The sequence below is a fragment of the Lynx rufus genome, unplaced genomic scaffold (genome assembly GCF_022079265.1).
Source record: "Lynx rufus isolate CCGP_SWC_20201006 ecotype Redwood Valley unplaced genomic scaffold, mLynRuf1.p SCAF_9, whole genome shotgun sequence".
Taxonomy (NCBI): Eukaryota; Metazoa; Chordata; class Mammalia; order Carnivora; family Felidae; genus Lynx; species Lynx rufus.
The window spans coordinates 107,611,557-107,747,764 of NW_025814897.1; the positions used below are offsets into that span (position 1 = coordinate 107,611,557).

At 55.8% G+C, this 136,208-nt stretch overlaps 6 protein-coding genes across 14 annotated transcripts in view; 4 read left to right on the top strand and 2 right to left on the bottom strand.

The window, feature by feature from the left end:
• Positions 1–929: 929 nt before the first annotated feature.
• Positions 930–58,627, top strand: MARK2 (microtubule affinity regulating kinase 2). 8 transcript variants are annotated; one of them, XM_047071219.1, is made up of 19 exons: positions 930–1,014; positions 42,450–42,629; positions 42,856–42,909; positions 45,717–45,765; positions 46,088–46,153; positions 46,242–46,312; positions 46,523–46,579; positions 47,283–47,519; positions 48,525–48,644; positions 48,752–48,851; positions 48,929–49,041; positions 50,027–50,159; positions 50,449–50,627; positions 50,837–50,934; positions 51,942–52,103; positions 52,758–53,015; positions 54,046–54,072; positions 56,158–56,202; positions 56,856–58,627. In XM_047071219.1, the coding sequence occupies exons 1-19, from the start codon at positions 961–963 to the stop codon at positions 57,214–57,216; spliced, it is 2,364 nt and encodes a 787-aa protein (XP_046927175.1). In that variant the 5' UTR covers positions 930–960; the 3' UTR covers positions 57,217–58,627. The 8 variants fall into 8 exon arrangements, with proteins under 8 accessions (XP_046927175.1, XP_046927173.1, XP_046927176.1 ...); XM_047071217.1 differs by lacking the exon at positions 930–1,014 and adding an exon at positions 30,267–31,008; XM_047071224.1 differs by lacking the exon at positions 930–1,014 and adding an exon at positions 37,236–37,408.
• Positions 58,628–59,875: 1,248 nt separating this feature from the next.
• Positions 59,876–63,963, bottom strand: RCOR2 (REST corepressor 2). 2 transcript variants are annotated; one of them, XM_047071225.1, is made up of 12 exons: positions 63,837–63,963; positions 63,034–63,090; positions 62,659–62,739; positions 62,384–62,436; positions 62,133–62,294; positions 61,899–62,023; positions 61,738–61,807; positions 61,428–61,643; positions 60,996–61,073; positions 60,785–60,842; positions 60,398–60,627; positions 59,968–60,282 (listed from the first exon to the last, which is right to left on the bottom strand). In XM_047071225.1, exons 1-12 carry the CDS (start codon positions 63,961–63,963, stop codon positions 59,968–59,970), a joined length of 1,572 nt encoding a protein of 523 aa, XP_046927181.1. The 2 variants fall into 2 exon arrangements, with proteins under 2 accessions (XP_046927182.1, XP_046927181.1); XM_047071226.1 differs by lacking the exon at positions 60,398–60,627 and having other exon boundaries at positions 59,876–60,282.
• Positions 63,964–81,900: 17,937 nt separating this feature from the next.
• On the top strand, positions 81,901–96,681 carry NAA40 (N-alpha-acetyltransferase 40, NatD catalytic subunit). Its single transcript, XM_047071886.1, has 8 exons — positions 81,901–81,998; positions 89,119–89,214; positions 90,194–90,246; positions 93,432–93,527; positions 93,601–93,759; positions 93,932–94,015; positions 94,482–94,559; positions 94,840–96,681. The coding sequence occupies exons 1-8, from the start codon at positions 81,993–81,995 to the stop codon at positions 94,979–94,981; spliced, it is 714 nt and encodes a 237-aa protein (XP_046927842.1). The 5' UTR covers positions 81,901–81,992; the 3' UTR covers positions 94,982–96,681.
• Positions 96,682–106,344: 9,663 nt separating this feature from the next.
• On the top strand, positions 106,345–108,172 carry LOC124505060 (cytochrome c oxidase subunit 8A, mitochondrial). Its single transcript, XM_047070807.1, has 2 exons — positions 106,345–106,523; positions 107,842–108,172. The coding sequence occupies exons 1-2, from the start codon at positions 106,410–106,412 to the stop codon at positions 107,935–107,937; spliced, it is 210 nt and encodes a 69-aa protein (XP_046926763.1). The 5' UTR covers positions 106,345–106,409; the 3' UTR covers positions 107,938–108,172.
• Positions 108,173–113,759: 5,587 nt separating this feature from the next.
• OTUB1 (OTU deubiquitinase, ubiquitin aldehyde binding 1) lies at positions 113,760–121,852 on the top strand. The gene is made up of 7 exons (XM_047071229.1): positions 113,760–113,833; positions 115,544–115,605; positions 115,877–115,975; positions 119,855–119,973; positions 120,214–120,298; positions 120,418–120,612; positions 120,730–121,852. Exons 1-7 carry the CDS (start codon positions 113,776–113,778, stop codon positions 120,925–120,927), a joined length of 816 nt encoding a protein of 271 aa, XP_046927185.1. The 5' UTR covers positions 113,760–113,775; the 3' UTR covers positions 120,928–121,852.
• Positions 121,853–121,990: 138 nt separating this feature from the next.
• Positions 121,991–136,208, bottom strand: part of MACROD1 (mono-ADP ribosylhydrolase 1) — a 141,680-nt gene continuing 127,462 nt past the window's right edge. Inside the window, 8 exon segments of the mRNA XM_047071408.1 lie at positions 121,991–122,117; positions 122,280–122,315; positions 122,406–122,487; positions 122,805–122,878; positions 123,096–123,126; positions 123,260–123,381; positions 123,819–123,935; positions 135,127–135,156. Coding sequence (XP_046927364.1) covers positions 122,311–122,315; positions 122,406–122,487; positions 122,805–122,878; positions 123,096–123,126; positions 123,260–123,381; positions 123,819–123,935; positions 135,127–135,156 — 461 coding nt within the window. The 3' untranslated portion in view covers positions 121,991–122,117; positions 122,280–122,310.

Genomic DNA, 136,208 nt, shown 5'->3' on the forward strand with positions numbered 1-136,208 from the left:
CGGGGAAGTTGTTTTAGAACCAAAGGATGCCAATCGTTGGGACGGCTAACAGCCTTATTTTCTATTTGGTCAAACAATAAACATGCACAGGTGATCCACGCTCCCCGTTCAGGTTTGAAAATACCCGGAAACTGACGGAAAGAAACGAACAGTCCGACCGGGTACCACCCCAGGAACGACTCGGGGCTCGCCGGGTCTCGGGTGTTGCCGGAAATGGCCGACGACCGCGGTCGGCTGCGGGGCGGGACGGGGGCGTGGCCGGTTCACCGCACGCGGAGCGGCTTCGGGTGTTTCCGGAAACCGCAGCGAGCCTGCTTGAAGTGGGCGGGGAAAGGCCTATGGGCGTGGCTGGAGTTCCCCGAGTGGCTTCGTAGATTTCCGTAAACAGAGCCGAAGCTTCGTCTTCGGAATCGAGGCGGCGCGCGCGTCCCCAGGAGTAATCTTCTTCGGGTGTTTCCGGAATTCACCCGTAGTCCGAGGCCAGGAGGAGGAGGCGCGCCCCCCGCCCGTACCTCGCCGCTTCGGATGTTTCCGGCTGCTGCCGGCGGAAAGAGCCGAGGGCCGGCGGTGGTGGCGGCCATGTTGGGAGCAGCAGGTCCGGCGGCGGCTGCCTGTGTGCCGGGCGCGGAGCAGTGCCGCTGAGGGCAGGGGAGGAGCGAGGCAGGCGGCCGGCTGCGGCGGCAGAGAGTAGGCGGAGCGGCGCGGCCCGGCCGAAAGGCGGCACAGCCCAGCCGGGGGTCGGGGGGGTGCGGTCCGGAGCCGCTCGGAGCCGGCGCGGCCTAGCCCGAGCGGCGCATCCCCGGGCTGGCGTGAGCGGCTGCCCGGCCTCCCCGCACCCCCGGCCGGGGCCCATGCGGCGGGTGCCCCTGCTGTGAGAAGCCCCGCCCGGCCGGGCTCCGCGCCTTCCCTTCCCTCCCTTCCTCCAAGCTTCTCGGTTCCCTCCCCTGAGATACCGGCGCCATGTCCAGCGCCCGGACCCCCCTACCCACGCTGAACGAGAGGGACACGGAGCAGGTAAGGAGCCCCGAGGGCTCCCCGAATTCTCTGGCTGGGCCCCTGCACCTTGCAGAGCCTCCTCCCTCCTCTGCTCTCCTCGTGCCCCTGCTGCCACCCTGCAAGCCTCGGCTGCCCTGTCATCTGGCTCTCGGCCTCGCACATCCCCCTCTCAGTCCCGTCCTGGGACCCACCTCGTCCCGACTCCAAGCTGCACACTTGCTGACCCCCGTCTCCCCTCACCGCCCTCCTGCGCTCTTCCGTATTATCTCCCTAGCTTCCCCTCCTCTTCCCTTTTTCTCTCAGGGGCCTTTTCTGGTCTTCCTCCACCCACGCTTAAAGCCGCCACCCTCCTGCTCCTCGAACAGCACCCCGCGATTTGCCCCAGATCGTTGTCCCCCTCTGCCTCCCATCTCTCCAGCCTCGCTTCTGCTCCTCCCGCACCGGTTCTCCCAGTCCCTGGTTATCACCCTCAGGGTCCTTGCCCCGGAGTGTGTTCTCGATCCCTCTCCTCTTCCAGTTCCCCCGCTTCCCCCCCCCTTGCTTTTTTTCCCCCCTCTTCCTTCTCCAAATTGTGCTCTCCCTCATGCTTGCAACCCACCAGCTCCACCCTCATCACCTTTCCAAATGGTTCGCCTACTCTTTGCTCATCACTTTCCCTTCTTTTCTCCAGGAGCTCCCTGGTGCCTCGCGCTGGCATTTGTTGCTTCCGTGTTTCCCAGACTGCTGTCATGCGCATAGTTTTCCCACAGGTTGTCTTTGGGGTTCCAGTCTGAAGGGTTCCCTTCAGAGTCTGGATCCCTCGCGTTCTGCCCACCCCACCCCCCTCCCACCCCCCAGGGGTTTGGCTGAAGTCTCTCCGCCTCCTGTTTCTCCCTGAGTGCTTTACCAGCCTGCTCCCTGGACTTGTCCTTTGGAGGGAGAACATTCCTCCAGCCCCACTGTATGGGGACAACCTGTTGCTGAGTCCTCTCCCCGGCCACGCTGCATTACCATCCTTGCCCTTCTGTCTTTTCACACCGCAGCACGAGCCATGATGCCTTCCTGTGTCTTCACTTCTGGCTCTGTCACTTTTCATAGTTTCTTCCTCCTTGTTTGGTACCTTCCGGTTTCTCTGCCCTCACCCGGTCTTCCTCACTCTACCTGCCTCCGTGAGGCTTGCCTTCATCTCCGCATTAGTCTCTTGCCCTCTTCACATCGTATCTGTTTGCCCCACCGAGGCCCCTGTCCTTTCCCTCCCGATGGGCTAGTCCTTGTAACTCGCCGTCCGGGCATTCAGCATGCTAGTTTCTTGAGCTATACGCCACCTCCTCCCCCCTCCTCGTCCTGGCAATCACTGCTATCATCTGTCACCCAAGCTTTAGCGTTTTCTGTGTCACCCTACCTGTGAGCTGAGAGGCGTCCGCTTTCCACCCCTCCCCTTTCTGTCACCATGTCCGGCGTCCCTTGCTGACTGCTGGCTGCTGTGTGGAGAGTCCCCTGCCTGGCACACCCTCGTTGGCAGAGAAGTTTACTAGGCCAGAAAAACTCGAGTTGAAAAAGGAGCTCTTCTCCCCTGGGGCTGCAGCACTTTTTTTTTTTTTTTTTTGCATCCTTTCTCCTTATTACACCCTTTATGTTTTCCTGTCTCGCCCTTCTTTCTCCGCAGCCCGATAGAACCGTCGTTATGTTCTCTCGCGTGTTCACATCCTTCCCTGAAAAATCTTCTCTCGTTTCATTGTCCTACGTTTTTCTCTTGTGTCACCTCCCCCCACCCCCCACCTTGCTCTCTGTCACCTGGGCAGTCAGGAGCTCCACGAGCAACTGTGGCCCCGAGTTTTTCTCTGTGCTGGTTGACCCTTTCGTTACTGACGGATTGATTGCTTCTGGGGGTGAAATGAGTTGAGGGGGAGGGATGGTGAATTTCTGTTTCATCACTGGGTTTTGCAACTGGCTCTGCATGGGACTGAGGTCTTTGGAAACCAGAGCATGGTCTGTATCTCAGGGTCTTGCCCTCACTTGCCGGCTGTTTTCTCTCCTTGCCGGGAACCTCTTTTTCTAAGCTCTCTTGAGGTTCCCCATTCCATTCCTTTTCCTGTCGCACCCTCTGTGTTAGCAGGTAAACCCTGCTCACCAGAGAACTTTCCCAGACTGTTGATTATGAGCTGGTAGGAGGAGGCCAAGTGACTGACTGGCACCCTCAGGCATGTGGGGAGTGGTTGTGGAGTGCCTACTCTCTCCGCGAGGCTGTGGGGGGCATTGTGTTCAGCAAAGTAGAGTAACAGACTGCCTCAATGTGGTTTCTTTGTGCTGTTTACCAAATGTAAATGTATTCCCGCCGTGGTCTTTTTTTTTCTTGTGATGTGTGCATTGATTTCCTCTCTTCCCTACATGCCTCGAATACTGCTGAGCGCATAGTAGGAAGTCGGTGCACACCCGCTGATTCGGTGAGAGCTGATCGGGTGAGCCCGTCGGGAACGGAAGCTGCCCCTTCGCTAACTTCGTCTAGAGCCACGGCTGCATACTTTGTCGTCCTGTTCCAAATTATGAATTACTCATCCTGTTTGCACTCTTTGTGGACTTAGGCTCCCCTGAGCCACTTCATCGCTTCTGCTGCCCGTCCTCAAGGTAGCCAGTCATACTATTTACTCGATATTAAGTCTCGTCCCGGTGACAGCGCAGCCTTTGAAAAAGCTTGGATATACCAGCTACCGGCAGATGCCCGTATTTTTCAAACCAAGAGAAAAGACACGTAGCAGCCCCTCGTGTCACGAGGCCAGGGATGCCAGAAGCATTGGCCTCCTTTAGAATAGCTCGTTGCCACCAGGTAAGAGCAAGGACGCTCTCAGTCCTGTCGCTGTTCTAGTTGAAGTAGTCACAGAAGTTCAGTCGTTGCGGTAAATCCTAACGTTATGAAATAAAAAGCAAGGGGTTTGGTTGGGCTGATCCCCTCCCCGCAAAGATTCTCTATCACTGTATTTAGGTTTAAATTATTTAAGCTGGTTTCCCCAGGAAATGGGTAAACTCTACTGGTTGTCTTCAAGCTCCAATCTCTTTTTTAGCTCTTCCTCTCCCCCTTTCTTTAAAACATGTGGCTGATGAGAAGCTGTTTCCAGGAGCTCTTTGATCACATCTGAATTAAACACGCATAACACACACACACACACACACACAGAAAATGTTGAAGCATAAAAATAAACCTTGTACTGCAGGAAGATTGCCTGTTTGCTGTCGATTCTGCTCCTAGCACTGGAAGTGGGAGCCAAAAGAAAGTCAGGCCCCCCTCTTTAAGATGATTTTTGTGACACCTGGTTTCGAATGTGCTTTTTTCCCAGCTCTAGACTCTTCTTTCTTTTGCAGGAGGGTTGTGACCTGGGGCTGGTAGTTTTGGGGATTCTCAGTCTGTGAGCTGAGCTTTCTGTCCAGTTCTCTGAATGGCTCTGCTGGCCTGGAGGCTTGACTGTGGTGACAGCAATCAGCATGTAGGATGCCTGTCCTCCAGCCAGCGGCGGCGGCAACAATAGGCTAGGCAGGTGCGGAGAGGGATCCAACTTCCCAGAGTTCACCTGCTGCTGCTACTACATGGAACACCTGGGAGGGGGGCTGCGTGACTTCAGAGCCACCGCACCTCTGGGCCTCAGGAACCACAAGCGAGAGGGCTTCCGGGGCTTCCGAGGGAAAAGAGGAGGCTTTCGGAGGCTTTCACTACCGGCCTCGCTTCTGCTGCAGTGCGCAAGGGAGGGGGGTTGCTCTCGTTCTTCTCGGGTGCGAGTAGCATTGTTTATTCTCTTGGGTGGTTCTAGGAAGAGGAGTGTGGAAGTCTGGATGAAGTGAGCAAAGCTGACTTACGGAATCCTGTAAAGAACAACCGAGCCGCTCCAGACACATCTCCCTTGGATGCCAGGGTTGATTCTGGCTGAACGTTGCCAACGCTGAATAATTTGGTTTTAGTGTCTCCTCTGGTAGAGAGCTCGGGTGGCTCTCATTTCACTCCATGCCTGTGAGCCGGGCGGTGCTGTGCTCTGGGTACGGACTCTGACTTCTGCCCTTTGACTCTGGCCAAGGGCTCCTTAGTGGTGCTGCCTTCTGGTCAGGGATGTGGGTGGACGTCAGAGCATACATTCTCGCTTCCTGCGTGGCCCTAGAAATTAAGAGTGAGGCCTCGTTAGAGCGAGGGCTCTGGGAGTCTAGAGATCACAGAGTCACTCGCCATACCGTGATCTTTGAACCCAGCGAAGGTAACCACTTAGTAAATTGTGATAATTTCTCTCTAATGTGTGGGCTTTGGGAAGTAGCTAAACAGATGGATTCAAGACAGTCATTGAAACTTGGTCTGCTTTAGATTAAAATCAAGTTCACACAGGGATGACTGCATCTTTCAGATGGTGACCAAAGACTGGGCCTGAGATTTCTTTTCATGGTCAGTGTCTTAACTGATGCGTGTGAGGTAGGAAAAAATTGAGAATTTGTTTGCCTGAGAGGTTTGCATCGTTAGGTCTCATGGGAGTCAAAAACTTCTCAGACCAGACCGTCTCCCCTTTGGACAGAACAGCCCAGCTCTTGGTGGGCATTTGACCAGGACTAACCCGTGCCTTCATGAACTCTTTCCCATTGCGCACTTAGCCACCTGGCTGGCACTTCTCTCCTCCCAGGAGCTTCCATGACTTTCCTACATATGTATTATGTCGACGGGAATGAATATTTTATGCCTAGAGTGCAGCCAAGCCTCAGACTCTGTGGCCCATTATCGACGAGTGGGGTGGGGGCTGGGCGCCACCTTTGGCCCCATGATAGCTCTGCTAAATGGGCTCCCCCCCACCACAGCAGCACTTTGAAGCCCATTAATGGATTGGGATGAAGTAACCTCCGCAGATGGGAAGGACGAGGAGGGTGGTTGTCCTTCCTTCCCCAAGACTGCCTGGTGAGGCTTTCCTGCAGTCACCGGGGCCAGCCCCAGCTCCGTCTGCTTAGTTAAGCTGTGGACTGTGGCTGCTAGGCTTTTGCTATGAGAGGAGGTAGAGAAAGGGCTTGATTCTCTTGTAGCCTCCGGTGCTGCCGGGTTTGCACTTTCCTATCAAAGCAGAAACCGAGAAGGATGTGGAAAGGGTGGGTGGAGTTTAACCTAGGCCTTCCTCCTTCAGCGGAAGTTCAGCGGTGACAAACCACATAGGTGGCTGAGTTTCCTCCTGTTGATGGGAGACTCCAGCATTCGTACCTTTTTGCACTTACAGCTTGGATTCTCCAGGCTTCCTCGCAGCCTTCATCAAACGAGAGTGAGTCACTGCAGTGTTATCTCTGCCTTTTCCCCTTCTGTCTCAGCAAAGGGAAGAGGGAGCCTTTACAAACTTTGTGGGGGAGGAAAACACCCGTTTCCCACTTCTGGCATGGGAAGAGGCCATCTATCCCGACGTTAACTCTGAAATCTCTCACGCTCGGAGCGGAATGCCACCACCCCGCTACAGCCCTCTTGGTGTAGGCATTGAATGTCATTGCTGTCTTTTAGGCTGTGATGGCCTGATTCTGAAACACCACGAGAGGATCTGGTCTCTTGGTGTCCAGTCGTCTTTCAGAGAAGGAGGCAATCCAGTTCCTTCTCTTGCCCCCTTGACCTGCTCCTCCTTGAGGGTGTAGAAGTAGATCCCTTCATCTGTATGTCTGCCCTTTGCTAGAGGGTTTGAAGTTTCTCAGTCCCTGTGCCCTCTCCCTACTTGCATTTATCCCTACGTTTTTCATTAGAAAATGGCAAAAAGGGCAAAAACAAATGTGTGTCCTTTTGCTCATCACGTAGTGAACCTTCCACTTCTAAAGCCATGTAACCTCAGGTTTGGTAGGCGAGGGCGAGCCGGACACTGATATTGATGGCTAGGTGAATCCTGAGGGACAACAGATAGGAGGGTGGAAGAAGGGGGGCGGGGAGAGAGGAGAAAGGGAGGGGTGTGTTCAGTGACTGGCTCCCAGCCACCTTTTTCTTTTTAACATGAGGAAGGCGGGGCAGACCAGAGGCTTCTCTGTAGAACCAGTCAAGCTGGTTTTGAGCAGCCTCGGCCTATTTTCCCCTGTGTTCTTTGGGAAGTTGGCCATACAAAGGTCTGCCTCCTCTGGGGCTCTGCTCATTGAGGTGTGAGTCTGGATGAGGTCTGTAAACACCCCCATTCTCCCTCATTACTGAACGGGCCTCTGAGCACGGGTGGGCTTTCTTTACACCCGGTGCTGTTCAAGGCAACTTTGTCCTCCGCACCTGTCACTGGAAACTCTAAGATACAACTCCTTTCCTTGGACCCCCTTTGCAAGTCACAGCTTGGCCAAAGGCCCTCCAGCCTGGCCAGGGAAAAGCGATTGGGTTTGTGGTTTATGGATCGGGAACTGACTGCTGGCTCTTGTGATCTGGCTGCTAAATCCACTGAGGCCCCAGTCCTTTTGGCTTGATGCAGTGGGACTGTCTGTCCAGGCCTGCTGGGGAAGAAAAAAGGAGAGAGAATCGTTTTTGGTCTTTGGCAGCTCAGGAGGTTAACAGTTTAAGTGTGTTCCTGATCAGGTACCCGTAGGAAAGGTGGGAGTCATCAGTCACCACGTGCTGGCACTTCCTGAACAGCAGCAGGAAGCCTTTCTCAGGGGAAAGACATAGGATTCTGACGCTCCTCTGACCATCAGAGCTACTAATACAGCAGGATTGTTTTCCCAGTCCCCCAGTAAACGGAAAACTCCCATGTCCGAAAGTTTGGTGATTAATGAGTGAAACCACCTGCAAACATAGTTCCAGCCCTTGTCCTTGCCCTTGCCCTTGGGGGGCAGGTTGCTTCTGTCACTGCTACGATGATCTACTCATTGCTTCTCTTGAGCACCATTTCACTGAGGGTTTTGGTTACTGATACTCTGTGTAAAGGGGGGCTCCTTTTCCTGCACCTTCTTTAGACCCAAGGATCTGCTGGCCCTCCCTTACCCCCTATCACTCCCCCCCACCCCCGCCAGATGGCCATCATCCGAGTGTCTTTGCATGTGGTGTTGGATGTGCTTGTGACTTGTTGCTTCGTTTGGGCCCACAAGTGTTTGAATGACTGGTTCTGTAGTCACAGGAAGTGGGGCCCCATAGGTCTGCTTGGTCTAGCAATAGCATTCTAATTGAGTTGAGCTTATGGCGGAGTGGAAAGGAGATCCCAGCACTTGGGGACTTCTAATAAGTGGTATGTTCTGGTTAGAGCAGGCTCTGCAGCTTGATTCCCCTGTGCTGGAATCTTGGTCAGCCTCTACTGTGACCCTGGGCTCACCTAATTGTTCCAGGCCTGTTAGCTCACCTGTAAAAAAAGGAGCAATGATAGTCCCTGTCTTGTAGGTATAGTTGTTGTGAGCATCAGAGAAGTTAACGATTATAAGACACTTTAAAACAACACCTGGCAGGACGTAACAATCCTCATGATCACGGTTCTTAGTTGAGTGACTTGGTGGGTTTTCTCTGAACACCATACAACTCCAGGTCAGTATGCGTTGGAAATTCTCTGTAATTGATTGAAAGAATCTTGGTTTCTTTCAGTCGTTAGGGTCCCTCAGATGCTTTTTCCAGCATTAAAAAAAAAATTGCGGTTGTTTATTTTACTTTATTTGTTGAAGCTAGCCAGCTGTCTGAATAGAATGCTTTTGGAAAGGTTTATGTGCTATTGAGATCATTTTAAAAAATGGGGGTGCATTTATTTACAAGATATCAATATCAGGTGATTTTATTGATTAACAAAACGAAACAACCCAAAACACTACCTTCTACCTGCCCATACTTCTGTGTTGTGAATGGTAATGGTGGTGGTGGTGGTGTGTGTGCGGCCTCATCAAGGGAGGATTCAGATCCAAAGTCAGCAGACCATGGGTTTTTTTCTGAGTGCTGGGATCCAGCCGATCGCATGGGATTTTTTCCCATGTTCCTTTCTTCAGGTGCAGTATTTACCCTTTGGCAACAGGAGAAAGAAAGCTCCCTGTTTCTCTTAAAGACCACATGGGAACTTAGCAGCTAATGATTTTAGGTTCCTTTTTCACTAGCAAAGAGGCCTTCAGGGGCAAGCCCTTGTTATCTCCGTTGGCTTCTCTGCAGTGAGAAGAAAGCCTCCCCTTTGTGAGGCCTGGAAGGGTCACAGCCATTTCTCGGCTGCCCCTGTGAGTTTGTGGACTTTGAATCTTGGGCTGAGATTTTGGTCTCGGTTGGTTCCTTGTTTATCTTTGTCTCTCTTGCGGCTCCTAGAGCCTGAGCGCCTGGTCAGAACAGCAAGTAACTTGCTTAGTTTTTTCACACTGCAACTGCAGCCCAGGAGAAAGGTAACAGTGTCGCCTCAGCTCATCAGGGAATGTTTCTTTGACTGTGTTTTCCTCTTTCTTTTGACCTCTCTGCTGACTTATCTCACTTCCTTTTTTTTTTTTTTTTTCTTTTCTGTTTGGTTTCTTTGAACTCTGTTCCTTCATTACCGCTGTCCATCTCGGGTTTTCATCTCTGTCCCCCTCTGCCTTACCTGTTTCTATGCCTCTTTTGTGGCATGGCTCAGGAGAGGAATTCTGAGTCTGAGATCTCCTTCGTGTATAGAATCCCAGTACCACCCAGTCCTTTCTCCTGTTCCTCTGATTTCTGTAAAGTTAGGGATTTGCAGCTTTAGCACACATTTTCTTTTTATGTCTCTGGAGCCACCTTCCTTAGTAAAGCCAGGCCTGGCGATCTGACAGCTTATTAGGGTCGGCATCCTAGTTTCCCTGGTGATAGGGTCTGAGCCAGTTCTGGGCCGTTTCCTCTGGCCTATCCGGAATGCTGTAACGCTGGATCCTGTCTTGGGAGGGATCTGAGGTGGCACTCGTGAATTTTGGCAATGCGATATTGAATGTGGTCCCCAAAGTGTGGTTTGAGGACCCTGGGGCTCCCTGAGGTCCATTCAGTGGTACACGAAATCAAAGTGAGTTTCATCAGAACATGAACGCGGTATCTGCTTTTTACCATTCTGGCTCTGTCCGTATACAGTGGAGTTTTCCAGAGGCTGAATGATGTGTGCTGACATCATCACTCTTGGCTAATGAAATGTGTGCTTTTGTATTCTTGTGTTTTCTAGAATTTTTAAGGTAGTCCTTTAAGGTATAAATAGAGATGTTTTCGGTGATGCGCTCAGTTTGTTTTCAGTACTTCTCCGGGACTCTTACTATCTTTCTTCAGTTGTGCCTGCTCTAAGCCCTGTAAACCTCGTTATTGTCCTGGAAATCATTAGTTTGATATCCCACCATTTTCCTGGCATCTTTGAGGAAACACAATAAGAAGTAAGTGCAGCTTGTGAAACGTACTCATAAAAACTTTCGGGAAAGCTTCTAATTTTAAAAATTTTACTTACAACTTACTTTAGCACTTTTTTCTAACATAGAGGAAAATTTATCATATTTCTCTTATATTCAAGGATGGATTGTTGACTTTAAAAAGGGAGATTAGAAGACTTGCAACCTCTGTTTACTGAAATGGACATATCAACAAGTGAATGGGAGGAGTCTGAAGAGTCTAGGCAAAACCGTAAATAAGAAATTAGAAGAGATGACACTGTAACGAGAGCTATCTTCTCCTCAGCTTTATAGATGTTAATAACGCACTTTATTACATCTTACGCAACTGAACACAGTTCAGGTAGTGCTGTAGTGCCAGTTCAGGTGCATCATCATGTCAAGACCGATCATTCAAAGTTGAAAGAAAAAGGAATCGAGAATTTTCGTGTATACACCATGAGCTCTTTAAAAGCCAAAATTTGCTCCAGCTTTTCAACCTAGAAGTGAAAAAAAAGTCACTGACTCTTACAGGACAAGTTCGGACGTTCTTTGGCTGGAAAAGCCCACCCGGTAGCCGAGAGACTAAGAAGGTCGTGAACGGCAGACGTTGCTGAACGCCCGCTGGGTGGAGAGTCCGTGAAATGCAGGGCAGTGCCGCTTTGTGTGTACCACGACTCGTCGAATCAAAGGTTTAGGTACGAATGTGAAGACTGAGTTCACATCTTGTTTACAGAATTGTACTTTTGCCTTATAAACGAGATTTACAGATGTGGCTCAACTTGTGTCAGCACCAACTACGCTTCAGAGAATTTTCCTTTACGTGAACGCTCAGCAGTGAACGCGAGTAGCGATAAATATGCAACGGGTTGAATAACTCTCTTGACTTTCATGGTTCATCCTGGAAGAACTTCGTTTCCGTTTGCACTGTTGCACAGAAGTAATGGCAGAGAAAATCGCTGGCGGCGTAACGTAAATCAAGGCAGTGGCACCAAACTCTTCTAGCGATCGTAGTCGTGAACTTCTCTCCTGCTAGACACTTGTGGTTTAAGGAGGGGAGGGGCATTTTCACTTGAGTGTGTCCTAAAAATTATTAATTTTTATTAAGTCTCAACCCTCTAATAAAAGTCTCTTTAATATTTTGAGTGATGAAACGCCAAGTATCTATGGGGCACTGGTGCCGTATCCCATCGTACAGTGACGGTCTTGAGAAAACGTACTAGTGTGTTGGAGCTGAACCAGTTGCATGGATCATCATTTTAACTTGAAAGATCAACTACAGTTATTCACACTTGAGTATTTAGTGGACATTTTCTTGAAAGTGAGCGAAGTGAGTCTGTCACCGTTGCCAGGGATAAAAGTCAAGCTTTCAAGCAAAAATGAGAATTTTCAAAAACTTGGATTTGTCGAAGACGTTTTTGACGAGATCAGTGGTAAAATTAGTGGAATGTGATCTTTTGATATTGTACGAAATGTCAATATTTGGAAATTCTGTATAATTCAATGAAGGCATATTTCCCAGATTGCCAGTAGGTAAAAGAGCCATTCAAAGTGCAAGATGACCAGTGTATTTTAACATAAAAAGTACACAGCAGATTCATTGATAGGAGCGCCTAGGGGGCTCAGTTGGTTGGGTGTCTGACTCTTGATTTCGGCTCAGGTCATGATCTCACGGTTCGTGAGATTGAGCCCCATGTTGGGCTCTGCGCTGAGAGCGTGGAGCCTGCTTGGGATTCTCTCTCTCTCTCTCTCTCTCTCTCTCTCTCTCTCTCTCTGCTCCTCCCCCCGGCCCCAGAATAAATAAGTAAACTTAAAAAGAAAAGATTCATTGATAAAATTGCAGATTGCAACTAGCTTTTAAAAACTACTACTTTTGAGTTTGGGTCTGGTGTCAAAGAAGAAAATTCTGAAAAGCTATTACACTCCATTTTCCAGCCACAGGTCTATATGAAGTGAGGTTTTTCTTCATATCTTACAACTGGAGCAGCATATTGAAACACATCGGATGCGGAAGCAGGTATAAGAAGTTGGTGCTCTTTCATTAAGCTAGACATTAAAGAGATGTACAACAGTGTAAAACAGTGCAGCTTTTGCGGTGAATTTAATTTTGTTTTTGAAAGTACGGGTTTGTTTTTTTTTTTTTTTTTGTAAAAAAAATAGGTTGTTTGTATAAACATGTAATGGGTTTATTGTTTTGAATGAATTAATAAAAATATTTTTTAAATCACCATTTTAGTTTCTAATAAGGTAGCTGTCGATAACTATAACCCACATAAACCAAAGATTTGTGCAGTCCTCAGTAATTTTTTTAAGAGCGTAAAGAGTTCTTGAGACCAAAAAGTGAGAAAATTTTTGTTTGTAGACAAAACTTGAGTCGATTGTCCGTCTTGGGTTGGGTACTTGCAGTGACTTCATAGGGATCCTTGTTTACCATTCAGGCTGCCATACGTCCCTGTCTGGGCCTCAGAGACTTTGACCCAAGCTACCTTATTTCCTTCTAATGCGTATAGCATTGGCCCCATGGGGGTTTGTTGTTGTTTTATCAGTGGTTCCTTTTATTCCCTTTCTGCCTTTTTCCTTAATTTCTTTTCTTTCTCTTATTTTTCTTTCTCTTTATTCCTCTCTTTTAAGCCCCCCCCCCTTTTTGTCATTTTTTTTCTTCAGTTTTTTAGCATGGGGGTTTTTGGGGTTTTGCCTGGCATTGTGTTTTGATTGGATTATGAGATCAGTTCATGGGGCGGACTTCCTTTGATATGTGTGAAATTGTGGTTTGGCAAATACAGTTTTTTCGTTAAAAATAAGTAACTCATGTTTACATGTAATGGGTTTATTATGTTCTTTTATTTTTTATTTTTAAATTTTTTTTAAGGTTTATTTTCGGGAGACAGAGAAAGATAGAGCATGAGCAGGGGAGGGTCAGAGAGAGAGAGGGAGACACAGATTCTGAAGCAGGCCCCAGGCTCCCAGCTATCAGCACAGAGCCTAATGTGGGACTCCAACTCACAAGCAGTGAGTTCTGACCTGAGCTGAAGTCAGACACTTAAGCCACGGAGCCACACAGGTGCCCCTATTATGTTCTTTTAAATGAATGGCTACATCTTTAAATCTTTTCTCTTATTTTCTTTTCCCTATTATCTTTTCTCTATTTCTCTTATTAATACAGTAAATATTAATAGATATAATCTACATACACAAATGCTTTTTGGGGACTCAATTATTTTTAATAGTTGCAGGGAGTTTCTGAAACCAAAAAGCAGAAGAATCCTGGTTGTAGACAAAACTTGGATGAATTCTCCCTGGCTTTGGTTGGCCAGTTTATTGGTAATTTCACAAAAAACCATTTTGCAGTTCCCAGCCCCTGCCTAGTCCTGGCTGTGCCTCAAAAAGGCACTTGCTGCCTTGGGTTTCTGTTGTTCTAGCTGAGGAAGGGGATTTTCAGCTACCTGAGGAACTGTGACCAAAGTTGGCTCCTTTTCTCTTCAAAAACAGAGCATTGGCCTTGTAAGTTTTTTTAAACAGTTATCTTTTTTAAATTTTGAGATAATTTTAAATGAAAAGTTGCACAGCTAACCCAAAGAGTGCTTTGGACGTTCTTCACTCAGCTTCCCCTTGCGTTAACATCTTATATAACCACAGAACACGTATCAGAACTAAGAATTAACCTCAGTATAATACTATCAACCACAGTACAGAACTTGCTCAGATTTCATCAGTTTTTCCACTGATGTGCTTTTTCTTTTCCAGGACCCAGTACGGGCTTTGTCATGTCCCGTAGTCTCCTCAAATCTGTGACCATTTCGGGGCACCTGGGTGGCTCAGTCGGTTAAGCGTCCGACTTTGGCTCAGGTCGTGATCTCACGGCTCGTGAGTTCGAGCCCCACGTCAGGCTCTGTGCTAGGAGCCTGGAGCCTGCTTCATGTACTATGTCTCCCTCTCTCTCTCTGCCCCTCCCCCGCTCATGCTGTCTCTCTCTGTCTCTCAAAATAAACATTAAACAAAAAATTTTTTTTTTTTAAATCTGTGACCATTTCCTTAATCTTCCCAGGTCTTTTATGACGTTGACAGTTTTGAAGAGTACTGGTTAGTTTATAGAATGTTCCCTAATTATGGTAACCTAAAATTTTCTCATGGCCTGGTGCTCTAACTCCCATGTTTTCATTGTGGTAAAATACACGCATCAGATTTAGCGTTTTAATCTTTTCTTTTTAATTTTTCATTTAAGTTTATTTTTAATTTTTTTTTTTTAATTTTTTTTTTTCAACGTTTATTTATTTTTGGGACAGAGAGAGACAGAGCATGAACGGGGGAGGGGCAGAGAGAGAGGGAGACACAGAATCGGAAACAGGCTCCAGGCTCTGAGCCATCAGCCCAGAGCCTGACGCGGGGCTCGAACTCACGGACTGCGAGATCGTGACCTGGCTGAAGTCGGACGCTTAACCGACTGCGCCACCCAGGCGCCCCTTTAATTTTTTTTTTTAATGTTTATCTCTGAGACAGAGACACAGCATGAGTGGGAGAGGGGCAGAGAGAGAGGGAGACACAGAATCCGAAGCAGGCCCCAGGCTCCGAGCTGTCAGCACAGAGCCTGACGCGGGGCTCGAACTCACAAACCGTGAGATCATGACCTGAGCCGAAGTTGGTCGCTCAACCTCGCTCAACCGACTGAGCCACCCAGGAGCCCCAAGTTTATATTTATTTTTGAGACAGAGAGAGGGGGACAGAGGATCCGAAGCGGGCTCTGCTGACAGCAGATAACCCAGTGCGGGGCTCGAACTAAAAAAAATCGCAGGAACATGACCTGAGCCGAAGTCAGATGCTTAACAGACTGAGCCACCCAGGCGCCCACCCCCCATTTTTATCTTCTAAGTCGGGTGGCATTAAGTACATTCACAATGTCATGTAACCATCTACTATTTCTAGAAATTTTTCATCATCCCAAACAAATTCTGTATCAATTAAATAGTAACTCTCCATCTCCCGCTCCCCCAGTCTCTTGTAACCTTTATTTTACTTTCTGTCTGTATGGATTTGACTGCTCTAGGTACCTCATGTAAGTTGAATCATACAGTATTTGTTTTTTGTGTGTCTGGCTCATTATACTTAATGTTTTCAAGGCTCATCTGTGTTGTAGCTTTAATTCCATTTTAAAAGTTCACTTGGGTTTTCCTATGATGGTATGTACTGAGTTGATATGTTAGAAAATATAGTTATTAAGATTATGTTGTAATTGGCTTAGTGATATTATTTTAAATGAATTAATAGACAACGTAGCATTTTCTAAGTTTTAGTTAGAATACAGTGCGTATACCCACATAAAGAAAAGCGATTTGAGGTCCTTAGTAGTTCAGAGTATAAAGGGTTTCCAGACAGAAGTGTGAGAATATCTTTTGTAGACCGGCATTGGGCTTGATCATCCCTGTTCTTGATTGGTTGGCTACTTGCTATGACCTCATACTGAGCCTTTGTTTTGCAATTCCCAGGGTCCTGGCTGGGCTGCAGGAAGGTACTTGCTGCCTTGGTTTGCAGTCATTCTAGCTGAGGAAGCTGGTTCTCAGTGACCCGAGGGACTTTGACCAAAGTTGGCTTTTTTCCTCCTTCCAATATAGAACATTGGCCTTTGTTTCCCCATTAAAAAGATCATTTGGCTTACTTGGATTTCATTATGACGGATTTTTTTTTAAGCTTATGCATTGGCTATTGGTCAATTCCAAATTTGAAAACTGCAAAGCTTGCTTAGCCTCTATCCTTGAAGAACCTTGGTGCCTGGAATAGCTGAAGGCTGGGAGGCTCCAGTCACCCACTGTGGCCAGAACACCCAACAGTCTGTTCCCTGGGTGGCTGCAGAGCCTACACACTTTGTTCCTATTTCTTCTGTGCTTAACTCCTTGTTGGCCCTGTTTCTTAAACATGCTGCCAAATCTGACACTTAACAGAGATACGCTTAATTCCCCCCCCCCCACCCCCCCCCAGATTTGGTGTGTAACAGTGTGAACTTTGCTTGATGAGTCTTTAAGGGACAGGTCAAATAGCAGTGGATACATAGTTTCTAAGGTATCCTATGGGGGTGCCTGGATGGCTCAGATGCTTAATGGGCTGCCTCTTGATTTCAGCCCAGGGATTGTGGGATCAAGTCCCATGTCAGGCTCCACACTGTCAGTGCAGAGTCTGGGATTCTCTCTCCCTCCCTCTCTGCGCCTCCCCCCCACGCCCTTTCCGCACCCCCCCCCCAACTGGCACATGTGCACACACTATCTCAAAATAAATAAATATTTTTTGCAGGGTGCCTGGGTGGCTCAGTCGGTTAGCGTCAGATGTTGGCTTAGGTCATGATCTTGCAGTTCGTGGGTTCGAGCCCCACCTCGGGCTCTGTGCTGACAGCTCAGCCTGGAGCCTGCTTCAGATTCTGTATCTCCCTCTCTCTCTCTACCCCTCCCCCACCCCTATCCCCACATTGGGTCTCTCAAAAATAAACGTTAAAAAAAAATTTTTTTTTTTAATTTTAAAGTATCTTACGATTCTCAGCCTTGTTCTTTTGCTTGCACTCACCCTCCAATGTCCATGGAACCTCTGACTTTGGAAGGCTTCCCTTGGGACCGCTAGTGGTAGACCTTTGGGCCTCCTCTCATAGTTACTTGTACCAGCTTTAAGCAAATCTTTTTAAATTCATCTCATTTGTTCAGAATCACTTCTCATCGGGTCATTAAAAAACACTGTTTAATCAGGTGCTTAACTTATATCAATTTGAGTCTACAGATAGACTTGCGGGATTATAGCTCCATTCCCCATCACTCAGCAGTCCCATAATCCTCTGCTTTTTACACAAAGCTTATTTCTTTTCAGATTCACATGTGGCTTTCATTCCAATTCCAGAATTGAACTTGATGTGCTTTTCTCTCTCTCTTCGGTCGCTGGTCTGTATAGAAGATAGACTTTTGCTTTCAAAGGAGATTTGTTCACTCTATTAGCTAAGGCAGCGACTCAGTAACGGTGCCTCTTGGACGGCCCTCTAGTACATTAGTCTTCCAAGTGGTTGGGGAACTCTCAAAGGGAATGGACTGAGTACTTGAAGGGTCGACCACCCCTGCCCGTTGTCACTCACGGGGCACGGTCTGCTCTGAGGCTGGCGTCGTTAGCTGTGGACATAATAATAGCCTGTACGTATTGAACACTTACTTTGTCCCAGACGCTTGTTTAGCTGTTTTACATTGATTAACTCATTTAGTCTCTGTGAGATGGTGGGTCTTAGTGAGGAAATAGAGGAAATAGAGGTGAGGAAATAGAGGCCCAGAAATGTTGAATAGCTTGTTTGTTACAAACCCAAGTGGTCCAGAGGGCATCAGTGTCAGAGCAAGACTTTCTTAACTGTGGCAAATCCTTTGGTTCTGTTTTCAGCCGTGTCCGGGCAGTAGGAGACAGATAGATACCTTAGGATTCGCTCCTAGTCAGCATGGGGCCGGCTCAAGAGTTAGTTGTTTCTTCCTGCCCTTCGTGGCCCTAGGGGTACAGACGCAGCTGGCCAGGCTCACCTCCCCTGGCGTACAAGAGCTATGGGAAACTTTTTTAAAAACTTTATTATTTAACCCTCGCTTCTGATTGCCCTCTTTATCTCTTCTCATCTTCCGGAATTTCAAGAACCGTTTTTAGAAAAGCCAGAATTCTGAGACCTAAAATGAGTAACTAACAAGTAAGTACTGAGCTCGTAGCATGGGACGGCTTTGATTCCTAGATTTGACTGCCCTACTCTGTAGCACCCATGAAATGCTGGGATCCTAGAATGCTCTTTGTATGCGCTCCCACACCCCTGCTCCCCCCAGAAAGAAAAAAGCTGTTGTGCATGGGTATTAACTGTGTACGTTTTATCACGAAAATAATGTTCTCCCTTTACAACCGTCTACGTGCCACTTACACAGAGGCCCGGAGCCACTTGCTTTTAGCCTTGACTGCCAAGGGCACTGAGCACCGTAGCTGGTAGTACCAGGCCGCTGTGTGCATTTGGGACGTGCCAGTGCAGTCCTGGGAGCTGAGCTCTGACAGTCCTGCTGTGCCTCTTTATCCCACTGCTTGTTTTATATGCCACTACTTCCTGTTTGCTTTTGTTCAGTCTTCGTCTGGCTCCCTCCTCTCCCCTGAGGCTGGTGCCCCCAGCTCTGCTTCTGGATCTCCGGGACCTCTGTTGTTTCTTAGAGCGACTGCTCTGTGCCCCTCTGTGGAATTTAGTTCACTTGAGTTTACGCGTTTATGGTTTGATTCACTTGCTTGTCTCCCCCGGACAGCGGTGCCTTTTCTTTTAACGGTAGTGCCCGTCAGACGTTTTGAGGTTTCTTAGCAAAGTGCTGAAATTTTAAGGCTATTTTAAGATGCCAGCGTGGGGTGAGTAAAGTGGCCGCCGCTATCCTTACCCACTTGTGCCCCTCTTGCCGCCCTAGCAGAGAAAGAGAGGGAGTCCGACCAGGAGTGTATTTGTGTTCAGACCTCATTCGCTTCTCCAAGACCACGGTTGCGTGCCATTTCTAAATTACTTTCTTTCTGTTACGGGGTAAAACCAAGGTCCACGTAAATGACTTCAAGAAGCAAAGCCTGTCAGCTTTCTTATGAGTGGTCTCCCCCTCCCCACATCCCATCTCCAGCACATTTTTATCTCTCAGCAGAGGTAGCTGCTGTTCACACACAGGTAGGTATTCTTTAGAGAGTGCATGGCAGTGTTTTCTTGCTAATAGAAAGGCTGTCGTAATGGGTTAGGTCCATAGGGGCTCGGCCTTTCTATACTTGTATTCCCAGGAAGAAAAATCTCTACCTTAATTACCACATCACACTGGCAGAGAGGTGTGGCTGCTAATTGATTAGATGACAGTCCTTTGCGTTGATGCGGAACCGTTAGGGTGGTTGGGTTTCGTTTTGTTTTTAAATAAACAAATAGATTTGAGCTAGGTAAGTTTATTTCGGAGAGATGAAGTCTTGAGGAGGGATTTCCCTTTATGAATCTCGCGTGTTTAGTGCCGTTTCTGTCCCTATTTTCTAACCCGGTAGTAAGCGCTAAGTTGGCTTTTCTTGCCATTTTGGGGCACGTGGGGAGTATGTCTTTTCCTCCCCTGTGTCTCCGGCATGCTCCCTTTCTGCTGGGTACAACCAGATTCCTTTATTTGGTTTGCTTGTCCTTCCCTCCTGTCTTGGAATGGTTGAACTCTATTCTGAAATATATTTTTAAGATAGCGTCTAAAAGCAAACACCCTGCCTTCCTTGAAACCACAGAAACTGCTTGTGAAACAGCCGACAGGGCCAACTGCCAAGTCTGCACTGTTAACCCACCCTGATGACAAATGTCAGACACTGATGGCACACCGTAGTCATGACTGGTGTGAGGGTTTGCTCAGTAATAAATGTGTAGGTGCTGAGCTCCCGGTTTCACATCCAGAATGCCCACATAATAATATTCTTCATGGTGAACCATTCCGGGAGAGTCTTGTGTAGCTAATCTGCTGTCTACTATACAGGAAAGGTTTAAAAAAATTTTTTTTTTAATGTTTTTTATTTATTTTGGGGACAGAGAGCACGAGCAGGGGAGGGGCAGAGAGAGAGGGAGGCACAGAATCTGAAGCAGGCTCCGGGCTCCAAGCTGTCAGCCCAGAGCCCCAAGCAGGTCTCCAACTCATGGACTGAGATCATGACCTGAGCCGAAGTCAGACACTTAACCGACTGAGCCACCCAGGTGCCCTTTTTTTAAAAAAAAATTTTCTTTTAATGTTCATACAGGAAAGGTTTTAAACAAACCAATTCCCATTCCTCCTCACCTACTTTTTTTTTTTTTTTAATTTCAGGAAGTGATTTTCTTTTGAGGTGATTTGGACCAAGCTTCTTACCAGCTTTTCCCATTTTTAAGTTAGAACTGGCTTTAGAATTGTTTTTCCCCTCAGTGGAGGAGAACTTGGGCCTTAATCTTTATCCCCAGGCCCTGAAATGACTGACTTCTGTTTTTTGTTTATTTGTCGGTTTGTTTGTTTGATGGCATAGAATTTTCTCTGTCTAGGGAATTTTCTTTCTTTTCTTTTTTCCTTTTAATTTTTATTTAAATTTTAATTAGTTGACATACAATGCAGTATTGGCTTCAGGAGTAGAATTCAGTGATTCATCACTTAGGAAATTTTATTTCTTTACAAGTACTTTCAGGAATGAGTATTTGTTCCTCCCTATTATCTTCCTAAAGAGCTCTGAAACCTTTGGGAGCCTGATAGGCAAGAATACAATTTGAAAACTGGCATCCAGACACCTGGGTGGCTCAGTTGGTTAAGTATCTGACTTCTGATTTTGGTTCAGGTCATGATCTCATGGTTCATGGGATCAAGCCCCATGTCAGGCTCTATGCTGACAGTGCAGAGCCTGCTGGAGATCCTCCCTGTCTCCCTCTCTCCCTCCCCCCCCCCATCCTCTGCTCACTTGCTCTCTATCTCTCAAAATCAATACATAAACATTAAAAAGAAAATAGTATCAGCGTGCATTGAGCTATAGCACTGATTGAGTGGGAGGGGAGATCAGCTTGACAACCAACAATTGAGAAATAAAAGGAAAAATATTTAAAGTGCTCCCTGTTCACAGCACTGTCATGGGGGTTCTAGATGCAGAGTTTGAGGAATCCTTTCCAGGTCTTCCCCAAGAGCACTCTCTTTTGTCCTTTTGTTAGGGGTTTATTCTGACTTCATTTCCATGACCTGAGTCCTGAGCAGCTTTTTTGACTTTATGTTTAAGTTCTCTTCCCACATCACCTTTGCTTGTCTGTTAGGCCTGCCCCTAGTTTCCAGATGGGGAGGAGACCAGGGAGGCTAAATGGTTTGTTTTTCAGTGAGTCTCGCTGGGTTGGCTTCCTCTTAATGCCAGCATCGCATGACTCCCCACAGTTGGCTCAATGGGGGTGCATCCCCATTCGCTGAAGCCCCAGGGTTTAGATAGATCCTGGCAGAACTCGTGAGCCTCGCTAGAAGTGAGACCTGGGATCTTCAGATCTCTCCACCCGTGGTTCTTCTGAAGGAAAAAAACAAAAACAAAAGTCACAGACTTCTAGTAAATTGGAGGGATTAGGTGGACTGTTAACTTTAGTTCTTGGGTTTGGTCCCACCTTGGACTGTGATTTGTGTTTTTTATCTCTCCTACTAGATAATCAGCTCTTTTGAAGTCTGAGCTGTTTTTGTCCTTTTCTGTGTACCCTCTTCCCCCAGAGTCTTGGAGTGCTTCGTGCAAGGTCATCTCTTAATTGTGAAATAAAAAGTCAGAAAAATTATAAAATGGGCATTATTTACTTACAGCTACCCTTGGGAGCGTGTGTCCGTACTGATTTGTAAATCCGACCTCTCTCTGTCTGGTTTTTGGACACAGAAGTCACAAGTCTTCATTTGTGTCTTAGTAGGTGTAATAATGACTACAGAGAACAGCTTTTTCAGGACGAGGGGATGAGGAGAAAAGTTAACTCTGTTACTGGGTTGTGTTAAGAACCCAGAGAGGAAAGCGCATGGGGAGAACCTGCTGCCGAGGAAACCCTGTCTGGCTTCCTGAAGCAGGGACCAGAGCCAGGAAGCAGGCCCTCCTGGCTTTGGGGGAGCTCCGTTCTTGCCTCTGACACACAGCACCTCTGGCTACATAGGGGCTTCTGGTTCAGTTGGCCTCATCCTTCCCTCTTTTGGATGGTTGAACAGAGAGAGGTACACTGAGTGTTGGGGATTTTGTCCAGAGTTGGACAGGTCATGCGGTCTGTATCAGAAGGCTGGAGTTATTTATAGTGGGAGAAAAGCGCAGGAGCGTGGCACAGGAAGAACTCATTTCACACCACCTCAGCGCCTGGTGATGATGAGAACCCAGATTTGTCTTTGAGCGTCTCAGGGCAGATCAGTTGCTTTTCTGAATTGACCAAGAGCTATGACATCCGGGGCAGTGTTTTCCAGGACCGATGTGGGCAGGGCAAGGATGAGATGGTGGAAGACCATTTTCTCCTCTCTTCTTGATTCCCTGGTCTTTGTGACTCAGTGTGAGATCTCCACCTGACTTTTGAATCTTCTGTTTTGGAGCCCCTGCCCAAGGCCCTAGCCGAGCAGGGTGGTGGCATCTGGACCTGCTCGACCGGTCTGCTTGGCCCCCCTCCCCCTCCCCTTACTCTGGGCTGGGAGGCTGAAACCGCTGCCTGGGGGCTTTGCCAAGCCAGTTTCTCCTCATGGGTCGCCTGCCCTGGCAGTCAGGTGGGGAGCTCCCACCCAGGAGCTCCCAGAGGAATCAGGCTACTGGGGGATCGGGCTGCAGGGTGGGGGAGGGGGGTGCCACACACCTACCAGCATTGTGTCTCCTCGGCACTGCTCACACCCAGTGTGCAGGGCCCCGGGGCCTGCTGGAAATAGACTCTGTGTCATGGTGCCTTTCCCTGTGCCTTGTAGCCACGCTCCTGGTAGGCAAAGAGGCTGGGAGGGTTGAGGAGCTTGTAAATTGTGGGTAAATGAAGTCTAGGGGGAGGGAGAGGGTCCTTCCCTAGGGCATACTATGTTTCTAAGTCTGGGGGAGTCACCTGGGTTAATTTGAATTTGTTTTCAGCCCTAGGCAGGAGACATTCTCCAGTGTGTGAGCCTGGTGTCCAAGGCATATTAGATGAGGTTGACTTACGGAGCCAGACTGAGGTAGCTTGAGCCGATATAAGCCAAGGTCAGGATGTGGTCTTCGGGACGTGCGGACCATGCCCACTTCCTGCTGCAGTCTCAGGGATGGGGCTGGAAGGCCTACGAGCACAGAGGCACCGAAAGCCCTCAGGCCTCCGCAGGGCAGACCCTCCTTTTATAAGTGGGGGGAACACAAATCCCAAGAGGGTGAATGACTCACTCAGGGTAATATCATTTGTTTGCGGGGGGCTGCGTCTAGGGTCACCCTCCCGGGGACCTTGGCAGTATACCCGCGTCGCTTCTGCTTCAGAGGCATTCCTGTGGAAGGCCTGTGTAGGGGCTAACCTGCAGACCTCCTGGCGGAAGGGAGGCCGGGAAAGGACAAGTGGAAGGGCAGCAGGCCCCGGCTCCACACACCGGAGATGAGTTCTGAAATCCTGCCAGAGACTTTGGCCACAGAGGTGCCAGAAGGCCGCAGGGAACGGATTTAAAGCAACGGGCACCAGCATTATAGTCCTGACCCGGGTTGGAGCCCAGGTGTGCTAAGAGCTATCAGGTCGGGAGACTCCGGAAAAAGCAGGAGGACCCTGACCCTGACTTTTCCTCATGAATCAGGAAGGCATTTACGGAGAGCCTGTTAGGTGCCCGGTATGCCTAGGCACCGAGGACACAGAAATGACCCCAGTCCTGGAATTTCCCCCTCAGGCCGCTCTCTCAGCCTTGCCTAACTGAACAAGGCAGCCACCAAGAGTTGTGAAGTAGGCCCTTCCCCAAGCAGTGAAGTCCTTGCACCAAGAGGCTTGAAGTTCTGTGACAAGGACCTTGTGAAGTCAGAGGGATGGAGCAGGGAAAGCTCTGGAAGTGATGTGTGAGCCGAGGCTGACCAGGAAGAAGAATGGGAGTGGATGATGGATGGAAAGTGTCCCAGGCGGTGGGAGGCTGTAGCAAAGGCCTGGAGGTCTGAGAGAACATTCTACATTTGAAGACAGTTGGCTGGAGCCCAGAGTGAGACTCTAGGAAGGGACGAGGGCCAGGCTGGAGCTGCAGGTAAGGAAAGGGAGCCAGCCAGCTCATTATGCAGCCGAAGGAAAAATCCAGAAACCATGTGGGTCTAGTCTGAAAATCAGTTGTATGTATATACATACGTAGACATACGTAGACATTTTACACACATGTATACACACACATACGTGTGCACACAGATATATAATTATTAGTCATGTGTGTATAAGGGGTACTTTGAAAATGAAGCCGTCACTTCCTGTTGCCAGTGCTGGGTGCCCTGCTGAGATTACTGCTGACTCCCCCCACCCCATGTTGTAGAGGGAGAGACTGGACTGGTGTTTTTATGTGCTGGTGCGGGTGGAGAGGAGGCTGAGGCTGTAGTCCTGGTGGGATGACTCTGGCTTTGACTTCGGAGCAGCCTGGCCAAAGACACTTGGAGCTTCTTCAGGCCCTGGGGTCAGGACCGATTTCCCTTTTCTTTGGGGGGAATGACTCACGGGCCATCGCTGCCACCCGAGGTTCTGCAGGCTTTCCTGAGGCTGTCTACGTCACCCAGTGGGCCAGTGTTGAGAAAGAGGAAGTACCTGGTGGCTGTCCCTCCTGCCTCATATTTCTGTCACTAAACAGCACCTCTCCGTGGCAGCCTTGTGCTCCGCTCCGGCGAAGGAGGAGCTCTTCCCTCCCTGTGGGAGGGGCTGTCATCTGTGGCTTCTGCTCTACCCTTGGTCACAGATTAGCTTGTACTACACAGCCAGAGAGAGTCCACTCCCTTTCTGCCTGTCATCAAGTGCTCGAGTGGGAGACCTTAACTTACAAAGTTGTAGAAGTGGCCATGCTCCGGACTGCAGGGTTCAAGGCACAGCCGGGGAAGCGTGTGAAAATTGACCTAAGGTTAGAGCTTGGTGGGCTGTCCGCCTCAAAGGTGTAATGGGACAGCGTTTTGCTTCTGACCACATATGGACACTGCCCTGCAGACAGCTGGGCTGTCCCCTCTCCTGCCAGGGAGTGAGTTTTGTTCCAGTGCCAACCTGGCTTTTACTGTTTCCCTTCCTGTCTTTCCCCAGGGACCATGAACCTGCCCACCCCCTGTTATGTTCTAGTTCTGATGGGAGTACCATTCAAAGTTCTTGGCAGGAGACCAATTCACTTCTACCCGTGTTGGTTTCCCCTCCTTTTCCCAGTGTGTTTGATGTGCATGTTCCCCAAAGTTCCTTCTGCAGCTGGTTGGCTCTGTAGTACCCAGAGATTGGAGCCTGCCCACGGGGGCAACTCCGCTGCTTCCCTCCCTGGTTTTAGGGGCGGGGCTTGAAAATAGAGGATCATACTCTCCCTCCTCTCCCTCCTCTTCCTCCTCTTCCCCCTCCTCCCCCTCCCCTGTCCCACCCCCAACACTGCCAACCAAACTGGAGTGACCGCCTCAGAGGCTCCAAGCAGCCTCCAAGCGGGACTGAGCCCGGCTCATCGCCCCACATGAAGGCAGCTATCTGGAGAAAGATTAATGCACGTGTGAGTATGTGAACTCCGGAGCACATTACCATCTCCGACCGGCTCTCTGTGGCAGGTGTGGACTCACTCTGGGGTTAAGGAGACCAGGACTCCTTAAGAGGAGATGGTGACCCAGCCAGGGGTGTGTCTACCCAAGGCCCACCCCCTTATCTAACACATGGGGAAATGGAAAGCACTTCTGAACACCCCAGCTCTCCAGAAGAGCTTGATGGATGGTTCGGGGAGGATATTCTTGGAATCCCTTGCAGCACAATATCCCTCTTTTCCCTGAGCCAGGTTTCTTAGTTCCTAAGCTGGACAACTACCTTCAGTTTTCGTAGGAGGGGTGTATCTTCCCTGACCTCGGCACGATTGTGAGCGGAAGGTTAGGAACGGTAGCTGCTCTCCCAAATGGAAACGTCTTCTTGCTGCTAAGGCTCAAGTGCCTGAGGCAGAGACCAGACCAGAGTAGCCCAGGCTTGCTGAGAGGGGAGGATTGGTTATTGAGGGGCTGTGACAAATGGCTTTGGAGAGGAGCAAGGGAGAGAGAATCTCCTTTCGCAGAGCTTCTCTGCAGCATTGCTGTCCAGAGTTTAGACTGCCTGGAGCCACAGGCTCAGGTGCTGACGGCTCTCCCCTCCTCCTTTCTGTGTCTTGCGGCCAGTGCTATCATTGTCAAGTTGACCCTCTGATTACGGAGGATGATCCCAATATGGCCCCCGGCTCCCTGCTGCCTGAGCCCTTCTGCCCTGGAGCTGTACCTAATTTGTCTTCAAATTCTGACTTTGAGTGGGGCAAGAAATGGAAGAAATGGTCATAGGAAGTTGTGTTTGGGTGGTTTGACTTCTGATTGGGCTTTAGGCATCTGAAAACTGAGTGCTTTTTTAATCCAGATTTCCCTTCGAAACCTCTCTCTGTGCACAAACCCTATACCTCAGACAATTCTTGGCGGGCCAGAAAGGCTTTGCTTGGATATGAATTTAGTGTGGGGGTCTTCCCGGGGTCCCGTGTTGTCCATCCCTCTAGTCTCTCCCACTGCCCCCCCCCAATAACATTAACCTTTCATGTAAAGAACGGAAAAATTGAGTACTGTCTCAAGGTCACTGGATCATAAGTGGCATTTGGCATAGTTAGCTGGTTTGGCGTTTGGTGAGAGATTTCTGCTTTATATTTGAGCAAAAGATTTCTTGGCGGGAGGCCTCTATGCTGTGTTGCCAGTGCTCGCTTGCCCTGTGTACAGGGTTTGCCCCCTTCCCTCCCCTGACGGGTCGTTTTAATCCTCTTGCCTATAAACAAGTGCAGTTTTCAGAACGTGTGTGGGGCCAGCTCACATGACCTTGGTTATCTCCTCATGGGGTAACCAGCATCAGCTTTAGATACCATGGTCACTTGACGTGGCAGAGCAGAGCTGTCAGTAAAGAGGTGGAGACGCCAGGAGGACGCCTGGGTTGGCCGGGGAAGGTATGGTGGTCCCCCCCGCCCCCCGCCCTTACTCAGTTTTGCTTTCTGCAGTTTCAGTAGCCCCTGGTCACCCTCGGTCCAGAAGCAGATGATCTTCTGACCTATCGTCGGAAGGTCAGTAGTAGCCTAACCCTGCGTCACAATGTCTACATCCTTCACCTCATTTCGTCTCACCACGTAGGCATCGTATCATCTCACATCCTGACAAGAAGGGGGAATACAGTACAGAAAGATATTTTGAGAGAGCACATTCACATGACTTCTATTACAGTATACTGTTTAAATTGTTTCTTTTTATTATTAGTTATTGTTGTCAGCCTCTTACTGTGCTTAGTTTATAAATCAGACTTACCATAGGTGTGCATGTATAGGAAAATTCACAGTATATGGTTGACCCTTCAACAGCGTAGGTGTTAAGGGTACTGACCCCCACAGAGTCAAATCTGTATGTAATTTTTTGACTCTCCCAGAACTTAACTACCTGCAGCCTACTGTTGACCTTACGGATCGTATGAACAGTTGATTAACCCATATTTTGTACGTTTTATATGTAATATAGTGTATTCTTTTTTTTTTTTTAACGTTTATTTATTTTTTTTTTTTGAGAAGAGAGAGACAGAGCATGAGCGGGGGAGGAGAGAGAAAGAGGGAGACACAGAATCCGAAATAGGCTCCAGGCTCTGAGCTGTCAGCACAGAGCCCGACGCAGGGCTCAAACTCAGCGACAGCGAGATCGTGACCTGAGCCGAAGTCGGACGCTTAACCGACTGAGCCACCCAGGCGCCCCAAGTGTATTCTTAACAATAAACTGGAGAAAAGAAAATGTCACTAAGAAAGTCATAAGAAAAGGGCACCCGGATGTCTCAGTCGGTTAAGCGTCCAGCTCTTGATTTCGGTTCAGGTCATGATCTTGTGGGTTCATGAGTTTGGAGTTCCTTGCAGCGAGGAGCCTGCCTGGGATTCTCTCTCTTCCTCTCCCTCTGTCCCTCCCCCTCCCCCAACGTGTGCACCTGCGTGCTCTGGTGCGCACCTGCGTGCTTTCATGGGCACACACTGTGTCTCTCTCAAGATAAATAAGTCAGAAGAAGAAAAAATACATAGTACTGTACTGTGTCGGAAAAAAATCCGTGTATAAATGGACCCGCGCAGTTCAAGGCTCAGCTGTATGTAGGGTTTGGTACTGTCTGTGGCTCCAGGCATCTACTGGGGGTCCTGGAGTATATCCCCCATGGATGAGCAGAGACTGCTGTCAGTGGGGGTGGGGGTGTGATTCCTTAGTGGGGAGCAGTAGGAAGAGTCCACTCCCGTGGGGTAAGAGTGAGAAGCAGTTTCGTTCCTTCTTGCTTTTACTGTTCCTGAATTCCTACTTCTGGTGTCTCATTTATCTTTCTCCTGTATCTCAAATCCTGGCTGCGGGGGGCCCCCGGACACGCAGCTGTTTCAGGAAGCTGCCCCTGAGACAGATGCAGGCTCCTTCATGGATACAGAACCCGGCACCGAAAATCCCATCTTCCCAAACAGTGATTTTGTTGTGTTGTGCGAAGGACAGCTGGTGGTGGGAGCCTGGCCGCCACAGAAGGCCGCCGAGCCTCTGAGCCAGAGGCGCCCAGGAGCCGGGGTGCAGCTGCATTTTCACCGCGGCCGCCCCCCACCCCCCACCCGCCCCATGCAGGTCTCCCTCGCCTCACTACTGAAGAGGCAGCACTCAGTGCATAGCAGGGACTCTGGCCACACTGTGTGTGAGTTGTGTCTGTTTCTTAAATATCTGTCCCATTTCTCCTTGTGACTGTTGACTTGCAGAGGTTCATGTATCTGGAAAATTTTGAGAACATTGCTGACATCGTATACCTCGGGAATCGTGGGATATACTCTGGATCTTCCTAGGGTGGGATCTGTGTGTTGAATGTGCTTCTTACCAGGGGAGAGCAGAGTGGCCTTTTATGGAAGGGATAAAACAGTTGAGCTGCTGAAGCCTTCGCTGGCTCTGCCAGAAAAACCCAAGTCCAAGTCCAGGCCGTGCCAACAGATGACCAGAACGTGGTCTTCATCTCAAGAGCTCTCCCGGGCCAGTTTGGAAAGATCTATCTCTTTTTGGAGATAGAGAGCATTTTTGATGAACATTGGGTAAAGAAGTTAAAGCCAAAACTCATATCTTTTTCTGGTAACCTACAGAGTAAGTTGAGAAAGCATGTGGAATTATAGTAATAATAGCTAGCATGTCGTGAGCATGTATTACATGCCAGGCATTGTTCTAAGTATTTTGGATGGGGTTTGATATTTCGACAATTCTGACCTCATACCTTTTGTTTTCTCTTGGTAGGAACCCCCTTATGCCTTTGGGGTCTCTGTCTGTGGTGGGTGCATGGACTAGATAGAACAACAGAATGAGCAGCAGTGGCCTCTTGCTGCCCGGCTAGCTTCGTCTGATCGGAGGTATCCTGGGTGGCGTTTCCCTCCCAATCTTAAGATCTTTGTTTAGGCCACCGTGCCTGTTGGCAATAGGGCCGCCCTTCGGGATTTGTTGGGGAGGGTCTGTTTGCCTTGGTAGGCACCCTTTCTTCCCTGCCCTCTCTAGGTAAATTCGGAGGTGAAGAGCTAAAGACTTGACTGCTTGCCTCCTTCAGAATAACCAGCATTCTCTTGTCTGCAGTCTGTGCCCGGCAGTGGCCCCTTTCTTCCCCAGCACCACCTGTTAATCGGGGGTGGTTCTAGTTCCCGAGGGCTTCCACCGGCACTGAGCTAATCCGTACCAAAGAGCCCTCCTCCCAGGTTCGTGTCAGAGCTCAGAAAGCTCAGACTGTTTCCTCGGACTTTGAAAAGATGAATTAAAGTGTAAAAAAGTGCTTTTTAAATTTTTTTTTTTTTCAACGTTTATTTATTTTTGGGACAGAGAGAGACAGAGCATGAACGGGGGAGGGGCAGAGAGAGAAGGAGACACAGAATCGGAAACAGGCTCTAGGCTCTGAGCCATCAGCCCAGAGCCCGACGCGGGGCTCGAACTCACGGACCGCGAGATCGTGACCTGGCTGAAGTCGGACGCTTAACCGACTGCGCCACCCAGGCGCCCCAAAAAGTGCTTTTTAAGGAGGCGATTGTAATGGATGATGGCTGTCATTTCATTTACTATATATACACTCTGCTCCCTAGGTCAGCCCCACCAACTAGGATGCCCCGAGTAGAGCTGCCATTGCCGCCAGAGGAGGAGCAGTGTTTGGCTTTAGGGGACACCTGGGCCTAAAGTTACAAGCTGACATGTACACAAGCGTCCCTAAGAAACTTTCCAGCCTTCTCCACCTAACTTTATATATATATACATATATATTTTATTTTGGGGAGAGTGCGAGCAGTGGAGGGGCAGAGAGAGGGGGACAGAGGATCCAGAGCGGGCTCTGCGCTGACAGGCTGACAGCAGCGAGCCCGATGTGGGGCTTGAACTCATGCACCTCGAGATCATGACCTGAGCCCACGTCGGACGCTCAACCGACCGAGCCACCCAGGTGCCCAGTCCACCTAACTTCTGACAAATGAGTCCTCTTCCAAACATCTGGCCAGCTAGCCAAGGCACCTGCCCAGGTCATGGCCACTTAGTAATAGGGTCCAGCAGTCCCAGGGTTGAGGCCATAGTGGCAGCAGTGGGCCCAGTGACTTTTACAGGAAGTACATCCCCAGCTTCAGGTGCCAAACAAAGAGACTGTTCTAAAGAACACTGGCCCCTGATGTGTCAAGGGACGGTCCCAGGTTCCCTTTTCTTCTCCAACTGGAACTGGAAGTTCTCCTACCTGGTCTTTCGTAGTTATCCCTTCTCTCCTAGAAGGCAGTACCCACTCAAAATTCCTTTTGAAACTCCAGCCTCTTTTCTCACCTCTGCCTGGGTTCATTTCGCATTCCCTCCCTCCTACGCAACCATGCCGGATGCTTTGAAGCCCCCTCCGCCAGCTCAGGTCCTCTTGTTTTAGGCCCTCACCCAGGGTTTGAAGGTTACCGAGCCTTGGTTTCTGCTGCCCGTGCTGCTTGTGGGGAGCAAAGATACGTTCCTGGGTCCCGAGGTAGAACTGAGTTAATTTTCCTGTTCCGGACTATGGTTCGCATCTTACGTACGGATAACCCACTGCTTCAGACACAATGGTGGGCCCTCACAAGCCGGCCTGAGACAGCCACCATTTGTTCCTTCTCCGAACGAACGGAACTTTTGGTAAGTTGGAGATCCCTTGGCTAACGTGCTGCAGCAGGTTTGTTTGCATGTGCCTTGTGGAAGCGCTCTCAGTTTGTAGTGCTGTCGCACCGTCTATTAGAAAAAGTAAGTTGTCCTTCTGGATATCAAGTGACAAAGACAAAAACACAGACGCCACTTCCCACCCAGAAAGGTGGTCTGAGAGCCACACTCGCTCCCGTGATTGCTCTAAGGGACAAGTGAGTCCAAATTCTTAATTTTAGCTGATCGGACTCATTGTCAGGAGGCGCCGTAAACAGCTCGGCGGCCCTCACCCGCTTGCGTTCCTGACGATCTGCTGGAGGAGGAAGATGACGCCTCGGCCTGTGAGCGGGCGCAGCCCGGCGGGGGTTTGGTTTGCTCGTGCAGAGAGCGGCCGGTTGGATTTTTGATGGTCCTGTAAGTGGAACAGCCACACGGCAGCCCGGCCAGGTGGGAACGGTTTCGAGGCGGTGACAGCCTTAGGTGCTTTCTCTTACTTCTTCTCCTGCGTGAGCTCTGACCCCTGGCCGTGGTGACTTCTGGGGCAGCAAGCGTCAGCCCGGTGTTTTTTCTGATACTTCCTTCTCCTCCAACACCCTCTTTGAAACCAGAGGAGTAGGAAGGCAGTCTTTTTTCCACTTCCAGGGGAAGCTGCAGTGGAAGGAGGCACATGTCTTATTCAGCACCTTCCAGTGTGGAGCTGGAACTGGACAGGACCCAGAAGGCCTGTTTCCCAGCCTGGGGCTGGATCTGCTCCTCAGCAAAAAAAAAAAAAAAAAAAAAAGTTATAAGAAAACCATGTTGGAAACGGCAGAGACAAGGGGTTAAATCTGCACCCAGGTAGAAAGGCTGTTGCATAAACGCTGAGAGAGGTTTTTTTCTTGTTGTTGTTGTTTTTTTTGTTTTGTTTTGTTTTTCTTTTTTAAGATCTCGTGCTTCTTTTTTACTTTGTGTTGGCAAAAACCCCAGGAGAAGATGGGAGATTCTGGGAGGAGATGATTATGCCGGGTGAGTCAACTGAGCTCCCCAGCTGCCGTTTTTAGTTCCTTTGCTTTTCTGTAACAGGAGGCAGCTTGGGGAGGGGTGGGGGGGCAGGGGGGAATGCCGATTTGTGCAGCAGGACAGGAGGCAGGTGTGTATGGGTGAATCGTTTTGGCATTCTGGGGTTGACAGGGCCCTACAGTCATGACGTTGGTCCAAGGAGGAAATATTAAAGCAGAGCTGTCTGAGTGTGGCACACAGTAAGTGTCCCCTACGAGTCACGGTCACCTCCCCAAATCGGTAGCTTTTAGAATGGCCCGAGCTGCATCGCACCGCCCCAGCAAGACACGGTGGTTTTGATGGCCAAGCGGTGGTGGGATCGAATGTGAAGAGGCAGAGAGATGGGTCTTAAGCGGGAGGGCCCAGTGGTTGTTGGGCATCAGGAAGTTTGGAGGAGAGGGCTCCCCCTCTGTGGTGAAAGGAAGGCTCGGGCTGGTTTGAGGGGGTCGGGGATGGGAGCGTGTGGGTGTCGGCCGTCCCATCCCTGGCTGTGCCCGTATTCCGAGTCTGCCTCCAGTTCACCTTGGTGACCACCTTTACCTCCAGCTTTGGGTGAGGAAGGAGCACCGAGGGCCTCGTCACCGCCTGAGAAAGCTTGTTAATGGAAAGAACACTCCATAGATGTCCTCCATTCTTGGGAGAGGGGGTCTCGTGGCTTCCTGCCCGCTTGGATGTTGTCTGCAGAGGACACAGATGGGAGTTACTGGTGTGGGTCCCAGAGACCGTCATGAAGATGCCCCCACACATCTCCTCCTTTATTCATTCATACGCACGTATTCATTCAGTACCTATCGAATACTCCTGCTCTGTGCTAGAGGCATTGTTGTGGGCCGTGAACACACCAGGGCCCTCCCTTCAGAGCGTTGTCTGGTGGGAAGGCCAGACGGTAGCCAGCAACTTCAAAGGGCAGCAGCTGCCTTGAAAGAGGAGAAAAGGGTCTTTGGCAAGAGGTTCTGATCTTCCTTCTGCCTTTGTCTTGGCTTCCAAGAGGGTGGCTGTAAGGATCAAAAACTGGCACCGTTTTTATTCCTCAACTATTTCAACGTGGGCCAGCCGGGCACAGGCACCCTTAGGCACCGAGGGCGTACGAAAGCGAGCGAGATGCCGTCTCTGACCTCTCAGAGCTCCGGGAGGTTCAGGCGTGGAGACGCACGGTCACAAGAGATGAATGGGTACCGACAGGGCGCTGTGAGAGCCAGAGAAGGGAGAGATCACTCTCTGCTGAGAAGGTGTTGGGCTGATTCTTTGAACAAAAGGATTTGGGCTAACCTAGGGATGAGAGCGTGTACTGCCCTGGATCCCTTCAAAAGAAGACGTTACGTGATAGCTGGAGCCTTGCCCTTGGTGTGCGTGCGCCTGGGTGGCGCTTACACACCACGGTTCGAACCGTTCCCAGCCGGCAGCCAGAGTGGTGGGGCTGGGATCCCACCGCGGACCTGTGACTCCAGAGCGACCCCCCTTCCCACCGTGCCGCGTCCAGCCGGACAGCGTGCCACACAGAAACAGAAACTACTAGGCAAAGGACAGGAAGGAAGAGGGAGGCCCGGACACCTCAGCCGCACTGGTTGGTCTCCATCAATCCTCTGTAAAGTGAGCCAAACCCTTCTGCTGCAGGCTGTCTCCTGCCTCCCCCAGAGCCCTGGGCTGCTGGCAGGCTGACTCTCCTGTGATATGGAGGAACTTGTTGGTCTCCATGGTTACGGGAACCCACTGGTACGGGCGGCGCCGAGTGGAGTGTGAGGCTGGCAATGAGAGCTTCCCCCAGCCCTTGGCACCATGTGGTACTGGTATGTCGGCTGTTTCTTGGACCTTTTCTGGGAGGAAGGAGTTAAGGAACCCATGAGGAAGGGAAGAGCAGGCACACCTTCCTCCTCTTCTGGGCTCCTTAGAGGCCGGAGGCGTGGCTGCCTTCTCATTCACCCGCTCCCCTTGGCAAGAGTGGTTTTATGTTAGGAAAGAGGGTCCTTTTGCCCGACAACCCAGCTGTGGTAGAAATTGGACTTTTCCTTATTCCAGAAGCAATACCAGCTTTACTGCGCTGGTGTTTGTGGTCAAGTCTGTAGCGATGACAGATGACAGCTCTTCTCAGGGCTCAGAGGACTCCTTGAGAGGGGAAGCAGGTTCCTCCCCGAAAGTAAAATGAGATTGTAGGAAACGTTGTCAAGACCTCGCTGCACAATGGGTGCTGTGGTCCACACTGGCGTGGGTTTCTTCATTTTGTCTTCATGCCGATCTTGTGAAGTGGGTGCAGCTGGTGTCCACATGTCCCAAACGAGGAAGCTGAGATCTAGAGAAGTCAAGGAATCTTGGTCGTGCTCGGTGAACTAGTAAGGAGCAAAGGCAGGGCTCCCGCCCCAGACCCGCCTGGAGCTCTGCCGTGCTCTCCCGCCTCCTTTGCTAAGTAAGCAGAGATACTGTGGTGAATCTACTAGACAGTTCCCTCCTCTAAACTCCTAGAAGGCAGGAACCAGCTCTCTCTGAACTTTGCAACTGGCCCTGGCTCCAGAGGTAGGCACTCAACAGAGGCTTGCTGAGTCAGCAGTGGTAACTGGGGACTGAGATTGAGCCCAAGACCCCAGTGAGCAAATTCTCAGGGATGAGGTACTGGACGCTTGCAAAGCTCTGGTTGCTCAGTAGAATCCACCTGTTTGGGGAAGAGCCCAGCATTTCAAGTGGCTGCAAAGGCAGGAGATTTGAGGCACGCTCATGGCATTGTGGCTCTCGTGTGTGAAGGGGAGCGAGCTGGAGGTGCTGGGTCGGTGCTGACCTCTTCGCAGGCACATGCTGCTGACCTCTGCCGTGGCTGCTTTGAGGCCTCCAGGCCGCTCCCCTTCTGGCCCAGGCCGCAGTGCTGGTCTCCCTGCCTTGGGGTGAGACTTGCAGCTCAAAGAGCTAAAGGGCAGTGAACCACCTTGCTTTTGACTTTGGTGCTTCCGCCGTAGGCTCCCGCAGGTCTCCTTTATGGGGGAGACACCTGCCGTGGCTGGAAAGAGGGAGCAACCTTTTGACACGGCACCACCTCCCTTCCACACCAGGGCATTAAGGGAACATGGGGGGTCCCCCTGGGGGAGTAATTTGGGGGTGAGGAGGACGCATCCCACCTCTCTACGGGTCAGTGCTTACCGAAGCCTTATACGATGCCTCCTACCCACAATGCTCCTCTGGTTTATTGACTCTTGGCAGTTGAGGGTGACAGTTGCTCAGGACTAAAGGATGCAAGGAAGGCTCCTGGATGCAGTGAGGGAGGAAGGGTGAAAGAACTAGCGACTCACCAGGTCCACGTGACTTGCCAGCTCAGTCATACCCATTTCTCCCCAGCCTCTGTGTTAGCTCGGTACTTCCTCAGTTTACAGAACCCCTTACTGCTTCCCACAAACAGGATTGAGGAAACAGTCCTTCTGTCACATTACAAAACCCTAGGGACTAGAAAAATGAAGCCATTTGATCCTGTCTGGTCCTCTGAGTGGTCGCAGGCAAGCCCGAGCCGAGGGTCCAGAGGGGTGAGAGCAGGGTGTGCTACGGGCCCCCCTGGGGACACCCTCACAATAGCCCTGTGGCAATGGCCTGAGCCAGACACTGGCTTTCCTGCTGCCCTAGGCAACTCTCCCCTCCTCCTAGCATGGAGAGGCGGAGCCAGGGACTTACCTTCTTTGGGGGGAAATAAGACAGATCAGGCATCAAGAAAGGTTGATGAGAAGCCAACAAAGGGGACCGTGAGGAACAGGCAAGTGGTGGCGTGGACACGGAAGCCCTGGGCTCCAGTCCCGCTCTGTGCTGGGAGGCCATGGGACCTTGGGCAAGTCTCACACCTTCTGTGCTTCAGTTTCTCACATGTAACGTGAGGATGCTACCTATAAGGGTGGGGAGCGTAGGAAATACGTGGCAGCAGAAGGTAGTGTCAGAAACATCAAATCTGTTGGCCAGGGCTCATGTGTTAGGTGAACACTGAGTAGTGTGGTCTCCCTGGGATCTGGGCTCAGGTGCTGGGGGGGGGGGGGTGCACAGAGGAGCCTTCGTTTGCCCTTCCATAGAGGGGTTTATGGCCTACCAGCATGAGATCTCTCAAGAGTTTCTTAGCGGGAAAGATCCTAACCGGAGAAATGGAAGGAATTCGAAGTAGATCTGGGAGCCAGAAGAAAGGTGTGCCCAGGACTCAGAACTCAGACAAGGGGGGTCTCCAGGAGCCCCATGTTAAGCAGGTGCCCAGACAGCAGGGCTTTGCAGGGGGGAAGGCATGAGCTCCAGCATCCCTGCTGCCCCCAGCCCTCCAAGTTCTTAAAACAGTATCGTTGGGGTGGGAGGGGGCGGTGATGGAGACTACCTGGAGGTTAGGCAGGAACCTAGGGATGGACTCCCAGAAGCAGGGCTGGAAGGGACTCAGAGGGACATTTGGTTGGTTCTCCATCTTTTGGGCAAGTTGTAGGATTAAATGCCTCATTCTGTATCAGTGACGAAGGTTTTTAGTCTAGAACCCATCGACCTCTAAAGGGGCTTCTTCACGGGGTCCCAGAACTCCCTGAAATGATGTCCAGAATATTTTATGTCTAAGTGGATTATGCGTTTTCTAAGTTAAACACTGCTTTTTGTGAAGCAGGAGGTCCATCTGCCACTGTTGGATTGCTGGTTTCTGCTTAACCCCCGCCTTGTTCTCGGCGGGTAGTTTGCCGGTCCAGCAGCAAGGCTGCTGCTCTCTGGGTCGGCACGCCTGATTCACGCACACGCCTCCCAGCCAATTGGAGCCCCTACCCAGGTCCCACCTGCTGCGGGTGAGATAAGGACTTTTATGACCGCCCTGGCTGGAGTGAGGCTCCTCGCCCTCTCCCAGCTGTTACCCGGCAAAGCACCTTGGGGAGGGTGGGGCAGCCCGCTTCCGGGGAGGGGGAGGGGAGGGGAGAAGGAAGTTGATCTAAACCCGCCTCTTTCTCTCTCTCTGTCTGCCTTCCTTCCCCTTCCCTTCCTGCCCCTTTCCTCCCACCTTGCTCCCGGTGTAGTGTCCTGGGACTGCGTGCGTTTTCTGGCCACCAGGCCCTGGCCTGCGGGAAGCTGTGGGGCTTTTCGTCCCTGTTGCTCTCCTTGCCAAGCCCGGTCTCCCTCTGCTACTGGTGGTTTCGGTTGCGACACAGTCCAGGTTCCCAGGCAAGAGCTGCTCGGGCCTGGCTGCTTCACTGTTTTTCACTGAGGAGGTGGTGGAAGGTGTCGCCTGCTTCGGCTGAGTAAGGGTGGCTGGCAGAGCCGGCAGCCCCCGCCCTGGGCCTGGCTCTTCCCGGCCTCTGTACTTTGCCCTCGCTGCCTGACAGGTTCTGCTGTGGGCTCCGCTGAATGGAAGCTGCCGGTAGTCCTTGTCCCTTTCTCCAGCCGGGTATGTTTTCCCCTTCTCTGCTGTAGGATTGCCCCCATCCTCCCTCCTCCCTCCCACCCAAACACAGGATCTTTAAAGAATTGCTAAGTGGAGCCAGGCGCTAGCACAGGTAGTAAAATTCGTGGAAAGAGGCACTGGCTGGGAAGGGAAGAGGGGGCAAATGCCAGAAGAGTCTCCACGGGTTGAGTCAGCAGGCGCCCCCCAGGGTGAGAGGAGAACCAGGGAGGGTGCGCCGGTGGGAGACTGGGATCTGGGGCGGCCGGCCGCCCGGGGCCAGTGCCCAGGGGACCCTTTTCTTCCTCCCACGGGGCCCAGGCATACTGTGCCTCTGGCCAGGGAGTGCCTGCCTGTCACCCTTCCGAGTCCTGGGGAAGTCTCAGGACACTTGAGGCCAGGCCTGAATGCCCAGCCCCACAGCATGAGCCGTTCTCGGGGAGCACTGTGCTCAGGGAGAACTGTTGGTAGGAGCCCCCAGCATTAGGGAAGGGGCCCTGCCTACCTGAGTCAGCGCTGGGCCTCCGGGGTGGAGGCTGTCTTCCGGGCGAAGCTGGCAACACGCCTAAGGCTGAGTTTGGAGATCCCAGGTTGAAGGGCCCACTGGATAGAAGGCCCTTTCTCTTCTCCCTGGGTTCTACATTCCACCATCTGTTGAGCCCCCGAAGCGGTTCCAGTCCTGCTTCTGGGTCAAGCGTGCTTGAGTAACCTGTGTGGTCTGCCCTTGGTCCCAGATACTGTCTCACAGGGCAACCCCCTGTTCTTTCCAAAAGCTGCCTGAGAGCCATGCTGTCAACTTGCAACAGACATGCTCAGATTTTTAGGGTCTGCCTGTGGTACGCTGTGGGCCAGAGCTTTGGGGATGTCTGGTGTTCCTACCTTACTGTGAGCAAGGAGGACAGAGGTGGAGGGAAGAGTGTGGATTTAGCGAAATCCTGGGGGCTGTGGGGGGGGCCTGGAAGGGCAGCCAGTCCCCAGCCCCCCACACAGTGGTGAGATCTGGGTCTGCGCTGAGTGGGCCTAGTCAGGACCGTGGAAGAGACAGACGGTCTCCATGCCCTTACCTCCACTTTAGCCTTCAGGGCGGCCACCTCACATGGGGCCTCGGTCCAAGAAACGTTTTCTACTGGAGACTTTCTCTTTTCTCCACTCCCTTTCTCCTTTCTTCACTTCCTCCCCTGGACTCTCCTCACCCTGGCCCCCCCCATCCCTGCTGTGTCTCAGAGAAGAGGTGAAAGGGAGGGACGGCTACGCTCTTTTGAGTCCTGAGAGTTGGGTGATTCGGTCCTGAAAGGGGAGTGGGTGAATTTGGGAGCAGGGGATCAAAGAGCACAGCCCCTGTTCTCTGCTTCTCTGGGTCCTGGACAAGCAGAACCTTCCCTCTGTTCCGGATGCCCGGCTTGGAACCAGCCCTTCACGGCTGTCCTGTCTAGTCGCCTCCCGTGAAGGCTGGAGGTGCTGGTGCAGGCTAGGAGGGCTCCACTAAGAGGTGGAAGTCTTGTTGACAAAGACAACAGTATTTGGGAACTAAAAATAATTGCGATACGGGTCGCTCTTCATGCTGCACTGGATAAAGCATTTTATGCGTGTTCTCTCACCTCAAGTGAAGTTGGGAATATTTTATCACCGCTTTACAGATGAGAAAACTAATACCAGTAAGTAGGGGAGCCAGGACTTGAACCTAGTTCTGCTGGGCAGAGCTCCTCGGCCCCCGCTAGACCATCTCCTGACCCAGATGTGTGGAATCACCGTGCACTGGTCATCTTTTGGATGGTTTCCTTCACCCTTTGTACTCTCATCTCCCTCTTAAGGGTGGTGTCGATAATAATAAAGTTAGCATGTGTTGAGTGATTGGCAGATTTAGGATTTGTCTCCGGCATTTGCACTCGTAACCACACCTCTCGACCCCTGAAAGGAGGGAGGTGGATGGCAGGGCCCCTCTTGTGTTTAGTTGACGTTTTGAGGCCCAGTGCGCAGCTGAGCCTGGCGGGGAAAGCCTTCCTGTTGTACCGCAGTGACCAGCCCCTGGAGCCAGGGACACCAAGAGGGATGGGCAGAGCAGAAGTCAAGAAGGACAGTAGGATTCCCAGATTTGGCTTCAGAGGGGCAGAGGGCCCAAACCTTCAAGTGTACGCTAAATTCCTGTTACAAATTTTGAGGACTTGGAGTCTGCCAAGTCCTCGGATCCTCAGAAAAGAGGGGAGGGACAAAGTCAGGAGGTGAATTGGTGGTTGCCGAGGACACTTTCCCACCCATCTTCCTCTCGTGAGAGCTAGGGCAGAGGGAAGGTCTCCCCTGTCACGCCCTCTGAGGCAGGCCAAGTAGAGAGCAGACAGTCTAGCAGCACTTGCCGGGAGGGTGGGACTGAGAAGAGGTAGGCCATGGAGGCCAGACCTTCAGGACCCTGGTGGACGGGGCTCAGGGTACCCTTTGGTAGACTGAGCCAAAGGCAAGTACCAGCAGGGCCGAGGAATGTCCTTGTCTCCAAGGGATGTGAACCCTACGGTTGCTTTGGCAGGGTAAAAAACAGATGTTTGAAAACCTATTGGTCTTAGGGGCGCCCGGGTGGCTCAGTCGGTTGAGTGTCCCGAGTTTGGCTCAGGTCATGATCTCATGGCTTGTGAGTTCGAGTCCCATGTCGGGCTCTCTGCTGTCAGCGCGGAGCCTGCTCGGGATCCTCTGTCCCTCACCCTCTCTCTCTTTCTGCCCCTCCCCTGCTTGCACTCTCTCTCAAAAAAATAAACATTAAAAAAAAAAAAAAGAAGAAGAAAGAAAGAAAAAGAAAATCTCTGTTCTAGCAAACACTGAGGACCAACCAGGTTTAAGTGAGCAACCGGGTGTCTGAAGCACAGAGGCCAAGAGAGTTGGGTGGGCTGGAGTGGGCAGACAGCAAAGGCTTTGAGGACCTGACTGGTGAGGACTTGCAGGAGAGAGAACACTCCCTAAAGGGCAAAAGAGGTTAAAAGGGACTCTGCTGAGATGTCAGGAACCTTTCCCTTCAAAAGCTGCCATATGCATAGGGTCTTTTTTCTCCTCGAAGGCCTAAATCCATGAGCTTTCAGGATCCGAGTCAGACAGTTTACCCCAAATCAGCCAGCAGCTACCATGCAAAGAGAAAAAAAAGGCCTTCCTTGATGGCAAGGAAGAAGGGGGAACCGTCAGTAGCAGGGTATTTGCTTTGTGTTATTGTTTTTCTGCCTTGAAAGCATCTGGTTAGGGAAGCAAGCTTCTTCGAGAAACCCTGGACAGTTCTTTGGGTGGTAGCAAGTCATTTCTTTCCTCTGTGGTTTTGAAGGGCTTCATTACAGCCCCAGGGGGCCATGAAAGGAAGAAGTTTGACTCACACGCTTCTGGTCACCCCGCTCTCCTCCACGCTGTCTCCACACAGACTTGTCAAGGTAGCTCTGGATGGTTCTAGGACGAGGCTCTGGCCGCATTTTGCCCCAGTATGTGGGAGTGAGGGCATCTGGTGGTCTTTGAGAGTAAAAGTGGGGCTCCAAACACGATCAGACCAGACTCCCAGCACTTGTATTCACCTGTTCCCATGCCATACAGTCCACCCATTTATTTTATTTTTTACTTTTACTTTTATTTGAGAGTGTGCACAAGGAGAGGGGCAGAGGGGGCGAGAGCGAAAACCTTAAGCGGACTCCATGCTCAGCACAGAGCCCAACGTGGGGCCGATCCCACCACCCAGGGATCGTGACCTGAGCCGAAACCAAGAGTCGGACACACGACCAACTGAGCCAGCCAGGCACCCCACAATTCACCCATTGAAGGTGTACAAGTAACTGGCTTTGAGTAAATTCACAGAGCTGTGTATCCGTCACCACAGTCAACATTTCATTAGATTTTCGTTCTCACAGAAAGAAACCTCGTATCCCTTAGTTGTCCCCCCTAAATCTCCACCCTCCTCAGCCCTAGACTGATCTTTCTGTCTCTCTGGATTTGCCTGTTCTCAACATCTCAAATAGATGGGCTCATACAATACGTGGTCCTTTGTGACCAGCTTTATTCACGTAGTGGAAGGTTTTCAGGGTCTGTCCGTGTTGTAGCGCGTGTCACTGCTTCATTTCTTCTGATTGCCAACGAATATTCCACCACGTGGATATCCTGTAATGTGTCCGTCCGTTTGCCAACTGACAGACGTTTGTGTTGTTTCCCCTTTTTGGCTGTTGTGAATGTGGGCTGTTCCCAGCAGGCACTGGTGTATGAGTTTTTGTGTGGACGTCTGTTTCCACTTCTCTGATGTGCTGCACCTGGGAGTGGCACTGCCGGGTCACACGGTGACTCCGGGTTTAGCCCTCTGAGGAACACACAAGTCTTCGTGGACACGTGTGCGTTCGTCTGGGTTGCACCCTTTTTGTGTCACGTATGCAGAGCTGTTCAGTGCCGTTGCTGTCATTTCTGCGTCCTCACACCGTGGGCCCGAGCTGCGGGCCGTCCCGGGAGGGCAGACGGTTGCCTTGCTCAGACCCTGTCATTCGGCGTGTTCATTGAGCAGGTGTTTGAGTGAGCATCTCCCAGAATTCAGATCGTGTAGGGGCTGGGATCTATCAGTGAGTAAATGACGTACGCCCGCCTTCATGCGCTCCCGTCTCAACAGGATGGACGGCAAATCGGTGTAAAGTGACAAATGCTAAAGGTGAAGGTGAAGGGCGGCATGGCACTGAGTGCCGGGAAGGAATTCTGATGTTCTGCTGCGCAGCCTCACGGCGTGAAGAGGCAGCCGGGCGAGCAGTAGGAGGCGCTCTCCCGCAGGACGTGGAGGGCTGGTGGGTTGTTAAGGGCCGATTGCACCGCCCTGTGGTGCAGGGCCCGGGCTCCCACGCCCACGGGATGTTGGCACTGAAGACCGGCGCTCCTTATCTCCTCCTCCTCCCCCCACTGCCTTCTGACTCTGCCTGCCTGCCAGCCCCCTGCTGTCCGCCCCTCCCCACCCACCTCCGCCCCAGCCTCTTAGGTTTTTTTGCGGAGAGCTAAGGGCAACGATAAGGGGAACTGAGAAGTCAGCGTCCTGAAAGGTGTGCGTGTTTCCACCCCACAGCCCACCTTGGGACACCTTGACCCCAAGCCCAGCAGTAAGTCCAACATGCTGCGGGGCCGCAACTCAGCCGCCTCTGCTGACGAGCAGCCCCACATCGGCAACTACCGGCTCCTTAAGACCATCGGCAAGGGCAACTTCGCCAAGGTGAAGCTGGCCCGGCACATCCTGACCGGGAAGGAGGTGAGCTCTGGGGACGGGCCGTGGGGCGTGGCCGCACCCCCCAACTGTTGGCACCCAGGAGGTAGCGGTGGGACTGCTGCCACAGCCACCTCTTATTTGTCAGCTGGAAATGAAATCTGGACAGATAGATGTGTTGACGGGGATGGGGTTAGAGGAGGAGGGAGAGTCGAGTCCTGGGTCCCTCCTGTTCAGAGAGGGAAACTTGGGCTTTTTGTCTCATGTGCAGGTAGCTGTGAAGATCATTGACAAGACTCAACTGAACTCCTCCAGCCTCCAGAAAGTAAGCATACAACATCTTCTGTTCCTTTCTAAACCTCTCATCAGGGGTCAGCGATCCCGTGTGGGCCTCCCCTTGAATCCCCATTTTTAAAATCTCTTCGTCTTTTCACTGTCCCCAGTGCTCTGTGGCTCTGCTACCTGTGGGGCTCTGATGGGATCCACTGCATTGACTCCCCCTGGGTAGGCTTCCTGGCCACGGGCACTGGCTCTTTAGAAGCCTTTCTGCCCTTCCCTGCCATTTGGCCTGTCTGACCTACTTCCTGCATCATGTCATCTGCTGGCCTGTGGCCCTATGCAAAAACACAACGTTCCTAGCCATTTCTAGAAACATGCGTTTGGTGATTCCAAGATCTAGAACGATCTAGGGGAGTGGCTCTAGAAGTACAGGGATAAGAGGGGGCAGGGAGCCTGCCACCAGATTCTGTGCCAGCAGCCTTTTAGGGGATGAGTATAGAAGGTTGGGTTTTTAGAAGCTCGACTCCAGTTTCAAGCCCCTGACAGTTTGTGCAGATAAAGGACAGGTAGTCCCAGTTTGCCTTCTCACTCCTAGGCTTCTCTTGGCTAAAAGTCACAGAGTCATCCACATGTAGTGTTCGCTAGATGAGGTTGAACTTTTTCTTCCCTCCTTTATTTACAGTGGGAAACTGAGGTCAGTCTTAGCTGATCAGGGGAGTCCTCCAGGTGGGAACACATACCCCCCCCTCCCCCGGTCGGGAAACTATGAAGAGCTGGTAGGAACGCGAAAAGGAGGCTTTGATTTGCAGAATGAGACAGCTTGCCAGTGATGGGTTGACGTAGAACTGGACACTCTCTGCCCTCTCCTCCCATGCTGGGCTCCAGCAGTTGGGGGAAAGAGGAAGTCTCCCGTCTGGCTCCCCAAAAGCCTCCCCTGTTCAGGTCAGTCAGATTTCCTTGTGCCCCCATACTCCAGCTGACCCTGGCTCAGATTTTCTGATCTTGCTTCACCTGGTTCTCTCACGAGGTAAGCTGAAATTTTCTTTTCAGGAGCACCCTGTTATTTAAGAGAGGGCATAACCTCATGCTAACAGTCAACTACAGTGAGATTGAGAAGCTTAGGACTAGGGCTTGGGGGCTGGTATTGAGAGAGGCGTTCACAGAATTACGGTGTGGAGGTTGAGGTGCCTTGACACGCTGGCAGTCAAAAGCAAAGTGTTTCCTGGTTGATGCTCACTCAAGCCCCGGGATCCCCTCAAGGTTCTTTGGTTCAGAGGAAGCATTGCTGTCATCACCAGGGCTTTCCTGCTTGGGGCTTTCCCGAAGAAAGGGAAAGAGGGCTACTCTTGACATGTTGGCTCAGAGCCTACAGAGTAGGAGCCAGCTTGGTGTGGGCCATTTGGTCTTTGGTGCGGTCCAGCCTGCCATACGATAACTGCCAGAGTCAGCCTGGCCATCCTATTTCCTACCTCTTTTTCCTCCTTGCCTCTTCCTGACTGGCTGCAAGGCACCAATCCCGGACAAACGTAGCCAATTTAAAAGCCTTTTAACACACTCTGTTACCAAGGCCAGTCTGATTCTGGCCGAATCACTCTGTTTAAATCTGATCCCAGCAGTGATCCGTAGGAAGGACAACACTGAAGAATCTAGCCCCCTCAGGGTTCTCAGCTGAGCTCAGAAAACTCCATGTTCTCCCAGAGAATGTCCCTTCCAGGCCAAGCGGGTGCCCTCAGGGGAAGAACCCAGGCAGCTGCCTCCAGCCCCATTTCAGTGTTGCTTACGACCCCTGAGGTGGCGTCCAGGACTTTTTGCCTCTCATCCAAGACAACTGCTGGACCAGGGAAGAAAGCAAGAGAAACCTGGGCTCTAACATGAAAAGGGAGCCAAGTTCAGAATCGGATTCCTGAAGATTGGAAAGCCCGTCTCTTCCTTTTCAGCTCACAAAAGCTCTCGGACCTCCTTAAAGGGAAAACAAAAAACAAAAAAACCGTGTTCACTTTATCCCATGAACTATATCCTGAATTATCTCCAGAGGTCCTGGAGAGACCTCTCCTCCCCTTCCCACCCCCCACCCCCCAAAAAAACAACAAAACGCAAACAACTACTTCTGCTCTTTGTGCAAACGGTGAGGCCTGGAAGTTACCAAGATCCCACCTCCAGTTCTCTGGCCCCCGCAGAGGGGATGGAGTTCGTTTCTGTCATCTTTCTTTATGGAAATACATGGTTTGGAGTCCCTGATTTTGTTTCACAAAGAGAGCGTGAGTGTGTGGAGGTGGGCTTGATTAAAATTGGCATCAGCTATATATAGGAGCGGCTTCTTCTGTCACCACCCCAGAGGCCCAGGAGAGAAGGGCCTGCCCACCAGTGCAGAGCCCTCTGACTTCTGTAAACCAGAAGACGGTGGGGACCCCCCTGCCAGCCCCCACCCCTTCACACAGACCAAGCTGGAGGCTGTTTTGTCACTGAACTTTAGCAGCAGCCCTGGTTCTGAATATTCATGTACATGGGCTCACGCTCCCTCCTTCAGAGGCACCCAGCCAAACCCGTCTGCTCTTTGGGGGTTGGATTTGGGGAGACTGCAACAGAGGACACTTGGCCGCTTTAGCCAGATGCTGAACCCCAGGGTGCAAGTCGCTAGAGCCCAGCTTTCCTCCTGCCGACGCTTCTGCTCTCGTTCCCCTTCACCTACTTCTCAGCCATCAGGGACAGGCATGGGGGACCTGGACGGCTGCCCCATTTCTTTCCTCCGCCTGTTTTCTCTCTCGGGAAAAGAATTCAAACAGTGGCTCCATTTGGAGGGGACCTGAGGGGAGCAAGTGAAGCAAGCGTGACCCCTGGTATTTTATTTTCCAGCTATTCCGCGAAGTAAGAATAATGAAGGTTTTGAATCATCCCAACATAGGTGAGAACCAGATGCTGTTCCTTCCTTCCTTCCTCCTCCACAGCACGGCTCCACTTCCCAGCCTGTGTCCCTCCCCGAGGCAGTGCTTTCTGGAGTCAGGAGTCTTTGAGGATGCCTCTGGGGATGCCCAGCTCAAGATCCAGCCCTGCCCCTGGCACTCTGGGCTCTTCTTAGCAGTGTGGCTGCCACGAGAGGAGCTTGCCCTTGTGGCAGGGGCGGGGTGGGGGGACCTGTCATCCCCGGGATGCCCCTGTTCGCGTTAGGGCTCAGCGTGTGGCCCCTCCTACTTCTCTGAGTCACGGCTTGGCCCTTTCTGTTGCAGTTAAGTTATTTGAAGTGATCGAGACTGAAAAAACTCTCTACCTTGTCATGGAGTACGCTAGCGGAGGTAGGTGTGGAACCACCTCTTCCCACGGGCCCCTGTGTTCCCCGGCCCCGGGAAGCTCCGACCTAGACCCCACCCCTGTGTCTTGCAGGAGAGGTGTTTGATTACCTGGTGGCTCATGGCAGGATGAAAGAAAAAGAGGCTCGAGCCAAATTCCGCCAGGTGGGTGTGGCTCCCTGTGCGGAGTGTGGGCCCCACCTCTGCCCTTTGGGATTTGGCATACGAGGAGGAGCTGCCTGTCTCTAAGTGGGCTGTGGAGGGTCCTTCGGGCTTTGCTTATCTATGTGGCAGCTTGGAACTAGGTCACCGGATCGCAGGTCCGCCATCCCGCCCTCGGGTGCCCCTCGCCTAACCCTTCTTCCTTCCTTCCAGATAGTGTCTGCTGTGCAGTACTGTCACCAGAAGTTTATTGTTCATAGAGACTTAAAGGTAAGATGTGCCCTCGTCCCCTGACCCTGAGTCAGGTTTGGGTTGTTCACCCCCTGTCAACGGTGACCTAACCATCAGGCCCTGAGAGTTCAGGGAAACTCTAGCCTTTAATTTTTTGGAGATGATGAGGAAGCCCTTGGGGCTGCTTCCGCTGTAGGCCTTACGACCGGACTTAGAGGTCAGCCGGCCAGCGAATGGAGGGTCTCTGCCATCTCCTCGCTGGGCACGTCAGGAGAGCCGCGGGCTGTGCTGGCCCTTCCGGCCGCCGAGCGAGGGAGGGACGTTGAGTGTCCCGCAGCTGCCCCACAGCTGCTTTGCAGGCGCGCGCCCACTCCGCTCTCTCCCTGAGACGGTAGAGTGTGGACTACCTCGCAGGCGCCTGGCCCCCCGGTCCTAGCAGACGTGACCGCGATTAACCTGAGCCCGACGTGGCGGAAGCCCGGCGCAGCTCGCAGCGTCTCCGAGCCCGCCGACCCCCCGTGCGCTCCCGTGGCCGCCCGTGTGAGGGGTGGCCCGCGCAGCCCTCCTCCGGGCCAGCCTCTTCACGCGGACTGAAGGCCTGCCCTGGAGTTGGTGGAGAATGTTCTGAGACAGGGGACGACTTCCTGTTTGTGCTCCCGTCCCCCACAGCCCCTTCCTGTTCGATGCCTTCCCGTGGTCCGCTCGGTCCGAACATTTTCCATCTTCCCGTCTTCCCTCCCAGGCGGAAAACCTGCTCTTGGATGCTGATATGAACATCAAGATTGCAGACTTCGGCTTCAGCAACGAATTCACCTTTGGGAACAAGCTGGATACCTTCTGCGGCAGTCCCCCGTATGCTGCCCCAGAGCTCTTCCAGGGCAAAAAGTATGACGGACCCGAGGTGGATGTGTGGAGCCTGGGAGTTATCCTGTATACACTGGTCAGCGGGTCCCTGCCTTTTGATGGACAGAACCTCAAGGTGGAGTGAAGCACAGGCTTAGGTCTTAAATTAAATAAATAAAAAATAAATAAATTATAAAAAATTAGATAAAAAAAATAGAAAGATTTAATTTTTAAGTAATCTCTACACTGAATGTGGGGCTCAAACTCAACCCCGAGATCAAGTCACGTGCTCCACCAACTGAGCCAGCCCCGTGCCCCAGGCTTAGGTCATTTTTATTGCTTCTCCTTTCCATTCTCAGCCCCTTTGGTCTTACCCCTGACCTCTGACCTTTGCCACCTCTACCCTTTTCCCAAGCCAGAGCTTCAGAGGAGGGCTGGGTAAAGGTATGGCAGGAGACACTGGGCCTTCTGCACACAGTGGAATGGCCTCAGTTCCTTCCTCTAGGGATGGGATAGATTATAGATTGTGTCTCCATTCACCCTTCCAAGGCACTTGGATGGCAGGCCTCAGGCTGGTCAAGCTAACAGGCACGGCGTATTTGACCTCAGTGCCTCCCTGGTGAGGTGCCTTGTCTCCGGCTCTCTGTCTCCTACCGTGTTTCATGTGTATCTGCCTGGTCAAGTCTTAAGCTCTCAGAAGCCTGGATATTAGGTTTCTTCCCTTGGTCTTGGGGTGATTTAAATTTCCCTCCTGCTGGGGCACCTGGCCGGCTCCGTCGGTAGACCAGGGGTACTCTTGATCTCAGGGTCGTGAGTTTAGGCCCCAGGTTGGACATAGAGCTTACTTAAAAATAATAATAATAATGATAAATTTCTCAGGGTGCTTTTGTGGCTCAGTCGGTTAAGCTCTCCACTTTGGCTGAGACCATGATCTCGCAGTTGGTGGGTTGGAGCCCCACGTCGGGCTCTGTGCTGGCAGCTCAGAGCCTGGAGCCTGCTTCCGATTCTGTGTCTCCATCTCTCTTTGCCCCTCCCCTGCTTGTGTTCTGTCTGTTTATCTCTATCTCTCTCTGTCTCTCAAAAATAAATAAACATTAAAAAAACTAAAAAATAATAATAATAAATTTCTCTCCTACTATAGGAGCTACGGGAGCGGGTACTGAGGGGAAAATACCGCATTCCGTTCTACATGTCCACGGACTGTGAAAACCTGCTTAAGAAATTTCTCATTCTCAATCCCAGCAAGAGAGGCACTTTAGAGGTGAGCAGCCAGGAGCCCAGCTGACTGGAAAGTTCTGGGTTCCTTGGGACACCTCCAAGCTGAGTCTCCTTCCTCCTTGCCCTTAACACTTCCCTTTGCTCCCCCAGCAAATCATGAAAGATCGATGGATGAATGTGGGTCACGAAGATGACGAATTAAAGCCTTATGTGGAGCCACTCCCTGACTACAAGGACCCCCGGCGGACAGGTGAGGATCTGCTGAGCCGTGAGGTTGAACTCCCTAGGACTCAGGACCAGCCTTAACTGTATGTCCCCCCTGTGCAGAATTGATGGTGTCCATGGGTTACACACGGGAAGAGATCCAGGACTCACTGGTGGGCCAGAGGTACAACGAGGTGATGGCCACCTATCTGCTCCTGGGCTACAAGAGCTCTGAGGTGTGTGCCCCCTGCTCTATTCCCTGCTGGCCAGCTTTGCTGTCACTGGCAACCCCGTGCTTCTAGCACCCGTTGAGGGCAGAAGCTCCTCTCTGAGTAGGTGTGCTCTCTGCTGACGAATTTTAAGCCTCAGCTCTGGTGGGTAAAGCTCTCTGGCCTTTGCTTTCACTGGTCTCTGTCAGTGAATGAATAGGAAGGCTGGTGGGGTCTGGGCCTGGGTTGGGTTTCCAGGCGGGTGAGTAGATCTGGCTCAGTCTGTGTTGGTTAGGCCGGGTTTAGGTCGGTCTGGCTGGATCGGTTCTTTGTCTGTTGAGAAATCTTCGTGTCTGTTTCCATGTGTTTGTGTCCCTCTGCATCTGGAAGTGTCTGTCTCCAGGTGTTTGGGTGTGTGGGTCTCTGTGCCTTTCTTATACGGGTCTGGAGTCTTTGTGTCGCTGGTGTCTGGCTGTCTGTATCTGTGCGCATGTATGTCCGTCCTCCCGTCTGTTCATCTGGAGGCTTCGTGTTTGTTCTTGTGCCCGTCTGGGTAACCGTGTCTGTGTGTGAGTCCCTGGGTGTGTGTGGGAGAGTGGTCTTGCACACCATCTGCGTGTCCCCACATGCACTCCTGGCCTCCCCGCCCCGCTCTTCTCCTGGAAGTGTAGGACTCCCTCTCTCGGTTCTCACCTCTGCCTGGTCAGGAACAATCTAGCTGGGAGCAGGAGGGTGTGGTTTCGGAGTCTGAATGTGTGTTCTTATGGGCACGTGTATCCCTCTCTAGGGGTGGGGGTCTTCCGTGTGCTGGGGGCCGGGAGTCTTTGGCTCTGTTTGTCAGGAGCTGTGTCCGGGCCTGTGTGTCTCCAGGAGTGTTTAGATGCACCTGGCTCCTGCAGGAGTATGTCCCATGGGAGTCCGGGGAGGATTTGTGTCGGGCAAGGTGGTGTGTAAGTGGGTCCACCTGTGCGCATCTCCACATGATTTCTACCTCCTTTTTCTCTGCTTGCAGCTGGAGGGTGACACCATCACCTTGAAGCCCCGGCCTTCAGCTGATCTGACCAATAGCAATGCCCCTTCCCCCTCCCACAAGGTACAGCGTAGCGTCTCGGCCAACCCCAAGCAGCGGCGCTTCAGTGACCAGGGTGAGTGCTTTGGGGAGTTGCAGGTGGCGGACTCACCCCCTCCTGAAAGGACACAGGTTCCGGGGGCTTGGGATGACACTGCTGAGTTTCAGTCCCACTTCAGCCACGTCTTAGTAGCATGGCCTTGGGCAAGTCACTTAACTTCGCTCAACTTCTAATGGGGTTTGCCAGCTTGCTGGCAGGCCTGCAGGAGAGCACCGTGTGTGTGTGTGTGTGTGTGTGTGTGTGTGTGTGTGTGTGTGGCACTTAGTTGGCCCCTCGCCCTTATCCATTCCCTCTGACCCAGCAGCTGGTCCTGCCATTCCCACGTCCAATTCCTACTCTAAGAAGACTCAGAGTAATAACGCAGAAAATAAGCGGCCTGAGGACGACCGGGAGTCAGGGCGGAAGGCCAGCAGCACAGCCAAAGTGCCCGCCAGCCCCTTGCCCGGCCTGGAGAGGAAGAAGACCACCCCCACCCCTTCCACGGTGAGCGTCCCTCCTGCAGTGGGGCCCACCCTCTCCAAGCAGCTCCCTCCAGCTGCCTCCCTGACCTTGCCTCCGGGGCCATGTTTGCTTGCTGTACGAAGCCTACCCCCAAGAGTTTGAAAAGCAGAATCCTTTCTTTTCCCGAAGCCAGTCCTGTGAACAGAACACTTGGGTGTCTGTGATACACCTCTGTCCTTTATTTCCCACAGAACAGCGTCCTCTCCACCAGCACAAACCGAAGCAGGAATTCCCCCCTTTTGGAGAGGGCCAGCCTTGGCCAGGCCTCCATCCAGAATGGCAAAGACAGGTGAGTGGACCCAGGCCCTGCCTACCATGCTCCCCCACAGCCATCTCACGGCGGTGACGTCTGTCAGCACCCCCCCCCCCCCCCCCGCTCCCTGGAGTTCCGTCCTGGCTCTGTCCAGTCCAGCTTGTCCACGCACCAGCCCTCCTCCCTGCCACTCTCCACCCCCCACCCCAAGTCTCCCATCCCCTGTGCTCTTGTGACTGCTCCTTGCAGCAGGCACACCGAGTGAGACTCCGTGGTCATCTCGGCTGCATTCTTGCCTGATTTGGTGGGGTTTTTTCTTTCCTTTTTTTTTTTTTTTTTTTTTAGTTAGTTTGTTTATTTATTTAATTTAAGCAACGTTGGCACCCAGCGTGGGGCTCGAACTCACGGCCCTGAGATCCAGAGGTGCACGCTCTTGCGACTGAGCCAGCCAGGCACCCCCACCTTCGGGCTTCTTGACTGCAGCCAGGGCACAGCAACGGCGCTCCTCTAGGCCCCAGTGCCTGAGGCTTTGGTTCGGTGGCCCCAGCTCAGGGCAGAACCGAGAGATGTCCCACCTGAGGGGCATACGTGTTGAGGGTGACCGCGGCTGTGCCCGTGAGAACAGAGGTCCCCTAGCCTTGACCGTCAGCATCTCTTGGTGTGTTGCATTCTTGGCTCCTCCTCTTCCGAGCTTAATGAAAATTCCCCAACACCCTGCTCTTTCTGTCGACAAAACATCCTTGTTCTTAGAGTTCCTAGGGGACCAGTGCAACCCAGAGGCAGTTCCATCCCGTCGGCTTTTCTGCACTTTTGGTTTCCTCCCCCCGGGTTTTGGCCTCGCTTTCCTCACCCCTGGTGCTCCGCTTCCCAGCCCCGCCTTCCTGGTCTCTGACTCGAGTCCCATTGCTGCTCCCCAGACCTGACCTGCATCCTGCCGAGGCTCCCCGGCTCTGGCCCTTCCTGCCCTGCCCTTGCTTCCTAACCTGAGCCTCCTGCCCCCACCCACCCCTAACCCAGGCCTCTTCGCTGCTTTTGTCTCCTAGCCTAACCATGCCAGGGTCCCGGGCCTCCACGGCTTCTGCTTCCGCCGCAGTCTCTGCGGCCCGGCCCCGCCAGCACCAGAAATCCATGTCGGCCTCCGTGCACCCCAACAAGGCCACTGGGCTGCCCCCCACGGACAGTAACTGTGAGGTGCCGCGGCCCAGGCAAGTGTGCTGGGGCACCTGGCGCACCTGGTGCCCTCAGCCTGCCCCCCCTCCCCACCCCACCCCTCCCAACAAGTTCTCCGCGCTCCCCGGGGGTCCTGCTCTGTTCTTGGCATCTTAGCCACAAGCAATGGCTCTGTCCCCTGCAGTCAGGAAGTAGAGGGAACAAAAAAATAGCTTAATGCCCCTCTTTTCCTCCAGTTCTCCCTCTCAGAACAGATATGCAAGAAGCCGTCCCGAGGCTCCAGAAGGAAGCCTTTTTGTTCTGAGCCTTCCTGGACTTCCTTAGGACCCCAGGGACAGTCAGCATCAAAGGGATTCAATCCTTGAGGGTTGGTCGACATTGTCCCCTTGAGGCTCCAGTGTGCCTAGCTCCCAAGGAGCCTCTTCTGTCTGGCCTGTTCTGCTCTCCACACACGTATCCTCCCTTGCCTCCCTCCCTCCCCCAAACCATCTCCTCCCACCTCCACCCAGATGTCCTCCTTTCTGGTGTCCTCAGTGGTCACACCCCTTCCTTCTGTGTCCTCCGTGATGGCTGCCTCTGCCCCAGCGTCCCCCTCCCCTGTTCCCACCCCAGGATGCCACAAGTGCTCGGTGGTGATGACGTTCTTGTGCCCTGATGCATTTCCCCCACCCCCACCTTTCTTCCCACAGCACGGCCCCCCAGCGTGTCCCTGTCGCCTCCCCCTCCGCCCACAACATCAGCAGCAGTGGTGGAGCCCCAGACCGAACTAATTTCCCCCGGGGCGTGTCCAGTCGAAGCACCTTCCACGCTGGGCAGCTCCGGCAGGTGCGGGACCAGCAGAATTTGCCCTACGGTGTGACCCCAGCGTCTCCCTCTGGCAACAGCCAGGGCCGGCGGGGGGCCTCGGGGAGCATCTTCAGCAAATTCACTTCCAAGTTTGTACGCAGGTGAGTCGGGGGCTTAGGGTGGCAGAGAGAATGAGGCCAGGTCTTCCTACCTGCCTGGGAGTGGGGGTGGGGACTCGGCACTAGGCTTGTGTCCTGGGGTTAGAAGAGGCCTTAGAAAGCCTAAGAAGTTGGGTCTTTGTCAGCACCTCATGATCCCAGACCCGTCCATCCTTCTCAGGCTCTCCCCAACTCCTGTACACACCCCTCGTTCTCTGGCCCCAAGAGCAGATGGCCAATGCCGCCTCCTCTCTAGGAGAGTGTGAACTCAGATGCTAAAATAAAAGCCCCCCTCTTCTCTCCTGGGTTCCCATGGAAACTTATATTTGGTGACGCAGCTGCAAAGTCATGAGGCCTGAGCCAGGCTGGGCCGGCAAGGAGAGTGTTTCCGGGTCCTTCGTCTCGCCCCCTCTGACCTCCTCTCCCCCCACTCAGCTGGTTAAGTTTGCACCCTCTGCCCCAGCCTCATCTTTCTGCCCCGGGCTCACCAGGAAGAAGGCCAGAAGCGAAGTAGCTGGTGGGGGCCTGGTGGCCTCCTCCCTCGCAGCCCAGTGTGCCGAGGCTTTCCTGAGCAGCAAGTGCGGAGGCGGCGGGGGGTGGGGGGGGGTAGTTCTCTTCATGAGGTCTCTCACCTGGTCCCCAGGTCCCCAGCTGCCCCGGAGAGACAGCTGCAATCCTGCCCGGCAGGACGCTATCTGTCCCCATCCCTCCGTTTGCCCTCCCGCCTCAGGGTAGCTCCAGAAGCAGCAGCGGGCTCGGGGAGAGCAGGCTTGCTGCCCTTCCTGGTGCACTTGTCAGCTCGGCTGGAGCAGCCGGAAACCGTGCCCCTTTCCAGCCCTGGAGTGCAGGGCGGCGGGGCGGGACGGGGCAGGTCCCGGTGTCTAGGACTCTCGTCTCGCTGAGCGGCTCTTCCACAAATGGGGTGACCGTTGAACCTGTAAAGCCCACTCCCCACCTGCTTATCCACATACTGTCTTGTTGGTTTTTTTTTTATTTCTTTTTTTATTTTGTCTTTTTTTGTTTGTTTTTTTAGAAATCTGTCTTTCAGGTTTGCCAGAAGGTAGGCGTTCAGCCCGCTGTGTGTGTGTGTGTGTGTGTGTGTGTGTGTCTGCGTCCCGTGTCCTGCCTCCGTCATTAACTCCCCTTTTCTGGCTCTTGCTCCCTCTTCCGTCTGCTAACCACGTCTGTGTGGCCCTCTCTCTGCCATCTTAAAGGGATGAAGACCGCCTCTGACTGGGTGGCCGCTCGGGGCAGATGGCTTTGCAAATGAGGAGCCTGTTCACAGGCAAGGGGGATCTTCTCAGGGAATTCTCCCTTTAAGATTGTCTCCTCACCCCCACCCCAGGTTTGGGTTTCGGTCGCAAGCATTGGGTTCCTTTCCTGGCCCTTCCCCTTGTCTGTGCATGCGCTGTGAAGAAGCTCCACGACGGTTGCAAGTGCATCTGGGATGGTACCTCATTCTGGGTCTCCTGGTCTTTCCCCTTCTCTGGTCCCCTGAACTTCAGGGCTGTGTGACCTCTTGCCCCTGTCCTGTGGATAGCAGGACTTCGGAAGTACTACAGGGACGCCGGGGTCCTAAGGCTCCAGCGTGATGCTTCCAGGCCCAAGGAGCCTTTGCCTCACGAGTGGGCACGGCACCCCCTTCTGGCAGCTCCTGTTAGAACTAGCCCCCCACCCCACCACCACCCAGCACACCTCCTGCCTCCAGCAGGACGTATCTGGACGAATCAGGCCACCTCTCTTCTGGGCTGTGTTCTCCGGATGAGGACAATGGCTTCCAGAGAGCCGGGGGCCGGGATGTTCTGGGGCGGGAGCCACCTACCCCACAGTCCTGGCAAAACAGTGGGAGATCCCGCCCCCTCCCTCAGACATCGCCCTTCCTAGACTGGATCCTGGCTGGGCCACCACCCTCTGGCCCCGTCCTCATCCTCTCTGGAGGCCTGGGTGGGCCAGATACCCAACTGAAGACCCAAGGGCCGGGTTGGGAGGGTTGGGAGCACCGGTTCCCCAAGGCTGTCGGCCCAGGCCCCGTGCTGGGGCTAGGACACCGGCAGGCACGTTGGTGACCCAACTGACTAATGCCAAGACGGGGTCTTTAGGCTTTCCCCTTTCCACCCACTGCTCCCCACCCAGCTCTTCACTGCATGGCTAGCTGTTGACTCACAGGCCCCGGTGACAGGGCGCCTCCACCCACAGGGCAGGAACCAGGTGGGGCTGGGGAGAGCAGCAGGCTCCTTCCCCTGCACAGCCCGGGCTCCCCGCTCGCAGTGCGCTGGTGTGCATTCGTGTGTCTGTTGTGTCTTCGTGTTCCTTTTCCGTGTGCCGCTGCCGCTCTCTCTCATCCTCCTCACATCCCTGCCCGCCTCTGCAGTCCCCAGTATCCCGGCTCCAGGCACCCATGTTCCCGCCAGGAGCTGGAGAAGCCGCTCAGCGGGGCCAGACCTCTTCCCCACCCACCCTCCCGAGGTGCTGGCCCTGCCCTGCCCTCTCTCCTCCGTTCTGTACAAGCAGATGGCCTGGCAGCCTGGCAGGCAGGGGAGTCATAAAAGAATGGGGGAGGCGGGCTTGTCCACGGCCTGCCTCGGGCCCTTCTCCCCCTCCCCTTCCCCAGGCACCCATCCCCAGGCAGTTCCAGCTCTTGGCCCTTTGAGCCTCCCGGGAGAGGCTCCTGTCTACCCTCCCTCCCCCCCTCCCCCCAGCCCAGCCCCTTCCCTCGGAGAGGACCGGGGCCCTGGGGCCTGGGTATGCTGATGTTCAAGACCCGTTCACAGCGTGAGGCCCTGGCTGCGGGCTGGTGGGGGAGCTGCCTCATGCTGTGGCTTGTGCTCCGTGCGTGTGTCTGCACATCCACACCCCCTCCCTCCCTGGAGCAGAGGCCCCTTCTCCCCAGCACAGAGCTCTGGGAGCGTGGGGGGGGGGACAGGCCCCATGTGCCGGGCTCCCTGCCGGAAAGGGACAGGCGAGCCGCCAGCGTGAGGTGCCGCAGAGCCGTGTGGGCCTGCCAGGTGACGGGCGAGTGGCCCTCGGGCTCGGGTCCCGCTCACCCACCAGTGGCGCCTCAGCAGACCCACCCTCGCCTGGGTCTGCGGCGGCGGAAGGAGCGAGAGGTCCCAGCACTAAACTCTCCCTCGCTCTGTTTTTTGAGGAACCTGAATGAACCTGAGAGCAAAGACCGAGTGGAGACGCTCAGGTGAGAGGGCCGGAGCCAGCACCGGCCCTGCCCGGGCCACCGGGCTTGCCACGAGCCTCCTGCTCCTGTCTTCCTTCTGCCACCTGGCTCTTCCTCCAGTGGTTCTGCCCGGTCCCCACCCTCTTGGGACCTCCCTTTCCTCAGAGAATCCCCACACCCCAGCTGATGTATTCTGGAAGCAGGAGCCCTAGGCCGGGCGGCTGGGGCTACAGATTCCTCCCCACCGCCCAGCTCACCTTTCTGGCCAGCCGCTACTCTCTGTCCACAGTCTGCGAACCGCTCAGGGCTGTTGAGCACGTGCTCCCCTTTTTTCCCCTGACCCTCCCCTCTTCCGAGAAAAGCATGGAACTGGCGCCCTCCCGTCCCCTGCCCTGCCGGGGCCTGGCTTCTCCTCACCTTCTCCGCCCTCCCTGAGAGAGAGATGCAGGTGGCAAAACCACCCACCCCTCTCACCCTCCCTCTGCTTCCCCCCCCCCCACCAGGTCTGCCGCTCCCTCTTCCAGCATTGTCATTGTCGCCTCCGGGCCACCCTCCCGCTCTCCTGTCTGGTCTCCGGGCCCATCTGCCAGGGTGGCTCTCCCGTGGGTGGGGTGCCTCGGCCCGGGCCTGACACGCCCCCCCCCCCCCCCCCCCCGCCTCTGCCCTCTCCGCAGACCTCACGTGGTGGGCGGCGGAGGCACTGACAAAGAAAAGGAGGAGTTTCGGGAGGCCAAGCCGCGCTCGCTACGCTTCACGTGGAGTATGAAGACCACGAGCTCCATGGAGCCCAATGAGATGATGCGGGAGATCCGCAAGGTGCTGGACGCAAACAGCTGCCAGAGCGAGCTGCACGAGAAGTACATGCTGCTGTGCATGCACGGCACGCCGGGCCACGAGAACTTCGTGCAGTGGGAGATGGAGGTGTGCAAACTGCCGCGGCTGTCTCTCAACGGCGTGCGATTTAAGCGGATATCGGGCACCTCCATGGCCTTCAAAAACATTGCCTCCAAAATAGCCAACGAGCTCAAGCTTTAACAGGCTGCCGGGAGTGGGGGGCGACGGAGGCGGGCCAGCTGGACGTAGCTGCTGGGGCCGGGCTCCGACCCACCTGGGCGAGACTGCAGAGATGGATTGGTCTGTCTCCCCCTGCTGGCGCTTCTCCCCTCCCGCCCTCCTTGGTTGGTTTTTTTTTTCTTCTTCCATGTTTGGGGGGGGACGGGAGACGGTTCTTGCCCCCCAACATTTGCCCCTGCCCAGAAAGTCCCCCCCTTCCCCCCTCTCCCCCACAGGAGGCCAAGGAAGGGGGGGGGAGGGGTGGGGGGGCGGGGCTCCCCCTCGGTACTGCGGTTGCACAGAGTATTTCGCCTAAACCAAGAAATTTTTTATTACCAAAAAGAAAAAAGAAAAAAAAAAAAAAAATCCCAGCGGCCACCTTTCCTCCCCGCCCCATCGGGACAGTTGAGACTGGATCTGTGGGGTTTCCCGGGAGGGTGGCTCAGGGCTGGAACACTCTCAGGCAAGAGTGGTGGAGCTCCCCGTCAGGCCCTCCGCCAGGCCCACTTTGGGCTTCTCCCCTCTCCTTCTCTCCTTCCCCTCCAAGCAAACCACCAGAGGTGGCCTTCCCCTGACCTCGGGCCCCAGGGCTGGAGGCCCGGACGGCCGGGCCGGGGACCGGGGGGCTGGGGGCGGGGCGCTGCGCAGCCCTGAAGTTGGGGGGTGGGGGGCGGCGGCAGCTCCGGGCTGGCAGGCGCGGCCCGGGGCCCCGGCCCCCTCCACACTGTATCCTCTGCCCCTCCTTCCCCAGAGCCGGGCATTTCCTTCCACAAGCTGCTGTGGGGACTTTTGTTCCCCTCCTCAAAAGTCTGTGCCATCTTCTCCCACCCCTCCTGGGTAGAAGGCGGGGCTGACCCCGGGGCCGGGAGAGGGGAGGGGACTGCAGGGCAGATGGGCTCCTCGGCCCCCAGGGGGCCGCCTGGGCTGCTAGTCTCCGGAACAGGGATGCTGGGCACTCTCCGTCAGGGGGAGAGCCTTTGTCTGAAAGCACAGCCCCTCGCCGTTCCTCTCCCCTGCCCCTTCATTGGCATTAATCTGGGCACCAGCTAGTTCCATAGCAGTGACTCCCCCCTCACCACTCATCTCGGCCTTGCCTTTTCTTCCTGACACTGTCGCCCCTCCTCTCAGGAGACACTGCCCAGGGCCTCCACGGGCCCGCTGGCAGGAGGCTGGATAGGGCAGCAGGGCCGGGAGCATCTGCCCTCCAGGGGGTGGGGGGACAGACAGGCCTAGTGACTCCCAGCTTGCTAACCTCCTCGGCCAGTGTGGGAGTGGCTGGTCATGGGCGCTTGGCTGGTGGCGGCCGCCGCATCCCTTAATTTATTTCTCTGCTGTTTCTGTTCCTGAGAAGTTGGGGGAGGGGGTCCTGCCGAGGCTGCCCCCACCCTCACCTGAGTTGTACATTTTTTTTTTTTTTTGTGATGGGTTTTATTTTTTATTTTATTATTTTATTTTTTTCTTTTTTTGATTTATGATGACTCCACCCCTACTCATCACCCCCCTGTTCCCAGCCCAGGCTCCGCGGCAAGGCGAGCCCTCGGGTCCAGGAAGGGGCCTAGCCAACCTCAGCCCTCCTGCTCCAGGCCCTGACTGCAGGCTCTGTGGGCTCGGGCTCAGGCTCCGACCAAGGGCTCCCCCTCTCTCCCTTCTTCCCTCTCTTCCTCCCTCCCCATCCCTCCTGCCCAGTGGAACAGCCCGGGTGCTCTTCTGAGGGGCCTGGAGGGCATGGCTTGGCTCCCAGAGAGGGTGGTGGCCCGTGGGGGGGCCTCCCAGGCAAGGTGGCCCCTCCCCACCCGCCCCCCCCCCCCTCACCCGCACTTAGTTTCTCCTCTGGATCAAACACGTAATAAAGAGAATGTTTGGAATCTGAGCTGCCTCCTTCTGTTTCTTCTCCCAACCGGGCAGGGACCCAGTCCCCATGGGCAAGATGTGGCCCAGCCCGCCAGCCTTGCAGGACAGAATGGATTCCTGTCTGAGGCCTGGGGGAGGCCAGTGCTGGGTGGCTGCTCCCTCCCACCCTCGGGGCACAGACAGGAAGCAAAGCCCAGGGACCTCAGGGGCAAAAGAGAGAGCACTCAGTGAACTTGGAAGATTTTATTTATTTTTTAAAAACATTGAAAAATAAACCCATGTCTGCATATGTCCCCGGCCCTCCTTTCTCTAGGCTTTTGGGCAGTGGGTATAGCGGGCATCTTCAGAGCTCCATGGCACTTCCCAGCAGGCTCCGGAAGACAGGAGAGCTGCCCATCCAGTTCGGCCACACTGAGGCCCCAAGGAACCTCTGCCCGCCTCCCCCCTACAGCCCCCTCCCCACCTCACCCTGACTTATTGCTAAAAGAAAGGAAAGAGGAAGAACAGCCCCTACACTGTCCACTCCCCCATCCCCCAAGCTAAGGTCACTACCCCCTCTACACGAAGGCCAAGGCCCAAAGGCCAAGCCCCAGCGGACTAGGAGGCAGCCATTCCAGCCCCAGCCAGGAAGAGAAAAGTACCCTCAGGCCAGTTCAGAAGGCCCCTGAGTCCCCGCCCCCGGGCTCGGGTGGGGGGTGGAGCCTCAGCTGCCAGAAACAAGTGCAGAACCCAGAGGTCCAGACTGTGCCCACTGGCAGCTCCGGGTCTTCGAAAGACCTGGTCAAGAGCTCTAGTCCCTTCTGTCCTCAGTGAAGCCAGAGGTGTCCAAGGACGGCCAGCCACGGGGTTCTGGAGCCTCTGGCGGGTGGAGGGCCGCAGGGCTCAGAGTGACGGTGCTGGAGGCTCCAGCGGGGCTCCAATCAGGGTGGGTGGGGGCTGAGGGCCGGGGCGGGCACTGTGGCGGGAGGCAGCCAGAGCCGGGCGGATGAGAGGTGGTGGGGGCTGGTTGGGGGCCAGCCGGGGCTGGAGGAAACGGCCCTGCTGGAGCGGGGGTGGCTGGCGGAGCAGAGTGGGAGCCGTCGGCAGAGGTGGCCTCAGCAGCGGGGGCGGCTGGGACAGCGAGGTGGGAGGCGGAGGAGGGGGCGGCACGGGGGGCAGCGATCGGGGCACGGATGTCGACACGGACGTGATCTGCACCTGTGAGGGGAGAGAAGGGAAACAGACTCGAGCGTGCCCTCGTCCCCGTCCAAAGACGGAGCCGGCTCCTCTCCTCTCCTCTCTTCCCGGAAGGGCTTCTTCCGCCCGCTCTCACCTCGTCGTCTTCCTCTAGGGCTGGGGCTGGCAGGGGGGCCCCTCTCCTCGACTCCTCCATGGGGACTGGGGCTCCGGGCGCCCCGTCCTGCTCGGCCTCCCACTCCTGCAGCACCTCCTCCAGATTGAAGCGGCGCCGGTAGCTCACGAAGAACGTCTTCACCTGGGTCAGAGTCTTGTTCCCGATCACCTCGGCTATAGCCCCGAAGTCTTTGCCGTACCTACGGATGGCTGCGAGGGTCAAAGGGTCAAAGGGCAGCAGAGTGTGAGCGCCCCTTAGAACGAGCTCCTTCCCTGACCCTTCCCCGCTGCCCCGGCTCCTCGGAGGCTGGGGAGAGATTCCCGGCGCTCTCCGCGCTCCCCCCCCCCCCCCCCCGGTCTAACCCACCTTGCACGGCCAAGAGCTGCTCATCCGTGGTCCAGCGGGAGTTGAACTTGGTGTTGGCCTGGAGAGCAGGGAATATATCCTCTAGACTGGACATTATGGCAACAGAGGCCCTGCCCTCCGAGGCGATCTTCCCTTTCTGCTCCGCAAGGTGGGGGAGGTGGGGGGTGGGGGGGGCAAGCCCCTCCCTCACCCACACCCGAAGCCACCTTACCTCAGGGGGGCGCAGTGGATCGATGCCACCCTCCAGCGCCTGGCGGAGGCCGCTATTGGTCTGCTTCATGCTTTGCACCTGAAAAGGTCAAGAGGCGACACCTCAAACTCTCCTGCCAGAAAGGCCACCGGTACCAACCCTCACCATGGCTCTGCTTCCCAACACAGCTCGTGGCCGCCTCCCCCCTTCCAGCTCGCTCCTCCCTCACAACAGCTCAGTAGGGGAGGCGCCCGGGTTCTCCCCCGCTCGCAGACCAGTTTCTATAAAAGATCCAGAAGAGAACGCCGCCGTGACTCAGACGTCTAAGAGGTGGGGCAGAGGCAGGCTCGGCGCGTGCACACCACACACCTTCCGCCTCAGCCGTCCCCGCAACGTACTTCCCTGCTGCCCGCGGCCCGGTCCGCGGGGCCCCTTCTTTCCTCAGGCCCTCACCTGGCGCTTGAGGGAGATGAGCTGCGAGTCGAGGCCTCGAAGCGTGAGGTTGGCAAGGTCTGGGCTTCCTGACACAGCGGTGAGGCCCTCGGGGCTCAGGTACATGCCCTTGGGTGGGCGACGCCGGGTTCGCAGCGGGTGGTGGCGGTACTGAGACCCCTGGGCCTCCTTCTTCCCAGGGCCTGGGCGGGTATTCAGGGGCCGAGAGGGCAGAGGCTGCCAGGGAAAGGAGAGGGGTGGGTGGTGAGGAGCCCAAGGACGAGGCGGGTGCATGGGCGGGGCCAGACCAGCTGGGGGTGGGGGGGCTCACCTCTCTCTTGGGGTCTCCAGCATCTGGCTCCCCCTCACTCACGGCTCCTCGTCCCTCTTCAAGCTCATCACTGTTGACACAGGGACCAAGGAGGGAGTGAGGCAGAGGCCAGGGCCCCCAGAGCTCAGCTTGCCCCGCCCCTGGGCCCCCAGGGCCCCCACCTGTCTTCTTTGTCTTTTCGGCCCCCCAGCCGCCGAGCCTGTCTGTCCATCACGCTGGTCCGGCTGCGGGTCTTCTTCCACGAATAGTAATACTTTACCAGACTAGGGATCAGCTTGTCAGGCAGCTGGAAGGGCAATGCCAGGGGCTGGGACCCACCCAGGACCCTGGGCCCCGGGCGGGCTCGTCAGAACGGAGGGGCTAAGGAACGCTGGCAAGGGGGAATGGGCTTTTACCATCTGCTGGATCCGCTGGAAGCATTTGCCATGGAAGCCAAAGGCCTGTTCAAACAGCACCTTGTCCTCCACAGTCCACTCGTCAGGGAACGGGGTGAAGTTGGCCAGGTCGGCCAGTGACTTCTCTACATCGTGCTTATGCCACAAGAGCATGCCCAGCGCCTGGCCCGGGAGAGGGAACGACTCGGGCTCAGCTGCGCCCGGCACCGTCCCGTCCCCACCGCCCAAATCCCCATGGGGCCGAGGCTCACCTGCTCAATGTTGTAGCCGTGCTTCTCCTTGGCCATCGCAATGTACTTGTCAACTGCGGGGGTGGGAGGGGCCCGGTATTGGAGAAAGGGTTACACCTCCTGACCCGAGCCCGCCCAGATGGGGCTAGGCCCCGGAGCCTGAGCCCCAGGGCAGGGGCTGAACCCACACACCTCAGCCTCCAGCCCACTTGGGAGAAGAGCCGGCCACAAAATGGCGTGAACCCAAGCCCCCGGCTCCCAGGGATGCAAACGAACCAGGATCCTGCCCCACTCACGTTTGGCATCTGACACACAGTGGTTGGGCGACCACACCAGCATCCCCTTCAGTTCCTTGTTGCTGTAGCGTGCAGGGCTCTCTGAAAGACGGGCGCAAGAAGGATCGGCCTGGTGGCACTGGCCTGGACCCACGGCCAGAGGGTGGCAGAGGAATGGGGCCTGTGAGGTGAGGCCCAGAAGGGAAGGAGGGGCAGAGACCCAGACAGGAAGGCAGAGCAGGAAAACCAAGCATGCCATGGGCCACCCACCCCCGCCCGCCCGCCCGCTGGCCTGTCCTTCCAGCGGGCACCAGCCAAGGGCTCCCCCAGGTGAGGCTCAGGGCCAAGCCATGGGCCCTCCGCTCCCCTCCCTTTGCAGCCTGTCCTGCCACTCACCAGGCTTGCACTCCGGAATTACGGCCTGGTAATTGGTTCCAACGCGGATCATGCTGTCTGCGGAGCCAGGGGAGACAGTCAGGACTCCAGGGAGGGAGGACAGGAGGATGTGGCAGGGGTGGTGGCTGCCCTGGGGTTCTCCTTCCTGACCACTCAGGGCCCCCACCTTCCAGAAGGCTCACTTTTCCCTGATCTTCCCCCTCAGTTGCCCTCAGCCACAGAAGAAACTGGAAGACGGAGAGACCCTGCCTAGTCATAACCCATGGGAGGAGGGGGGAGCGGGGGCGGCAGAGATGGGGGGGGGGGTGCCAGGACAAGGGGCCAGTTTAGAGCCCAGGCCAAGCAGAGCCCTTTGTTCTGGCTGGGGGGGGGGGGGGGGGAGGCGGGTGCTGCCCCTAGACCTGGACCATAGCCCCGCAGGGAATCCAAAGCTCCTCCCCACCCCACGAGCCTCACAGCTCGGTGTGGAAGTGTCTTTCCAGCCCCTGCCCCAGCCAGACCTCAGTCCCCTACAAGGTAGCAAGGTATGAGCAGCCCAAACTGTGGAGAGGAGGGCCGCCCGAGTCCTTCAGAGACTGAGGGCAGGGCGGGGGTGGGCAGGACCGCCTCCTTGGCAGCTAGGGGCCCAGCCTCCGGATTCCCAGTGCCCGCAGCCCCCAGGCTGGGGGAAGAAGCAAGACAGAGGCTCCAGTCCTGGAAGGCAGGAGCCATCAGTCTAAAACGCCCGTGGTCAGCAACACTCCCCCCGCCCCACTCGCGTCCCCGGTGCCGGTGCACCTTTAACCCTAGGCCGCCGGGCTCACCGTGCGAGTGCTCCTCCTCGCTGCTGTCATCCTCCGAGTGCGGCTGCCCGCCGTTGGGCGCCGTCTTGGCCCGGCTGCGGGACAGGATCCCGGAGCCCGCGCTCGGCTTCTCCATCACGGAGGGCATTACCCCGCCCAGCTGCCCCGGGGGGCGCGGGAGCCTTCGGAGAGCCGCGGTGGTTGCCGCGCTCGCCTCGAGTGCCGTGCCCGGCCCGGCCTGGAGAGGTCGCCACTGAGGCTACGAGAGGCAGGAGGTCAGCGTGGCTAGGGTCCGGCGGGGCGGGAGCCCTGCGGACAGCTCAGCGCTCGCCGCGACCCCCACGGGCGAGGGCGTCAGAAAAGTTTGTGCAGAAGTGGGGTACGCGGGGGATGAGCGCAAGGTCCGGTGCGGCTGGGGCGCGCTCGCTCTGTACGCTCCACGGGATTGGGGCGCCCTCGGAGAAGTCGGGGCGCCCGGCTTCTGGGGCGCCTCCGAGCCCCACCGCCCTCCCGCCCACGCAGTTGAGCGGGCGGGCGCTGCGGCGCAAGTGGCGCCCCCCGCGGGCTGCACGCCTCCCGGCTGCACCGGGATGCCCCAGTCCCCAGGCGGGGACCCCCGTCCCGACCAGACCCCTGCCCGCGACGGCAGGCGGCGGGGCCCCGGCGGTGGCGGTGGCGGCGGCGGCGGCGGCGGGACGGCGCGCACGGCGCGCCGCGCTGGGCAGAGTTGCCGGGAGGCGGGCGGAGCGCAGCCGCGGGCGCCGCCTCGCACCCTCCCCGGCGCGCTCGCTCTCCCCGCCGCGCTCGGGCTGCTGCTCGCTCGCCCGCTCTCCGCCGCCGCTCGCTCCTCGCGCACACAATGAAGCTGCTGGCAGGGAAGTAGTGCCGGCTGCGGCCTCAGCACCCCTCCCCCAGCCGATGCCTCCGCCAGCTGAACATCTGGCCCTGGGGTGGGAGGGAGGGCCCGGGGGGCGGGGCCTGGGGGCCGGGGCTAGACCTCCAGGGGGTGGGGTCAGGACCAGGGTGGAGAGCGCTTCCCTCTGCGGGCCCCCGGGGCTCCCTGACTTGCCCCCGGGGGGGAGACCCCGCTGCCCCCCAGGAGTAGCCGGGGGTCAGCTCCACCCACGCGCACACCGGCCCCGCACACCAGTGGGCTCGGGTTACTGCCGCCTGCCCCGGGGGCCCTGAGGCCGCCTGCCCGCCCGCCCGCCCGGGTGGAGCCCAGCTTTTCCTTCCATTTCCCTTCCTGCCAAGGAACTCCCGCCCCCCCTTCCGCAAGGGGGACCCCCCTCCCTCTTGCGCCCTTGGGGGCCAGAGCGGATGGGAGGCCGGACAGGCGAGGAACGAATTCCTCCTAGAGCTACTGGGCCAAAGCCTGGCTTCTGGTGCATCTGTGGGTCCCCAGGGGTCACCTCGATCCCCTTTTAAGTGCTGCAGTATGCACCCCAAAACAGTGGCATGAGGGGCTGAGGGCTGGGGAGTGGGAGGTGTTGGGGAAGGTCTGGACTGCAGGGAATGGGAGGAGCTGGGTCTCCTCCCCACTGGGTTCACTGTCACCCCAGCTGGGAGCAGCATCCCCCTCCCCCAGGACAAGCGCGGGCAGAGTGACAGACCGGGAAGCGGGTAGAGCGGCACAGACGGAGATGGGGGAGGGGGTGGGCAGAGACTTTCAAAGCCAGACCCAGCCACCCTGCCAGGCACACAAAGAGCCAGCGCACACACCGGCGGCGGCTCTGAGCCTGCGAGCTGCGCCCGTGCCCGTCCCCGCCGCCCAGGGCACGTGCTGCAGCGCACACAGGCCGAAGCCCCCGCCCGCCGCCCCTCCCATCCGGAGCCCCAGATTCCTAGACACACCTCCACCCGGGCACACCCCGCTGTGCCCAGACTGAGCCGAGCCTGCGCTAGCACCCTCCTCTCCCTTCCCTTCCTCGGCCACTCTGTAATCAGATTCCTAAATTTAGAAGCAACCCAGGGCCCAGCCAGGGATCCCCGCCCCCACCCGCTGCCTGCGGCCAGGCGGCTGGGGTCCTGCGGTCGGGCCACGACCCGGCTGGGGCCGCCCGGTCCTGGGGGCTCCTGTGGGCGGCCGGGCCAACTCAGGCACGACCCCACCCGGCTGCGGCGCTGTCGGGCCACATGGGGCCACCCAGCCCGCGGCCACGTTGCCCGCCACACCTCGGGCCAGACCTACGGAGCCTTTTTCCTCCTCTTAAATCATGGATTGGGCACCGAGCCCCAGGGTGGGGAGGTCTGCACAAAGGAGAATAGAATGAATGGACCAAGGGCAGGTCTGACCTAAGGGGGTCTGCTACAAGATGAAAAGAGGCTCCCAGCCTGACCCTCCTGAGTGGCAAGGTGCCACCTCCCGGTGCCCAGCACCTCCAATCCCTGTGCCTGTGCACAGCCCTCTCTTATGATGGAGCCTTCCATCTTGCCCACACCCGGCCGGCAATTGGGCAGGGCCTCAGTTAGGCCCCCTTTGCCCCCAACCTTTGCCTTCTTTCTGTACTAATACCTACGGTCGAGGGACCAGACCCTCACCCCCAGGCCTCAGCATCCTGCTTATTTTGGTCCCTTTCTTCTAGGGCTGCCCCAGGTATCCCCAGCCACTGGCGTCCCTCCTTCTCAGGCACCCCTCCCCCCCCCCCCGTAAGAATCTCTTTCTGCTCTCACTTCTCTCTAGAGCCTGGAGCTCAGGGCCAGAGAAGGATTCTGCTCTGGAGGTAGGGGCAAGGAGGGGAGGTTTATTCCTTGGAGTTGGGGGCAGGGGGGCAGTCTCTAGGCCCTGGTGCGATGAAGCGTCGGTCTGGGATGTGGGCCATGACAAGGGAGGAGTATCCGAGGAGTTTGGGGGCAACTGTGGGGGCCACAGTATCCAGAGAGGAAGCATATTCCTAGTGAGCAACCCCCTCCCCAAGGGGCAATGGTGCAGGGTTAGGAGGGGGAGGGGCAAGGCCCCACCCTCCCACCTGCTGCCGCTGCCCCCTCCCCAGCTGGCCCCCTCTTTTGTGCAAAGCCACACAAAGGACAAGGGGCCCCGGCCGGCCTGGCCATCTGCTCCCAGCAGCCTGAAGGCTCTTAAAGAGACAGCACCCCCTCCCTGCCGCCCAGGGGCTGTGGGGCGGGGTGGAGCCACGGCTCCACAGGACCTGATCTCAGTGGAACCCCAAATCCCACCCACTTTTTCCCCGGCTCCCCCAGCCTCCAGGTCAGGAATCATCCTCCCCCCACCCCATTCTAGGCCAGGGCGCAGAGGTGCCACGTGGCCAGGAACATGGGGGTGTGGGAGGGGAGAGACACAGAGAGGCAGCCCGGGGACCAGCCCCTCCTCTCCTCCAGCCTTAGGCGGCGGAGGGACCGGCCACGCTCGGTAGCACAGCACTGGAACTGGGGTCCCTCACCTCCCTGAGGCCACCTCTGAGCTTTGTGAGAACCGCTGGTCTCTGGGAATCACCTCCCCGCCATTTTCACTGATGAGCTCCCACTCACCCTTCCTCAGGGAGGATGACAGAACCTTCGTTTTGAGGGCTGCAGGCCAGGGCACAGCCCAGTGCCTTGCAGCAACCCCGGGATGGGGACACATTTATATCCTGCATTTCCCAGTTGAGGAAACTGAGGCTTTGCTCAGCGTCGCCCTCCCTCCCTCCCACCACCACCACCACCACCGCCGCCACCACCACCGGCCTCCAAAAACCCATGAGCCCTGCCTGAAAGCCTGCCTAAGCCTCTCCTAGGCCAGATAGGACTCCTCACCCCTGAGATCCTTGGGGAAGCCAGACTGAATCCCAGCTTGGTGCTTTTGCCACACTGCTAAGGGCCACAAGTTTACATGATTTGTGTGATTGTTTATTTCCTGTCTCCCTGCTGGGCTGTAGGCAGGGATTGTGTCCGCTGTATTCACTGTGTTCTCAGTACCTGGCATCCAGTAGGCACTCAATATTTGCTGAATGAAGAAACGCCAGGAGCGCCCCCCCCCCCAAAAGTTTCCTCTTCCCTGGCTTCCTCTGCCCTCTGCGTGTTGGGCATCTTGCCTCCTCCCACCTCAAGGTGAGGCGGAAGGGACAAAGGTTGAACAGGGATGCTGGGAGAGAAAAGGAGGGTGACCTTGAGAGAGCCACCGGGCCTCCCCTCACATCTCCCTCCTCCCAAAGGCGGGGGCAGCTCCAGCCAATCCTGAACCCGCAGCCCTGCCAGACAGACTGGGACTGTCCCGAGCTCTGGCCCTGCGAGGCTGGCCGCTGTGGTGTGGTGCCTGGGACCCTGGCCAGGCCCTCAGTGGCCACAGCCAAGGGGCTAAGCTCGGGGAAGGAGGAAGGCAGGCGGGAGGGGCCCCCTGGTGGGGGAGGGAGGTTGGCAGAATCAAAGCCGAAACCTGGCTGAACAGTTGGGGGAGCTCAGGGGAGGCGCTTCCCCGGACTGGAGGCCTGGGGGCAGATAAAGCTGGGGAAATGGAAAAGATGGCCTACAGCATAGAAGGAGGGTGGGGAGCTCCCTCCAGGGCCCCCACGCTTCAGTCCTGCCCCGACAGGAATTCGATTCCTCCTCGGCTCCCTAAGCCCCCCTGGGACTCATTGGAAGGCTGTGTGGCCCCAGGTGCTGCCCTCCCCCTCTCTGGGCCCAGTTAGTAATCCCCTGCACTGGTCCGCACTCCCACCCAGGGTTGTGAAGAAGCTGAGAGAAGGTGACAGAGGTGACAATCTGGTGCTTGTCACTGCCTCAGCGCAGTGGCCGCGCGAGGAGGGAGGTATAGGGAGTGCGGCAGGCGCATCTGTGAGTGGTGCTGGGGGAGGGCAGAGCAGAACCGGGCGGGAGGTCAGCAAGGAGACCCCAGGCTTCCTGACACCCACGCCGAGGAAATCTGACTCCCTGAGCAAAGCAGGAACTGGGGAGGAAGAATCGGCAAGACCTTAGTTCAGAGAGACACGAGGAGGCGACAGGAGCTCCCTGGATCCTTGAGGGGGCAGCTTCCAGACCCTGCAGCCAGCTCTGTTTCTCCGGAAGCCAGGAAGGGGGCCTCCCCTGGCCCTCACCTGGGCGACAGCCGGCGCCCTCTGGCGGTGACAGCATGGACCAAGGGGTCCCACCTCAGCCTGGCCATCAATGTCTTCCCAGGGAGGCTGAGCCTAGCACCCAGAGGAGCCCATGGCGGGGGGGGGGGGGGGGGGGGGAGAGGGGGGGGGGCGGGGTAAGTGTATGGGATCAAGATCCACCCCCCCCCGGGCCATTTGGAGTTACTGAGCTTTAGATCCGATCCCCAGCAAGCCTCCTTGGCCCAGAGCCACCCAGAACCTCCCAGAACAAAGTCAGGTGGAACAGAAACCCCTAGAGAAATGGCAGAGGAGACCAGAATAGCAGGGAAAGTGCTGAAGCAATATGCAGGCTACGGGGAGCTCAGGGGAGCTCAGATCGGGAGTGAGTGCTGGCTCCGCGCTTCTCGCTTGCTGTGTGGCCTGAGGGGAGATACTTGGCCTCTTTGAGCCTCCATCCATCTCGCAAAGAGAACAATAATGCTGACCTCTGATTATTAGGAGGATCCGACATCATCTCCTGGACTGTAATTAGAGCCTCCATCAATGCCAGTTTCCCTCTAAAGCTAGTTTCCCTCTCGAGGACCCCCCAGCAGGGCTGGAAACCCCCTCTCTGCTCTGAGGTAGCCCATGCTCCGTGGACCACCTGAAGGCCATTGCCCCCCAGGGCTCCTGGGTCTGACCTTGGAGCTCAAAGCTCTTCCTCTGTGGCGTGTGACCCCTGACATCCTCCTTCAGACTCACCCAGCAACCACTCCAGATTCCTGCCTTGAGTTGAGTCTAATCTCTAATTCATCACACACACACAGCTGGATACAGATTCTTTTTTTTTTTTTTAAGAGTAAAAAAACTTTTTTAAGGTTTATTTATTTTGAGAGACGACACACACGCACAAGTGGGGGAGGAGCGGAGAGAGAGGGAAACAGAGAATCCCAGGCAGGCTCTTCATTTTCAGTGCAGAGCCTGACGTAGGGGTCGAACTCACGAACCACAAGATCATGACCCGAGCCGAAGTCAGGTGCTTAATTGACTGAGCCACCCAGGCGCCCCAAGATTTTCTTATTTTTAAGTAATGTCTGCACCCAACGTGGGACTGGAACCCACGACTCCAAGGTCAAGACTCGCATGCTCTTCCCACTGAGCCAGCCAGGTGTCCCTCTGGATACAGAATCTTAAATACTGCTTGGATCATGGCCCACTCCTGCTCAATAACCTTCCATGGTTCCCAGTTGCCTTCCAGGCAAAGTTGGAACTTCTCTCCCAGCCCAGGACTCGAGGGCCTTCTCCCCTGTTTCTGATCCAGCCAAGCAGGTCTGCTCACCATCTGCTGAGCCGTACCTCGTGCCCCAGGTGCCCCAACCACCCTGCAAACACTGGCCCAGCCCGCCTATTTGCATGCCCCATGCCCAGCCCCTCCCTTGAGACAGCTGGCTCCTGTAAGCAACTCTGCCCTGACAGGGCACATCCACGGCTCCTGGCCTAGCCGCCCAGCACCTTCCTGCCCCCTCACGCTCATCCCTCACCACCCCACCTGCTGCAAGGCTCCTAGCACCTGACCTTGCCTCCCACTTCCAGAAGAACTGAGGCCATCTGGGAGGAACCCCGGCCAAGGCCCGCCCTCACGCCCAGAGATGCAGTTCCTTGCCTCTCCCTTCCGATTGTACCTGCACCTTCCCTCCTCAAGGCCAGCTCACTCCCAGGCTCCCGCATCTCCCCCTCCACTAATGCACACGCACACACTCCTGAGTCCTTGGTCCTCATGTACCTCTCCTCCCTCATCACCGTCTTATCCCTCAGAACATCAGCCTGCTTAAGTCCCTCATTCCTAACCCGCCCACACACACCCAGACACCAACACACACACACACACACACACACACACACACACACACACTCACCTTCAGCTACCATTTCAGCTAAGCTACTGCTGCCTTTTCTCTCTCTCTCTCTCTCTCTCTCTTTTAAAGCTGGGCGTCTTAAAAGAGTTGTTCACACCCTTTCTCCTTGTCTTCACCTCCCACTCACTCCCCAACCCACCGCAGTGCTGTTTCACCCTCTGCCATTCTGGCACAGACTGTTCTTGCCAAGGTCACCAGCGGCTTTTATCTCTAGACCCAAAGGACCTTTGGCAGGCCTGGTCTCCGGCCACCTCTGCACAGGACTGGGCAGAGAGGGCACATCCTCCTCCTGGACGAGATCTCCCCACAAGCTCCCCTCCTGCTGATGCTTCAGGCCCAGGCCACATCCTCAACTCCTGGGCTATGGACTCTCCAACCTCCATCTACCCCCGTCCCAGGCTCTGGACCCCCATACCCAACCCACCAACTGGCTTCTGGACATCTGCCTTCAGATGTCTCAGGTACCTCACGTTCAGCCCGCCCAAAACAGATCTCGGCCTCTTGACCACACATTTGCATTGCCTGCCCTGTTCCCGCTTGCCCTTCCCACACGGGGACCCGGAGGAGAACAGGGGAGTTGCCCTAACTCCTCTCTGCTTCACTCCCAGATCCATTAGCCTCCAGTTTCTGTCCCTCATGGCCCTTCGTCATGGCCACGCCGGCCTCCCCATCACTGAGCCAGCCTCCAAACTGGCCTCCCAGCCTCCTCTCCTGCTCCCCTGTATGCTTCGTGCATCAGTCAAGGTGATCTTTCTCAAATCCAGTCCGATCAACTCAGTCCTCTGCTTCCCGTTACCCTTGGCTTAAGTTCAAGCTCCTGAGCATGACGTTTCTGCTTCAAAATCTGACCTCCTGACACCCATGCCCCTTTTGCCTTTCTTTTGTAAGGGTCCACGTGGTGCTGTGGGGTCGATCCCCAATGTCAGCCTTTCCCAAGACCCTGAATACCATGACTGATTGAGAAAGGGGACTAGCAGAGCAGTCGGCACGTTAGAAATATGGGACGAAGGCCAAGAAGCTGGGCCAGGAGTGTTGGCCATTGGCCGCCATCTTTGATCCCCAAGGAAAGCCAACACTGTGGAGGGCACCACAAAGAGATGGAAAAAACTGGTTTCTCAGTGACGTCCTTTTTTTTGTTTTTTTCAAAACACTTTTTTGAAGTTTATTCATTTTTACAGCTCCAGTGAGGGATGGGCAGAGAGAGAGAGAGAGAGAGAGAATCCCAAGCAAGCTCTGTGCTATCAGCACAGAGCCCGATGCGGGGCTCGAACTCCTGAGTCGTGAGATCATGACTTGAGCTGAAATGAGGAGTCCCACGCTTAACCTCCTGAGCCCCCCAGGTGGCCCAGGAAGAGCCAACTTCTTATGATAACATACCAGCAACTTATTTGAGTGCCCGTTGTTTGTTTCCAGCTGCGTCCCCAGATCCTAGATCAATACAAACACCTAGTAGATGCTTGATAACTATTGTTGAATACGTTAGCAAATGAATAAACAAATGAATGCTCGCGGGTACCAGCCCACAGTGTGCAAAATGCCTCACTAACACCCCCCCCACACACCCCAGTAACCCTATGAGGTACGTATCCTAACGATCTTCATTTCACGGGTGAGGACCTGAGGCTTCGCGAGATGACCAGCTTGAAAGTGGCAGAGCTGGGACCGACCTCAAGCCAGCTGATGCCAGAGGCCTGTTTGCACATCCCTGTGTCCACATCCTTTCAGTGAAGGTGCCTTTGCCTGCTCCCCCCGATAAGGAGGAATAATGGCCTTTCGATGGTGGTATGGAGGTCAGTGGTCACCACTGCCAGGGCTCAGGGGTCGCCACGACCCCGGGTGCCTCTCATCTCTCAGCTCTGTCTCTTGCATGCATCAGAAGGGTCCCCCCCCCGCCATGGGGGTGTCCGGGTGGCCAGGCTAGTCAAGCGTCCGGCTCTTGATTTCAGCCCAGGTCGTGATCTCATAGTTCGTGGGATCGAGCCCCCGCTCAGGCTCTGAGCTGACAGCACGAAACCTGCTTGGAATTCTCTCTCTCTCTCTGCCCCTCCCCTGCTCTCTAAATAAATAAATAAATAAATGAACTTAAAAAAAATAATAAAAGGTTTCCCCTCATGATCACTAAGTGGTTACACTTCCTCCAAGCATCCCATCCTTGGAGGACAATTTCCAGAGTGGGGAGGGGAGGGTCACAGAGCCAGGGTTTTCTCCTTGGCATCTTTCTTTATCAGGGAGAAGAACGTTTTCCAGGGATTCCTGAGCAGGCCCGTGCTCCTTAAACCAATCCTTGGGGAAAAGATTCCCATACTTGGATCAGAGCCATCATGGTTGTGCCCCAACACACCTGACATGACATCCAGGGGTCTCCACCCATCAACTGAACAGAGGTGGGGCTCTGTTAGCAAGGAAGAAGGAGGCATGGCTGTTGAATGGAGAGGAACTCTCCACCCCCCACCCCTCCTGATACAGCACCCTCTCTATTACAACCTTTAGAAATACTCATTGCCTGGGGCGCCTGGGTGGCTCCGTCAGTTGAGTGTCCCAGTTCAGCTCAGGTCATGATCTCAGGGTTCCTGAGTTCGAGCCCCACATCGGGCTCTCTGCTGTCAGCAGAGAGCTCAGTTCGGATCCTCTGTCCCCTTCTCTCTCTTTCTGCCCCTACCCCCTCTCTCGGCCCATCCCCTGACCTCTCTCTGTCTCTCTCTGTCTCTCTCAAAAATGGATAAACATTAAAAAAGAAAAGAAATACTCATTGGCTGAACTCCAAACAAAAGAAAGAAGAAGGGGTAGGAGGTGGGGGGAGTCTCCTTCTTGGCAGACGTGGACTTTGGACCTGAAGTCATGGCCCCCAGGTGCCCACCTTTCAAGATGAGACCACCAAAGAAGGCTGCAGCTCCTGATGGAAAGCAGGCTCACGGGGCCCAATGTCTGCAGGGACCGATCACCTGGGACAGCCAGACAAGTGGTGGATCATGAACTGTTTGTTGTAGGTTAGATGTATGGAGCCATTCATTCAACAAGTGTTTGTTGGCCATTGTCTCCTCCTCCACGACGTCCGGATAGGTGGGCAGACGGCGTGGAGATAGCCGATGAGGGGATTCTGAGTCTGCACTTTGCTTCGGCAGAAAGGATGCCAAGAGGGATTAGTAATGTCTGCCGTGAGCACAAAATGGGTGGGGGGGAGGCAAAGAGGAGGAAAGAGGCCAGGAAACAGAGTGAATTATGGGCAGAAAGACCTTGAGCCCAAAGACAGGGTCAGGTGTTAGAGGCTGAACTGTGCCTTCCCCCCAAATTCCTGTGTTCGGGTCCTAACCCCTAGTACCTCAGAATGCAACCTCATTTGGAGATAGGGTCTTTACAGACACAATAAAATTAAAGTGAGGTCTTTAGGGTCCAACAGGACTCCTCCAACAGGACTGAGGTCCTTATAAGAAGGGGAGGAGCGGCTGGGTGGCTCAGTCAGTTAAGTGTCCGACTTCGGCTCAGGTCATGATCTCATGGCTTGTGAGTTCGAGCCCTTCGTTGGGCTCTGTGCTGACAGCTCAGAACCCGGAGCCTGCTTCGGGTTCTGTGTCCTTTTCTCGCTCTGCCCCTCCCTCGCTCATGGTCTGTCTCTCTCTCTCTCTGTCTCTCAAGAATAAATAAAACATTAAAACATTTTTATTAAAAAAAAAAAAACAGGAGAAGGGGAAATTTGGACACAGAAAGTCATATAAGGAGCATGTCATGTGATCATGAAGAACCCCAAAGCTTCTGTGAGTCAGAATCTCAGGAATGATTTCATTAAGCGATCCGGCCTTGGGATCTCCCGTGGGGTTGCCATCAAGACGTTGGCTGGGGCTTCAGTCATCTTAAGTCTTGACCCGTGTGGGACAATCGTCTTCCAAAGTGGCTCACTCACTTGGTTAGCAAGTTGTGGCCTGCTGTTGGCGAAAGCCCTCAATTCCTCACCGTATGGACTTCTTCATGGTGCTGCTTGTGTGTCCGGGAAGCATGGCAGCTGGCTTCCTCCCCAAGAGAGCGATTCCAGAGACTCAGGCAAAAGCTTGGTCTCCAGTTTCATAACCTAGTCTTGGGAATCGCACGCCGTCGCGGTATTTTATTGTCACATAAGTCAGCCCTAGTGGATGCGGGAGGGGACAGCATAAGGGCATGAATGCAAGGAGGTAAGGGCTCCGGGGGCCATTTTGCTGGCTGGCTGCCGCAGGCTGGACAAAAGCTCTGGTACTGTAGAAGGTTCTAGGAGCAAGACTCATGAAGAGTCTGATAGATGGGGCGTATGGGTTTCCCAGGACTGTTCGAACAACATATCTCAAACTGGATGGCTTAAAACAATAGCAATTATGGGGTGCCTGGGTGCCTCAGTCAGTTAAACATCTCCCTTTGGCTCAGGTCACGATCTCATGGTCTGTGAGATCGAGCCCCACGTTGGGCTCTTGTACTGACAGCATGGAGCCTACTTGGGATTGATTCTCTCTCTCCCTCCCTCTCTCTCTCTCGCTCTCTCTCTCTCTCTCTCTGCCCCACCCTCGCTTGCTCTCACTCTGTCTCAAAATAAAGAAACTTTTTTTAAGTTTATTTTTTTATTTTTTTAAGTTTATTTATTTATTTATTTTGAGGGGGTGGGGGAAGAAAGTACAGGTCATGGAAGGGCAGAGAGAGAGGGAGAGACAGAAAATCCAAAGCAGTCTCCACGTTGTCAGCGCAGAGCCCCACGCAGGGCTCGAACGCACGAACCGTGAGACAATGACCTGAGCTGAGGTCAGATGCTTAACCAACTGAGCCCCCCAGGCGCCCCGAATAAATAAACATTTTTTTTTTAATTTGAAAAGGGGAGCCTGGGGGGCTCAGTTGGTTGAGCAGCATTCAGCTCAGGTCATGATCTCATGGTTCGTGGGTTTGAGCCCCATGTCGGGCTTTGCCCTGAAATCAAGGAGCCTGCTTTGGATTCTCCGTCTCCCTTTTTTCTCTGCTCCTCCCCCTCTCACGCTCATGCGCTCTCTCTCAAAAATAAATACACGTTAAAATTTTTGTGAATATTAAAAAAATATATAGCCATTTTCTCACAGTTCTGGTGGCCAGAAGTCCCAAAACAAGGCGTTGGTGGGGTTGATTCCTTTAGAGGCTCTGAGGGACAATCCTTTCCATGATGGCTCCCGGACATCTGTCTTCCTATGGCCACCTTCCGTGTGTGTGTGTGTGTGTGTGTGTGTGTGTGTGTCTCAAACCACTCTCCCCTTTCTCATATAAGGACACCAGTCATTGAATTTAGAGCCAACCCTAAATCCAGGAGGACCTTCTTCTGAGGCCCCTAACCTAATTACATCTGTAAAGACCCTATTTCCAAATAAGTTCACAGGCACAGGTACCAGGGGTTGGACTTAAAGTGTAACTTTTTGGGGACACCGTTCAAGAAGCATCTCTGTGGAGGGAGGGAATGGTCGATGCCATGACCTGCTGTGTCTCCACCTGCTTTGACTCAGCTGTCACCTCTAGGGAGCTTGCTACCTTTCCTTTGTGCCCCATAGCACCTTAGTCCATCGCCATCACTGCCACCATTATTCCTTCAGCTAACATTTGCTGTCAGGCACTGAGCTGGGCCCCAGGGCTACAGCAGCGAGAGATGCCAAATTTAGTGTGCAAAAATATGGGGCAGGGTGTGGGAGGCCACGGGGCTTGAACTCGTGACTCTGAGATCAACACCTGAGCCGAGATCCAGAGTCAGACGCCTAATTTTTTTTTTTTTGATGTTTATTTTTGAGAGAGACAGAGTGCGAGCGGGGGAGGGGTAGAGAGCGAGCCGGAGACACAGAATCTGAAGCAGGTTTCAGGCTCTGAGCTGTCAGCACAGAGTCCGACGTGGGGCTCGAACCCACAAACCGTGAGGTGATGACCTGAGCCCAAGTCAGATGCTGAGCCGACTGAGCCACCCAGGTGCCCAAGAGTCAGATAGCTTAAGGACTGTTCAACCACGCCCAGTGTGGAGCCTACTTTGAATAGATAGATAGATAGATAGATAGATAAGTGGCACCCGAGGTAATCTGAATTGCAGATAAAGAGTGAGTTTAAGTTTGGCCCATGTATTGTATTTGGCAACCCTGACATCCCAGCCTCCGTCAGGGAGAGAAGGCTCCGAAGACCTAAGCTGGGACCCCAGGGGTAAAGACAAGAGAGGGTTTCTGGTGAAGGAAACATCAGGGCCAAAGTCTTGGCGTGGAGAGGGGGCCCTGGCCAGGTGGGAAGGGGCCAAACATGCAGCCCCTAACCCCTGATGGAGGCTGGGACCTCAGAGTGCTCAACTGGCCCGACCAGATGTGCACTTTAGAAAAAGGGGGGTGTGTGTGGCATTGAAATCCCAGAGAAGGAAGAGTGTTTCAAGGAGGAAGGAGTGAATAGCAGGCCAGATGTTGCAGGGAGGTCCAGAAAGACAGGGACTGAGACCCGTCCATTGGGAAGCTGCTGGAAGCGTCGGGCAGAGGCTCCCGGGGGGTGCTAGGAATAGAAGCCACCTGCAGGGTGAGCGGCGTGAGAGTCAGGAAGGTCGAGATAAGGCGGGCCACTTTTTCCGAAAGTTTTTTTGCGGAGGGAGAGAGGCCTGAAAGCAGGAGAGAGCAGGGTTGAGGAAGGCGGGGGAGGGAGGGAGGAGTGAAGGGAGGGACCCTGAGGGGATGAGGCCCAGCCCGGGGAGGTCTGGCCCAGGAGGAGGCTCAGCTCCTCAGGGGGCCGGAAGGGAGAAGGTGGGGGCGCTTTCAGATGCCTTTTGGGACATCCCAGGACTGTCCTCTGCCAGGTGACAATGTCTAAAAGCCTGCCTCTCCCCAGCCATGCAGTGACACGCGTGCCACTGGGGAGGTGTCTCCCCAGCCCGTGCCCCCCGACCCCCAGTACAGAAGATAACACAGAGCACAGGCCATCTCCAGGCCTCCACAAAGCGAATGAATGAATGACTAGTTGAGAGCACTTGAGGGCTGTAGGGCAAGAGGAGAGCAAAGCAGGGTGAGGGAGTGGCTGGAGCTGGAGGAAGAAGGGTCCAGAAAGTGGGTGGGAGGGGTGCAGGGCCTGAGAGAGAGGGGCAGAGTGTCTCCATCCAGAGGGGTGTGAGAGGAGAGCAGAGCAAGATGCCCGGGGCGGGTGTGTGTGTGTGTGTGTGTGTGTGTGTGTGTGTGGGTCATGAGGCAGTGTAGACAGCCTGATCGAAAGCGGCAGAGGCTTGTCGGGGAGGGGAGGAAAGGAGCGGTGGGTGGGGTGGGGAGGGGTGGGGAGATGAACTTTTGCACCTTGGAAGGGAATTCCTTGGTCGCCCTGGGCCATGCCGGGTGCCTTCCTTATTCCTATCTCCTTTAATCTCATTTAATTCTCCCAACCTGCCTTGGAGAACATCAAGCCGGTGAGAAAACGGTCGCTGCGGGTAGTCTCACTGTAGGAATAAGGAAACCGAGTTTCTGGGTCTCGAGGCACCTTGCCTAAAGTCTCAAAGCTCCCAGGTAGTAGAGAAGGAGTTTAAGCCCAGGCTGGTCTGACTCCAAAGCAGACTCTGTTCCACCACCACTCGAGGCCAAGGAAGTCCTGAGCAGAGAAGAGTCCACAATCGGGTGGAAGGATACTGATGTAGGGCAGGAACAGGGCATTGGACCTTCTCAGGCCTCTCACGGGGCCCAGATGATGTCACCTCCCCAAGGGACTGCTGGGCTCACCTCCCGGGCTTTGTCAGATATCCCGCAAATTCCAGCAGCCTGGGGGAAGGTGGACCCAAGAGTGAGGAGTGTCACAAGAGCCAGCACATAAGGTAATCGTGGAGGCAGATATCTGGTCCCTCAAACAGCTGACCTTGAAATTCAAAGTGGGTAAGGAAACAAGAAAAGCCAAAACAGGGTGGGGACTGCTCAGGGTTGCAGGGGTGGGGGGGGGGTGTTGAGCCTGATTCCCACCTTGCCCCTCCTCCCTCCGTAAACACCCTTGCCCACTCCTTCATGCTTCCCTGACTCTGCAAATACTGTTCCCGCCCCTGGAATCTCCTTGCCTCCTCCTCCTTCAAGGGCAAGTTCACAGGGCCCCTCTTCCCACCCTGGCCACTCTCCTCCCACCCTTAGCTCCCTCTTCTGGTCCCCAGAGTACTTGCAAGCAAATTTTCTTTTTTTGCTTTTTTTCTTTTCTTTTCTTTTTTAACTTTATTTATTTCTGGTACTCTCTACACCCATTGTGGGGCTCAAACTCATGACCCCGAGATCAAGAGTTGCAGGCTCGGGGCACCTGGGTGGCTCAGTCGATTAAGCGTCCGGCTCTTGATTTCTGCTCACGTCGCGATCTCACGGTTCATAAGTTCGAGCCCCGCATCCGGCTCTGCACTGACAGTACGGAGCCTGCTTGGGATTGTCTCTCTCTGCCCTCCCCCACTTGTCCCCCCCACCCCCGCCCTCAAAATAAATAAGCATCGGGGGGGGGGGGGAAAGAGTCGCAGTCTCCACCGCCTGCGCCAGCCGGGCGCCCCTTCTGACCGAGGAATACGATTCACGTTGAAGATTCATTCATTCCAGTCTACCTAGATTCCTCTCGCCGTCTCCTCAGGCTGGAAATACCATCACGCTGGCTGCGCTCCAATTTGTGTCTCCTGCCTGGACCTCCCCCCTGCTCCGAGTTCCAGACTCTGATCACCCCACATTTCTATGTGAATGTCTAAAAGACATCTCAAACCTGACATGGTCAAAACAGAATTCCTGATCTTCCCCAGCCCCACCCTCGTCGTGTTCCCTCCAAAGCTGCCCGGGTCTCTGTTGAAGCCGCTGCACCTTCCCAGGAGCTCAAGCTCCAAAACACACCAGACGGACCCTGACTACTACTCCCATCCCCACTGCTGTCCTGCTGGTACAAGCATCATTGCTCTTGCCTTTGATTGGAGCAATGGCCTCTGCATGGATCCTCCTGTGACCTTGCCCCTACACTGTCTTCTCAACCCCGTGGCCAAGAGCACATGAGACACTCCATGGCTCCTCCACGCAGACTCTCCTGCGGTGTCCCAGCTCGCTCTATCCCAAAGTCCTTTAAAATCTACAGGCCCTAGGGAACCCGGCTGGCTCAGTCGGTAGAGCATGTAACTCTTGATCTCAGGGTCATGAGTTCAAGCCCCATGTTGGGCGTAAAGCTTACCTAACAAGAGTACAAACCCTGAATGATCCTCTCTCTACTTGTTTTTTAAAACAATTTTCTTTAACATTTATTTATTTTTGAGACACAGAGAGAGACAGAGCATGAGCAGGGGAGGGGCAGAGAGAGGGAGACACAGAATCCAAAGCAGGCTCCAGGCTCTGAGCTGTCAGCACAGAGCCCGATGCGGGGCTCGAACCCACGAACAGCAAGATCATGACCTGAGCCAAAGTCGGACACCCATGCTTCCTTACTTCCTTCGGATCTTGACACAAATGTTACCACATGCTTACCTTCCTTGAGTATCCTAGCTAAAACTCCAAATCCTGACCCTCCTTATCCCCCTTCCCTGCTTTATTTTCCTCCATAGATTCGATATTATCTACCTTATTATATATTTTTACCAGTTTATTTAGTTTATTATCTGCCTCCTTTTATTTTTTTTTATTTTTTATTTATTTATTTTTTCAAAAATTTTTTAATGTTTATTTATTTTTGAGACAGGGAGAGACAGCATGAATGGGGGAGGGTCAGAGAGAGAGAGGGAGACACAGAATCGGAAACAGGCTCCAGGCTCCGAGCTGTCAGCACAGAGCCTGACGCGGGGCTCAAACTCACGGACCGCGAGATCATGCCCTGAGCCGAAGTCGGACGCTTAACCGACTGAGCCACCCAGGCGCCCCTATCTGCCTCCTTTTAGAACACAAGTGCTGGGGGCGTCTGGGTGGCTCAGTTGGTTAAACGTCCAGCTTCAGCTCAAGTCATGATCTCGAAGTCTGGCCCTGTGCTGACAACTTGGAGCCTGGAGCCTGCTGTGGATTCTGTGTCTCCCTCTCTCTCTCTCTCTCTCTCTCTGCCCCTCGCCCGCTCACACTCTGTCTCTTTTTCAAAACAATAAATAAGCATTAAATTTTTTTTTTTTTTTTTTTTTTTTTTTTTTTTTTTTTTTTTTTTTTAGAATACAAGTTCTGTGAGGGCAGGCCTTTTCTGTTATGGCTGTTTGCTTTGCTGTCGGGAACAGTGCCGAGCCCATGGTAGGCCCTCAATAGATACTGTTGAGCACTTGTTTTGGGGTCATCACTGCACTGAGCACTGGAAGATGGGATAATGAGCAAAACCTGACCAAGTCTATGAAACTTAAGTCTCGGTCAGCGGTCGTCTAATTTTCGCGAGTATGACCCTACCTGCGGAGCTCGTGGAAGATTGGCTCCACCCCTGGAGTTCTGGGGTAGGACCCGGGGGTGTATACAGTGCATTCAGCTTCCCAAGTGATTCTGATGCAAGGGGTCACGCTGGTCTGCTGGGACAGACTGAAAGTCCTATCGTTCAGGACACCTGAGGTCTCATTTCCACAGCACCATCCATTAAACAGTGTTGCTTGTCTGTCTCCCCTCTAAACAGTGACGTTTTGGACTGCTCGTCTCTGTGTCCCCTGGGTTCAGCACCGCGTAGGTGGCGGTGAATGCTTATTGAGAGAGCGAATGAATGAGGAACGAACAGTTAGACGGATGAATGAATAACGGGACTCCGGTTAGAAAAGGAACTTCAAGAGTTCAAGATCTAGAAGGCGGGAACGTTTCCAAAGAGTTTCCCTGTGCCCGAAGGTTGCGGGAGGAGCTGGTGTTTCCGAGGTCATGACGCGTTTGCTCCTCTGCGAAGGTGCCCCGGGCCGGGCCGGGCCGGGCCGGAGCGGCCGCGGGGAGGCGGAGCGCTGGGGCAGCGCTGCCACCCACCCTGCGGCCTGGCAGCGCTCTGCTCGGGGCCAGGCGCGGCCGTTGCCATAGCTACAGACACAGCCTGGAGAAGAGGGGGGCGGGTCCGGGCTTACGTCATTCCTAGCGCGACGCTGCTCCGCGCCTCCCGCCTCTTTCGGGAGCGAGACCCTCCACCCGCCTCCCAGGCTCTCCACCTGCGCGCTCCCCCAGCTCGCGCCCTCCCCCTCTCTGCGCCGGCGCGGTGCCCGCCAGGGCGCGCAGGGGAGCCCGCGAGGCGCATGCGCGGTGCGGGGCCCGCCGCCGCTCTGGTGTCGTCGCCGCCGCCGTCGCTGCCGTTGCCGCCTCCCTGCCGGCAAGTGTGGGAAGGAGGAGCTGAGGGCCGCCGCCGCCGTTGCCGCCATGGGGGTGAGTGAGGCAGGGAGAAGAGACGCGAGGGCCGGGAGCGCTCCCCGCTCCCTTCGCCCCCTGCGCCCCCATTGTTCCTTGAACCCCCCCTCACGTGACCCCGACACCCTCCGGCCTCACGTGACCCCCCAACCCCCACATGACCCGGCTCCCCCATTCTAAGTGTCCCCCAACTCGGCGCAGCCCGGGGATCCCTTGGGGAGCCCCCTTCTCTGGGCTCCACCCCCTTGGGTGTCCCCCCCCCCCCCGCTCCCCGTCCCCCGCCCCCCGCCCCCGCCCCTCGCGTCGCGCCCGCCCCGCCTTCTCGGCTGACCTGTTATCTTCCTGGCCTCTCCCCGACCTCTGCGCGGTCCCTGGGGTACCCCCAGCCCCCAGGCGTCACCCATCCCCTGGCTGTCACCGGCTTCGCGGCTCCCCACATCCCAGGCCGACCCTGGCGTGGAGGGAACTGAGGCCCGGAGAAGAGGCACCCAGCCAAGGTCACACAGGCGGGGAGCAGGGGCCAGACCCAGACTCGGGCCTCCCCAGCCCTCCGCCACTGGCTGCGCTTCCTGCTACCCGGATTCTCGGGGAAGCCGGTGCCCCTCCACTCTTTCCAAACCTCTCCACCGGCTTCCTCCTGCTCCTAAAACGTCCCCTTCCCTTCCAACAGAGGCCTGTTCTCGAGGCCTCCTGGAGGCAACGGAGTGGTTCTAATTATTTCTTGGCTCGTGAGTAGGCTAAGTACTACAGGTGGCTTTGCACGGGCCGGCTGTGCGGGTGAGCAGGGGACCGATGGCGGGGCCACTGATGGCTCCAGCCGCGGATGGATAGTGACCACCTGTTCTTCCTGAGCCAGCCTGGAGGTGCGCCCTTCCCTGGCAGAGAGGGTTGGGCAGAAGTTACTCAGATATTTCTGTGAGTTCACCTTCCTGAGTTCCACTTAGAGTAGCATCAGTCATCCCCCTGTAGCTGGCCCTGCCTGGTACCCTGCGTACTAGGTTTTACCTGGAATTTTCCCCACCTGTAGCAAGCCCGGCCTTTGAGCCAGATATCCCTCAGTTCTCTCATCACTGGCCAGCAACACGATACTGTGCCAGTGACGTGGCCTTCCTGAATTTGAATTTTCTCATCTATGTAATGAGGATGATGATACCATCCCTCCCCACCCCCCATGAGAGGATTAAATGAGATAGTGGATGTCCATAGCCACATGGGTGCCTCTCAGTTCGTGGCTGTTATTTTTGCTTGTATTCTCACCTTTTACTTTAGTTGTCTAAAATAGATCTGTGCTATTTTTAATCCATTGGGTTTGTCCCTCCTGGTGTTAACCTAGATTTTTCTCATTTAAGTAGTTATTGACCGAACATACCAACTTGTTAGACAAAAATAGTTGTCTAACCCCTGTCGAAGCACTTTATGTAATCCATGTCAAAAAAACACATTCATCTTGTTTCAGCAAGGAATTTTGGGTACTGCGTACTTCCCATATAGAAAATCAAGCCTAGAAACCTTAGGCATATTTAACCTAGATTTTGCTGAAAGGTCCCAGACCCCAGCTCTTGCTGAAATGAGGTAAAATCGGGGTGCTTGGGTGGCTCAGTCAGTTAAGTGCCCGACTTCGGCTCAGGTCGTGATCTCACGGTTTGTGGGTTCGAGCCCCGCGTGGGGCTCCGCACTGACATTGTAGAGCTTGCTTAGGATTCTCTTTCCCTCTCTCTCTGCCCCCACTGCTCCGCCCCCACTCATGCTTTCTCTCTCTCAAAAATAAAAGAAAAGAAAGAAAGAAATGAGGTAAAATCTGGGCCCCTGGTATCCACTCTGTACGTGTCTACCCAGCATCAGCCACGACAGACTGAGCAGAAAACGAAAGGCATAACGTGCCATTCTGGCCAACACTTCCTTATTGGTTGCGTTGAAAGCAGGACTCAGAGATACTGCGACCCTTGCTTCCTTTAGGGCCTCCCCACATTATTACTCTTACTTCACAGATGTGTTTCTCAGAACAGCCCCTACCTAGTCTCTTCTGGCCTAAAGCTCACTGCAGAAGAGAAACTTGAATCTTCCTCCCTGAAACAGAGCTGGAACCCTCTCTCTCATTATGCTCATTCCTCATGGGTGGGGACTGTGGACTCCCCACGTCAGTGTCAGGAAGGCCAGTGTTTGTAGCGATCACCCTCTGTTGGAGGGCCCTGCTGCGTTTGACAGCCTGACCTCAGGCTAAGAGTGGCGTCAGACCGAGCGCCCTTCTCTGCTTCAAAGGTCTTTTCACCCTTGATGCCACAAATGTGTGGTCTTTTAGGAATTAGAATTTAGAGCTGTGGCTCCCTTTGCCAAAAAAACAGGGTTTTTTCCAGACACTGGATACTTTGAGGGGTGAAGGCATTGGCACCGAGAAGCTGAGAGGTGCTAAATCTCTTTTCTGAGATGTGCCTCCTGCCCCCATCTGTGTGCTTTTTGTTTTTTAATTTCTCTGTGTGACTCCTGGCAGTCCTAGAACTGCCTGTGGAGACACTGCTTTGATAGGAATAGCAGGGGAGGGGGGCTCTTGGGGGGGGTTGCTCAGTCAGTTAAGCATCTAACTTTGGCTCAGGTCATGGTCTCAAGGTTCGTGAGTTCAAACCCCCCTTCGGAATTCTCTCTCTGCCCCTCGTGGGATCATCTCTCTCTTTCTCTCTGCCCTTCATTCACTCACACGCTCTCTCTCTCTCTCTCTCTCTCTCTCTCTCAAAAAAAAAAAAAAAAATATATATATATATATAGCAAGGGGAGGAGTTTCACAGCTTCGTGTGAAAACACTTATGTAATATGTAACACTTGATAACAAGTGCTGTATAAATGTAGTGTAGTTGATGTTGTGGAAGAAGCTCCCACTTTAGGGTTCAGACCTGGATTTGAATCTTGGATGATTCATTCAGCAGGTATGGACTTAGTACCTACTGTTTGCTGAGCACTGGGTATACATTGACTAATTTTACCAATGTGACCTCTACCTCTGCCTCTACCTCATGGAGTGCACAGTCTGGTGTGAGTGGGGGGAGGGGGTGGTAGGGAGACCTCTTTGAGAAGTCTTTTCACTGTCTCTGTGACCCTGAAAATGATCTCACCCTCTGTGCCTCAGTTTTCTCATCACAGAAATGGGCACACATAACTTGGTGAGTTATTATAAAGACCAAAATAAATCATCTTTATTTTTTTCTAATGTTCTGTTTACTTATTTATTTATTTAAAAAAAATTTTTTTTAACGTTTATTTATTATTGAGAGACAGAGCATGAGCATGGGAGGGACAGAGAGAGAGGAGGAGACACAGAATCTGAAGCAGGTCCCAGGCTCTGAGCTGTCAGCACAGAGCCCGACGCGGGGCTCGAACTCCCAAACCGCGAGATCATGACCTGAGCCGAAGTCCGACGCTTAACCGACTGAGCCACACAGGCGTCCCTGTTCTGTTTATTTTTGAGGGGGGGGGGAGCATGCGAGCAGAGGAGGGCAGAGAGAGAGGAAGACAGAGGATCTCAAGCAGGCTTTGTGCCGACAGCAGAGAGCTCAGTGTGGGGCTCAAACCCACAAGCGGTGAGTGAGATCATGACCTGAGCTGAAGTCGGATGCTTAACCAACTCAGCCACCCACCCGCCCCCCTAAATCATCTTAAAGCGCAGAGTGTGGCACTAGCGGATCCTTGTAAACAGAAGTCCTTATCTTTGGCATCTGGTACATTGTATCATTTTGTCCTAGCAGCATTGTTAGCCCCATTTTACTGATGAGGAAATCGAGATTCAGAGAAACTAAGTAACTGGCCCAAAGTCACACAGCTACTCAGAGGAAGAGCTGAGTATCAGATCCAAGTCTCTTGGCTCAAAATCCCACACTCTTTTTATTATATAAAGCTCCCCTGGGAAAGACACTTAACCACAATGAGCTTTACTGTTCACTGTGCCGATTTCCCATTTTAATTAGGAGAATTTTCCGGTGTTCCTGCAGGATAGCCTTACCTCCACAAGGCAGGGCAAAGCTAATTGGAACAGTAGGAGACCACTTTTCCTAGTGTGTGCTAGGTTTGAGGGAGAGCCCCTGCCTGTCCCGGCTGCAGCAGCCTGCCGCATACCCCGTGTGCAGGGACTGAAGCACTTAAGGGTCTCTTTCATTATCTGCCGTCTCGGGCCACGGCAGCCCCAAGCCTCACTCTGAGGGTTGCCTGGCTTGCCTGTTCCCTTGCATGAATGAGCCCATAAATCTCCCGGAGGCCTGGGGTTGGCCCTCCTGCTGCTTGTGCTTAGGAATTACTTACTTCATGTGCTTAGAAATGAGATGCTGTGGCGGGAACCCACGTTTCAGTGCTTTCTGGGTCCCAGGAGTCACCTGCACCTTTGATCTCTCGGCTCTGTATTGTGTTAAGGGAGAACTAGCATGCAGAGAGGAGGAGGGGAGCTCGTCTCGGCTGTAACGGCGTGCTGACTTCTGACCTGTCCTTCCAGCTCTTCTGTGAGGCCAGCATTCGTGTCCCCACTTTTCTGGGGATGGGCTTGCTTTCATAGGGCATGCAAGGGCGGCGGGAGGAGCACTGGCCTGGCCTGGCCTGGCCTGGCCGATGCCAAAGCGCATGTTCTTTTCTTGGAGACCTGCTGTCTCGGGTTTGCCTGTTCCTCACCCCTACCTCAGTGTAGAGGTAGGGCCTGGGGCAGCACCGTGTGGGCACGGTGGGAGCGGGGCAGCCATTTCCAAGCCAGAAGGGATGAGAAATGAATTGCTGAGTGGCTACCTTAAGGGCACCTGAGGTCTCGCCTCTGTCTTGGCAGGACTGAGACGGTCTTTTGACATTGATGTTGGCCTTCCCGTTGGGAGACAGCCTGGCTGGTGGAACAAACCCTGGATCTGGGGCTCAAACCCTGGGGTTGAATCCTCTGCCATTTGCTCTTGGGGGAGCCCTACATGAGTCACACCATCCCCTTGAGCCTCAGTTTCCTCATGTGTGAATGGACAGGATGGCTTTTGCCCTGAGGAGCAAAGCAGTTATTTGTGAAAGTACTTTGCGAGCGGAGTGTATCCCTCAATGTTGTTTTGAAATTCAGATTCCCAGAGGAAAAGGTGGATGCTCTAAAACCTGCGTGTAGTAGAGAGGGGCTGGTCCTGTCCCCAGTCAGTCCTAGCATTATGAGGACAGTCTGCTTGCTTCTGTTTGTTCCTTTATTTATTTGTTTATTTTTAACTTAAAAAAAAAGTTTATTTGTTTTGAGAGAGAGAGAGAGAGAGAGAGACACAGCGCAAGTCGGGGAGGGGCAGAGAGAGAGGGACAGAGAGAGAATCCCGAGCAGGCTCTGAGCTGTCAGCGCCGAGTGATGCGAGGCTCAATCCCACAAAGCTGAGAGATCATGACCTGAGCCGAAGTCAAGAGTCAGACACTTAACTGACTGAGCCACCCAGGCGCCCCTGTTTGTTCCTTCCTTTAGGGAGGTGGGAAATGGGGTCTAGCCTTGCTTCCAGCCCAGTACTCAGTGTGGGGATAGTAAATAGCTGACGTTGGGTGAGTTTACACCTAGAAGAGCAGTTCCTGTGAGTTCCTTGTATCCAAGCTCTTGCCTTCTGGTCCCTTGAAATAAGAGTTAAGCAGTGTTGGGGAGCCTGATGGCTCAGTCCGTTTAGCCTCCGACTTCGGCTCAGGTCATGATCTCGCAGTTCGTGGGTTTGAGCCCCGCGTCAGGCTCTGTGTTGACAGGTCACAGCCTGGAGCCTGCTTTGGATTCTGTGTCTCCCTCTCTTTCTGCCCCTCCCCGGCTTGTGCTCTGTCTCTGTCTCTCAAAAATAAATAAATGCTAAAAAAAAAAAAAAAGAGAGAGAGTTAAGCAGTGTCATTCCTTAGAGAGCCGAGGGTAGAATTTATCCTGAAACTTGTCCAGCAGCTGGTTTTTTCAACTCACCCTTTGCTGGGGCCAGTCGGTGTCAGGGCTAAGGTGCAGCTAGAGGTAGTAAAACCTCTCTCTGGGGAGCTCGGGGCACTGAGAGGTGGGGTCCGAAGAGGCAGTGCGTTGGTGCAAAAGCAGAGCCGTCCTGCCCGTGCCTTTGGGTGCCTTCTGGTGCCTTCAGGAGTTGGGCCGGGCGGGTGGGCAGCTCGGGATGCCTGCGCTGCTCTGGGCTTCCCGGGGAGTGAGAGCGAGGGCCCTCGTTCACTGAGAACAGGCCAGACTCATCCTCACCGGCTTACACCTCCAAGGACGCCTTCTGAGCCTCATTGGTCGGATGAGGAAAGGAAAGGCAGAGGGAGGGCTGCGTCTTTTCCGAATACCACTCCGAAGAGACCTTGGATAAAGCCTGTCAGACTCCAGATGGGCTCTTTTTCCTGTGTCATTAGCTTTTTACAAGAGGGTGAGAGAGTCTGTTGAGGCCTGAGAGAGCCCCGCGTGAGCCTTAAAATAGGATTTGCTCTGCACGCTGTTACGAGTGGTTTGCCACTCGTGCCTCTGTGCAAGGACGCTCTCTCTTTGCTCCTCCCCTGTTGCCTGGGTGCCCTGCGGCGCGGCCTTGCTGACCGTGTGTCAGCCTGGCCTCTGTCCTCAAGTGAGCCCTTCGGTCTGCCCTTGTCGACACTAGGTGCGCAGTGTGCGCGGCGCTTCTGGGGAACAGAGCGCCCTGGCCCCAGGTTAAGAAAGGGGACCTGGTCCCAAAGGGGCTCCCCCAGACCGAATCTTTGCCTTCTGGAGCTGGAAGACACTGAAAAGGCTTTGAATAAACTTCTCCTTAGGAACAGCTTTCAGCGGCTACCTCAGATGCCTCCCTGAAGCCTGCCCTGAATGTGTCTAAAATTAGTGGTTGCCTCCTTAGGAGGGAAAGGATGAGTGCATATTTATTAGGCACCTGCTGGGGCCCAGGCTCCGCCGCAGCCATTGTCCTGTGCTCTCACTGGGTCCTCACAGCCACCCGTCAGTCCCGAGGGTCAGCAGTCTTTCTGACAGGGAAGCCGAGAAGTCTAGTGATGCTCCCGAGCTCTCGTGACTAGAAAACGCTTGGGTCTTTCCCACCCCGCCAAGTGTGCAGCAGGCGGGACTGGAAACTCCTGCCGCCGAGGCCAGGCCTCGGTTGCTCAGAGGCAGAGTGAAGCTTTGGTTGGCCACAGCCCTTCCAGCCAACTTTGGTTTTCCCTGTTGCAGAGGAAGTCGAGCAAAGCAAAGGAGAAGAAGCAGAAGCGGTTGGAGGAACGAGCAGCTATGGATGCCGTCTGTGCCAAAGTGGACGCCGCCAACAGGGTGACTCCCCTCCTTCCCAAGTCCCTTCCTCCTAGAACTTCAACTTGGTTTTTAATTTGGCTTCTTTTGGCGCCACCCTGTGGCAGAATTTTGTTACTCTCCAGCCCACACCTCCACGGCCTCCTTGCTGCGGAGGCAAATGAGCCAAGCCGCAGCCCGCAGGGCCCGAGATTGGCGAGGGCGTGCGGGCAAATGTGGACTCAGGTGGGGGTGGCTGCTTCTCTCTGTGGGTCTCCTTCCGTACCAGTGGAAGGAGGGTCCGGAGACGTTTTTGTTAGGATTTTGCATTTTGGTGAGGAAACCCCCCTGGTAAAATGTGATACGGTTTTCTCATTCGTTCCTTCAAACATTAGTTGACCGACCGTGAGGTGCCAAAGGCTGTGCCGGCACCAGGGGCCGGGGGCAGCAGCCTGGTTCCAGGGGCCGGAGGCCAGGAAGGAGTAGCTGTGGAGCTAACCCTAACCCTAACCCCAGGGGTCCCAGGAGCAGGCTTGGCTTTCAAACAACCGAAGACATTGCGGTCATCCTTCCTGCCCCCATTTCGTATCCCATTTTTGCCCTCATTTTAGCCCACCCACTAAACAGTCCACATATATAAGGAGGTGGTTCAGGGGCATGGTTGTTCCAGTTTGGGTTTTGACCAGGTGAGGCTGGTTGGGGGCTTCTTCGAAGTATGTAGGTGGATCAGGGGGCCTCTCTCTTTTGGCTCAGGTGACCTAGAAGCCAGTATTAGTGTTAGGCGAGTAGAGTCTCTTCTTAGCTTGTGACATGAGGCTGACTTCAGTCTCGGGCCTTCTTACTAGAACCATCCCTACCTGTGATTCCAGAGCTGAGGCAGGTGAAGGGTCTGTATGAAGGCTGCTCCTGGGCCGGAGCTAAGCCTCCCAGTGTGGGGCTGCACACCGTCACACCTCGGGGCAGAGCCTGCGACTGGGCCACGCCTGCGTTTGTGCTACACCTCTTTTCTTTCCCTCCACAGCTTGGAGACCCTTTAGAGGCTTTCCCAGTGTTCAAGAAATATGATCGAAATGGGTGAGTGTTTCACTCTCCAGCTGTTGTCTCCTTGAGGGTCTGAAGGGATTCACCTTCCCAGAGTATGTTTCCTCAGACCCGAATTTTCTCATTTGTTATGAAAAAGAAGAAGCTATGGCTCATGTCTTGTGGGGATAGAATCCCCTGGTCAGGGTGACAGAGGAGTCCCTAATGAACAAAGATTGCATAATCTTAGACTGAGGTTTCTTTAGGATTTGAAATTGTCTCTGGGTGAGGAATCATAGAGCTGAAGAATCATAGAGCTGAAACAAACTTGAAAAATCTAGGCTGACTTCCTCCTTTTATGCAGGGGGAAACCGAGGCTCAGAGAAGCTGGATAAGATTTCTGAGCTACAGAGTTTCTCTCTGGCAGCTGAGGGGGCTTTTCATTCTCAATCTAAAGCTCTTTCCTGGAGTGTATGGTGTAATTGTTAAAAGCCACTTACTAGGGGCACCTGAGTGGCTCAGTTGGTTAAACGTGACTCTTGATTTTGGCTCAGGTCACAATCTCACGGTTCATGATATTGAGCCCCTCATTGGGCTCTGCACTGACAGCGGGGAGCTTCTTTGGCATTCTCTTTGTCCCTATCTGTCTGCCCCTCCCTCGCTGGTGCATGCTCTCAAAAAGTTAAAAAAATTTTTCAGGGCACACCTGGGTGGTTCAGTGGGTTAAGCGTTCAACTTCAGCTCAGGTCATGATCTCACGGTTCATGAATTTGAGCCCTGTGTCGGGCTCTGTGCTGACAGCTCAGAGCCTGGAGCCTGCTTCACATTCTGTGTCTCCCTCTCTCTCTGCCCCTTTCCTGCTCATACTTGGTCTGTCTCTCTCTCTCAAAAATAAATAAAAATTTAAAAAACTTTTTTAATTTTTTAATTGTGTATATATATATACATATATATATGTATACATATGTTTATTTGTTTTTGAGAGAGAGCAAGGAGAGGAAGGGCTGAGAGAGAGGAGACACAGAATCCGAAGCAGGCTCCAGGCTCTGACCTGTCCACACAGAGCCCGACGCGGGAAAAAAAAAATTTTTTTTTAAAGCCACTTACTGGCTCTGTGACCCTGAACAAGTGACTTAACCTCTCTATGCCATTTTCTAATCAGAAATGGGTCTAATAATAGTACCTTCCTCATGGATTCGTCACAAGTATTAGATGTAAAGTGCCAGTGCCTAGAGCTTACCAAAAGCTGGATCAGTGTTGACTGTTACTACTACTGTTATTGTTGCTAATCCAATTTATTGCTGTGGGATCTGGATTAAAGCCCCCTTCCCCTTTCTGTCCTTTTGGTTTATAAAACAGGAAGCATAATCTGTCTTACCAGAGATGCTGTTGGCTTAGGGAAAAACAGGGGTTATGATTTTAGAGAATCATAGCTATGGGTTTGAATCAAAACTGTAACTCTTAAGAACTATATTCAGACAAACCACACAACTTAAGCCTCATTTTTTTTGTAATCTGTTAAATGGAGTGATAATGCCGAACTTGCAAGGGTTTTTTTTTTGTTTGTTTGTTTTTTGTTTTAGTTTATTATTTGTTTTGAGAGAGAGAATGAGAGCATGAGCGCATGAGCAGGGGAGGGACAGAGAGGGAGGGAGACGGAGAATCCTAAACAGGCTCCACGCTGTCAGCGCAGAGCCGGACTGGGGGCTCGAAGTGATAAACCGTGAGATCATGACCTGAGCCGAAATCAAGAGTCAGATGCTTAACCGACCAAACCACCCAGGCGCCCCTTGCAAGGTTGTTTTAAGGAGGCGAGAGAATTATATCCAGTTCTGTAAGTAGCAGCTGGTATGAGTATTTTAGTCAACAAGAAAGACAAATGTACGTATGAAAATTAGGAAGCAAACGCCTTGGTAGGTGACACTGTATCTGCTTTTCATAGTTATGTCTGAATTTGATAGTGTCACATTCATTTGTTCTTCCTGTCTGTGATCAGATGCGCTACAGTTCCTCCAGTAGCCTTGTCATTCAATGTCCAGGAAGTCCTTTGACATAGTTTAGGGATACCTTACTGTGATATCTTCTAGTGTTCCATATTCAGCATTCCTGCTGACTTTCAGAAATATGGAACAGCTCTGAAGCAGGCACTGCCAGCTGACTCTGGGCTCCTTTGGTGCCTAGAATTTTGTGTGATCTGTGTGGCTGTGATCCTGCTTGAATGTACTTCAAGAATTCAGATTAATGGAGGATTCATGTCTGCAGACTGGTCTTAGGAAAATCTACAGCTAAAACAGATGCAGTGCTGTGTTTGGGCATTTCTGACTACTACACGGTCAGTACTCAAGGAAAGGAAGACTCTTCAGGGCCAAAAAGTTCTGAATTTATAAGGCTGAGCACATGTGCAGGTCATATGGCGTGCCAGGCAGCAGAGGTGACAGTCGATTCCAACGACATCCTCTGAGGGGTTGTGTCAAAGGCCGCTGGAAGATGCTGATATGGGAACTCTGCAAGGACTCAGCATCACTGACTTCAGTCTTGTCATAATCCGGCACTACCTAGAGACTAGGATTTCATACTTTGGCCAAAGAGTTTAACTGTAATTTATTAAAGTTTTATTTAGAAGCACATAGATTAAGACACCTTAACATCTACAGCATATTTGTTAGTTTAAGAAAACAGCATGGAGTTGGACCCCATTCCACCCCATTTGATCAACCAAGAGCATCTGCTGTGTCCTCAAAGGAAATGGCAGGCAGTACTCCTCACGGGGGTTATGGGCCATGGACTTCTCAAAGGGTCTGAGGTGACCCAGCCACTTTCAAGGCCCCAAGGGAGCCCAGAGATTAAATGCCTAAGGGCAGGAACTAAAGGAGTCAAGACTCTAGTGTTTATAACAAAATACAGAAGAGCTGGATTTCAAGCTTTGCTTGAGAAAGCAAAGAGGTAGCAGAGAGGGGCAGAAGTTTACAAGGTGCTGAGTCTGATAAGGGCCTCACGTGGGGGCAGGAAATGGGACTGTGGTCAGGGTGGTGGGCCGGCGATGACAGTTGTTAATCTCGGCCCGCAAGGCTTCATCCTTCACAGGCATCTTCTGTAGTCACAGTCCAGAAGGCAGGGCACAGGCTTGGCTTTTCTCTGTAGATTAACAGACCAGGCCCGTTTCACTGGCAGGCTCTCAGGGTGGCAGGTAGCGCTCGGGCCTGTAGCCGGCTCCACACACCTCTGTTTCCACTTTGCAGGTTAAACGTCTCCATTGAGTGTAAGCGAGTGTCCGGACTGGAACCAGCCACCGTGGCCTGGGCCTTCGACCTGACCAAAACCAACATGCAGACCATGTAAGCACGCCCCGACGGGTCTTGCTCCTCCCCTTCTGGGGTTTCCCGCCCTGACTGCCCCCACGTTTCCCAGGTACGAGCAAAGCGAGTGGGGCTGGAAGGACCGAGAGAAACGGGAGGAAATGACAGACGACCGAGCCTGGTACCTCATTGCTTGGGAAAGCAGTTCCGTCCCTGTTGCCTTTTCTCACTTCCGGTTTGACGTGGAATGCGGAGATGAAGTCCTGTACTGGTAGGAGCCCCAGCTTGGGGTGGGCGTGGGGAGGAGATGCTGACACTGCTCCAGGCGTCCAGCCGGGTGGCAGAATCCACTGTCCCCGTCAGGGTCTGCAGGCTGCCAGGGCCCCAGGCTCCTCCGACAGGCCCTGCCTCCCCATGCTCACGTCTCTGCTTTCTTTGTCCAGCTATGAAGTGCAGTTGGAAAGCAAGGTGCGGCGGAAAGGCCTGGGGAAGTTCCTCATACAGATCCTGCAGCTCATGGCCAATAGGTAAGGGCCACCCTGCGTGTCGCTCCGTTGCAAGGATCTGCCTCTGAGCCATCCGCAGTTCTTTGAGCCTCCGTGGAGGACAGGGCCCATAGGAACGTTTTGGAAGAAAGGCGTGTAGATAGAACCCTCTCAGTAAGAGTCCCTGCCCTGCTGGGACTCCAGATTTTGTACATGCGTTTCGATGCAGCGTTGCCTCAGAGAGCCTGTTGTGCCCCAGTCGTGGGGGTGCAGAGAGGAAGTGGAGAAGAAGCCGGTCAGGTGGGGGCCTGATGGCCGTGCGGTCTCGTCAGCCCCGTAACAGAGGGAGCACTGAGCGCTGTGGGTGCCCAGCGCGGAGGTAGAGTCAGGGCGCAGAGCAGCGCTCCTCACGAGCAAATGGGAGACAGCAGGCAGAGGCATGAAAGAGGAGGCGTGATTTCGCATCTGTTTCTCTTTCTGGAAGGTGTTCTCTCTGCTTTCTTCTCAGCACACAGATGAAGAAAGTTATGTTAACTGTATTTAAACACAATCATGGCGCCTACCAGTTCTTCCGAGAAGCACTGCAGTAAGGAGCTGGGCCCCGGTGTGGGACTCTCTGGGCAGTAGGAGGTGCCTGCCCCAGGGTCCTGGCCCTCGCCCTCGCGCTCATTCATCCTGAAGCCTGAGCTCCCGGTCCAACGGTCCATGGGAGTGGCCTGGGGATCAGTGAGATGTGTGACAATGCCCTCTGGCTGCGCCCTCACTCCTAGGGGTCTCACAAGTGCGGCTGGTGGAAAAGTTCTCAGGCCGGGGAGGAAGGCAGTCAGCTGCCCGCAGTCCAACGTTTCTTCTTGTCTGCCTTGCAGATTTGAAATCGATGACTCTTCCCCCAGCATGTCTGGGTGCTGTGGAGAGGACTGCTCCTATGAGATCCTGAGCCGGAGGACCAAGTTTGGGGACAGCCAGCACTCCCACGCGGGCGGGCACTGTGGTGGCTGCTGCCACTGAGCTCCCAAGCTAGAATGCTCTCTCCAAGGCCTGTCTTCTCCCCGGGCTCACGCTGCCGGCCAAGTGCCCTCAGAGCTGTGGCCTCCTCAGCCCTGCGCGTGCCAGGCTGCAGCCTGAGAGCACAGAACCCTGGGGAGGAGTGGTCCAAGCTGCCCCTCCTCCTCTCTCCTGGAAGAGCAGAGTGCCCAGAAGGAGCAGAGAGGAGAGGGTGCTGAGGGAGGAGCTGGCGGAGGCCGGGCACGAAGCGTATCTTCTCATGGTGGCTGCCTTCTCGCTTGGCCCTTGTGCCCTTGAGCATGAGGTTCCCCACCTTCTCTGCAGATGGATTCCTGACAAGCCCCCTCCCTCCCCCCTGCCACACACACACTTGGACAGATGAGGTGTTTATACCCACCTTTATAAAAGTCCTGGAGCCCCGGGTCAGGGTCTGGCTGGTCCTCAATGAAGAATGGATTCCGTATGAGATTGGGACGTAGAGATAGGCTTCAGAGAGACTCACATTTCATAGATGAATGCTCTGGCGGAGACCGTGGGAAGGCCTTTTGTGCCACGACGCTGGGAAGCAAGGGGCTCTTTCTAGCTGTGCTTTTATGGGCTCACGGCGGCCGGGGAGGCATTCCAGGGGACCAGCCCGTCGGAAGGAAGGCCCCATCCCTCTCTCTGAGGACCAGGAACAAGGTGTGGATGGGGGCGGGGTGGGGGGGCCAGAAGACAGTTGCGTCTCTGGGCTTTTGGACTTGTGACTCGAGCTCTTCGTTCACAGAAACAAGCCGGAGGTCCTGCCAGTGCCTCTCCATCGCCCTTCACCACTTGTTCTCCCTCACCTCACCCCCTCACCCCCTCACCCTGTTCTTACTCTCACAGGGGAGAATAACGTTAGGGAGCCCCTCCCCTTCCCCCAGAAGGATCCCTCGTTCCTGGCGTATTCAGTACTGTCTCCTCTCAGATCTTGGTGCTGATTGCTCTCTGAAGGTGGGGCCCCCCTCCTGCTTCAGAGAGCCCCCAGCCAGCAGCAGGCCCCGCTGCCTGCGCTCCCCAGCCTTGCCCCTTGCTGCCTCAGTGAGGCCCTGGCGCCACTGCCCTGGCTGGCGGCTTCGGCTGCAGCAGGAATGCCTCTCGGTGGCCCAAACCGCTGCTCCTCTCTCTGTCCAGTGTCCGCCTTCGGCAGCCGGCTGGAGCAGAGGGAGAAGGCCTTCCTCCTCTCCCGCGGGATAGAAAGGCTGTGGGTCAGAGCTTCTACTTGCCCTGATCTCCGGGCCTTGTTCCCCTCCCAGGAAAGGTAATGACCAAATTCTTATCCAGGAAAAAGCCCCTGCCGCCTCCCCTTGGACATCCTTGAGCTCTGCTTTAGGGAGTGTCTTAAAGGTTCTAGCCTTTGTGAAGTTGCTCTTCGGAGGTCTGTTCTGACCTCAGCGTCTGCCCCTACCCCACCCTCTGCCCTGACTCAGGTGGTCTATGCTGGCGGGTCTCCCTGGAGCTGTTCTTGCCTCTCCCCTACTTTCCTGCTTGTGCGGGGGCCTGTCGCACGGCCTCCTTCACCCACCCGGCCCTCCTGAGTGCTCCGTGTTGCTCTTGACCCCGCCAGCAGCCGATGTGGCACTCCGTTGGAGAGGGCCTTGCAGCTTTACACTGGAACAAGCCCCCCTCTGCCCCTGCCTTCTGGCTTGGGGAGGGGGGGTGGATTTTACATGGGCGGGGGTGGGGGGGAGAAATTTGAATTGAATTGAATTGCTGGGAGGGCATTGGTGGGCTCCCTCCAAGAATCATGGAATGACAGAAGCATGTTTAGGAATTTTTTTCCTCTGATCCTTATCTCGACACAGAATGGATAGATATTTATTGTCTTAGATCATGGATTTCTGATACCTCCCATTCAAGGGGATCAAAAGGAACCCCACTGTAAATCCTTCATGAGGTGAGTTCAGTGTATGTCGTCTCTTTCCATTCATCGGACACCTGTCACTGAGCCCACTGGCAGATGGGGTGCCTGGTGCCGCACCCTGGTCCTCCTGCCTCTGCCGGTCACTTCCTGCAGGGCTGCTCGGGGTGAGGGCAGGGGTCAGGGCTGGGGCGGGAGAGGCACTGCTTGAGGCCAGTAGGCCACTCTCTGTTGTTGGTGTTGAGCCCATTCAGTTCTCACTTCCCCGGGTCTTGGTTTTGAGAAACAGGGCAGGCCTTTTGTTCCCGGCTTTTTTGTGTGTTTGTTTGGGGCATGTTAAAATATTTTTTAAGACTTTTTTTTTTTTTTTTTTAGTTGTATCCACCGTACTTCAGATTCTTTTTGTTGATGTCAAAAATGTGTATATGACATGCCTATGGTTCTTTTTAACCCTTTCTGGTTTTGTTTTTTAGAGGAAACTGAAGATAAACTCCTTCTTGATATATATTTTTTTCTTTAGCAACTTGTTATCACTGGAATCAAAGGGAAAAGTGATCTCTTTTTGCATTGGTTGTATTTGTATGTCACAAATAAAAGACACTTTGTTCAGCTGCTGGGATGGTGTCCTAATGCTGGGGTGCCATGGGCAGCGTGGTCTCGGGGGACACCCCTGACCTTCACAGTGTCCCACTGTTGGCCTAAACCCTGGCAGGCATGTAGCGTGAGGCTGCACACCCCTTCCTGTGAAGGAGACCTCGGCCTGAGAAAACCTCGGTGTCTGGGGCAATAGCCAGGGGTGGGAACTGAGGCCAAATCCACCTGTTTGTGCCACTTCCCACTGGCCCCGGGTTAGAGGTAAGAGGTCTTTCAAGGGATGCCTGCTTTGTATCTGGGACCGAGACCCGAGCCAGGCGTGTTGTGACATCTGACATCTGACATCTTTGGCTAAATGTAAATTCTAGTGCCCCGGTGCCGTGAGTGGGAGTTGAATAGATTGTCTTTATTTATTTATTTATTTATTTATTTATTTATTTATTTATTTTTTAACGTTTATTTCGTTCTAGAGCATGCGAGAGAGCACGTGCGCGAATGTGCGGGGGAGGGGCAGAGAGAGGGAGAGCGAGAATCCCAAGCAGGCTCTGCACTGTTAGCACGGGGCCCTACTCGAGGTTCGAGCTCAGGAACCGTGAGATCGTGACCTGAGCCGAAATAAGAGTGAGATCATGAACTGAACCGCTCAGGCACCCCGAGCGTGTGTTTTCTCCCTTTTACTTTATCGGATTATTCAGAATATTCTTTGTCTCTTAAAAAGATGCTAAACCCCTCTTCCCTTCGCTGATAAAAGACAAAGGCACAAAGGAAGGGTAACTCATGTCAGGCCTGACAGGACAGGAGAGTTGACAGGCGTGTGACGGATGGAGCTACTCAGTTTCTCTCCCAGGTGGGACTCAGTCCCTGGCCCAGGGTGAGCTGGGAAGAGAAGTAGGAGGTGGGCCAGGAGCTGGTGTTCAGAAGCACTTCCGTGGACACTGGAGGGGCCAGCCTTGTGCTCCTGGCTGGGAATCCTATGTGCTGGAAGGTGGCAGGAGGCCAGGAGGGGCCCCAGGCCACATGGAGTCGCCTGTGCGCTGGCAGGGCAGTGACCTGGGGAAGGCAGGGCAGGCAGGTCATAGTGTTTGGTGACTGTCACTATGTTGTGGCCTCAGCCCTGTGGGCGGGGCACCCCTGGGGGATGGTTTGTGCCCTGGTTGTATCAGGGAGGCACAAAGAAAGGCGTCACAATCCTTGGGAAAAGGAGAGTGTTTCACTGGGCTAATTGTACCACGGATTTCTCCTGTGACAAAATTCTGCCCCCTAAGCTCTTTGTTCCTTGCAGGCTGTTTTAATTTCAGGCAGGAATTCCTTGGGATGACTGTCCCCTCACCACAGGGCAAATGGCCAGAGTTGGAAGGGTGTGGGGCTCTTTCTTGGTCACCGCTGACTGGGGTCTGCGCCCACCTCTTCTCCCACCTTCCTGAGTGGCCTGGGCCCCTCTTTGGTCCCCCAGCGGCTGCGTCATACAGCTGTCCCCACCCTCCCTCCAGCTGTAACTGAAGCTTCTTCCCTCAAATGGCACTTGCTGAAGTGCTGCAGGTGAGCAGAAGAGCAGAGGCCTGCAGAGCTCTTCCGTTTCAGTTGGAGCCTGAGCTCGTTTGAAAAGGACTAGGTTTTGCCAGCGCAAACAGCTTGGTCACCAGGTGATTTCTGCTGGCAGGCTTCGAAGGTGGTCAGTTCAACAACCTTGGTCTTCATGGTGCTGGGGACCAGGGCAGTGCTTTTCTGCATCCAGGCTGCAGGGCCCAGGTACGCGGTCAGGCCCGGGCAGGAGTTGGTCTCAAGGCCGTGTCTTCCCTCTCAGGGCTTGGCCTAGAGAAGCAAGAGCTGGCCTGGCCTGTCGCCAACCTGTTGTAGGGGCAGTCTCTCCTGAGGGCTACCTCTGTCCCACGCAGGGGAGCTGTTGGGAAAAATGGGGACTGGAGTTGAGAAGGCCAAGATGGAGGACCGGCCACCCTGCGGGGACAGAGGTTTACCTACAGAGGAGGCCTGCAAGAGGGTGTTGGGACAGCAGAAGCGCTTGTCGCCTGCAGTGACGACTTGGCAGGTTTTAGCTCTTCTCCAGGGAGGAGGAGGTGGCCATAGCCATCTCATACCTGCCTCAGCTTTTCCTTGATGTCCTGTGCGATCTCCCACTGGACTGGATGAGGAGGAGAGGGTGATGGGTTCAAGGAGAGGCGGTCTCCTTGAACCTGCAGCCCGCTCAGCCCCCTCTGGCCCGGGCCCCCTGCCTCCTGTCGCCTGTCCAGGGACGGAGAGTGGCCTCTGCGAGCCCTCCCGCCGCACACACGTGCACTCACAGATTTACGTTTCCTGGAGGCTGCGCGTGCGTCAGTGGACAAGGTGACTGTGAACCTGTACCCTGGGTTGGGAGTCCCTTCCGTGGGATCTTAATTATAGTAAGGTGAACGTTTGCCGTGGGCCAACAGAGGAAGCCCCTGCTGGGGCCGGGGGTCAGACCACACCGCACCGTGCTTAGTGTAGACCAATCCAAGATTAGAGGGACGAGGCCCTGAAGGGGAGCAACCAGGCTGAGAAGAGCCTGGAGCTTCTGAAGGAGTGGGGCTGTTTATCTTGGAGAAAAGGTTGGGGCAGGGACACAGCCATGAGCCAAGGTGAGTCAGCAAAACTGGAGGTGGCTGTGGCGGCCCTGGGGGACTGGCTCCAGCTGTGCTGCATGACGGGCTGTTAGCTCCTGGGCCCTGTAATGGAAGAAGGTCTGGCATCCCAGGCCCTGCACCGCTGTGTGGTCCTGCCCTCGTACAGGAGGACATTGTTGCAAGGAGTAGGGCTGGGGGGTGGCCTCATCCACCCCTCCTCCCCTTCCACCGGTTGTGACAAAGTAGCCGTGCTACTCATGCAGTGAGGAGCTTCATGAACTAGCAAGGAAGGTCCCAGCCGGCCACGTCCGCATGCTGGATGGTGAGGGACAGTATAGCCTTCGTAGATGGGCACATCGTGAGTGCCGCCACACCCGGAGTCCAGGATGATGCCTGGGGAGTGGACTGGGCAGGGGTGGGGGGAGGGCGGTGAGGAGGTGGCCTTCACTCCCAGGGCAGCCTGTGTCCTGAATGTTGGATACGGGGAGTGAGAAGGGATAAGAAAAGTGGCTGGAGGGCTGTGGGGGCCCAGGGATGGGCTTGTCCGGTGCAGGCCTGGCTGAAAGATGGGGTATCGAGAACAATGAGAAGGAACGGGGGACTCGCTTGTCCTGGGCTACAGGATGGAGAAGAGGTCAGGGGTCTGGTGTCTGAGAGAGGAACTCAGGGTATAGAGTTGAGGGTCCAGAAGGCAGAGGGGTCTGGATGCAGGGTCACAGCAGGATAGGGGTGAGGCTGGGAGCACTGGTGCAGCCAGAGTCATAGAGCAGCAGCACAGGCTTGGATGGTCACATACATGACCTGGGTCATTTTTTCTCTCTCGGCCTTGGGGTTGACTGAGACCTCCATGAGCAGCATGGGATGCTCCTTTTGGTCCACGCTAACCATGATGCCCTGGGGAAGCGCACGGGGAGGGCTTGCGTGTGCTTGGGGGGTGGTCCAGCCTGGCGGCCCCACCCCTCGGCCCATCTCAGTGTACCCATCTATATCATGGGCCCAGGAGCAGTGGCACCCGGGCTTGCAGACCGGAGTGCTCAGTTCTGTTGGGGGTCTTGGTGGGCTGTCGGCTGTGGGGTGTGGGTGGACCCTGCCACAGCAGCGTCCCTGGACTTCACCAAGCCTGAGCGGCTGTAGCACACAGCGCATGAGTGAGGTGATCTTATCTTCGCACATGGCCACTGGCTGTGGGCCGCGGGCCGGAAGGGGTTAACCACTGCTTGGCTCCTGGGAGGTGGCTGAAACTTTCCAACCAGCTGCCAGACCCCTGGGGTGCTGGACAGGACAGCTGCATTCCACTGGGGAGAGCAGCACCCCCTTGTCGCTCTACCTCCCCACCCTCCCACCCCTGCCAAGCTGTGCGGGGGGTGGGGGTGGGGGGGCTCTTGAACGTCTGGCGCCTGCTGACAGCTGTGCCCCAGGAAGAACAGATGCCCCTCTGGGACTCTGCCCACACGCGCCCTGGTGACTGCTCTGCCTGGACCAGGGCCAGCTCAGGTTTCCTAATCAGCCTTTTTCTTCTGGTGAGGCCGGCCCCTCCTGCCTCTTTCTCCTACAGGACTTTGTGTGAAAGCCCCCATTTTGCAGATGGGGAAGCAAAACCAGGGAAGCCAAGGTAGGGAAAGAGCCATTCTTTTTTTTTTTTTTTTTTAATTTTTTTTCATGTTTATTTATTTTTGAGAGAGAGACAGAATGCGAGTGGGTTAGGGGCAGAGAGAGAGGGAGACACAGAATCCGAAGCAGGCTCCAGGTTCCGAGCTGTCAGCACAAAGCCTGATGCGGGGCTCGAACTCACGGGCCGTGAGATCATGACTTGAGCCGAAGTTGGATGCTCAACCGACTGAGCCGCCCAGGCGCCCCAAGGGAAAGAGCCATTCTTTAACCCAGCGAGTCAGTTTTGGATTCTTGAACCCTCCTCCTCTGGACACTGGACCCTTCCCAAGACTGCTAGGGCCTCTGCTGCTACCCCCACCCCAGGGACACAGTACATACAGGCCCGTAGAGAGAGTACAGCTGCCTTCAGTGAGAACCCTGGGGTGGGCTCCTTCCCCCTCTAGCCTTCCCTTCTGCCAGCCCTTGGGTTCAGTGCCCAGCACCCAGTCAACATCCCAGCAGGAGAGTCTAGGCCAGGTGGGGAGAATGGAGACCTCTAGCTCAGGTACTTACCAGCCCTGTGTTAGGTGCTTGGGGAGGTGGTGAACCTCCAGAAGGTGTGTGTGTTGGGGGAGGGGGTAAATCTGAGGGATTTACACCTCCTGGCACTACAGTGCCAAGGTTCAGCCCCTTCCCTAGGCCTCACAAGCTGCAAATTTGGACAGAGCAGCGTTAGGCTGGCACCTTTAATAGAGTGCCAGGCCTGGGGTGGGGGATAACCAGGGTTTCTCTAGCCCATGTATGGCCAGTGGGGCTGGGAGGCCAGCTCTGAGATGGGACACCTGGTATCTTCCCAGCCCATATATGACCCTCAGGCCCTTGGGGACCTGGATTGTGAAGCTGGTCTCCGTAGTAGGGACCAGCTCCCCTATCCCTCCCCGAGGCTTGGGATCTATTCTGCCCCATTGAGGGAAGGGGAAGTAGGGGGTGAACAGCTCGGGCCATAGGATCAGAGCTGGGACCCAGGCTGGGACCTCTAGGCCTCACCCCCCACATAGAGAGAGACTTACAACAATCTGAGTGCCTATGTGTGTGTCTTTCCAGACTTTTATCTACGCACATCTATTTCTCTAGATACTCCTTTGTTTTACAAAACCAAAGTCATATCACGCATGTGTCTTCCTTGCTTTTTTCTTACCTGTTTTGAACTCTTTTAACTGAAGTGTAGCAGACCTACAGAAATTTACATAAGTTGTGAATGTACAGCCACTCATGATGGGATGATCACAGAGCAAACACATTTTTGTAACCAGCACCCCCCCCTCCCCCAAGAGCCCCAGCATACCTCTTCCTAATCTGTCCCCAGGATTCTCACTACCTGACATCTGCTCCCAGGGGGCTTGGCCCTGCCTGCTGTTGCCCTTTGTCTGTACTCCTCTATGCCTGGCCTCTTCTACTCGACATTGTTTGTGGGAGCCATCCATACTGTGGCTGTAGTTTGTTTACTATACAGTGTTTTGTTGGATAAATGCACCACAGGAGTTGTTTGCTGCTCTGGTTGAAGGACAGTCCCTGGCTTGGGGGCAGGATCCCTGGGGGGCCGGGGCAAAAGCAGAGATGTCGGTATTAATGAGGCATTAATCCCAAAGGCAGACCGACCTAGGTGCAAATGCTGCCCTGGGGTTTGTAGACTCAGTTGCAGTACTTAAGCTCCGCCTGCCTCTTTCCTCCTTCCTCTCTCTCTGAGAGAAGCCATCTCACCAGGGTTATGAGGAAAGCCCTGGAACAGAACACAGATGGACCTGTTCTGCCAACCTTCACTCCTTTTCCTCCAGCCAGTGGTGAAGGAGATGAACATGTGGTTCCCCAGGGAATAACCCAGGGAACCACAGAAACGCTGGTCCTAAAATCTCTCTGGGCCTCTTGCCTGGCTGAGCTCTAATCTGGGCATTATTATTTTGTTCATAGGACAAAGGCCTGACAAAGCCAGTAGGGTAGCAGGGAGGTCCCTGCCCCTTCTCCCAGTGGCAGACAGCCACTAGTGTCTAATGCCCCTAGGCTGTGACTCTTGGGATGGGAGTGGGAGGGGGAGTTTAGAAGCCTCTGTCCTGGGCTGTTTGCCAAGGCCAGGGCAGGGTGAGGGAGAAGGGCCGGGTAGCTGGGCAGGGGGACAGGGGGGTAGTCCCACATGACCAGCCAAGAGGGTCCTTGGCTTCACACAGGATAGAAATCAAACATAAGCCAGGGGTGCCTGGGTGGCTCAGCGGTTTAAGTGTCTGACTTCGGCCTAGGTCATGATCTCCCTGGTCCCAGGTTTGAATCCCGTGTCGGGCTCTGTGCTGACAGCTCAGAGCCTAGAGCCTGCTTTAGATTCTGTATCTCCCTCCCTCTCTCTTTTCGTCCCTCACTCACACTCTGTCTTTTTCTCTCAAAAATAAATAAACATTTAAAAAACAAAAACAAAAAAAAATCAAACACAAGCCAGAAAAACTGCGATCAGTTTACTGAATAGTGTAAGTGACAGGTAGAGACTAGCAGACGGAGTGTCTGGGAAACTTGGAAAGGAAAGGAGACTGAGTCTCGGTGTTGATGGGATTAGGGATTTATATTGGAAAGGGGTCTAGGGTGCGTGTTCCTTCGGGAATCCAGGGGAGGGTCTGATGAAAGGCTAGTGTCAGATGAACAATAGATGCTGTTCCATAAATTATTGAAGATAAGAGTATTGATGCCAGTGTCACCCAAGGTTTGTTTGAAGCTAATGTCCTGGAACATGTTTGGGATCTGGCTCCTAAGTGTTATCAGGTGTTTGGGACCTAGGACAAAACTCAGAGGATGATTAAGTTGCTTGTCCCTTCAAGTGGGAACATTGCTTCTTTGGCTTATTCAGAAATGGGGTCTAGCAGAAAAACAGCCGAGACAGAGTCATTTATATATCTATATATAATATTCGTATATTATATATGTATAATATATATAAATTCATATTCTATTATATATATTTTATTTATACATGTTCTATGTGTGGTGTGCGCATATATATATATAAACTCTATACCCAACGTGGGGCTTGAACTCACAACCATGAAATCAAGAGTCGCTTGCTCCAGTGACCGAGCCAGCCAGGAGCCCCCGACAGAGCCATTCTAAAATGGAGTCCCTTGCAAAAAATACAAAAATAAAATAAAATGGAGTTCCTTCGGCTTCCCTACCTCATCTTGCCATCTCACCCTACCCCACCCCCACCCTCTGCCACAGTCTTTGATGCTCCTGGCCACGATGACGTCCAGACTGGAACTTCTGGAAACTCCCTCTGTGGTAGCTTGTGTGACAGTTAAAAATGTGGGTTTTGGAGCAGATAGACCTGCCCTGGAATCTTGGCTAGGCAGCCTGGTAGCTGCATTACCTTGAGCAGATCCGCTCTCTAGGCTTATTTCCTCATCTGTAAAAAAAAAAAAAAAAAAAAAAAAAAGTTTGAAATAATAGCAAATCCCTCATGCCATCATTGTGAAGATGGAATGAGATTATTGGAGTTAAGGTCTGGCTCTGTGGCTGGCCCCTCACCCCGCTTTCGCTTGAATACTGTTCAGTCTCCTGCAGTTCCTAAACGTTTTCTGAGCGATGTGTGCCAGGTTCTTTGGAGACAGTAGTGAACCGGACACATGCTCTGCTCTCAGGTGGCCCCCAATCTAGGGATGGAGACTGACCCTGCGGGTAGTGCTAAACAGGGGCTGCTGGACACAAAGGTGGCACAGGCTTCCTGATGCAGTGCTACCTTGTCACTTCCTGTCACATCATAGCACTTTTGATAGCTTCTCATTATGTGCTTGTTTATTGTCCGTTTCTCCCCTCTGGAATGTCAGTTCTGTGATAAAGGAGTCCTTGTCCACCTTGTCTGGAACAGTAGGGGCCAGTGACTATTTGTGGAATAAAGTAAACTGTGTCAGCAAGTGGAGGTCTGGAGGTCGGAGTTGGTGTCGTGAAAAAGGAAGGCTAGGTGAGAGTTGAAAAGTGTTCTAAGTAGAACATAAGATACAAAGAAGCAAAAGGCTTGGGAGTGGGGAGGATCAGAAAGCAAGAAGAAAGGTGTGAAGTAGAGATGAGGCTGGAGTTTGATATCCAGGAATTAGGATTTTGTCTAGTAAGCAGTCGGGAGCCACTGAAAGCTTAAGTGGGTTACACGGATTGGTTACATTTATGTTTAAAAAAGAAGGGAAGAAGGGAGGGAGCCAGGAAGGAAAGAAGAAAGGAAGGGAGGATGAAAGGCCAGCTGCCACTGCATGGAGACTGAAATTGGAGAGGGCAATAGTAATGAGTCGAGTTCAATTACAAGGTTAGTGTCAGGCGTTCCGGCCAGAAACAATGGAAGCCTGGCGGAGAAGGATTCTGAATAGAGAGATTTTTTTTTTTTAAACAGTATGAATGAAGGGAGGAGTCAAGAATGCCGCCTCGTTTCTGGCTTATATGATTGGGTGGCTTTAGGTGTCACTCAAGAAGATAGGCCGCACTGGAGGTGGGGCATAACTGAAAGGAACGCCCCTCCATGCCCCGCCCATTGGCGGTAGGATGGCGTCGATTGGCTCTTTCGAGGAGCGCGCCAAAAACTGACGGGGGCAGGTGGGAGGTGTGTCCCTGCGTCATTACCGGGAAGCTTCCGGGACGCCCTTTCCCGGCCTCCCCAGAGCCGGAACTTCCGGCCGCCGCCGCCATTTTGACTTCCCGACCTTGGGCTACTGTTGGCCACTGTCTGCAGTCATTCCTTGCGGTCATGTCTGTACTGACCCCGCTGCTGCTGAGGGGCCTGACAGGCCTAACCCGGCGGCTCCCGGTGCAGCGTGCTCAGATCCATTCCAAGCCTCCGCAGGAGCAGCTCGGGACCATGGTGAGGAGTGGGCCGGGAAAGGCACGGGAGGTGCAGCGAGCCAGACTGGGGGTCCCGCGGCGAGTTCGGGGATGGCCGGTGTGGGGTGCTGCCCCTCGGCGGCCCTGAGAGTGCCCTGCACCTCGCGGCCCGCAGCCTAGGAGGGAGCAGCAGTGGTTTGGGGGTGTCTGGAGGGCGCGAATGAGAGGGACAGTACCCGGGCGACAGTTGGGGCTCATTCAACACCAAATCTCGCTCGATTCAGCATATTTCTGTCGCTTACGTGCAGTGCAGCCTCGAGCCCTTAGCCCTCTCTGAGCCTGTTTACTCATCGGCTCATGGGGGTTGCGTAACGACTGTCAGCGGCGGTAATGGTTGTTACCACTATTAATGATTAGGGAAGGTGGGTCTTTGTAATTTCCAGAAATGTGGGAGTTTAACCCTTAACGACTCTCACCTGTTTGGCGCTTTAGTGCATTTGCCTCAGCGGCAGAACTCCGCCTCGAATGCGAGTCTTCAGAATCCAGGCTATTGGGCCCCAGTTAGGAGCAGAGCCTGAAGGGCAGCTGCGATTGAGGAAATAATAGTGATAATAGTTGCAGCTGGCATCTGCCGAGTGCCCACTGCCTGCCAGACACCGCCCAGACTGCTGCGCTGGTCCCGGTGACCCTGAGAAGAAATGATCATCATCTCGGTTTCGTGGTGGAGGGAACTGAAATTTAGGAGCACCGTATCCACTTGTCAGCAGCCAAACCTTCAGTGGTAGAGAAGGAATTTGAACTCAAGTCTGACTCCCAAGTTGTGCTGTGATCTTTACTGCAGTAGGAAATGTGGAGGTTTTTATCCCTAGCCTTAGAGGTTGAATAGCAGTCCTGGAAAGGAGAAGGGAAGAGAGATGTTGTTAAGATTTTATTTTTAAGTAAGCTCTACACCCAGAGTGGGGCCCCAACTCGCAGTCCTGAGATCAAGGGCCGCATGATCTGACTGAGCCAGCCTGGCACCCTGAGGAGAGGGGTTTTTAAAGGCAAAGGAGGAGAGGTGCATTTTTAGGGTTATCAGCCTGTGCATGGTTCCTGGATCCCAATAGATCAAACAGGTTTAACTCTTTGTTCCTGTCCCTTTGCTTTATCATCTCGTGGTGGATTTCTCTATGGATCGTAACACAGGCTGGCCCCACTCCCATATCTGACCCTTCACCTCAAGGCCTAGAGTGGGCCTTGGATCTGCTATGCCCCTCCTCTGAAGCCTGAATCCTGACTCCTTGAAAGGGGCTTTCTGCTGCCTGGTAAGCCTAGGGGAATTCTTACTCTGCGGGTTCCTTCTTTCTTGTGGTCTGTAGGAAGTCGCCATCGGGCTCACCTCCTGCTTCGTGTGTTTCCTCCTGCCGTCGGGCTGGGTCCTGTCACATCTGGAGAGCTACAAGAAGCGGGAGTGAAGGGGGCTGGCCTGTCCCTCACCCTGTGACCTGACCACCCCTGGCCTCATCCCGATCAGGTCTGCTGCATTCCTGGCCGGCCCTCCCTGGATCATGTCCTTCAATTACAGCGACCTCTTCTGCAATCATGACCTCTCGATGTCTCCGCGGTGACACCCTGGGACCACATGTGTTAGCGTATAAGGCCCTGCTCGGTAGGGCCCTCCTTGTAACAATAAAGTGTATTTAAACCTTGCTTCAGAAACGCATCGTGTCTTCGGCCCGGGCTCCTGCCTCTGTACTTGAGCTGAGGATGGTGTTGGGCGGGGGTGTGGCGAAGACGGCCTGGCCAGCCGCATGTCCCTGCTGGCTGGCTGTCCTGTGGTGGGTTATGCATGCCCTGCTGTCCTTGCCGCCTGGAGGTGGAGGGAGCTTCCCCTGCGTGCTTTCCTGTGTTTCAGCGTTTTCTGGCTTCCTGGGAAAACAAATCCTGTCGTCCTTGGGCCACCTTTCCTTGCTCCTCCCGTCTGGCTCCCCGGTCGTGCCAAGCTCGGGGCCGCGCCGTGCATGGGTGTCCGTGTTCTGTCTTTCTCGCTGGGTCCAGCCCTGCAGCCGGAAGCCCTCACTGTGGGTGCAGGCTTCCCCTCGCTCCTCGGCTGTGGGCTCCCACTGTTTCTCAGGAGCTTCTTGGTTCTTCCCAGTCGGAAGGTGGGCGCTTTATCTCTTTCATGTCAGCCCCAGGGCCCCCTTTTAGCCTTCTATCCGGAAATGCCAATGGACTGGCCGCCTTCCTCGTGCTGCCTGCCTGTTTCCCTGTCTCCTGCCTTTCTTGGCCTGGAGAATTTGCTGCTCCTCCAATCCCAGGGCCCTTCCTCAGGGATGCTTCCTGCGGGGGCGGGGGAGGGGTGCTGGGGGGGTACCTCCGCAGGTGGGATGATGCATTAAAGTGCTCCACACCGGATAACGTGGTAGGTCCATTTCCTGCCCGTGACTCCTTCCCTGAGGGGTACGGACTTGGTTGTCTGCCTCCTGCGAGGCTTTCCTGCCACACAAACCAGGCTTTATGTCTGGGCCTCAAGGGACGGGGCCGAGAGTGCCGGGAGGTTGTGCAGGTTGGGCTGTTGGCCAGGGGAGGGGGAGAGCCCATGTAGGATCCGAAGGGCCGGGCTGGGTCGGCTGAGCAAGGGGCATCCACCAGTCACCTGCTGGTACCTCGAGAGCCCTTGTCTCTGGCGGGGAGGGACCTCTTGGCTGCATCCTCCCAAACAACAGGGTCGCTCCTGTCTTGCGCCTCACTCTGAGAGGCTTTGCTGTTCACACTTCCCGAGCAGAGGGCTCTGAGCTACTTGGCTCTTGGTTGGCTCAGGGTTCCGGTGGGCACAGATCAGGCCTTGGAGCTGCCGTGAAGCAAGAACCTGACCCCAGAAGAGAATGGTCTGGAGTTTCTAAGATGACACCACTGCCCTGACAAGAGTTTTCATTGGGTGTCCCCCATTTTTGGGCCCCTGGAGCCTAGAGGGCCACAGTGGTCCCCTTGTCCCAGAAGGACAACTCCAGCCCAAAGCTGTGCATCTCCAGCCACTGCTCAAGTTGATGGGAAACCAGTGGTTATGGGCAAGTCCTTTAGGGCCCCCGAGTCTGAGAAGGCCCTTAGCAAGCCCATCAGCAACTCTGGCTCTTGCTCTCCCCCAGCTTGCTCGGTCCCACGGCATACGTGGGGGTGGACGAGAGAGTGGAGGGTGCAATCATGCTTGAACCCCATCCTCCCCTTGGTCCCCAGTGTGGCCACTAGGTCTGAAATCTGGTCACCATTCAGTGTCCCTCTCCCATTCTTAACCAGACTGGGGCTCTGGGTCCATTCCCTCCAGAGACACAAGGCTTCTTGTACTTCCACATAATACCTTATGAGTCCCTGCTGTGGGTCCTGTCGGATCCGGAGTCTGGAGGAGTAGGTGTGTTTGGCCCCGGGAGTGCACCCTGGGTCGGGAGAGGCTGCAGTCCCGGTAGATGCTATAATGTCAAGAAAAGTACTGAGAGTCAGGAGGCCTGGGTTTGAGACCTGGCTTGGTCATTTATTACCTGACCTTGGTCAAGTCAGTTAGCCTCTGAGTCTCAGTTTTCATGCTCGTAAAATGACGGTGACGTGGAAGGCGGGAAAACGTCCCCTCAAAGAGGTCCATGCCCTCGTGCCTGGACTTTGCAGGTGTGCTGAAAGTGAAGCATGTTGAGATGGGAGATTCCCCGCTGTAATCACAGGTGTCCTTAGGGTGGACAGGAAAAGCAGGTGATGAGTGTCTCAGAGATGCCACCTGAGAAGGACTTCCCCCACTGTTGCTGGCTTTGAAGATAGTGGGTCATGAATTAAGGAACGCCATGGCCTCTGGAAGCTGAGGACAGCCCCCGGTTTATAGCCAGCAAGAACACGAGGACCTTAATCCTACAGCTGCAAGGAGCCGAATCCCCAACAACCGGCATGAATCGCAGCAGATTCTCAGAGCTTCCAGAAGGGAACACAGCCTGCAGATACCTTGCTTTCAGTCTGGTGAAACCCATACCAGACTTCTGACTCTAGAACTGTCAAACTCTACATTTGCTTTGTTTTAAGCCACTAGATTGGTGATTTGTTACGGCAGCAACAAGGAGACTAACACACTGTCCTCCCTGTGCCATGAGGCTCACATGGGAGGGGCTGGCTCCAGTGGGTCGGATCCTCAACAGACAGAGGTGAATTGGAATGTGAACCATTTACAGGAGGACAGTGCCCAAATGAGGAGTGTGGGGATTGTGGGTCTGGTGTGTGTGTGGGGGGGCTCTCCGTTGGCCATCACCACCCGCTCTAATTGCTTTCTGCTCTAGGTGGCCTGGACCCTGCAGGCAAGTATCAACTGAGCTAGCAGCGTCCAACGTGTAACCCCTGCTCGGCTTCACCAGTCTGCCCTCTGCACCATCAAAGCCTCTCTAGACCATGACCGTGGAGTGGACTGTCTGTGGACCATCATGGGTTCCGGTGGCAACAGCTCTAGAGGTTCTCTTGGGGCCGGCGCGCCCCAGCTCCTCCCATCTGGGCAGATGCCGGACTCCCAAGCCCGCCTTGGGAGGGATTACCGACCCCTCATCTGTGGTCCACCTTGAAGCCTTTCTCCTGGCCATGGCCTCCCTGGGGGACTGTGGCTGTCCTAGGACCTGTGCTGGGTCATTGTACGTGGCCTCCCCCACCGCCCCCAGAGGTGAGAGTGGGTTGTGGGCCTGGGAGCCATGGGGCCCCCTACAGCCTCCATGCTGTTCCGTAAACTCTCCCTCTGGGGCTGAGCTTTCAGTCTGGGTCCTGGTATGGAGTCTCTTCTCCCTCCACCTGACAGATTCCTTCACACATGGACGTGGGGTGTGCCGGCAGGACTAGGAGGAGGCGTCTGCCCTGTCAGTACAATGGAAAATAAAGTCCTCTGCCGTTTGTCACCTTTGTGACTGTATTTAACAGCAGTCCGAACCCAAGTGCGAACATGACGTGTCTCGATCCAAGACCCGGCAGTCAGGGCCAGCAGCACTGGACCATTTCCGGATTTGGTAAATTGGGAGATGGAGATAAACACCTGGAGCTATGCTGGTGACTTCCTGGCAAACATGTAATTGGACTTCAGATGCTTAGGATAGAGAATCAGAGCCCATTTTAAAATGGTAAGAGTAATAGAAGAGACGGAGTGAGGGTAAGAAAACAGTTATTAACTGCCAAATAGATCAGCATGGAGAAGACTGGGCAAAAGTTGACCATCCTGGGCTAGGCTAAGAGCCAAAGCCTCCGTCTGGCTGTTTCCTTCCAATTTTTTTTTTTTTTTAAAGATTTTATTTTTAAGTAATCTCTACACAAAACGTGGGGCTCAAACCCACAACCCCAGGATCAAGAGTCTCACATTCCACCGACTGAGCCACCCAGGCGCCCCTGTACATCGGTTTTTCAAGCCCACAACCCCCAGGAGGGAGGTATTTACTTGGTGTTAGCAGCCTGGCTGTGGTCCAGCACAGGCTCACCACTGGGATTCCTTCTGACTCTTCAGAGGAGAGTGAGAGGAGAGGAGAGGATTTACCAAATCCGGTGTTCCCTGTCCTGACCATTAGTCCGGAACCCGGCTCCCCGTGTCCCTTTATGCCTCATCGACTCCCTGGTCAAAATAAGAGGGCATAGAGTTGAAGTTGTCTTATAGCACTTTTCAAGACTTTGAAAAGCCAAATAGAAATCATGTCATCAACGGTCTTAGCTCTCCATTTAAGAATACTGCTTCTCACTGAAGATCTGACTGCCAGTGAAGAGATTTCAATGTTAACACTGAGAAAAGGAATGAACATTTTGGCAAGCGTGGGTCCAAACAGGGTGGACCCTTTGCTTTCCTGAGCTTAGAAGCAACGCCAAGGCTCAATGATCCAATAAATAATTTGCAGTGTTGCCGGAATACAAATTTGGCATTTGCAGTGATGCGGTGACAAGGCCACCGTGGGCTGTGTGGTGAGCCCAGGCACCAGGGGCACCTACCCCAGGACAGGAGGTAGCTCATGAAATGAAGAAGGCCCTCGACAGTGAAACGTTGGCAAACTGAGCCACATGCTGTAACTTCTCTCAACAACAGCATCTTTAACATCCAAAGCCTTGCCGCTTAATTTTTTTTTAAGTAATTCTCTATCCCAAAACGGGGTGCACACTCACCACCCCAAAATCAAGAGTCATGTGCTCTACTGATGGAACCAGCCTGGCACCCCAGCCTTGCCACTTTTTAAGCTTTTTATTTTTGGATAATTCACAGGCAATTTTAATAGGCTACACAGATCCCATGTACCTTTTACATTGATAAATCTTGCAAAATGATAGTACAGCATAAACCAGGGGTTCACAGTCAAGATATAGGACATTTCAGGGGTGCCTGGCTGGCTCAGTCCGTGGAGCAAACGACTCTTTAATCTCGGGGTTGTGAATTTCAGCCCCACGTTGTAGAGAGATTCCTTACAAATAAAATCTTAAGGGGTGCCTCCTGGGTGGTTCAGTTGGTTAAGCATCTGGCCCTCTGTTTCCGCTCAGGTCATGATCTCACGGTTGGTGGGATCAAGTCCCGCAACAGACTCTGGGCTGACAGCAGAGCCTGCTTGGGATTCTCTCTCTTCCTCTCTGTCCCTCCCCTGCTTGCGTGAGCTCTCTCTCAAAATAAATAAACTTAAAAAAAAAAAAAAAAGAACATCTCCATTTCCACAAGGATCTCACATCCAATTCCCTCCGCTCCCCCTCCCTCAGCCCGTGGCAACTACTAATCTGTTTTCCATTTTTATCAACTTAAAAAAAAAAAAAAAAAAAAGACTGCTTTTCTCATAACCAGAAAGGCACAGAGTCTAAAGTTAGGTCCCAAGACTTTGGTCTTGACCCAAAGGGACATGTACTCCCTGCCGGAACGGGACACCAAAGTCAGAAGCGAGGCTCAGTGGAACCGAACGGTGATGTGCTGGGGCTCGCATGTTAGCACGATTGCGTCTCCTCGGCCAGGTTCTCCTCACTGCAATCGCTGCCAAGAATTCTGGAGTGATTTTAACTTCATCTTCCCACTGATCTCAGTAACACAATCCGCTCTTCAAACTCCAGTGAAAAGAAATCCGAATTGGCTCCGGGAAGCCTCTTACCACCGGAACTTTGGGAATAGGGAAGATGGTGGGGGGGTGGGCGGGGCGGCCGCCACACCTGACAGCGAGCCTCACAGGTGACTCCGCCGGAGGGGATCCCGTCGCTAGGGGCGTTGCCAAGGAGGGGCCACGAGGAGGGGCTCTCTTCCGGGAGGAGGGCAACTGCTAACCCGGAAGCGGTCGACAGTGCGGCGCTGTTTAAAGATGGCGGCGGAGGAACCTCAGCAGCAGAAGCAGGAGCCGCTGGGCAGCGACTCCGAAGGTACTGAGCAAGGGAAGGCCGTCCGGCCCGGGCTAGCACGGGCGATGCCAGGTCGCCGGTTCCCGCAGAGGCTGGGGGCGGGGCCGCCGGAGGCTGGGGGCGAAACGCACGGACTGCCCCTTCTTCCGCCGCCGCCACCTCCCCTCCCCCTCACAATGGAAGGAGCCGTCGCCGCGACCCCCGGACAGCCGGGCGAGCTGGCCGGCGAGCGAGCGAGCGGGGCGGGCCCAGGCCCGCGGCTCTTTCCCATCGCGCGCACCCGGGGCGGGGCCTGGGCCGTCCCGCCCCGCCCCCAGCCCCTCCACGCCGGCCGCGGGGCTCCCGGGTCCCCATCCCTCCTGTCCCAGTCCCTGCAGTCAGGCCGGGGCCTAGGCCGGAGCCTGCCCCCCGCCCCCCCGCCGCCTTTTCCAGAGCAGTCTGCGCCCGGGAGGGCGTCGAGTTACGCCGGGCCGCGGAGCACAAAGGACTGGGCGGGCCGCTCGGGATGCTGCGGGCGGTCAGGGGTTGTGAGCGGCCGCGGTGTGTGCCCCTGAGGCCTGCAGCCTTCGTTTCTGGTAGAGCCCCCTCTTCTGGCCTTGCAGCCCCTTTCCGCCTGCCTAGGCATTGTTTTCCTACACCTCTGGAGTTGGACCTTTCAAAACCGGTGCCACCCTCTTTCCACCCATGGTTAGGCCCTGGGGACTGAGTGGGTCACTTGGGGGTGGGTGGGACAGCCCTGTCCCGATGTAGGGGATTAGTCCGGGCCCAGCTGAGGATCAGGGATGCTCTGGCTCAAAAGGATTGGCCTGAAAAGTCATTCAGCACACACACCTCCTTCTAACCAGACACTTGAGAGACTGAATGCTGGGGGACGCAGGCCCCCAGAAGAGACTTGTTCAGGATCACATAAGTTAAGAAACAGCCAGGACCAGAATTCAGGTCTCCTGGCTCCTGGCCAGTGGCTGAGGAGGGTGGGGTCCACCAGTGGATCTGCCAGTTCACTGGTGAACACTTCACAGTTTGCCTCCAAGGTCCCACCTCCTTCTCTTAACATTTCAATAGCGGGGAGAAAGGTAGTGGTATTAACCCCCTTTTATAGTTGAGGAAAGGCCTCTACAGGAAGGTAGCCGAGGAGAGGTATGATGTTCAAGAGCTCAGACTTCAGAATTAGACATACCTGGGTTTGAGCCCAGGTCTTCGCTAGTTGTGACCTCGGGCAGATCATGTCACCTGTCTGCATTATTATTATTATTTTTTTTTTATCTGTAAAACGGGCATTAAGAATACCCAGCACAGCAGAAGGAGGAAGGGTGTGACTGAGTAAAATGCAGGCTTATGGGAAGCTCTCATCCAGCCCAGAACCCTGCCTCCTCATCTCACTTCCCCCAAGAGACCCTGCCTGGCCCCAGAGCATTCTCAGGCGGCTGGGAATCGACGTTAGAAGGCGGGGGGGGGGGGGGGGGGGGGGGGGAGGGAGTGTCAGAGCTGGATGAACACACCTTGGAGCGGAGCACACCTCAGCCCCCTCCTTTTTAAAGATGAGAAAAGTAGGGGCTGGGAGGGGAAAGGACTTTGCCAAGATCACACAGTTGGTAGAGCAGGGTGTAAGTGAGATGCACACTTCCAGATTCCATGCCTGCTCTCCCTGGGCCGCTCTTGTCATTGGCCCAGCTGCCTGGAGTGGAGATAGCTGGGGCCCACTGTAATCCTTGGCTTTCTTCCTTCTTCCAGGTGTTAACTGTCTTGCTTATGATGAAGCCATCATGGCTCAGCAGGACCGAATTCAGCAAGAGGTGAGGGGCTGTGGCCAGTGGCCCTGTTGTGGGGAAGCATAGGCTGGGCCTGAGGCCTATTGTTTATCTCTGCTTTGGAAGCCTCCTCCTCTCCAAGCTGTGCTGGGTACTGGATGTCTTTACTGGGGGGTGAGGGGGGCCGTGGCAGGGGCGAGAGGACACTGTGCCACCGGGTAATTGCTCCAGCACCCCTCATTTAGGTGTTCTGGCTGTTAGGTGTGGGTCACTCCATCCACCTGCAAGAGCATGATGGATTTCCTCCCCCCTGCAGATTGCAGTGCAGAACCCTCTGGTCTCGGAGCGTCTGGAGCTTTCGGTCTTGTACAAGGAGTATGCTGAGGATGACAACATCTATCAACAGAAGATCAAGGTGGGAGCCTGGCTGAGGGGGCAGGAAAAGCCCTGGGGGCCTGCTTCAAACCTGCTCCTTGCCGGCCTGGCCTCAGAGAGGGTAGCGTGTTGGGGGAGGGGAGCTGTCTGGCTGCTGGTTCTCGAGTGTGCAGACTCTGGACTCATAAGACCTTGATTCATATCCTGACTCTGCCATACAGCAGCTGTATCCTCGGCAGGTCCTTTAGCGTCTCTGAGCTGTGGGGTCCTTTTCTGTGAAGTCAGAATGGTTGTGAGATTGGGGAGATGATGCCTGTGGGGGCTGGTGCAGACTGAGTAGGGGCTGAGGTCTCCTGCAGCTCCCTGTGGGGCTGAGGGGCAGGGTTAGCTGGGAGAGGCCGGGTTATGGCAGGGGTGGGTCCTGCAGCCCCTGGGACCTTTGTGGAGAGGTAGGTGGCGGCAGTGGGGGAAGAGACCTATGGGCCCGAGCTAGACCCAGCCGCATCACTTACAGCCCGAGGTAAGACCCTTAACCGCTTGCTCTCTCTGTGAGTCAGGACAGCGGGTATGCGTAAATGAGTGTCCGGTAGGCAGAGCCTGAGGGCTTAGTAAAGCCTTCCTTGCCTCCCATGATCAGAGATGCTTAGAACCTTCCACCTGAAAGGAGGGGCCTTGGGTTATCCATATCAGTGGCCAGGGTAGGTGGTAAACCCCGGACATAACAGTTCTGCATCAGCCCACGGCAGGCAGCGGAAGCCCCTGGGGCAAATAGGAGTGTCCATGCCTGTCACTCCGTTGTTTCTGGATCTGTTTTTCCAAAACAAGCTGGAAATAATGCTTTTGATGTAAATCTCCTGACTTCTAAGAGTAGGCAGCTAATTCAGATTTAAAATGTGTGGGCCAAACAGCACCCCTGCGGGCCAGATCCAGCCGTGTGTGGCCTGTGGTCTACTCTGACTCCTTGCTCAGAGTGTTTGTGATGTACCTATGAGGACTCTGGAGGGATGAAGGCACTGGTTTTGGGGCCTGACAGACCTGGGTTCAAGTTCTGGCTTCATTTCTGGCTGTGTGGTCTTGGGCAATGCACGGGATTTCTTGGAGCCTCTGTTATTGTTCCTATTGAGTCATTCAGCAAACATTCGAGTGTCCGCTGCGTGCTGTCTTTGCAGGATCTCTGCCTTAGTGCCCCTGTGCTGTGCGTGAGCCCGCCTCCACCCGGGGAGGATCCTAAGCCTAGACAGCAGAGCCCCAGCAGACTTGGGTGACTTGGCTGCTTTTTGGATTGGGCCCCCATGAGGATTTAGGATAGCGGACATTGGCCCTCAGTGGAGGGCCTGGCACAGGGCAGGTGCTCAGAATGATTGTAGTAGCTTTTCCAATAGCTGCCATGATTTGGCCTCTGTGTGCACCGTGTGCTGTGATTTACCGTCTCTGAGCGCATGCTGTGGGCCCGGCACTGTTTTAGGTACCGGCGGTAGAGTAATGACTGCACCCCACAAGTTCCTGCGTTCGTGAAGCTTACGTGTCCTTGTGGGAAGACACAGTAAGGCAGAGGTAACTCGGGTGTGTGCGTCAGAGGCCATCAGTGCTCTGGAGAAAGGTAAAGCAGGAAGAGGAGAAGAGGGAGTTGGAGGGCAGGTGGTGCAGGCCTTGCTGAGAAGGGGGTGTTGGAGTGACAGACTGGAAGCGGCCGGGGAACAGGCTTTGGGCCCCTGGGCGGAGTGGGGCAGGCTGGGGCAGGGGGCAGTGTGGCTGGAGCAGAGCTGGGGAGCAGGTGGGGGCTGGGAGACCGGGGCGTGTGGCCAGGGAGAGGAGGAGTATTAGCAGGTTTCTCTGGTTACTCCGGCTCCGGCTGCTGGAGCCGGAGACCTGGGAGGAGGCTCTTGCAATAAAGGCGCCAGGAGGAGGGGAGTGCCTGAGGGAAGCAGTGAGAAGCCCAGGAGACTCAGCAGATTGAGGAGCAAACCTTTGGATCTGCGTTGGATTGGACTGGGGGGAGCGGTGTGGTCAGTGGTCAGGACGTGCCCTCGGGCTGAACGAGGAGACGAGGCGGTTTGATTTTGGAGTCAAATGGGAGTTGAGGACAGAGACGGGGCAAGTGAAGAGTTCCTTTTGGGGCACCTGACTGGCTCAGTGGGTAAAGCACTTGACTCTTGATCTGGAGGTTGTAAGTTCAAGCCCCACACTGGGTGTAGAGATTACTTAAAAACAAACATTTTAAAACCAGTCAGTCACTCCCAAGACCAGTAGTGGCAAGAGACCGTGAGTATAGTTCACGAGCGGAAGCGGTCCCGGGCCCGAGTGGGGTTGTGCCGTTCCCGTGGCAGGCACCGTGTACAGGTGTGTGGTGTGCCCCTCTTGTGGCACATGGTGTCTTGAGGAAGGGTGCGGTGTGGTCTGGTGGCGGCCCTGACCTTCACAGGGTGAGGGGAGGAGGAGGACACGGCGAGGCTGGGGCATACGAGCCGAGTGAAGTGTGGAGGAGGGGGCCCGGAGGTGGTGTCGCGGGGTGGAGGGTGTCCCACGGTGGGTGACGTCCCCCCCGCCTCCCCCTTGTGGTGAATGCTGTTGAGGGGCCAGTCTGGGGAGGAGTGGGCTTGGCCCTCGGACTTAGGAAAGGCATGTGTGACCTTGACTAAAGGCTGCTTGGGGAGTTAGTAGCAGAAAAGTGGACACGGTGAGCGCAGACAACTTCCGGAGCAGCTTCGCTCTAAAGGAGAACGGAGAGGTTGGGTGGGAGCCGGGAAGGAGTTCATGTGAAGCAGAGGAGTTTTGTTCTTTAAGCAAGAATTAGCCTTGTGGTGTTTGTATGCCGCTGAGTCTGACCAGGAGGGAGAGGAAAACTGATGGATGCAGGAGGAGGGGGAGGCTTCCTGGAATGCTGGCCTTGAGCCCGAGGGCTCTGATGTGGCCCAGAGGGGCGGCCTCGTAGCAGCCCCAGACCCTCCGGGGAATCAGGAGAGAAGGCCGCGGGCGGGTGTGTTGGTTGGTGCTAAGGGCTTCTGGGTGAAAGTCCTCAGAAAGGAAGCAAGGTCATTGGAAAGGTGGGCAGGGGGTAGTGGGTGGAGGAGAACGGAGAAGGCCTGAACTAGGCCGGGGCCTGCTTGCTGGCAGTGCCGATGGGCCACCCGTGTGGGGAGGTTTGGCAGACAGGAAATCCCACCACGTTTGGGGAGGAAACCGGAGATGGAACAGGGCAGGGTAGCGTTTAGAAGGAGACCAGGCCTTGGGGCGCCCGGGTGGCTCAGTCGGTTAAGCATCCATCTTTGGCTCAGGTCGTGGTCTCACGGTTCATGAGTTCGAGCCCCACGTGGGGCTCTGTGCTGACAGCTCAGAGCCTGGAGCCTGCTTCAGATTCTGTGTCTCCCTTTCTCTCTGCCCCTCCCCGACTCACACTCTGTCTCTGTCTTTCTCTCTCAAAAATAAACATTAAAAAAAGGGAGACGAGGGCCGCTGGTTCCCGCGGGACTGCTTGGTGTGGAGCCCGGCGCTGCACCCCCGTCCTAATTTGTTGGCCCTGGACTCTTGGCGTGCCTTGAAAGACTGTCCTCTGAAAAGCTGTGTTGGACGAGGACTGATTGATATGCCCGTTTTTCTGCACAAACAGCCCTGCGAGCCCAGCAGTGTGGCATACCTGGTGGCTGGGGACAACTTTGGTGACCCGTGCAGCCAGTGTGCCCATAAGGGCACAGTTTCCCGAGGCCTTGGGGGTTCCAGTCAGCGGGTCTCTAGGTGACTGGCAAAGCTGGGTCAGCAGCCAAGGATGGCCGGTGGTCCCTTGGAGCTTAGTCGTCCCCGCTGTGGGGCGACCTTTGTTGGGGGCGGCCGGGGGTGGGGGGGCGGTTCTCTGGTCCACTCTGGTTCTGGCCTGATGTTGATGGGCATGGGGTGGTGGGGGGTGGCGGCTGCCTCTTTCCAGGACCTCCACAAAAAGTACTCGTACATCCGCAAGACCAGGCCCGATGGAAACTGCTTCTATCGAGCTTTTGGATTCTCCCACTTGGAGGCGCTGCTGGATGACAGCAAGGAGTTGCAACGGTAAGGATGCTGGCCACTCGGGCGCCACAGGAGGTGGGCGATGGCTCCAGGAAGGGCCCCCGGGGCTCCCTCCCGCGCTCAGTGACCGGGAGGTGCCCAGACAGTGGCTGGGCTCTTGCTTTGGTCTTCTGAGCTGGGGGTGGGGGTGGGGGGCAGCGCTGGCCGGTTCCCCCAGTTCTGCGCCGGCCTCTCTGCTGGCCGAGGAGCCCACGCTGGCCTCCCTCTCCCTCCCACCCATAGGTTTAAGGCCGTGTCTGCCAAGAGCAAAGAGGACCTGGTGTCCCAGGGCTTCACCGAGTTCACAATTGAGGATTTCCACAACACGGTGAGCCCAGCCGCCCCCGTCGCCCTCTCGGCCGGGGTGGAGGTCGGGTGGCCTGGCCGTGGCGGGGTTGACCCATCTCCTCCTCCTTCGTTGTGCCCTCTGTGCCCTGTGGGTGGCAGTTCATGGACCTGATCGAGCAGGTGGAGAAGCAGACCTCCGTAGCCGACCTGCTGGCCTCCTTCAATGACCAGAGTACCTCGGACTACCTGGTGGTGTACCTGCGGCTGCTCACGTCAGGCTACCTGCAGCGCGAGAGCAAGTTCTTCGAGCACTTCATCGAGGGTGGGCGGACCGTCAAGGAGTTCTGTCAGCAGGTGCCGTCCCTCCCCTTTCTCTCTTATCTCAGGGTGGGGGCACCAGGGCGGGGGGGTGGGCGTGTATGCAAGGGCGACGTGCTGAGAGCCGGACCCGGCCCCCTCCCTGTGCCGCAGGAGGTGGAGCCCATGTGCAAAGAGAGTGACCACATTCACATCATCGCGCTGGCCCAGGCCCTCAGCGTCTCCATCCAGGTGGAATACATGGACCGCGGCGAGGGCGGCACCACCAACCCGCACATCTTTCCCGAGGGCTCCGAGCCCAAGGTCTACCTTCTCTATCGGCCCGGACACTACGACATCCTCTACAAATAGGGCTGGCCCTGGCCTGCCACTGCCCTGCCTGCCCTCCCCTCTGCCAGGCGCTAGACATGTACAGAGGTTTTTTGTGGTTGTAAATGGTCATACTTCACTCCCCTCCTCCCCCCGTCACACGACCTTCCACATTTTATTAAAGGGGATGCTGGTGGTGAGTCGCGTGTGTGCGTGTCCCTGCTCTGCTGCTGCCCGCCTGGCTGCTATGTGTCTGGCTGCCCCCTCCTCCCTCCCGCCAGGTGGGTTCTTCTCGACCTTCCACCTGTCCGTGTCCAAGCCTCCCCACCAGGAGCAGTTTTGAGGGGGCTAGGCCTCTGGGGGACCCCTCCTGGTTACTGGGGTTCCGCTTCCTTCCCTTCCGGCACCCACCCCCCTTCCCTCCTTAGCTGGCCCGGGGGCTTCCATGAGAATCTTGGAAGTTCCCTGGGGACTTGCCCAGGGACCGAGGATCACCCAGGCTTCGAGCTGCTCCCTCGTAGGCCCTGACCTGACTGCACCTCTCTGTGCCGGTCAGGGCCCCAGACCTGAGCTGCCTGCCCTCCCATCAGGGGTCCGCATGGTCCAGTCCTGGGTGGAGAGGGCTGACGTGATGGGGCCTGGCTCAGGGCAGGTGGAGGAGCTGGGGCACCCCAGTGTACCCCCAAGTGGTGCCAACCTGGTGGGGGAAGGGTAGCCTTCAAGTCTGCGTGTGGTCCACGGTCCCGAGGTCTAGGCAGGGCTTGCCAGGCCACCGTTCCTCCCCCGCCCCTCCCCCTGCCTGTGCCTGCTTTGCACCCCCTCTGCTTGGGCCACGGTGTCTCTGCATTGCCTTCCTTTCTGCCTTCACCTCTCTTCTTCCCTCACCCCAGCACACATGGGGTCTTGGCCCCCAGGCTGTGAGCTCCTTGGGGGCAGGCCCTCAATAAATGTGAAGTGCTGCTGCCCACCTCTGCGGTCCGGCCCGTGCCTCCACCCGCCCGCCCTCGCCAGCCCTGTTAAGCCAGAAGCACTTGTCCACACCTCTGGGCTGTCTCCTTCCCCAGCCAGCACTCAGACAGTAGGAGCTGTGACAACGGTGGTCTTTATTAGGAGGCTCCTCAGGCGCCGGGGGCTGAGGGGAAGAATGGCGGGGGGGGGGGGGTCCCGGGCCCAGCTGCAGGCTTCGGAGACCTGTTAGAGCTGGGAGCGAGGTCCGGTAGGCCCAGGCGAGTCTGTGGGCAGAGCAGAGCAGTTAGAGGGAGTGTAGGCTGTGGGCCTCCCCTTGTGGCTTTCCTGCGTGGGGGTGAGCAGGGGCAGGGAGTGGGGGGAGCGGCGAGCCCTGGTGTTAGTGGGCAGGTTAGTGGGCAGCACACGGCAGGCCAGACCCTGCTTACCAGTCCTGGGCAGGGTGGGCGGCAGGTGCCGTCAGGCTGGAAGGCAGAGGACAGTGAGAGCCTACTCTTGAGGGGGAGAGGCAGGGGCAGGGGTGAGGGCTGACCCAGGTGCCAAGGGGTACGTACCCACAGGGAAGTAGTGGGGAAGCCGTTGCATGTAGATGCTTTCGTCCTTCTCCAGGAACACACAGATGATCAGCCGGTCCACCTGTGTCGGGACCTGCTCAGCCCGGGGTAGGGGTGGGCGGCACCCACACCCCGGCTCCCCTGTGTTATCACTGCCCCCACCTCTACAGGGTTTCACCTGCTTTTTTCTTGGAGGGGGCGGGGCACCGGCCCTGAGTTTGGAGCTCAGGTTGCACCCTTCAGGGAAGGGGTTCATGGTGTGCACTCCACCGCCCTTGCTGGATGGGCAGGAGAGCAAAGTGGTCTCGAGGGAAGGGGCGGGGACGCAGAGAGGGCTGGTGCGGTCCTGCCACCCCCCCCCCCCACCATCTTGTCCCTTCGACTGGGCCCAGGACTCACCTTGTCCTTGTGTTGCTCCAGCCACTCGCGCAGCGCGGCCAACACTACCTCCGCCGCCGCCTCACTGGGGTAGCCTGGGGACCCGGCGGGGCGGGAGTGAGTCTGGGCTCTGGCCCGCCCCCTCCACGCCCCGGGACCCGCCCAACTCCACCTACCCGGCTCCGCTCCGCCCCTTTCACGCCCTCCCAGGCCCCTCCTCGCGTCTGGGCCCACCCACTTCCAGGTCCTGCTCCGCCCCCTTCTAGACCAAGCCCACCCCCCCCCCTCCCCCGCCCGTCGCGCTCCACTCACCAAACACGCCGGTGGAGATGCAGGGGAATGCCTGGGGCGGGGGGAGGGGGGGGAGGTGAGAGGGAATTGGGGGCAGTGTCACTCTCCAACCACCGCCTCCGAGGGGCCTTCTTCCTCCCGGTCTAGGCCGCCCCCGTCCCCCTCCCTGCCCCCGCCCCTCTCACCGCGGAGCGGAGCCGATGCTCCAGCAGCAGGTCGAGGCTGCTCAGGTAGCAGCTGCGGAGCTCGGCAGCCTGGCTGGCGCTGGGCTCTCCGTGGGCGATGGGTCCCACCGTGTGGATGACATCTGCGGGAGGCGACGGGGTCAGACTGGCCGGGGTCTCCAAGCGGCCATCGGCTTTCTCCCCCTGCCCGCCCTGGAGAGGACAGGAAACAGGCCCTCTCCCCAAGTTCTGAGAGTCCCCAGGGGAGGACCCTGCCCACGTGGGTGCAGAAGTGTGCCCTCAAATGCGCTCGACAGAGACAGGCAGGCCCGCGCTGGGCCCCCTTCGCACAGCTGCATGGGCCCGTCTGAGCCGCGGGGCGGAGTGGGCGAGCGAAGTCACTGCCTCCTCAGCTCCTCTCACCCCCTCCCGCCACCTGCTTCCTCGTGCGTGCGAGGAGGGGCCGGGTCCCGGCACTTAAGGTTAGGAAGCGACCCCTGAGGAGGCCTCCAGCAATTGTGTGGGGGCTGCTCCCTTAAGCCCCCAATTACACGAGGTGCCCTGTGGGGTCGGGACTCACACTTGGCCGGCAGCCGATAGCCGCCGGTGATCTTGGCCTTGCCGGTCTCACAGTTCTGCAGGGTCCGGCACTCGTCGGTGAGGAGGGGTCCAGCGGCCCGGTGAATGCAGCCGTCCACTGCAGGGCAGAGGGGAGTGAGCCGTGGAGCGCCCCGCGTCACGCCTGAGCCCGTTTTACAGAAGAGAAAGCGGAGGCCCACGCACAGAATCCTCCCAACCCCCTCGGCTGGGCCAGGACCCACCGGGCACCGCGCGCGCCTTCTCCCGCCGCCTCCGGCTGCTCGCTAACGCCCGCCGCCCCTGCTTGCTCCGAGGCGCGGAGGCGGGTCGCAGCGGGTCCCGGCGGGAAGCGGCGCGGGGCGGCCGGCAGGGGGCGCGCCCGGCCCGCCCTGCAGGTTCCCGGCCGTGCGGCAGGGGCGCGGGCGGGGCCGGGGCCGGGGCCTCCCCGGTCCGGAGTGGCTGGGGAAGGCGGGGTCCGCGGCGGCGGGAACCGCCACCCTAGCCCGGCCAAAGGGAAGGTCGCCCGGCTTTGGCCCGGAGGCGCCGCGGGCCCCGCGACCGGTGGCCGCCTCCGCCCGAGGAGCCCACGAGCGCCGACTGGCACCGCGCACCGGATCCCCAGGCGAGGCCCCTCCCGGCCGCGGCAAACTCTGGGAGCCCCTTTACAGGTGATGAAACCGGGGTCACCTAGTTAACAAGTGGCAGCTGCGGTGGGGGCCTCGAGCCTGGGTCTTCCGACCCCCTCCTCGCCCTCCTTGCGGGGAGGTGGACGGCGGATCCGGGCGCGCACCCCTGCTCGTTAGCGAGCCGCCTCGTTAGCGCATCCGGCTTAATTGCGGCGGGCCCGGGCTTGTTTATCTGAGCGCGGCTCTGGGACCTCGGGCAGCGACCCTGGGGACGCGGGCCCAGATAAACAACTCGGGCACCGCGGGAGGAGCGTCTCCTCCGCCCCTTCGTCCGGACCTCACCCCGGTGCCACAGCCTCAGTGGCCTCAGTGGGGCTCGGCTCTCGTCCCCTGGGCCAGCGGGGCACACGGGCAAGTCTTTTCCCCTGAGCGGCCACTGCCTCATCTGGACGATAGCGACGGTGACCCCTCTTCAGGGGAGGGGTTTGCATCCTGGCCAGGAGAACGTGACCCACCTCTGGCAGCTCCCTAGCTCGCAGGGCACCCCAGGCCTGTGCCAGGAGCTCCTTGGCACCGGCTGCCGGGGCTCACAAGGCCCAGCAGCAGGAAAGAGGCCTCATTTCTCCATTTTGCAGACGCGCACACCGAGGCCCTTCCTCCCTCATCCCATCCACCCCACCCCCAAAGTCTTGGCAGAGGTCCAGGGACACCAGCTGGACCACCCCCCTCTTTCTTCTCTTTTGTGCCCTGTGGGGCCCAATTAAACCTAATTTTGTGACTTCACTTAGAGCTGGCACCAGGCGATTTCCCAGAGCACCCGGGGGGGGGGGGGATGGGGTAGAGGAGTCCGGAGCCCTGGGAGGACCTCTCCCGCAAGGAGGGGTAAGGGCAACGGTGGCCCAGGGGAGGGCGGAGCGGGGGACCCAAGGCGGGGCCCCTGAGTTCCCTGTCCAGGCGGCGCTCAGGGGCCGCGCAGCCTGGAGGGTCACACCGCGTCCGCGTGCAGTGTGTCCGTTCTGGGTGAGATGCCAGCTGACCACCCAGCAGCGTGTACGAGAGCAGGGGCCCGTACGAGAGCGGGGTTCCAGGCCCAGCTCTGTCAGTCACAGATATGTGTGGCCTGGAGCCTATCACTTAGCTTCTCTGGACCCCAACTGCCCCATCTGTAAAGGGGGCTCCACCTCCTAGGGCTCCTGGAAGGATTAAGCGAGTTAATTTCCGTAAGGTGCTGAAGCCAGGGCCTGGCGTGGGTGAAGGTGGATGGGTGTTGGCTGTCGTTAGGACAGTGGCATAGTATGAGAACGTGCTCCCTGTGGGGACACAGGGGAGGCGGCTGTCCAGGCGGGTGTCAGGGTGTTCGGGGCCTACGGGGGTAAGCACGGGAATGGGTCTGGGCCGGCTCTCCTGGGGGCCTCCCGCCCTGCCCTAATGGTGCCACTTGGCTCCCGGCTGCCTGCTGTCCTCCCTGCAGGCGACCTTGGCCTGCTGCGGAGGCTGTGCCCAAGTGCAGAAACACAGTAAGATCTGTGTTTCAGGGACTTCATGTTTCCTGCAGAGGTGGACAGGCCTGCAGTCAGGCCTATGGGGCTGACCTGGGGGCATGAGGGGGAGGGGGCACTCGGGGCTGGCAGAAGCCTCGGGCTGGGCCAGGTGACTGCCATGCAAGTGCCTAGGGGATCAGTTTCCCCAGGGCAGAGATGAGGGGCAGGCCCTGGGCCTCATCCCTGCCCCATCCTCTCCCCAACAAGCCAGAGCACCGACGGGCCAGAGCAGCTGCCCCCTCCCCGTCTACACACCACAGTTGTGCCAGAGGGGACCCTCAGCCTGCGGTCCTCACCCACAGGCCCAGGGGGTCACGCCTTCCCTGCCCCCCCCCATGTGAACCGCAGCCACCCCCCTTCCCCGCCCCCAGGCTTCGGGGACCCTGGTTGCTGAGTGACCTGGGGTCCCTCATCTCGCGTGACTGTCCAGCCACCCCCATGCAGCTGACCACCAGCTACCTCTGTCTGGCAAGGCTGCCCTGGAGACCCTCCCCGCCGTCCACCTGCCTCTCTGACCTCTTCCGTCTCCTGCCTGGGCTCCTCAGATGCTGCCGTCACCTGGGGGCCCTGTCTGTCCTCCGTCTGCCGCAGCCCTGTCCCTCCACCCCGTCCCAGGCTGTTCCCCCAGGTAAGCCCGGCTGGCCCTGCCCTCCTGCCCCCAGTGTGGCCTCCACACGGGCACGGGGTGGGGGCCGGGGGCCTCAGCTCGCACCCAGCCCCTTCCCCGGAGGTCGGGGGTCAGGAGGGCGAGGGTGGAGGGCAGGGGCTGGAGCCAGCAGAGGCGGGCGGCAGGCAGGCTCCTGTGGGGGCCATTTGCCAGGGCGCTGAGGATCTGTTGGCGGCTATTTGGGGTGCTGTAATATTCATGAAGGGAAGATTAGATATTTAAATTTATTCAGCAATAAATGCGTCTCAGCGGGGGAGCATTCCTCATGCTAAACAAACAAGCAAGCAGGGGCTAATTAATTATTTACAGGAACATGAGGATGCCCGGGGCCTGGGGGACAGGGGGGCAGCTGTGTCCCTGCCAGAGGGCAAGAGACCCTGACAGGCCCAGGGCCGGCTCCCCTCCCCCACCCCCCTGCCCCTCCGCTGCCCCGTGGCCCTGGCCTCCTGGGTGCCCCCTCCTGGGGTTTCTTGTCCCAGAAATCCTGCCTACAAGCCTGCTGGTGGCTGTGGGCAAGTCACTTCACCTGTCCGTGCCGTGCCTCAGTTTCCTCATCTCTACAATGTCCGTAACAGCACCTCCCTCCCCACTTGGCGTGGGCCTTCGTTCAGTGAGGGACTGCACCAAGGTGCCCTGCGCTTTATCACTCTGTCACCTGTGCCACCTGTTTCGGATGGGGAGACCGAGGCCCGCCCCCCCCCGCCTCTGTAGGCGGAAGGCTACTCTGCCTGTCAGGGCCTGAGGGGCCCGAGGGACTGACGCGCTGCAGGGTGGAGGTGGCACCCAGAGAGCCCCGGGCAGGGCGGGCTGGGACCGCAGGGGTGTGGGCTGAGGCCGGAGGGGGCCAGGGGAGGGCAGGAAGGCACCTGGCCTGGGCCCTGGGGACCACTCGCCACCCGGACATCTGACAAGGCAGGTCCCGGGGCCTGAGGAGAAGCCACCAGTCCGGCGACCCCGGTGCTACGTGCAGCTGCCTCCCAGGTCCCAGCCGTCTGCACAGAGATACCGAATGCCAGGGCTGGTGGGGGCGCATGAGGAAACTGAGTCCCTGAGAGGGCACCAGCTGGGGCAGGGGCAGATGTCCAAGCTGCCGGTTCGTCTGCAAGCCCCGAACCCCGCGGAGGACGAGCTCGGCCGTAAAGCCTGGAAGAAGGACCCACCCCGGGGCCTTGAGCCCCCCGCTCCCTCCGTCCACGCTACGCTCATCACCTCTGGTCTCCGGCCTCGTCCCAGGCCCCGCGGAGCCGCCCCGCAGAGCCTGAGAAGCCACAACCCCACGTGGTGCCCCCTTGCCGCCGGAACCACCTTCGGCTTCCGCCCACACCCTCCCGGTCGCTCATTCAATCGACAGACCCAGGGCAGCCACGAGCTCTGTGACCGGTTTGGGCTGGGCCCGTGGGGGGAGGAGGCAGACCCCACCCTCGCGGTGCCAAGGCGGGTGGGCACCCCAGGGAGAAGAGGGATGGACAGCAGCTCCGGTCTGTGACGTGAAATTCATTACGGGGTGAGATCAACTCCTTAAATGGGGATTTGAAAACATTAGGCCCTCATTATGTACACAGCGGCAGCGCCTCATTCATCATGCAAAAATCACTCCCGTTATTGAAAATCCCCATGGCAGCTGCTGGCAGGGGCTGGGCGACATCTTGCCCGCTGGGGGTGGGGTGCGGGCCCCACAGGCCTGCTGGGTCCTCCGCTAGCATCCCTGCGGGGGGCCTGAGTCCCCTTGTCCCTCCTACCAGGGAGGGCCTGCGCCGGGGCGGGGAGCACGGTTCACTCCGGGAACTCGGTGACTCAGTTTCCTCATCTGGAGATATCAATGGCACGCCCCATAGCGCCGTGGTGAGGGTCTCGGGATCCCTCAGAGAGAGGCTCTACGCGAGGCCTGGCATCCGCGGCCGTGGGAGCTCAGTGTAGCTGGCTGACGTCCACACCACCACCACCGTCAGCCCATCACCGTCACCATCTGGTGATGGCCGGGAGGCCTGGGGCCCTTTCTTGGGGAGGACTCGTCACTCCCTCGCTCATAAAACCCCCATGGCTCCCATGAATCCATGAAATAAAATGCCCCACCCCAAGCACGGCTGGGGTTCCCTCCAGCCTCCACCTTAGACGACTGGCCTCTGGTCTCTCCCACCCACCAACTGGGGGAAGGGCCCTGCGGTGGGGTGGGGGGGAAGGCTCTGTGCAGGGAGGGGACTCCCCCCCCCCGGGGGGGGGGGCTCTGCGTCACCATGAGCCCGGAAATGGGAGGAAATGAAGCTGGATAAGAGGGGAAGGAGATGGGCACAGGCGGGCCCTGTTCCGCCTTGGGAAGGCGCCTCTGAGGACGCGGCCTCTGGGCAGAGCCCCAGCGATAGAAAGCCTGGCTTTGGGAAGCTGGGGGAGGAGGGCGCCGGCAGAGTCCGGGGCTGGGGTCGGGGCTGGGGAGGTTTGGGGGGGAAGAGAGGGCTGCATGTGCAGGATTGGTGGAAGAAGCTAGAACTGATTCCATCCCAGCGGGAAATCGGAGCAGGGACGGGGCGGGGGGGGGGTCTGGGATGGGCTCTGGCTGTGCGTGGGGCGCGGGAGGGCCCTTGGCTGTTCCCCATCCAACGCTCCCGCCCTGTCTGCTGAGCTCAGGTCAGGGCCTCCCCCCGCACCACAGCCTGCGCCCCGCCACTCCAGCCTGGTACACGGTGGGACCCCAGACAAGTCTGGGCACAGGGTGCTCGGCCCTTGGGGCCCTGCTTCCTCTGAGGCCGGCCCGGTCCAGGGAGGGCCACGGAGGCCACGCCGTCTGCCCCCTGTGCCCGCCGTGCCTCGGCTGTGGCCCTGGGCAGCTACCGCGCGGAAGTCGAGGCCCCGATGCTCCGCTCCGGGGCCTTGCTAATCCCCCGGGCCAGCTGGGCTCTGAGCAAAGGGGAGCCCGCGAGAGCAGGGAGAGAACGAGGAGGAGAAGGAGGGAGCGAGAGAGGACCAGAAATGGAGAGCAGGTGCATGGAAGAGAGACATGGGGAGTGGGCAAGAGACACTGTGCGGCTGGGAGAGACAGAGCAGGCAGAGCAAACGAGCAACTGAGGACAGAGACAGAGATTCAGAGGCAAAGAGACAGAAGCCAGAGACACAGAGAGGGAGAGACAGAGGCAGAGACAGAGAGACACAGAGATAAAGAGGAACAGAGATAGAGGCAGAGAGGGAGCGATAGAGACAAACACAGAGAGGCAGAGACAGAGAGGGACAGAGTCAGAGACAAAGGCAGAGACACAGAGGCAGAGACAGAGACAAAGACAGAGAGGGAGAGAGAGAGAAAGAGGCGGCGATAGAGAGAGGCGGAGGCAGAGAGAGATGGAGGCAGAGATAGAGACATAAGGAGAGACAGAGACAGAAACAGAGAGACAGAGGCAGAACAAGAGAGAGGCAGAGGCAGAGATAGAGGCGGAGAGAGACAGAGATAGAAGGAGGGAAAGTGAGAGACGGAGAGAGGGAGAGAGGAGGAGAGAGGAAAGAGGGTCCCACACCCCTCACCAGGGCCACGGATGTGTGTGGAGAGGAGAAGGCGGGCGCCGGGTGCTGGGTTCAGCTCAAGCCCAGGGGCCACGGCGGTGGGCCAGGGCAGGGGTGCGAACGCATGCGCACGGCGAGAAGGGGCCCCGGGGCACAGCCGGTCCACAAGCGAGCACCTCGCTTTGGCCAGGAGCTGGACAGACAGACACCCTGCGCGTGTCCCTCAGGAGGGTGGTCTGATCGGGAGGCAGCTGGTGCTTAAACGACCACACGAATGGGAGTCTGATGGCCAGGGGTGACAGAACGCCGGCCCGCGAGGGGGGCAGCGTCTGCCGGGTCCCAGCAGCCAGGACAGCGCCAGACGGCGGCAAGCCCTCAGTACGTGGAGCAGTCGGGGGCGGTGGCCGGGGGGCCTGCCCTGACATCGGGGTAACTAGGCGGGGAAGGTGGTGTTGAGGGGGCGGAGGAGCCCGTAGGCACAGGAGCAGCAGGTGCAAAGGCCCTGTGCCCGGAGAGGGCTGTGGCAGAAGCTGCGCCACCCTGGCTTCCTCGGGCAGGGGACGTCTGGGCCCCGGGGGTGTGGGAGACACACACGCTGAGCCGTGGGGAGCAGGGGCTGCGCAGGGCCCAGCGGGCAGGAGGGCAGGACGGCCGCACCCCCAGGGGTAGGAGCTGACTCCTGCGGTCTGGAGTGTGTGGCTGGGCCGCTGACCTCCAGGAGGGAGGGAGTGTCCTTGGCAGTGAGCGCGTGTGGAGGGGACAGGGCGTGTGGAGGGGACAGGGCGGGAGCCCTGCCTGACCCCAGCCCGCCCCGCCCCGCAGGCCGGCCCTTTGGGGAGCTGGCCAGGCCGGAGCAGAGATGGCGGCCGTGTGAGCAGAGGAGGCCCTGAATTAATCTGTCACTAAAGCTTGGCCATGGCAGGCGCAGTCATGATTTAGATGAATAATTGAAACGCTCCGATACATTTATTATCCCTTTAGTGCAAAAGTGGCAGAGAAAGACGAGGGGTAATTGAAAAAGAACGCACAAATCTCCGCGAGAAAGCCGGCTCCTTATCGCCGAGTAAACATTTCAGTCCTAATAAACAGGAGAGACGCGCGTCAGGGCCCTGTCGATTCCCATCCTGATTTAGGGCCCGCCTCCCTTCTTACCATACAATAGGAGAGTGTTCAGGTTTGAAAAAAATTTTTATCGAGCCAGTAAAAGTCTCTCCAGGAGGGAGGCGGGCCAGCGGGAGTGGGCCTGGCGGGTCTCCGGGTCTCCGGGTCTGGCTGGGAGGCCGGGAGGCTGTCCCAGCCCGTCCAGTCTTTCCCCACTTCAGACCCGGGGCCCTCCACCTGCTGGGCCTCTCTATCCCTCTCAGCCTGTCCAACTCCTACTCGTCCTTCAGGGCTTGAGTCAGAGGCCCCCTCTGCCGGGAAGCCTTCTACCAAACTGGGTCTCTCTGAGGGCGGGGCCGAGGCCCGAGTCCCGAGTCCCCACCGCCACCCACACTCAGAGCCCTGGGAAGGAATGGGGGTATGTGTGTGTGTGTGGGGGGGGAGTTAGGGGGCTTCCCCAAGACTCACTGTGTTGCCAGAACGAGCCACCTTGGCCTCGGGGCGTGGTGGGGACCCAGCCCCACAATGAACCAGGCCCAAGAGTCCTGGACTCTTTGGGTTAAGTCCTTTTGGCCCCAGGAGCCCCTGGGGCTCTTGTTGAGGGTGGAGGTGTTCACAGACTCCCTTCCCTGCCCCTGAGGGGCTGCGGTCCCCTCCCACCCATAAGCACCCCACATGCGAAAACTGGGCTCACTATACCAAAGCCCTGCCGGCCAAGCCCGGGCCCCCTTTGGAGGGCCTCCTTCTGAGCCAGAGCTGCCCCAGACCCCCCTCCCCCCAATTTATTAGGTGCCTCCCCCCACCCCAGTGCAGGGCTGTTGGACCTGTGTGCCCGCTCAGGGCAGGGCCTGGCATACAGAGGGTGCAACTACCCGCCCCCTAAACTGGCTTAGAAACCCCTAGAACACCGTCCCTGAGGAGAGTGCACTCTAGTGGGGAGACAAGCAATAAGAACAAACATAAAATACACGGACGTTAAAAGGGATCAGTGCTAAGGAAAAAGCCACAGAGCAGGGTGACAGGGTCAGCACAGTGGGCTGGGGCCTCGGCACAATTTAAACACAGTGGCCAAGGCAGGCCTACCGTGACTGATGCCTGCACGGATGGATGGGGGGCAGGTGGCTCGGTAGGTGAGGGGTAGATGGATGGGTGAGGGGTAGATGGATGGGTGAAGGGTAGATGGATGGGCAGAGGGAACAGATGGAGAGGTGGGGGGTAGATGGATGCGGGCAGGTAAATGGGTGGTCATAGGAACGTAGGGAGTGGGTAGAGGACTGAATCCCCGCGGGGCTGGACTCAGGAGAAGAGGGAGAAACTTCGGCTGACGCCATGGGAAGACAGAGGTGGGTCTGGGCAGAGCCAGGGGGGTCCTGGGCTGCCGAGTCCCAGACGACTCGTGCTTGTGGCTCCCACCCAGGCAGTTCCGGGGGGTTGAGGCTGGGTGGGCTGGCGGGCAGTAGAGCTCACAGGTGGCAGGCGGGAGACATCGCGTCCCCATCCCAGCCCCAGGCAGGCCCCAGGCCCCTCCCAGCCCCAACCTCGCCCCTCCCACGGTCCCCTCCCTGCCACCTCCACCTTGTTCCAATCACATTAGCAGAGTGACAGCCCCAGCGAACACTCACGGCGGCTCCATAAATCTCAGCTGGCGTTAAAAGGCTGGACTCGGGGCTCACTTCCTCCCGGGTCCCGGCCCACCCCATCCATCTCTGCGTCAGTCAGGCAGCGCTTGGGGCCTGCTCCAGCCTCCTCTCCCCCCCAATGCTGCAAGAAGGGGAGCTGGAGGACCCCCAGTATGCCTCCCCACTCCATCTAGCCAGAACAGGTGCCCTTTGACCCCCAGAGTGAGGTCAGCAGGCCACCTACCAGCCACTCCCTGCCCTGCCTAAAGCCTCGAAGGCCCCGCTGCCTTCCTCAGCAAGCCCTCCGCTTAACACATGAGGCTGTCCCTGCCTTTTTATAGTTCATTCATTCATTCACCGACCATTTAATTGAGCACCTACTATATGTGCCAGACCCGGTTCTAGTTGCTGGAGACACAGTGGTGCCCCCCGAGCTTTGTTCTCAGCGGGTAGACAGACGGTAGACAATGACCCTAATATACAAGTGACAAACAGAAGAGCAGGGTGAGGTGAAGGGAGAGGGGGGATACAGGCTGGGGTGGGGACAGGCAGCTGTAGTTTCACCTAGGGGTCAGGGTGGGCCTCCCTGACAAGGTGGGGGGCACGGAAACCTTGCGAGAGGTGAAGGGGGCAGCCACAGGCTGGGGAAGAGGGTTCCAGGCGGAGGGAACAGCCTGCACACAGGCCCGAGGCAGGAGCGAGCAGGGAGGCTGGTGCCGAGTGCGGGAGGGCTGGGCAGTGGCAGTGAGCCTGGCAGGTGGCTGGGGCCCCTGGTGGACCTTGACTCTGAGCCAGGTGAGAGCCGTGGCAGAGTTTTGGGCGGGAGAGGGGTGATGGACCTGACTTGGGGTTTAAGAGGCCCACACCTCTTGGTGGTCCTTAGCCTCCCAGAACTGCAGGGCTAAAAATCCAGCTCCCCATGGGGTCGGTGAGGCTCCGGTGTCACCTCCTGCCTCCCCTCCGCCTGGCTGGGCTGCGACGGCTCCAATCTTGATCTCCCCCAATGTCCCATGTTCTCCCTCACTCCGGGCCTCCGCCTGTGCTGTTCCCTCTGCCCAGGACACCCTTCCCGATGCTCCCACCCATTCCTCGGGTCCCAGTGTAGGCCCCACCTCCTTCCAGGAGCCCTGCTCCCCCATCGCACGGACCACCCTGTGTAACGGTGGGTGCCTTCATCTGTATCGTGAGCTCAGGGAGGGCACAGACCAGGCCCCTCTGGTCCAGCACCCGGCTCGGGGCCCAGCCTACAGTAGGTGCTCGATCACTGGCCGATGAATAAACAGACGAAGAGGAGGGGTGTCTGAACGGCAGGTGTCAAATCAGCTACGCCCCCCCGAGTTTTCCAAAAGGGACGGGCTTCCGAACAAGGTCCTGGATAGGCCCCCAGCGAAGCCCCTCATTCTGTGAGGCCTCCAGGACAGCTGTGACCTCCACAGGGACAGTGGAGGAGAAGTGGGGGAGGGAGGGAGGGAGGGAAAATCTGTCTGGCCACAAACAGACCCCCCCCCCCACGCCCCCCCATACACACACCCGTCCTGCATCCTGGCCGGTCACCGACAGCTCTTAGCTTTGTTCTTATTTATTCCTGACCTTCGCTGCCCCTTTTATTTTCCCCCCTTTTAAAACCTGGCCCGGGCCCCGCCACTGCTGCCGTAAACACGGCCCCCCGGGATTTATCCGACGGCGCATTAACCCCTGCCCCCCAGCTCACCAATCATGCTGCTGCCCGTGTAGACAGCGGGCAGTCCAGCCAGCGGGGGACCGAGGGGCTGGGGGCGAGGGGCTGGAGTGGCCCGTCTGGGCAGCGCTGGCCAGGAGAGGCAGGCCTCGGCGGGGGGGGGGGGGGGGGGGGGACAGGGACTGCCCCCACCGTGGCACCTGCTGACCTATATAGCCTGTAGCCCTGGAGGCTGGGCCCACCGTGACCTCCAACCTCTGGCCCACCCGGTTCAGCTGGAACCCCTGCTTCCCGGTGGTGAACCACGGCGAACGCACGAGTCTTTCTGGGGGGGTGGGGGGGGCTTCGTGGTTGGCAGAGCCCTCCCTGACCCTGTGAGGCCTTGTCCTGGGAGCAGGGCCACCCTCCGAGGTTAGAGCGTGGAGCAGAAACGATCATTTTGCCCTCACAGGTGCAGAGGCTGAAGCCTAAGGGCTGGGCTTTTCCCATCACACCTGCAGCCCCCCCCCCCCACCTCCGGATTCCGGATCCCAGTCCCTCTCAACCCTCAAGTGTCCCTCCCCCGCCCCTTCCAGGCCAGGAAGCACTTACCACCGCCACCTCCTAGCAGGGAGCTGTTGGCTGCAAGAGAGAGAGAGAGAGAAAAGCCAGTCAGTTGGGGAGTGGCAGGTGGGCCAGCAGTTGGGGGGGCGGGATGGGAGGCTTGTGCCTGGTCCAGGCCCCCGGGGTCTTCAGACTCTGGGCACAGGGTCTTCTCTGAGGGGGGGCACACAGCACACAGGGGGAGGTGGTGAGGGCCGGGACTTCCTCTCCTGCTGGGGCTCCTAAAGGGCCTGGGGTTTGCAGGGTGGTGGGGTGGGGGGTTCCCCCGAGCCACCAGGGCCCAGCCGCTCACCCTAGAAACAGCCACATGCGGGGTCTGGAGGGACACAAGACCTGTGGCCACACGCATCCTTTTGAATAAAAGGATTCACTGTTTTGACCCAGCATCTCCCGAGGCCCGCCTGTGCCAGGCCTGGTGCAGAGACGCGCCCTGGTCCCTGCCCTTGGAGCTCACAGGCAGCCGGGGCGGGGGGTGGGGGCACAACCCGAGGCCACTAGAAGACACACTGTGTTGTCGCAGCTGTGCTAAGTACCGCCCAAGGAACGAGTGTGGTGGGGGCGGGGGGGGGGAGGGGGCTAAGAAGAGGGGGCTGTGAACCAGGGCTGGGCGCCCCTAACAGACGGCAGTGACCGTGTGCCAGGTAAGGGCCCCACCCTGGGGCGGCACAGTGAGGGCACAGAGCACCAGGCCCGGAGCCAAAGCCGGTTCAGCAGATGGGTGACTCGGGCCACCTCGCCCTGTGCCTCAGTTTCCCCCGGGGGAAGAACAGACCCATCTCACAGGGCCGGTGTGAAGGTCCAGGGGGACAGAGGGAGCCTCGGCTCCAGCCCCCGCCCCGGACCGGACGCAGACTGGGGGCTGCTGGCGCCGACCCGCCCATCTCGCTCTGCCCGGCCCGCTGACCCCCTCCAGCCTCCCCACGGGGCTGATGCGAGGACGAAGCGAAGCTGGAAGCCTCTCGGCCGGCACGTCGTCGGGGGCCGTGCGGGTCAGTGGCCCTCACCAGCCGGGGCTCCGGCTCCTGGCCACGCAGCTGCGTCCATGTTAACTGCTGGTGCTAATCAGGGTA

Excerpts from the sequence above, each read along its gene's own strand:
- MARK2 (XM_047071217.1), top strand. The coding sequence starts at position 30,895 with ATGGTTCGCATCTTACGTACGGATAACCCACTGCTTCAGACACAATGG. Across the intron at positions 31,009-42,449 it reads CCGAACGAACGGAACTTTTG|CCCACCTTGGGACACCTTGA; the intron begins GTAAGTTGGAGA and ends TCCACCCCACAG. Across the intron at positions 49,042-50,026 it reads TGGGCTACAAGAGCTCTGAG|CTGGAGGGTGACACCATCAC; the intron begins GTGTGTGCCCCC and ends CTCTGCTTGCAG.
- RCOR2 (XM_047071225.1), bottom strand. The coding sequence starts at position 63,963 with ATGCCCTCCGTGATGGAGAAGCCGAGCGCGGGCTCCGGGATCCTGTCC. Across the intron at positions 62,295-62,383 it reads ACGGCTACAACATTGAGCAG|GCGCTGGGCATGCTCTTGTG; the intron begins GTGAGCCTCGGC and ends CTCCCGGGCCAG. Across the intron at positions 61,074-61,427 it reads TCATCTCCCTCAAGCGCCAG|GTGCAAAGCATGAAGCAGAC; the intron begins GTGAGGGCCTGA and ends TGACCTTTTCAG.
- NAA40 (XM_047071886.1), top strand. Across the intron at positions 89,215-90,193 it reads AAGTGGACGCCGCCAACAGG|CTTGGAGACCCTTTAGAGGC; the intron begins GTGACTCCCCTC and ends TTCCCTCCACAG. Across the intron at positions 93,760-93,931 it reads GGAGATGAAGTCCTGTACTG|CTATGAAGTGCAGTTGGAAA; the intron begins GTAGGAGCCCCA and ends TTCTTTGTCCAG.
- LOC124505060 (XM_047070807.1), top strand. The coding sequence starts at position 106,410 with ATGTCTGTACTGACCCCGCTGCTGCTGAGGGGCCTGACAGGCCTAACC. Across the intron at positions 106,524-107,841 it reads AGGAGCAGCTCGGGACCATG|GAAGTCGCCATCGGGCTCAC; the intron begins GTGAGGAGTGGG and ends TGTGGTCTGTAG.
- OTUB1 (XM_047071229.1), top strand. The coding sequence starts at position 113,776 with ATGGCGGCGGAGGAACCTCAGCAGCAGAAGCAGGAGCCGCTGGGCAGC. Across the intron at positions 115,976-119,854 it reads TCTATCAACAGAAGATCAAG|GACCTCCACAAAAAGTACTC; the intron begins GTGGGAGCCTGG and ends GCCTCTTTCCAG. Across the intron at positions 119,974-120,213 it reads GACAGCAAGGAGTTGCAACG|GTTTAAGGCCGTGTCTGCCA; the intron begins GTAAGGATGCTG and ends TCCCACCCATAG.